Source organism: Tauraco erythrolophus, chromosome 27, assembly GCF_009769465.1.
Source record: "Tauraco erythrolophus isolate bTauEry1 chromosome 27, bTauEry1.pri, whole genome shotgun sequence".
Classification (NCBI taxonomy): domain Eukaryota; kingdom Metazoa; phylum Chordata; class Aves; order Musophagiformes; family Musophagidae; genus Tauraco; species Tauraco erythrolophus.
In genome coordinates this window covers 4335027-4452446 of record NC_141491.1, presented here as the reverse complement: position 1 = coordinate 4452446, position 117420 = coordinate 4335027, and the positions used below count along the sequence as shown (strand labels likewise).

The 117420-nt window shown below is 51.0% G+C and overlaps 5 protein-coding genes across 13 annotated transcripts; 2 read left to right on the top strand and 3 right to left on the bottom strand.

The window, feature by feature from the left end:
* Positions 1-1730: 1730 nt before the first annotated feature.
* BLTP3A (bridge-like lipid transfer protein family member 3A) lies at positions 1731-32823 on the bottom strand. 4 transcript variants are annotated; one of them, XM_086627449.1, is made up of 21 exons: positions 32764-32823; positions 19462-19624; positions 17843-17881; positions 17284-17375; positions 16884-17073; positions 16309-16449; positions 15551-15721; positions 14178-14355; positions 13039-13125; positions 12275-12439; positions 11625-11767; positions 10714-10855; positions 9994-10187; positions 7722-9265; positions 7289-7485; positions 6604-6755; positions 6352-6499; positions 5042-5313; positions 4100-4208; positions 3403-3518; positions 1731-2024 (listed from the first exon to the last, which is right to left on the bottom strand). In XM_086627449.1, exons 1-21 carry the CDS (start codon positions 32805-32807, stop codon positions 1899-1901), a joined length of 4413 nt encoding a protein of 1470 aa, XP_086483575.1. In that variant the 5' UTR covers positions 32808-32823; the 3' UTR covers positions 1731-1898. The 4 variants fall into 4 exon arrangements, with proteins under 4 accessions (XP_086483575.1, XP_086483576.1, XP_086483577.1 ...); XM_086627450.1 differs by lacking the exon at positions 32764-32823 and adding an exon at positions 20642-21101; XM_086627451.1 differs by lacking the exons at positions 19462-19624; positions 32764-32823 and adding an exon at positions 19188-19454.
* Positions 32824-35585: 2762 nt separating this feature from the next.
* SNRPC (small nuclear ribonucleoprotein polypeptide C) lies at positions 35586-40841 on the bottom strand. 3 transcript variants are annotated; one of them, XM_086627212.1, is made up of 6 exons: positions 40796-40841; positions 40465-40507; positions 39411-39519; positions 37965-38057; positions 37231-37335; positions 35586-35992 (listed from the first exon to the last, which is right to left on the bottom strand). In XM_086627212.1, the coding sequence occupies exons 1-6, from the start codon at positions 40801-40803 to the stop codon at positions 35868-35870; spliced, it is 483 nt and encodes a 160-aa protein (XP_086483338.1). In that variant the 5' UTR covers positions 40804-40841; the 3' UTR covers positions 35586-35867. The 3 variants fall into 3 exon arrangements, with proteins under 3 accessions (XP_086483338.1, XP_086483339.1, XP_086483340.1); XM_086627213.1 differs by having other exon boundaries at positions 37965-38054; XM_086627214.1 differs by lacking the exon at positions 37965-38057.
* A 1065-nt stretch (positions 40842-41906) lies between these two features.
* Positions 41907-73406, top strand: ILRUN (inflammation and lipid regulator with UBA-like and NBR1-like domains). Of its 4 annotated transcripts, XR_015222895.1 has the most exons (6): positions 41907-42076; positions 56324-56478; positions 60116-60313; positions 62681-63009; positions 72263-72500; positions 72980-73406. XR_015222895.1 is itself a non-coding variant. In XM_086627462.1 (5 exons), the coding sequence occupies exons 1-5, from the start codon at positions 41919-41921 to the stop codon at positions 72296-72298; spliced, it is 876 nt and encodes a 291-aa protein (XP_086483588.1). In that variant the 5' UTR covers positions 41907-41918; the 3' UTR covers positions 72299-73406. The 4 variants fall into 4 exon arrangements, 3 of the variants coding, with proteins under 3 accessions (XP_086483588.1, XP_086483590.1, XP_086483589.1); XM_086627462.1 differs by having other exon boundaries at positions 72263-73406; XM_086627463.1 differs by lacking the exon at positions 41907-42076 and adding an exon at positions 53153-54691 and having other exon boundaries at positions 72263-73406.
* Positions 73407-90938: 17532 nt separating this feature from the next.
* Positions 90939-99001, top strand: SPDEF (SAM pointed domain containing ETS transcription factor). Its single transcript, XM_086627395.1, has 6 exons — positions 90939-90990; positions 96329-96808; positions 97832-98029; positions 98122-98169; positions 98585-98725; positions 98823-99001. The coding sequence occupies exons 2-6, from the start codon at positions 96355-96357 to the stop codon at positions 98999-99001; spliced, it is 1020 nt and encodes a 339-aa protein (XP_086483521.1). The 5' UTR covers positions 90939-90990; positions 96329-96354.
* Positions 99002-103367: 4366 nt separating this feature from the next.
* Positions 103368-106750, bottom strand: PACSIN1 (protein kinase C and casein kinase substrate in neurons 1). The gene is made up of 9 exons (XM_086627200.1): positions 106688-106750; positions 106163-106319; positions 105792-106027; positions 105484-105639; positions 104958-105133; positions 104515-104635; positions 104307-104431; positions 103809-104002; positions 103368-103477 (listed from the first exon to the last, which is right to left on the bottom strand). Exons 1-9 carry the CDS (start codon positions 106748-106750, stop codon positions 103368-103370), a joined length of 1338 nt encoding a protein of 445 aa, XP_086483326.1.
* Positions 106751-117420: the final 10670 nt, after the last annotated feature.

The following is a 117420-nucleotide window of genomic DNA, read 5'->3' as shown; positions in this document are numbered from 1 at the left end:
CATAGGAAAAAATAGAAAAATCCATTAGCTTAACGTTTTGGGGAGTGTATTCAACTAAAAAACACAGCAAGGGTTACCCAACCGTTACAGACAAGTGAAGTTTTCCTCCAATTGCTAAAGGAGAGTCACGTTTCATATGTCACTGTCCCTAGCACTGAGCACGTGGCAATCTGGTTTAGGTGCACTAACAGGCCTGTGCATCAGAAACGGTACATACACCCAAGCACAAAACACATCTGGAAAAATCCAAATCCAAGCTGGAAATAAGATAAAAATCCAACAAACTGCACGCAGTAAAGATGCTGTGTGTAACGGGAGGGAACGGGCGCTCACCGGAACACCGAGGCGGCTGAAAGTCGCACCCTGCTGTATTAGGACAGAGAAATTCTCCTCTGGAACAGCTTCTCCCTTCACTGCCACTCACGGCTGCTGCCTTCTGCAGCACGTCCTCCATGCATGGCCTGAACTACTGCAGCAAACACACCACGTACCAGTTGGCCTTCAGCAGTGAATTTGATTCTTGCAGCTCATAAATGACATTTTTAATTTTTAAAATTAGTGTTTACTTCATATTTTACTCAGGTTTGCTTTCCCCCCCCCCTCCTCACTCGTAGAGGCTATTTCTCTCTAAATTGAGTCAGTCACTGACCACAGAAACCTCTTCCTCTTCAGGGAAGTAGCTCCAGAAAAGGGGAGAACACAAACCATCCTCGACCCAGCAGCTACTGTTTCATCTCCACCCCACAGTGAACAGTTAACAGTGTCAGTCTTCACCCAAGGGGGCACCTTCTCCTGACCCACATACCAAAATCCCTGTTAAAAGACATTTCAGACCAGGCAAGAGCTCAGTGCTAACAAAAATACACAACCATGTAGGAACGCAGACAGCCCTTTCCCTGCGTGGCCAGTACTGCTCTCCCTCCCTCTGGGTGAAACTGGTACACAGTGTGCATCCCAAAGCAAATGCATAGGTCATCTCATTCCATGACTTAATCACCTTCCTCCACCTCTATTCTTTGACAGTAAAATTAAAGTTTAAACAGTGCTTTGCAGCCAAATAAATTAATTTCTTTTGTTTCTGCATCAATAAAACCGAACGTTGGAGGATTACGTGAGAAGGAACTAGACTGAGTCTAACAAACCACCAATTCTGTCTTGACACAACAAGTCAGTGGTGGAGAAAAGTGTGAAGGAGTTTCTTTACTATCCTGAGCCTGTTCTTGAGGGAATAATGATCCGCAGCCCCCTTCCTCCACAGGGAAATCCCTTCTGCATCTCCCACACCCATCGACCCCCTGTGTTCCTGCTTTTCACGCGACAGTATGCACGCTTTCACATCAGAGCTCTGAGCAATGCCTTCTGCCATACCTGTTCTCTGCCTCTCCTCCACGTGGTGAAGTAACCGCACTCCTCTCGCTGTGTTCTTTGGCACAATCTTGCACGATTGGGCAAGAACACAATGAGGAAGGCCAAAAGAAGCAGAAACCCCCAAATGGACCATCTCTAGCTATTACCATGAAAGGTGAGGGCTGAAAGCACACTGTCACCACCACCCATGGATGGAGAGACATGGGGGGTGTGTCCCCAACTTCTGACCTTTTGTTTGCAGGCTGACCACTGCCCTGGTTCAGTGACAGAGGCAGCACCATACTGTCCAGACAGAGGAAAGTGGCTGCAGACAGGTAACTCCTCCTTGTTCCTTCCCTGTTGTTCAGCCAGGCCTGCCTTCCTTTCTCCCTCTTCCAAGTTCATTTTGCAATCACAGTTGGTTTCCATTCTTTGAGGCGATCAGTCTCCAGGAGGTTGACCCATTTAGCAGCAATATAATCAAACTAGCCGCCTTAGTGCTGGTGGTGGTCTCCACTCCTCCTGAGCAGCTGCAGCCTGTGCCTTCACTGTCAAAGCTGGAAGAGGGGATTGTATTTCCTAATTTCCTGCAGAAGGCGAGCCTTGTCCATGTTGGCTTCTGCAAGGGCTATTTTCATGGTCTGAAGCTCCCTTTGCAACTCTGGCACTTCTTTTAACTACAGGAGACAAACAGAGAGAAAACAAACCAGGAGTTTCCGAAGGCAAGCAGCAGGGCGGATCTGCTACACTGATCTGCTCAAAGAAGAGCACCAAAGCAGGAGCTTTTGAGATGAATTACACAAGGTGACACAACCACACAAAGCTCACTGACAACGTGACCCAGTTTGAGCTGCAGGAGTACGTACTCGTCAACTGGTGCCTGCTGACTCCCATACCTGTCATTACAGTCAGCTCGGGCTGCCTAACAACTGTTTTCTCCCAAGACTTCCCATTTCTAGGCATAGGAACGAGACCTGCAGTGGGGCAGGGTTTTTTCCTGCAAAGCAGCTAGCTGATTCTGCCTGAAGATAACTATACAAAAAGAGCAGGAAAACAAAAACTGGGCTCTGATCTGCATTCTTCTTTTATAAGGGGCTCTGATACGCCTCTAAAGATTTGTTAAAATGAAGATAGCTGGAGCAAGCAGAAGCCTGGCATTCTTATTTGTTGTCTCTATAAACAAAGTTAATTCTGTCCTCAAGTATTGCCAGTGAGATCCCATTACAGTTTCATGGCACAGGACAGTTTTTTTCCTTGGGCTTTCCTCAAGAATTTAGCCTTTGTATTTGTTCCTATTAAGTTCAATAACATCAGATAATCAACCGAAGCTAAGCTACTATGATGCTTCTGTGCTCCAGTTGTGGTCAGGGCCCTGTTTCACAAAACACTATGAACGGGAAAAGAGAAAGTCTCTGCACTAAATGGAAAAGGGAAAAATGAGAAATGAAGTGATGCGTCCCAAATAATGACCAGAATCCAAAGCCCCAGTCCGTTTCTAGTCAGCCACATTGCTCCCTTAATATGTATTTTTCCATAGCGAGTGATCAATTTACCAAGTAGACCTGGCATCAAACAGTAAATATAATTAGAGAACACTACATATTTAAAAATAAACCAGTCATCTGAATTTCAGATACATGGATCAAAATGGAAAGAAGGATCAAACTGAATAGCAGAAACTAAGCAACCTGAAACTCCCTGGCTGCGAGACTTACTCTACTCTGACAAAACATCTTTTTCTTTTTGGGAACCTCCCGATTCCTGTTTATCTAACAAGGAACTGGACACAGTGGGAAGATGGAGCTGATCAGGAAAAAAAAAAAACAAAACACAACAAGACTTCTGAAAGTAAACAAGAGAATTCATGCTGGGCAAGGTATCCTTACGTCTCAGAATGCCTGTAAAAGGAGGTACAGGCTGCTTTTGTGTGCACTTCCTATCTGCAACACACCACACCTACCAGTAACTGCAAACACATGAAGAAAAGAGACTTAATTTTCCAGCCTACTGCCAGCTATCCAGTTGTCCAGACAGCAACAGGCAGCAGTGACTCACCTGCAGTCCACGTGCTCCTGCTGCTGGGGCTGCCAAGACACACTCCGCTGGGGCCTCCTGTTCCTGAAGAACTGACACAGGTTTTTCCTGTTTCAGTGAGCCCTCCCCTTGCGGAGCTGGAAAGAAGCACAGAAAACATTCAGGTGTGGACATTTACACAACAGGCTTCTCCAGACAAAAACAGTAACTTTTTTTCTTCTTCTTCTCTTTTTAAACAGGGCAGGGAAAAATATCTCATATTCCCCTTTTAAAACAGAGTAACTAAAGCAAGGAAAGGAACAGTAATCTGCCCTGAGCTCAAGGAAACATCAGGCATGAATTCAGGCTGCCAGTTCACTGTTTTAGCTTTTAACCTGTTCTGCCTGAGGTACTGAATTTGCTGTCCGAATAAAACAGCAGAAGCAGAAAGAACTAGAGAGAGGCAGGAATGAATGTATCCAGAGATTAACACGGCAGAGCAGCCAAAGGACCTGGGTGCTTGCACTGAAGACAGGAGATTATGTGCCCATTCTTGTAGAAGCGACTGCAGAGAACAGCAGCAGGGACTGCTCACACACCAGAGCCCATCCTTCCCAGCAGCAACCATCACATTTCAGTTCCAGTCTCCTCCAGCCTCAGGCACAGCAGAGCACTCTACCTCCAGCACAGCCTGAGGGGTGGCAGGGGAGAATAAAAGAAGTTTCCTGATGTTGCTGACCTGTTAGATAGAACACCCCATCGTCTTTGCGCTTCACAATGACATGATCTACTGCCAAGGTGATAGGGACAGGGCCAGGGGAGGTAGGGTATACCCGGGGGCTGTCATCCTGGAAAAAAAAAAAAAAACCAGAAACAGAGAAGAGATTAACTGCTGTGACAGCTCTGGCAACTCTGCAAAGGATTCCCCTTGCCCCCAGCCTTCACAGGAGTTGCGTTACCGACTGGCAGCACTGCCAGAGCTCTCCCAGGTCACTCACCACATGCAAAAGCCTGGCCTTAAACACAAGGCTGCATGCGAGTCTTAATCCGTGTAGAAAGCACTCCCACAGACCAGAACCAGAGTTCTGTCATATCCATAGCAAAGGCTGAGGAGAGGCCTGTGATCATCACCCTGAAAGCTGCTCTTACCGTTGTCATCCTACAAATTCCGATTCAAACCCCTAGCCAATATTCCTTAGCCAAAAGAAGCCAATATCCCTTAGTCTGGAGATTTTCGTGTTGCTTTGCAGCAGCCCTGGTTCCTGCTTGTCAGTGCCTCTCTCCTAAATATCAGCCATCTTTTACGTAATGTTTTTCATCTGCACTTCTCTAAATGTCTACAGAAAAGGACAAATATTTCCCATTTTACACAAGCACTTGGAGAAAGGGGTATTTAATTCTATGCCTTGAGTCTGCAAAACATGTCATCAACAAAGCTGAGGAGAGTATCTGAATGTCAGGCTCCCACTTCTCCACAATCTGATCACTCAACAACTCCATTGTGTTACTTGTTCATCCCTCACGGCAGTTTTCAGAAGCAAAACAAAACAGTACCAGGAAAAAAGGACCTCTACAGAGGCCCACAGCAATCCCACAGCATCCTTTCCCCAAGCAGAATCCTGCAAGCGAGCTCTGCCCAGGCTACCATCCTGGGAGAATCTCTGGTTCCCCACACACTCACCTTCAACGTGATTTTGGCATCCACAACTTCTATCTCCATGGGGATCACCTCTGGAATTATTTCATCCTCAAGAAAGGGGCCCAGGTTGGTAAGGAAGGACATGAATAGCTCTGCTGTGTAACTGTGGACCAGCATATGAAGGAAGCCGTTCTGAACAGCGAGTGGGGAACGCACGGCAGCGTTAGGTCCTACTTCCAGACGTAAGCACACTTCTGGCTGGGTCTTACTAGCTTCAGGGACCGAAAGCTTCTCTATCCCTGGATCTCCTAGAGCTGTGGCAGAAAGATCTCACTGCAGAAGATGGCATCAAATAACACAAACTCACAACAGGTATCTTGAAAAGCCCTTTACTGTCTAGATGCAGAATGGAGTCAAGTTCACAACGACAGCAGCCTGAAGTCATCCTTTGCATGAAATGAACCCAAATTTCAGATGACTATGAGTCCACATCACAGGAGTTAACACCAGAACTGAGCCCTTTAAGCCCCCAGACGCATCCTCCTCTCTCAGCACACTTTAAAACTGGCCTTCGTTTTGCAGACACACGAGTTGACCAAACTCACTAACTCCTCCGGCGCTGCAGAGCTGTCAGCCTTTCCCGTCCTCAACATTCCCTAATTTGTATCCCACTTTGCCCTCTCGTGGCCATGGGCAGTACTGTTAAGGGAAGGATCAACAGTCCAGGCACTGCTCACGCTTTTGCTTGAAGTTTCAGGTTGTAGTTCACAGAATCAGAGAATGGTTTGAGTTGGAAGGGACCTTAAAGACCATCTATTTTATTTTTTTTTTGAGTCGTGTTGTATGTTTGTTTTTTTTGTTGGTTGGGTTTTTTTTGTTTGTGGTGTTTTTTTTTGTTGTTTGGAGGTTTTTGTATTTTTTGTTTTGTTAGGGTTTTTTTTGTGGGAGTTAGTTTGTTTGTTTTTTAATTTGAATTTAGCCCTGAGGAAGTACCCTAGGCCAGAAGCATTATTCTCAGGGCAGAAATAACTTCAGGGTTTCCTTAGATAGCTTTATTCAATCTTTTAATTAATTTCATGCATCCTAGCAGCAATTAAAAAAATCCCAGTCAATGATTACTAGGCACCATAGAGCTTGACTATGTAGGCACTTTGGAAACATCTTTCAAATACCAGATTTGAACCACTAACAGAAAGATTCTTGGTGTTCACATTCCCTCACACACGTCATATTCAATCCTAAATACAGGAGACATTAACACTGAAGTTAAAATGGACTATTCCCTGAGGGCAGCAGGTACAAAAGCCAGTTATAAAAAAGTGAAGCTGTAACTCCAAGAGCCAGTGTCTTACCCAGATAGCCACGCAGATACTGCCACATTCCAACGTTGCTCAGTTGCTCTGGAACCACCTTCGTTACTTGTAAAGCAACAGACAAATCATCACCTTGTGCCTCTATTCCACAGTTCACCTCGTTCATCTTCAACACGAGGACAGACACCTGAAACAGCGACAAGCTCGCTTACTAAAACAACTACCAGCGCACAGTTTGCTTCCAGATTCACTCAGAGACAAGGTTACAGCGAAAAGGAACAGAACTCTGACCAGCTGAAGGCTGGGGTCTTCACTCTGTGAAGTCGAGCTGTTTATTTCAGGAGACACTCCACCCTCGTCCTCTGCCATCAGGCTTGTTCTACTGCCTGTGTCATTGTGGACCTGAGGAAGATGCCCTGAGGGAAGAGGGTCCAGGCTGGGTTCTGAAATGGAAGTAACAACAACTCGATTCTGTTTTTTTTTTCTGGTTTTAAAAAGTCCTGATCTCAGTATCTGCCTGAACCTCATCGCCTCTCAGCCTATACCATCCTCTAGTGAATGCTCTCCAGCTCCTCAGATGAATTTAAGCAATACAGAGCTGAAGTGAAAGACACCCACTGAAATGCTCAGTCCACCTTATTTCCAACCAGCCCTTACTAAACCCTGCCTGAATGCTCCGTGCCATCCCCTCACCTGCCCACATGCACAGCCCTTGCTCTACTACGGCCAAACGCCTTAGAATATCGTTGTTACGTGCAGGAGTCACCCTCCCCACTCATTGACACTCCTCATCTCGAAGAAAAGGCATCTATAAAAGCAGAAAGAGCCACTGTGGGTGAACTATTCGTGACCTTCAAAAAGGAGTGACAGAAATGAATTCCACACGAACACGGCACGACTCAGTTGCCCGCAGCAGAAAGCTGTTCACCCATGTGAAAGAAGAGTGGGGGAGAGGATAAAGCCAAGCGCCTGTTACCCGAGTCTGTGAGCATCACAAAGCCGTCGCTGCCATCGCTGTCCACGGACAGCCCATCCTCAGGGCCGCTCCCATCCACGGATGTGGTGTCAAAGGAATGCTGGGATGCTGTCCTCTTCATCGAGAAGAAACGCATTCGGCTGCTGCCACCCCCACCTGGAGTCACTGCTCCCTCTTCTGCCTTGGGCACAGAATCCCTACCAAAAAAAAAAGTGATAAAGACAAACAGCTTAGCCTCCAGGTCGTACAGATACTGGGCTGGACTCTGAACAGCAAGTCTGACTGTCGGGTACCTAAACCAACGCCAAGAGGTGAAGATCTAATCTATCCCTAATCCAAATGATACGGAAAGAAAGGGAGCGGTCAGCCTGCATTTCCCCCTGTCCCTACAGCCTTGCAGCTCTTGTGAAGCACAGGAGGATGGCCCACTCACTTGGCTGGGGGGAGAGAGAGCATTTTCTGCACAGTGGAGGTCATCTTCTCCCGGCTCAGGCTCAGAGCATCTTTTGTTATAGACATGGCTTCTTTGGTGAGGTCCATAGTCACATGCAGGGCTTCCTTCGTGGCATCCTTTGTGATGTGCAGTGCACTAGACAGCTCCACCTCTATGTTCTTCAAAGGGATGACTTCTGCCTGGCCATTGAGAGCGATGTTTCCTCTCCCCAAGGGCTGCGTGTCTGAGGCTGGGCTAGAGGGGAGAGCAAGGGGGCTCTGAGGGTGGCTGCTGGTCTCTGCTGGTCTCTCTGCAACCAGGGCTTCCACAGCTTCATGGGCTTCCTCTATCAAACCTTTCTCCTCTATGCTCTTACTATGTGGAGCTGTACTCAGAGCTCCATCACTTGCGGATCTTGGGAGTTTCTCCAGCGGCATACTGGTTACACTGGTATTTTCAATCCCACTGTCCTCTAGGACCACTGAGGTACTGCATACTCCCTTCTCTGAACTGGTCTCTGATTTCAGCTCCTTCTCTTCAGGCACCAGCCCCTCCTTGCTGTCTGAAGGCGAGAGCTCAGACTCGATCAGGCTTGTTGTGTCCGAGTCAAGGGATCTGGGTTCCAAGACAGAGCCTGGTGCAGGGTTCATGAGCAGGGCCACTTCGGCACTATGGAACATAACTCCTACACAAGCAGACATGGGATCTAAAGGAGACCCAGTCACTTCCTGGGTATCTCGGGCCAACTGCTCCTGTAGTGTTTGCAGAACTTCTTTCATCCTGAGCAGCACCAAGTATTGGTAGTGGTTGAGCCGCACTTTGACGTGAACAGATGAGGACACAAGCACATGGATATCAGCAGAGGTTTCCAGCTCTTTATTATCTACTCCATCATCAACTTCGCAGTCAGATTCTCCCAAGACATCCATTGTCTCTGGGACCTTGTAGATGTTCTTCAGATCCTGGTCAGTCTTTGATCTTTGACAAACCCCATGTTCTCCAGAAAGATTCTCATTTTTGGAGTGATTGCTAAAGCTGGCAGAAGGCTTGATTTTCAACCCAGAGGCCACCAATTCCTGTCGTTTAGATATCTGAGCTTGTCCCCATCTCTTGGGAAGGCAGGCCCAAATGGAAAGGGGAAATGGGTCAATGAAGCTAAGGGCTCTGCCCTTTGAGCTTTCAGCCCCCTCAAAGTCCAGGGAAAGCTCAGTGAAATTCATAGACCACAGATCTTCAGAGGCAGAGGTTTTGTGTAGTAGCTGGGGAAAGCCTGGATGCTTCCGTGGCCTATCATCCACCTCATAGGCATGGCGCAAGAAAAGGGTGTGGAGGAGGCTGAAATTGTCCCTAGACCTTGGAAACTTCGTGTAGCTAGAGTGGAAGAATTCTGAACTGGCAAATCTACGGAAAAGGTTCTGGAGGTCCTGACAGCTGCAGAAGGGAGCGTGGCGGGTGTTGGTGGCAGTCACCTCCGACGTGCAAATGCAGAGTGCCTGTGGACGATCCTGATGGTCAGCAACTTTCTTCTCCACAGGGATGTTAAGCTACATGGAGGAGAAAGACATTACAAGTAAAGTGGTGAGAAGGGAAATTAACAGAGGCTTATCCTGGCCATTTACACAGAAGGTCAGCTGTGGAACATATAAATAACTGAGAAGTCTTGGGCTCTACTAAAATCTCAAGAGCTGGACTAGACTCTCAGTTTATCCCTACGTGAAAAATTAAATAAAATTTACAAATCAGGGAAGAGGAATCAGACACAAGGGAATTTAAACTGAGTTTTATTTTAGGTTCTTTTTACCATCCCTGACTTATGCAGCAGCTCAACTTACAACATTCACTTTGATCTTTCTCTGCAAGGACTTATTGTGCTTTCAGGCCCTTAAGCCTCCTCACAAAACTGCTAACAAGGGCAGTCAATGACAAACACCACAGGACACCAGTGCAGCAGATGTAAGCCCGTTGGGAACGGTATGAGAGTCAAAGTGCTTTCCAAGGGCCAGAAAAGAACTTTCAAGTACTTGAACCACCGATTTCTCCTTGACACTGTTCTCATAGATACTGACTTGCCTGCCTACTCCGGACTAGAACCCAAGCACCTCTTTTACTGACCATAGATCAAAACAGAACTAACACAAACAGTAGACTGTTAGAGAGACAGAGGGGTTTCTTTTCTTGTTCTGGGCTCCAGGTATGTCCTAGTCTCATGTTCCTTCCGCAGTAGGGAGAGAGAGAACACTGAAGACTGGGAAAGCAAGGAAATGAATGGTACCTTCAGTCGGAAGCCATCCAGTCGAACATCAACATGCTCATCATGCTTGCCGGAGTCCTCCAGCTTGTAGATAGCTTTGAACTGCTCCAAGCTGCGATAAAGATCCAGACAGAAGAGGTTTATCCAGAGCACGCTTGCTGTATCCAAGGTAAGCATCAGGCCATTCAGTTGTACATACAGGTTTGGGCACGGAACTAGAACCAAACAGAATGGAGACAGGTTAAGCAGAGCAGAAAGGCACTGCAGCTGGTCTGCAGGCTCAGTGTATAACCTGCACTGACAATGCCAACGCAGAGGGCTTCAACACCCACTGGAAGACAGATCTCTTGATGAAAGGGAGAAGCCATGGTGCACCAGAGAAACAAGGTGTTCCAGGTCTCGCATCAAGTCATCTGCAGAGCACCCAAAGCACCCTACAGTCCTACTCCGGTGCTATCAATAAGGCAGAACACCAAGAGTCAGGCAGACACCAGCTCCTTCAATACGTTCCTGGATAAGTTATCTTGCAAGCACAACTTTGTCTCCATGTTCTGCACCAGGCAAACTCTACCCCATTTTCCCACAGGCAAAAAAAAAAAATATTAGAAAAGCAAACATCAGAAAACTAAACAAAAATGGACACTCAGAGGATATCTAACAGGGTTGACACATCTAAAGAATTAAGAGTTGACTGATTCTCTAAGAAACTTATGAAAGAAGTTGCTAACCTTGGTGTATTACCTGGAAAGTCCTGATTGTCTGGGAAGTAATACTCTGTGAATTCAATATGGATTGCAGAGACCTGATCAGGAAGTTTGAAGAATTTTCTACTACATGAAAGCAAGGTGGAGGGTTTCTTACTTTGTTGACCAGCTGTAGAAACCTGAAAACACAATGGTATGCAGTTGTGCAGAATTCAGATTTGGCAAAACAAAGCATCCCAGTAACCCTGCAGTCTCCCATATTCAATCCATCTCATTTACACATCAAACATACTCTGCTTTCCAGTAAAAATAAAACTTTTTTCTAACTGCTAATATTGCCAACTTCTTTCCTTTGAGAGAATTTAGTTCTTTATGTCTCCTATCACTGCTAGTAAGAGCCACGACAATCAGAATTAGGTGATGTGAATAAACAGAACTGAAATCTGTTATCGCTTTCTTCAAGATTAACAGCATGTTGGTAAATCCATTATGGTATCTGGTACCAATTATGCTCTTGCAGTGGTTACAGGGTATACGGATGTAGGGCCTGATCCAGTCTAGTGATGCTTTCTGTCCTGGGTCAGAAAGCATGAGGTAAGACTTATTCCTCCTGTGTCAAAAATCCATATCCTCACTAACTTCTCAGGTGCATGAAATCTTCTACCCTGGACCTGCCTAATGCTTGAAGCAAGTTTAGATGCGAACAGACAGAGAGCGAAGAAACTCTCTGATTATGTATGCAATTTCCTCTGAACAAGAAAATTATCAGCAGTTCATACTTGGTTTAAGAGTTTTATATTCACCAGAGTAACGGCATTTAGGTTCTCTGGGCAGAGCTTTGATTGTCTTGGATGACATAGAATTTGCATGATTTATTTGAATTGTATCAGATTAAATTTCTTTTTTAAAACTGACATGAACATCTCCAGACACTGCTCAAATCCCTACCTGGTGAACATCCAAGTCATCCACTCGAACTACCACACAGCTGGATCGAAGCCGGTTCCAGGGAGGGTGCCGGAGTCGTGGCAAGCTTGTGGGAGGTACACGGCCTTTCTCTAAGGAACTTTTCTGAGGACTCAACGAGGTATCTGTGGGGATGGAAAAGCAGAACCAGCAGAATTTTACTCATCTCCTTTGCAGTGCTATCAATGCCAACACGTATGTGCTTACAGAGCAGAATTTAAAGCCTCAACATTAGAAACAGCTGGGCACAGTTAGGCAGGAAAAAAAAACAACCCAACTTAGGACTTCTGAAGGAAGAACACTGTGAAAGATGAGTCTACTCTGTAGCAAGAGACGCATTCTTCAGCCAGGTTTTAAGTATTTAATTTACTCCTTGTATGCTCAGTCATGGAGAAACTCAATAAATAAGCCAGGAAAGCGACTACTGCAGCCTGTCCATTCTTGCTGCAGTGTTATTCCAGTATGATAGCGACTTTCCTTTGTCATTATATTTATAATTTTTAGTGTGCTATGGATTTCAGCACCAACAAATCAGCCTGCTAAATTGGGGAGAGGTAACCAGAGATATTACTGAATGGAGCAAAATGGTTACCATCTCTTGTTTTACTAGGAGTTTTATCAAATACCATTACCTGGTTTGCTTTTGAAGGGGGAAAGTGGAGTCCTGGCAAATGCAGGGTCCATTTCTTCATAAAGCTTCTCAATCTTGCTTTGAAATTCACTGACCAACTTCTTCGCCCACTGTCCCCGCGTTTCCATTGCTTCACTGTACCTCACCCAATGCTTGCAGGCGTCTCCTGCACGAAAGCAAACATCCTGGCTTTAAAAATGAGATTCCTGGATACACACGACCCTCCCGTGCCTCTCAAATGTACGCAAATCTGTACAGCATTCCTTCTCTTTGATATCAGATCTGAAATACACAATATGCAGCATACTAAGTCCTTGTTTTCACACAACAGAGCTGGTCCTACCAGCAAGCGTTCCAAATTTGAGTATTGGAAAGAATGCCAAGGTCACTTTTCCTTGATTCTTCAGTTAGCCACAAACAGATTTTCTCCTGGGATACATCCTATCCCATCCTAACCCTTGCAAATTGATTAGGCACATCTAAGAACCAGATCCAGAGCTTAAGCAACTAAAAAAGAACCCAAAGTTTCAATTCCATGTCTTCACAACAGACAGCAACTTATTCCTCTCTTTGTACTCTGCTTTGCCACCAACTTGTCAGTCACCCACTGACAGATAAATCAGATTAACCCTGCCCATGAGAATTTACATCCCAAGTCCTTTGTGCAGCCTTTCTTCCAGTCCTGCCTGAAGCTGTATAGCATCACTGCTCTTCAAATTCTTTTTTTATCCCCCTCTTCAAGTTGGGAGGCACACACTCCCCTACCTGCCCTGTGGAAAGGATAATAGTCAAAAGCCATCCTCCTGAAGGTCAGCTGCATGGCACCTCCCAGCATTCCATGCTTGAAAGCACCTGTGGAAAACAGAACAAAGAAAGCCATGATCAGCTCTGCAATCCCAGTCCTGATCCAGGAGAATTCAGAACAACACTGCTTTGATTGACACCACTGATTGATTGTCACCATGGCCAACATTAGGGTAACACCTTTTAGAAAGCTGTATCAAAATCCTGTCCTAGACATGGAAAAGGATAACAGAATGTAACAGGCTCACAGTTTACATCATAAGAACCAGACCTAGAATCTCAAATCCCAAAAGGCAAGATCCCATTGCTTCTCAGGGCCCTATCAATTACATTTCCCACTACAACAACCAGCACTTGTTTTTCCAATGCTTGCTGGTAGGGCCAGTGAAATAAAGGCAACAAAACTGAGCTAAGATGTTGTAACAGCAGCTTAGGAGACAGTGATACACAGAGCAATGAAAAAATGTCTGGGAATAGTGATGGACATGGGTAGGAGAATAATTTTTTTCCTTTTTTAAAGGGAAGATGTGTGAAAACAAACAGGACAGCTTGGATCAGAAACAGCTGTGCAGGGTGGGGAGTACATTTGCCTCAAAAGAAAAAAAAGTGTTTAGAAGTATATCTCAGTAGAGAGGAGCTAGGAGTAAAACAGACACTAGCAAGCAAAGCCTTGCTTGAAAAGAACATGGTAGGCAGGGGAATGGTCTGTCAAAGGTGGCGAAGAATCCTTGTAGCTATGCTACCGTGAACATCCTGAACACTGTCAAAACAAATGTTTTCTCACCAAGTGGAACGATGATGCTTTATTCCCATCGCTTAACACCAGATTGTTCCTAGACCTTATCCTCTATCACTTCAACTGTGTCACTGGCAACCACATCCACTGATCACTTCCCCACGTTTGTTCCATGGAGCCAAGAAAGATTTTCCAGTATCTAGTTCAGAACTGATCTCCCCATCAGTCTGGACAACTAACTGCCTATTGCCTCACTGGGAAACAGGAACTTGAAAGATGTTTGTTTTCAAGACGAAAATGCTCCTTTAAGACAGAAAACTGATGACTGGACTAACGTTTTCCTTCTGATGCTCCTCTCAGTTACCTGACTCTCGAGTGTGGCTGTCGTCACAGATATGCAGATCCAAGCGTGAGATGAGGAGGTGGTACGATGACTCTTTCATGTCATGCTTATCAAAGTATTGACCAATGCTACTTGCATTCGGGTTGACTACAAATGGCTGAGACCAGGACTGCTGGGTACTTGGAGCAGGTGGTGTGATCTATTAGAGAGAGACAAGTTTGGTAAGAATTAATAGAAAGCGGGGCAGGGGGGAGGAAGGAAAAAAGAGAAAGGTTCTAATACAATTAAAAACAACTCATGCAATCTTCCAGACTGCAAGGCATCAATTTCTAGAAACTGAATTGGGAGTCCAGAAATCTGGATTATTTCCTGTGTTCTCATGACCAAAAAACTCTTTGTCTGTGGTTCTGTCTCCCTCTACATCGAGCTACCATTCGCTTATCTTAAAACATACTTTAAGATTCCTGGACGGAAAGGGCTAAGTATTCCTGATCCCCCCTTCTATGTAATCTCACTGCACCATGTGCATAGCCCTCCTTCTTGGCAGCTTCACCATCAGCTGTGATATTCCTCTTCACTCATCTTTGTCTCTGAAAACACCTTTTGTCCTCTGCCCTACGTGTTTATTCTGTGACATTCATTAAACAATTACTCACACAGCATTCTGAAAACAAAGCAAGCAGTAAGCAAAGTTCAAGGTTCCTGGCAGAAGCAGCTGTTCTAAGGTTCTCATACACTGCTGAGCTATTTGTGAACCAAACAATCACAAAAATCAAGAGCTCTCTCCAGAGTATTAGGAAAGAAAAAAGAAACTCAAACAACAACAGTGAAATTGGATGCCAGTGTTCTCCCTTGAGCATCACAGCTCACTACGGTTTGATGTCACAATTTATTACACCAGTCTGTTCCCTCAAGTCTACGCAGATTGTCATTCAGAGGCAGAAAAGATTATTTCTAGAACATATTTATTCCTTATTACCAAATCAAATCCTCGTGGGACCCTCTGCAACTTTCCATGTGCCAGCCAAATCCAGAAAGCCAAGCAACTTCCTACCACTTTTTCCCTGCCATCAGACAGAACCTGGCCTGTGACTACATACGAACGTTCTCTAACGACTTACTGGCAATAAGTCAAACTCATTTGGTCACTTCATTACCCTACAGTAGCCCAACATCCATGATGCTGACCTGACACCAGGTAAGCTTACCAGTTCCTGCTGGGGAGATGCTCTGTGAGCAAGGATAAGATGCCTCACAAACAGAAACCTTACCAGTTCCTGCTGGGGAGATGCTCTGTGAGCAAGGATAAGATGCCTCACAAACAGAAACCATCTCTTTCACCTTGTCTTTTCCTTTTTCTGGACAGATCAACATCCAAATCATGGCCCACTCACCTGTACAGACTCTGCTGCCAAGCTTTTCCTCTGCTGGGCAGACTTCTCCATGGCTTCACTCAGAGACTCTGCATATTTCATCATTGCTTTCAACTGAGAGTCTGTCAGCACCCAGAGCAGGTCATCAAGGAGAAACATCAGCTTAGATGCCATCACATTGCAATCTTTGGTCTGAAACAGCAAGGAGGAGTCAGAAATGTAAAGAATTGCAACCATATATATACATTCTTCAAAATACACAGAAGCTGTAGCAGAAACAAGAGATGCTACTCTGAAACTCATCTGAGAAAGAAGTTAACTCATGTGGTGGATGCCCACAGTACCTCCTCTGAGAAGGAAAGTAGTCAAAGTGACCTCCTCTACAGGGGCCAAATTGCTCATTGGTTTAAAAAAAAAAAAAAAAGTTGTTTAATTATTTATTTATTTTTAAATCTACTCTTCATCACATTTCCGTTGACAGCTAAAAATAAGACTACCAGGCTTTAGTCTGCCAGTAAAGAGATGACAGCTCTCCTTGCGATTGTTCAAACAGATTTAAAAGCATGCTCCATACGCGTTATCCTCCCCTGGGAAATAAAACTGCTTTGACATTTGGTAAGAACACAGCTGTCTCCAACAGAAAACACCGAGTGATACAGTGGCTTGGGCTCCACACTCGTGAAGGAAAACAACAGTTGCTGAGGAACACGAGGAAACATGCGCCATGACTGCATCAGGCAGTGAGACTGTGTTCTGCAAAGAACGGAGGAAACTCTCACCCTTCTCTTGAGAGAGATCTGGATCCTCCCCTGGTTGGTAATGAGTCTCAGAGGAGTAGTAACAGGATCCTGATCGCCGTTGTCAGTGGCATCTGCTTCTATCCGAAGTGTCTGCCAGGTGAGCTCTTTGAATGTCAAAACCTACTCAGAAGGAGAAAAACAGGAAAATGCTAAGATTTTCAGCAACTTCCAGGATTAAAATAAACACTCAGAAGATGTGAAACGAAACAAGGCCACCAAAAAAAAAAAAAATCATTCAATGTACTTTTCTTCTGCGATCCCAGTACAAACCAAAATCACGTCCCAGGTAACATCCAGTCCCCTCTCACACCGAGTTTAAAACCAGACAAACCAAAAGGGCATTCAGAGCTTCTCCAGTTTCATTCTCTCAGATTAGAGGAGCACAGAGAAAGCTCTGAACACAAGTCAGGTCTCAGCCGCCCTGCTCCAGCAAACAGTAGCAAGCTCAAAGCTCCCTACGGTCACCGTATGAGAATTCAGACAACAGCCTGATCACCCCAGAGGACTGGGGTGGCATGAGTGCCACTCTTTGTGCCCGTTACGATGACTCTTACCTCTCCTCTCTGCGGATCAGTAATGCGAGTGAGGCGCAAGTCACTCTGTTGCCAGTTTGGGTTGACGCTGTAGCCTTGGAGCTGCCATAGCTCAAAAGAAGCATGAAAGGCCTTGGAGTGAATCTTGATGGTGATGGAATTGACAACGATAAACATCCCCTCCACGACCTTTTCAGCAAAGCCATATTCACTGCAAAGAGAGGATCCCTCAAAGTCATCATCAGTTACAACAAAAGTCCCAGCAGAGGTAAGGCTACACACAGTGAGACTACAAGGTCTACAAGCAATATTAGAACCACTTTGACCTGAGAGCAGAGACATCAAGGGTTAACCATCAAAACAACGGCCACCCATACCCCAGTGGCATGCCAGAAAGAAACCACAGGGCTCAGGGTCTGACCTTTGGCCTGCAGCAAGAGCAATGGGCGACTGTCCGTTGGGTGGCCGAGGCTCTTCGCATGTTCGCATCTCCACCTCCACTTTATCCAGGTACTGTAAAGACAGAACAGGGGAGCAGTAAACACGAGACCAAGACTCAAGCTCAGCCTGAGGTCTGGGACCCTAGGGCAGGGATAAACAAGCTCCAGAGTCTCACACCTATCCAAGGGTCTCGTGTTAAAGCTCGCAACATCAGTGCCAAGACTGTTGGCTAATCCAAATCCCCAGAAGTGAAGGCAAAAACAAACAACAAAACCAGGCACAAGGTTGCCCTGGACTTCACTGAGAGTTCAGCCCAGCTCCATCCTGCAGCGAAATGCAGATCTCATGGGAGGTCACTCATTACCAAACAGGACTATTCTCAGAACTCCCCTTTCCCTATGTGCTAAGGGCCTAGAGGATTTAGGTCAAATGAGAATTCGAGTATACAGTTCACAGTTTCCCTTTGCACAACTTTTCTCAAGTAGGAGAGATTAGAAAGAGTGAGGAAGAAAAGGAATGAATAAAAGAGGAAACGTTACCAGGCAGATTGGGTGTGTTTTCAGTTTTGTCCACTGGATCTGAAACAATAAAGCTGAGGTTACAAGAGTTACCTTCACATTGGAAGGTTTGACAAATGGCAGGAAACCATTTAGTCTCAAGTTCTTCTCTGAGAAATGACCACAGTGACAATCCATCATGTCTCACCGTATTCAGGCTAAACAAGCTGACACAGACAAGTGAAAAGACATTCCAGCCACCAGACTTATAAATCCAGCTTAGCTTTTGGATCTCACATATCACAAGTAATAGATATTCTGCAGGTCAAATTCTCATTTCTCATATTCCTTTATGGAGAACGTTCTTGTCCTTAAGGAGTTTGCAATTAATTGCTGCAGTTACTGGAAGTCAGGTAGCTCTTTTGAAGACTGCACACAAATCAAAGATCCATTTTATTTTCTTACAGCAACACTCATTCTGCAGTTCTCGTAGGAGGAAGAACAAATGTTTGTTACTAAATTAAGCAGATCTGACTCTAAAAACAGAGCGGATCAGATGAGTAAGGCTCATTTTTATTGTCACTTGGCAGAGCAGAACCATATTTCTTTTATAGCAAGTCTCTTCGATATAACTAAAAACTTTCGCATTCATGTAATGCAACTATAGTTAGCATCAACTGAGATTAAACAATCCGGCATTTTATATCATCTGAAAAAAATAATCAATTTTTTTGCTCTAAAAAGCACGAGGAGGAAGAATTTGTAAGAGTTCAGTGTGCAGAAGTGCAAGTGCATGCACAGCTTCAGCGATTATGCACGTAAACTGTGGGTATAAAGGCTGCCTACGTGCAGGGTGCAGCTTTTCACATGCACTATTCAGGCATTTCTTAAATTGTTGCATTTTCAACAATCAGGACTTAAGTTCTATTTATTTTTAACAATACTTCACAGCATAATTAGGCTCTCAGAGAACTGCACTCCTTTTCTCTCTGCTTCCTATTGCTGTTGGAGGTCTGTGTTACTTCTTTAGCATTAAAGAAAAAAAAAAAACAGAGGGGATGGGGGAAGACAAAGAAAACTCCTCTGCTATCAAAATAGCAGGGAAATGGGAGGGAATGACCGGAGAGGTCTGTAAAATCCTGACATGGAGGTGATGAACAGGGAATGATTGCTCACTATTTCTTCCAATAACAGTACCAGGAGGCTATCAACTGAAACCATGCAGGCTTCGTACAGGCGAAAGCAGACGTAGTTAAGCTGTGAAATTCTTTGCCATGGCACACTCTGGATGTTAAACAAGAGGCTCCAGGAAACGTCTGGGCAAATTCCTGGAAATTCATGAGTGGCTATTAAATACAAAGACCACACTGCTGGCTTAACAAGTCACCTGAAGGTGAGGAAGGACCACAGCCACTTTCTTGTGCTTCTCTCGGCATCCTCTCCATCTGCTGCCGGCCACCATCAGAGGCACCCTTTGGTGAAACCTGCTGTGCCCAGCTCACAGCATCCGACCAACAAATCTCACACCCAAAGCACAGGGTTTGAGATGTGTGGATCAAACCACGTGATCCTTCCTCAGAAATTCCCAAGTGACAAACGGAAGCTGCCAACGGAAGGCCTCATCTGCACGCGGGGACGCGAGCGCAGCCTCCTCCGCTCACCCTGATAGATGCCTTGTTACAGTAGACCCGAGTGATGGCCAGCCAGGTGGGCAGCTCCAGCACATTCTGCAGCACCTCTTCATCCAGCTCCAGGTTGGTCAGCTGCCCTTGCCCTTTCAGCGTGCTCAGGTTGATTTTGTCTGGAGAGAGGTTCTTGGTAAAGCTACGAGAGAAGAAAGAGAAGACTCTAAAATTAACCCACAGCAAAGCTGCTGAGACCAGAGGAGACTCCGAGAGAGCTGTTTGAAGTACAGCAATCTGCTTGCTGTTTTGTAAAGCCTTTCTGACATTTTTAAACCCAGCAAGTTGGTTGCTCGAGGAAAAAAAAAGTCTCTTTACACTTTGACATTTGAGGGGCTTTTTTTGTTTGGTTGTGGGTTTTTTTGCGTGTGTGTGTTTTTTTTAATTTTAAATCAAATTCATGTTTGAGAAACTGAAAATTCCTTCTAAAGCACTGGGAACCTGGAGACCAGCAAAATTGCCCTAGGACAAACCCAAAGGAAACCAAAGCCAAACTGCAATAGGTCAACAATTTTACTCCCCCTAGAAGTGCCATATCAGTAGTGGAAAGCTTAATTATACAGATTTATTTTTTTAAAAGTTTTTGGTATAGAAAAGAAAAAGATCATTAATACATCACTTTTATGGCTGTCTCTTTAAACACCAGTCTCACAATCCAGTCTGCTCTTTGGTCAGCAGGTCTGAGCACGCAACCTAACTCCCCTCTCGTGACCAGCCCACGCTGCCATCCTCCTCCTTTTGGCAACCAGCAGCTGCTGCTCTCTCTGGCTGCAATTCCTCCTCCCAAGGGCTTCTGTTGTTTCACCTCCCTTGTACGCAGCCTAGTATCTTCAGATCCTCCTGTGCCCTGAGATTTAAATGCAATGGATGAAACAATTTCAGCAGGACTGCTCAAGAGCAGTGTATTCTGGGGCAAATCTGAAAACCCCTGACTTCATTAAAACCACCACAGCCCCTATGGAACCAGAAAAGCCAGTTTAGAGGGCACTAGACCACAGAGGCCGTACACGTGTCAGCAATATCTCACCAGGACAGCTGTCTCCAGCGAACAACCTTTCTGTGCAGAAGGGGCCACCACCAAGGGAGTGATGCTGCTCGCACCAGGACACCCTGAAGTCACAGGATTCAACAGTTGAAGACTTCCTGCCACACAACTTACCCACTGCTGACGCCAGGGCTTATTCCACACATTCCTCCACGCTAATTCTAATTCTGTACAGCCGTCCAGAAAGCGGAAGAGAAAGAAAGACCCTATTGTCAGCGTAAGCAGGATTAGTCTCAGTTAGTCACACGCTGCCATTCTCTCTCCTTTCTCTGCACCAGCAGTGTGGGCTACTTCTCGGTGAAAGGCACGAAGGGCATCTTGAACCAAGTCATGGCTAAAAGAGGAGATGGGAAGAGGAACCAGAGCAACACTGCCAGGATGGTAGCTGATGTGGCTGCTGTAGGAGCACGAGGTGTAGCACAGAACTGGCTGAGACATCAGAGGAGCTGCTGGTCAGTCCAGCCAGGGCTTCCTGAAGGAAAAATACCTTTCCAAAGAGAATGTTTTGTTAGGAGAAAGCCTGATGGATGGTGAAGGGCCACAGATGTCAGCCATACATTACTGACACAGCAACTCCTGGAAGAGAATGGTGGCACGAACAGCTGTGAGTTTGCCTACGACTGCTTTTACCTTGATCCCTGCCACCGCAGAGCCTTCTGCTGCCACAGAAGCTCGAGTCAGACATTTACTGTGTCATGCTGTGACCTCCCTCCCTGAGTCGAAGGTACACCCTGACAGCTGAGTAAAGACTGAATTTATAACACACCTGCCAGCATCTCAGGCTGACACATTGCCTTTAAGCTCGTTACTCTCTTTATCTGGAGGCCCTCTTGTTTAAACACACTCAGGAAGGCAGCCAAGTTCAACAATGCTTCTCAGCATCCGTACAAAGAAACAACATATTCCAGAGCGTGCTACAGCAGCTGCTGGAGGGGAGACGCAGGGATAGGCTGAATGTTTGCAAGGTTTGTGCTTGGAGTCCCATCGTGAGCACCCACAGTCTCAGACGCTGCTGAAGATGAGACCAAATACCTCCCAAGGCAACATGTGAGCGTCCGTGTCGTGCGTTAGTGAATCAGCTCTGTTGAAAGCTGTTGTAGTCACGTCCACTGGGACTGGACACTAAGAATAAAACAAATACAACCTGAACAGGTAGGTAACAAAAAGCACTTGGCACTGTTAAGCTCCCAGGCTGCTGTGGGCAGTGATCAGCTTACAGGTGGGGAGAGGCTGAGGCACAGAGCAGCTTTCTCACGCCTGTAAAGCATGGATTAAACCGCAGGTGTCTCAAATCCTCATCCTGGGCTAAGCATGCTTAGATGGGGAGCTCCTTTCAGCTGGTAATGCAGAAGCAAAACACAAAGACATGTCTAAAGCAGGGCATCACTTTTATTTAGTGTGCTTGCATAGAAAAAAAACAGTAACACAGTGAAAGGATGCTGAAGCTGTGAAACAGGACACTGGTGGAGAGAGTGGTATGAAACATGATCTAGCTGAAAACAAATAACTGTTTGTAATTATCTGCAGGGAAAGGCTGCAGAAATCCTCCTGAACAGGTAAGGGAACCATCATGAGTACTACCAGACTCTACAGAAGAATCCTTTTCACGAGGTGTTCTAGGTGCACCAAAGTGTGCCGTTCCAGCCCCGAAGGAGAGGTTACAGACCCCACTGATGATGGGACAACAGAAGCTGCAAGTTTTGTAATCAAAAATTTAGAACTGAAACAAATTCTCTCTTTTAAATGACATAGTCAACATTCCTGAAGGTATGCCTATTACCAAGTCCTCCACTCTCAGTTTGTCCCCCTGTAAAGGAATCAGAGATCTTTAAATGGAATAATCTTCCAATGTAAGACATCTTGATACGCGTTAGGCGAGGCTTACAAAAGGAAAAAAGAAAATTAAGTGTGCCTGTGAACTCAGGAGTTCATAGATGACAAATCTTCATTACTTCTTGAACAGAACTGCTTGGGTCACTGTCAGGGGAAGGAAAAAGCAGTGAGAGCAGACAATTTTAGATGTTTGTTGGCAGACTTGCTCCATTCATACTCATCAACAGTAACATTTTTGGCAGCATGGACTGCTGGCTTCGAGAAAAGTGAATGAAAATGGGAGCTATTAGGAAAACTGACAGTGTGGGATATTGGCGCTTTTTTTTTTTTTGCAACTCTAACAGAAGTCACATAGCACTAAGCCAGTAAACTCAAAGGACAGCACTCCTTTTGAGCTTGCCAGGATTACCATAACAAAAGTCAAACCAGAAAACCTTTTTCTGTCTTCTATGGAATTGTCACTGCAGAGCCACAAGGGCATTTTGCATCTGTGTACATTTACGGAGCACGTGTGCATCCACACTAACGATACTGTGGGCAACATCTCACCTCTGAAAGTGCTTGCCAGTCAGAAGCCACCTGCTGTACCATAGCCCAACGGACCACCACAGCCACTGGCATCCCCAGAAAGCCTTTGAATGAATGAAAAGGTCTTGCTGCCTTCACAATCAAGGCCATGGGAAATACAAGCTAGAAGCTCATAACAGCTATAGCTAAGGAAGTCCTGCTAGGTCAAGCCTCTTAGCCCATGGGTTTGTGGAGAAGAGTTTTCCCTACAGTCTGTTTCCCATTGTTTTTTTCCATTTCAGATGACGTGAGGGTCAGGGTTCTCAATCAATGCTCATAAGAAGCGGACAGACGCAGTCGCTAAGCGTGCTATCCTAACTTCATGGCAGACGGAAGTCTCATCCTAAGATGTTAAAAGCACCCAGATGATTTAAACCTCAACGCCTTCCCGAGATTTGGCCTAAATGAACAATGATCTTCACAGAAACCCTCAGCCTTCTTGGGCAGTTTCTGAGATCATGACTTCGTTTACCCTGAAACCTCATTTCATGTTCTAGATGGGGAAGGCACAGGAGTGTCAGTCTATCTGCTCAATCATCAGCTTGAATATACATCAAAAAATGATGTCACTACTAAAAGAACTGCCTGATTCATCAGCTTGCATATCCAGAGGCCACAAACTCACTGATTGCAAGAGGGAGTTTGGCCAAATCTGATTGCTGGCCCAAAACCAGGCTATAATCATAAATAATAAATTTATGTTCGCATTTGTAGCTGTCTGGCCACACTGTCTCCAACTGAGCAAGTACACAGACAGATAATGTCAGGAGAAGACATCTGAAATCATAAAACTTCTTTTTTTTCAGATCCATCTCTCTCATTGCCTTGCTGCCATGTGGTACGGGAACCCTCTCATCAATAGCTTCAAACTAGACTTTCTGCCTCAGCTTCTTCTGCAGTTATTCAGTAATCATTGCCTATTGTATGTTATCACTACCAACAGCTAACCACATTTATTTCTATTAATATCCTTGTTACTATGGTTATTCTATGTGAGAACTAATTAGCGGTACACCAGTGACCTTGATTTTATTTAATGACAAGCATCATCTATTGGCAGAAGCAAGCGAGTGTACGGCTGGCAAAAGGAGCCACAGTTGCAGACAGCAGATGGAAAAATACTTAAAACACAAGTAAGGCAGGAAGGGGGTAACCTGTCAGCTGCAACCTGAAAACAGACAAGCAATATCAACGGCCCCAGGGAAACGGCTGCAGACAAGGTTCTTGCCTTCATGCAGGTAACAGCAAGGGAAGAGATGAAGATTTTTCTGCTTTAATTTGGAACACAAATACATAATCTAAGCAACTATGGCAGAAGGACAGAAATTAGGCATGGGGAAAACCATTCTGATCAATGCTCCTTACCCAAAATCTTTCCCAGAGCCTTGTCTGGTTAGATTTTGGACAGGCCATTTCATGGCATTTCCATCGTTTCCCTTGGGAAGGCCTCCTACAATCCAAAAAATCTCAGTGATAGGGCGTTTCTCCTCACATAAACCTTATTATCTCAGAAGCCAAAGAGCCTGTTTACTTGGAAAGAAGTTCACGACTGGTAAAGTACAAGGTCAGTGACTTCCAAATACAGGAAAACTTTCAAGGAAGACAGCAGCAGCAGCTTTAACTGCAAAACACTCCTCAGAGTGACCTGCAAAATAATTTTGGAGGAAATAAAACTGGGCAAGTGATCAAAACTTCTGTAAAAATGGAAAAAATTAGCTGCCATAAGGACACATAGGAAGAAGAAGTAAAAGCCCTTTCAGGAAGAAAAGTCATGTTACTCACTCAAGCTTTTGGTGTAACTATGGAGCAATCTGTCAGGTGAGCAGGCACTAGTCAAGATTGAGAGATTCAAAGTTGCAGACAAGGAAGAGAAACACGCTGAATTAGCAGAAGACGAGACTCATTTATGCACAGTATTGGATGGAATCTAGTACTAATCTAGTTGGTGTCACACCAACTCAGTGTAAAGCCATTCGGAGTTTAAAGGAACCCAATATCAAACTAATTGTTTTTTTTTTCCCAGGCTTCAACTTCACTGAATCAAAGGCTGGACCACCCAAAGCCAAACGCAGTTTCACACGCGCCACAAAACATCTTCAGGCCCAAAACAAACAAACGAGTTATCAATTTTCTCAGCTCCAAGTTAACTGTTGCAATACAACATGGCAAAGGTAAAAAGAAGTTCCATTCAAGGTTAAACTGGCAGAGGAAAATCAATATTTCCAAACAGATCAGGAATGAGACTAAGCTATTACACGAAGCACAAGTGTCATGTCAATCCTCCCCAAGTCTGCATCCTCACTCACTTAGACCTCTGAGGACGCTTTTTTGTCCCAAACAGAAATGACTCCTAAGCACCTGAATACTGGAGAACAGCAAAAGCTCCAGACTAGGTGTGCTTCTTGCACCACATCCACTGCCAACTAATCTGGTACTAGGAGACCTGCGAAGCAAACCATAAATTAATCCGAAAGGAAAAGAGGCTGGGTTTTTAGCAGGGGTTGAACTTCTCCTCGCTGAGGAACTGTTTTACTATTTCTAGCTCATCGTCTGGAAGCTCAGCAAAGTTTAAATGCCAGCTGCCCCACGCTCTGAAATCTGGAATGCAAACCCCCGGCAGCTGCCAGGGAATTTTCCAAGACTAAACCTCAAGCAAATAAAAGATGAAAGAAAACTAGGAAGAAACATGTAAATAAATGCACCGCTCAGGAGCTCCACTTCTCAGATTTTAAGAAATTATTCACTCTGCAACGCAATCTGCATTTTTGTTTCCAACTCACAGAAAATAATGTGTTATTACATAATTCAGACTCGACTGAGCAGCTGCAGAGGAGGCAAGAGCTCAAGGAGCCCAGGAGAAATGAGACAAGGGGAGAAGAGTCATATTTAACAGCCTCTTTCCTGACCCATCACTTAGTCTGAAGAGCAGCAGCAGCATGGAGAGGTTCCACGCGGCCAGCACAAGGCTCTGCAGAACCCCGGAGCTGACGTGAGGACATATCCAGCCACACTTTCCTCCGGAGCTGCTGAAGTGCAATTCATTTTTGCTGCAACAAGAGTCTATTTAGCATTCCAGAAGCGGCACACACTTCTCTGTGCCGAGTGGAAGTGGCTGGAAACACCTTGTATCCAGCAGCTGACACACGCTCCGTAAAACTGCCAATTTGGTGAACTGCAGCATAGCAACCCTGATTTTAGAGATTAGTCTCTGCAAAAGGAAATGCCACGTCCTGTTATGTGCACACCCTCTTTTCCCACCCCTGTCTTGAACAAAGTGGTAGCTGTTTATTGCCTTACTCCAGAATAGCCTGGGTTCCGTCTTCCCATCAAGAATTCCTCAAAATTTTTTTTTTGTAGCCTCAGAGTTTCGTGTTACAAACTGTTTCCACCCCATTCCCCAAACTGCTTCTCTTTGCCAGTGTTCCCAGGGCTACTTTCAGAGCATCGTACAAACAGGCTCGTTAGTATTATCTCTACTTAACCGCTGGGGAAACTACGACGCCAGACGATGAAGAGACTTCCTCGAAGCACCACGCTGCCAACCGCCCTCGAGACCCAACCGCATGCCCTACCCAACACAGCCCTGTGGTGGGTGAGCTGTGGGCATCTCCCACCTGTCCCCAAACCCTCTCACCTTTTGAGACGTGTGTTCTGTTGCTCTCAGACACATGAAGATGTAGAACTTAAAAATTCAGGGAGGTTATCCACACCCAAGTTACCAACTGGTGTTGCTCGAGTCCTCTTCAGCCATGCCAAAATGCGTGCAAGCTCCTTGCAGGCATGAGAACACAACCACATCCCTCCTCTGCTATTCCCTACCATTGCTGGTCCCAGTGCTGGCTGCAGGAGGGGGTTATTCTGGGCTTTAGCTACCACAGTTGTTTTTCAAGCCTTCATGCTCTGGATTCCAACTTTGTGTGCTTTGTGGCACTTGGGCACCACAGAAACTATTACCTGGCTGAACAGAACGTGCTGAAAAGCGGGAACAGAACATTTTGCAGATGGAAAAGTAATGACTTTTCTATCATCAATTTTTAACTGCTAGCAGCTTTGTGGTTTCATGTATTTCCCATAGCTGCAACAGCTATTTTAGGCAAATGATCGCCTTCAGCGGTAGAAGTTTCCCTGATCACTGGAAGAGGATATTAAAGCAGCTAAAGCCAAAATTGCAATGTTGGTCTCAATTCTAGCAAAGAGACTCTGTCCCAGGCAAAGGTTCTCCAAAGGTCCCTCCTGCCTGAATCACCCCGTGATTCTGTAACATCATCAGGCTATTCCCAGACAGGCTTTCCCTCCTTTCCTCTCTACTCACCATGGTCTTTAAATTTCTTCCAGTTAATTTATAATCAAGGTCAGGAAACTGGGAGAAACCTGAAGGGTTAGGTGGCAAGCACACATCGTACACTGATGGTAGATCTTCCTAAATCAGAGGGTTTCCAATACATTTTGCTAACAGTATGTGCCATCGTTTTGACTGTCACCACAAGGGCACAGCTGCATGAGCATGCAGCAATGCTGCAAAACACTTCAGGACGAGCGAGAAGTAAACAGACCAGAGAATTCAGACTGTATATTCTTATAGGCATTTCCAGATTGCAGCATTCAGCCAAGAAATCTAAGCACTGAGGGGTAAAAAAAAGTGCTTTTCAGACTCAAGGAATTCCCACCCCTCCGTGTTGGGCAACTGATGCAGCTCTGATAACACGATCTGACCTTCTGCCCAGTGCAAGCCACAGAGCCCATCCCAACGATTCCCGAACGGCAGGGACTGCATCCCATTTTCTTGGTTGAAGAACCACTGCTCTCATCTCAACTCCATCTTTTCTGAGGCACAGGATGAGTCCCCTCGGCATAACACATTTCACCTCTGCCTTCCTGACCTCAGAGAGCCCAGTACCACCAAACAGCAGGATGACCATCAGCTACAATGACCCTTCTTTGTCCCATCTTAGTCTGAGAGCACGTCTTTGATGGTGGGGGTGAGTAGAGGGCAGGCAAGGAGCTCACATACTTTTGAGCATGGAAGCACAAACAGCTCTGAGACTAACTGAAGAGTTAATGCAGTAAAGCATCAGAACAGGCAGGGCTCACATGGCAGAGAGCTGTTCCGGGTCTTGGAACCAGCTCGGAATTCTTTGCATGTGACATGGAACTAGCACAACTGCCTGGAAGGGGTAATACCACCTGCATTTTTAGGGCCAGAAAGATTCTGGGATTCTTTCATCCAAGTTATGAAATAGCAGCCCACAGAAGCCTACACGTTCCTGGCTCGGCGCACTCTGCAACACCCACGTGTCCCTAACTACTGAATTGATCCAGAAGAAACTCAAGATGCACTATAGGCTTTCCTGCTATTTTCACTTATCTACTAGCGGTGGTTTTATCTGTTGCAAGGACTAGATGCAACTGCAAATGAAAGAAGGGAGAAGTCAAGGCAATCTCATCTGGAAAAAGGGATATATGGCCTAAACCACTGAGAAGAAAGACTCTACTAAGGTGCAGCACAATTTATAAGGAGATACACGATGCTGTTTCTTCTGGCTGTGTACTTGACCTAAACTTACAAGCATCCTGCACATGCTACCTAATTGGTTTGTTTCCAGGATTTTTTAAAATACTGTTTCTAAAGCCCGTCTTATTTGTCAAAAAAGGAGGCTCCAATACTATCCTGTGAAAAACAGTTCTGCCAACTTCTGCCATGCCTCATCTTCCTCTGTGTGACACCAGGATGGAGAAGAAGTGACAATCGACAGCACGATCGACAAACCTGGCTGAGCAGCCTTGTGCCTGCCAAAGATAATTTGGCTTCAGCCTTCATTGGAAAGGTTGTACTGTCCAAAACATTATCTGTCATTCAGCAACCTCCAACAGCCAGGAAAGGAGGAAACAAACCAACCAAGAGAAGCAAAGTATAAGACAACACAGAAAACCTTGCTACAAACACTGTCCTAATCCCTTCCACAGTTCCCAGTCTTGCTCCACAGCAACACAGTACCTTGCAGATACTGTTCCAATCAACACATGAAACAGCAGCTGAGATCCAGTAATCCAGTGTAACAGACTGGGAATAAAACAGAGCAAAAATCCCACTGGTACTCAAGTGCTTCATAAACTCAGGAAAGGGCATCTGTGAGCTTTGGTCCCTGTTTATGAGCACGGCTCTAGCAAAGACAAAGCCACCAGCCCTGTATCCCCCATATTTTTGTTGCAGGCATCTGTTATCAACCAGGCCAGCTGCCCAGACTGGCGGCTCAAGCACCACACTCTTCCCTCTGCAAACAGGTCTCATTTAGCCTTCTGGTTTTCCTTTGTATTTCCTTAGTGATGGTGCTGGTGTTACCTCGGCCAGCTTTTCTCTCTCTCCTCCTCACCCTACTTTCAGAGGTTCTTGGAAGTTCCTCCTGAGCTGCAGTTCTCCAAGGCTGTGGAGAGACACTGTGGTCTCCTTCCCCTGCATTCAAACCTGCTCCCAAACCCCACCCCAGCTCCTCTGCTGACACCAGCTTTTCTGTCTTTCAGAGACTTCTGACTCAGTGCTCTTTCACATCGGCCCTTTGAAACCAGAGCAAACAAAGCTACTATCTAATTATTTTCTCCACCTAACTTTTATTCTTTGATCAGGATTACATGTTGCGTTTCCTCTGGAAACCACGCAACGTGCACAATTAGATGGCCTATTAGGGTCTATTACACCACAAGCTCACGTGTTGTAACACGTGTAATGGAAGAGAATGTCACAAAGCAGTTGCCAGATGCAGCAGTGGATAAAAGCTTCCTAATGAAATCAAATAAAAATAATTTTTATAAAGATTTCCACTGCATGCTGAGAACTCAAAACCTGATGTGTGATATTAAGTAAGTTTGGGCAGTTTGGCTTGCCTCAGTTTCCCTGTTTACCACATGGGGATAAATACCACCTTTATAATACTTGGAGACCAAGTAACTACTACAGCTGCACTGAGCACTGTGTTAAAAAAAAAAAAAAAGGCTACTTTCAAACAAAACCAGGAAGAGGCAAAGACAAATCACTGTTTTTATTTTAAAGCAACAGATGTACTTCCATGAATAACTACAGACTGGTAAACACAACACACAACCCAAGTCCTGCTCTTGCTGTACAGCCTCGGAGGAGCACAAACCAGATTCAAGTTCAAACACATACCCAGCAGCTGACGCTTCCGACAGCTCGTGGGGAGAACCCTTTGTCCCAGCTGTACCAGTCTGATGTTTGGTTATAAACATTCTCCTGCAGAATGTGCCACGCCAAGACAGCAGCCGTGCGCCAGCGCAGAAGCAGCAAAAAGTGAAACCACCTAACCTGTTTTCTTTTCCAAGCTAAATATAGGACAAAAGAGTGAAAAGCACAGATGGTGAAAGCACGGCAAGTTTTTAGGCTCTTCTGCTCTAGGAATTTCAGCTGCTAAAGCCCAACACAGGCTAAGCCTTCTAAAATACATCCGTAACTCAGCTCTCACCGATGGCAAAGCCCAGCGTTACGGATCACCGCCAGTGACCGCTGTCATCCTGTTAGACATGTGATTCACTTGATCTGAAGAGCTGGTGTGAAATAACTCTTTCATACTTCCCTCATCTCGCTGTCTCTCGTGACCGTTCCTTGCAAATTTCCTCATAGAAAAGGAACAAAACCACGCCGCACGCAGAAATTACTTCATTTGAAGACATAACAAGAGGAGCAAGGAATTGTTTCAAATGCAAATTGAACGCAGGAAATAAAGGCAGATTAATGATTCAGTAGCAAAAATCTTCTAGGCAAATGAGCACAGCTGAAAGACAGACCCAAAGGGAGCGTGAGGCTGAGGTATTTAGAGGAAACAAAACCAGAACGGAAAAACATCATCTTTTTTTATACAACTGTGTTCAAAATGCATTTCTGAAAAACATCCACAATACTTATGTAAAAGAGGGACAGAATCAGACCAACCACCCCAAAATGACCAAGTGCGGCAAGTAGGAAAACGAGGTAAAGCTCCAGAGTTTTTCCTGACTCCTCATTCTCCCTGGAACTTCACAAAGGAGACACAGGTGAACACTAACAACCCGATCAGAGGGAAAAAAGGGGGCACTCTGAGCAGGAATGTATTGAAACAGTGCAAGGTAAGGGGGACCGAAAAGCAAAATTAAGTAAAAGCACCAGCAAGAAAAGCGCATTTATCCAAAGAAAGAGAATTATCCATAAGAATAACACATGCACCCTTTCATGCCAGGAGGAGCAGTCCGTAGGAATAAAGCCCAGCTCTATTTCAGCCTCTGTTAATAACTGCTCTCATCCACCCCTCCTCGTTACAAACACTCCAGTGCCTCCCAACGAGAAGGCTGAATCCATAACGAGCATGACACACCGATCTGAGGTGGAACGAGACCGAAAGCTCAGGGATCTGTGATGCCAGGTCTAGCACAAATTCGTTTAAATTAGTGTTCTGAACAGACCAAGCAGCAGGCTCTACTGCTTTTTTCAGTCTTTTTCGGTCCAGCACCTGGAAAGCTGGAGTACTGAGCAACTGGTGACTCAGAACTGCCGCAGAGAGACACTTTATCGAGGAGACTGCTCACTTAAAGTTTGCGGGGATTCTTCTGAGATTCCAGAAACTCTCAGGATTTACTACCAGCTTCAGACAGCCAGGATTCACAGGTCTTAACTCCTTCCTCCGGCACTGACACCGTGTAACCCCACACAAGTCACTTCAAGCCCCTCGCTTTGTATCTGAGCTTCTCCACCAGTAAAAATGGAAAGGGCTTGATCGTCTGCAGCTCATAAAGCACAAAGAAGAAAAACACTGTGCAAGGCTGTGGCTTCACCAGTACCCTCCGAGTACGCCACCTTTTTATTTCATCATGTTATTCTGATCTTTCAGCAGCGCAGAGGGAGGATGTGCCTGCAGCCACGAGATAAACACAAGAACCACCAGCTCTCATGCAGCGCTCTTCTTTCAAAAGAGGGAAACTGAGGCACCACGACTCGCCCAAGGTCAATCCCCCAGTCAGTGGCAGAGCCACAGCTGAAGCCATATTTACTGACTCGCAGTCTAACACGGCAAACACCAGACCATGGTCTTCCTCAACCCACCTTTTAGTGCCTTTCCACGAGCTTCACTGAAAATGACAAAACACCAACAAAAACGACAACCGAGTGCCTGAGCGTGTGCTACGTGCCCCAGGTACCACAGCGTTCCTTCCCGGTACCTTTCGCTGTTTATGTTCTCACCTCTTGAGCTTTTATCCCCCTTTTCCCACCCCCAGCCAAGCAGGAGCTGCTGCTGGAAGCAGCCCAGGCGCACGGCTATCCCGAGGGGTCAGCAAACCCCCCAGGAACACACACCCGGCCGCTTCCCTGCGCCGTCGGTGCCAAGGAGCCGGGCCGGGCTGGAAACCGCCACCTCGGCTCCCGCACACCGAGGGCACCGACCCGGGGGTCTGAGGGGCCGGACCTCGGCAGGACGCGGCCCGGAGGGGAGGGCGGCGGGGCCCGCTCACGGCGAGCCGGGCTCGCTCCTCCTGGGCCCTCGCTTCCCCGGTCCGCAGACCCTCCCCGGGCCCCGCAGAGACCGCCCACCCCCCCGGGCCCAGCGGCTCCACAGCCCCCGGCCTTCAGAGCCAGCGGTCCCCAGGCCCTGCCCGGGCCCGGCAGCTCCGCGGTGCGGCTGCCGGCCGAGCCCCGCACGCCCCCCGGCCCCCAAACCCCTCAGCAGCCCCTCAGGCCCGGCGCCCTCACCCACCGCGCCGCCTCAGGCCCTCCCTCCCCCTCCCCGCAGCCCCCCGGGGAGGAGGAGGAGGAGGAGGAGGAGATGAAGGACCCGGACCGGGCGCGGGCGCCTCACCGGGAGAGGTGCTTCAGGATCTGCTTCTTGATGATGCCGGCCATGCCGCGGGGCGGCGGCGCTCACCGCCGCGGGCGGCGGGACCCCACCGCGCCGCCGCCGCCGCCGCCTCCCGCCCCGCCCCGCCGCCCCGGCGCGCCCCCCGGCGGCCCCCGGGACCGCCGCAGCCTCCCCCCGCCCCCCCGCCACCGGCGGGGCTGAGCCCGGCTCGTCCCTCCCCCGCGGGGCGCGCCGAACGAAAAGCAGCGCCGGGGGAAGCCTGGAAGGGAGGGGGGGCAGCGATTTTCGGCAGCTTTAATTCCGTTGATTAGTTCCCAACTCCCGGAGCCGCGGGCGAACATCCACAGGGGACAAAGCAGCCGAGTTTCACACCTCCTCCTTGTGCAGCTCCCTCCCAGGTCAGCCAACAAGAAGTTTTTTTTTAGAGGTGCTCACACTACAAAAATAAAAGGTTAAATATAAAAAGACGTAACGAATGAGGCTGCTTGAATGAAAAAAAAACAATCTTCATCCCAAGCAGCTTCTGTGCTCCCTTGTTTATGCCCGCACTGTAACCCTTTGATGGATGAGGGTTGGATGAGGCTTTGGGCAACCTGGTGTAGTGGAGGGTGTCCCTGCCCATGGCAGGGGGGTTGGAACTAGATGATCTTTGAGGTCCCTTCCAACCCAAACCGTTCCGTGATTCTATGGATGAAAATTAGTTAGACCGTTTCATACAGTGACACATTTCAGCGTGGTTTTCCAAGGAGCATTTTCCTTTCCAGGCTGTGCCCACCCAGGGAAGCCTGGCATAAATGGTTAGGTGGTTCTGCAAGAATGGCACACCCGCTGGGGCCTTTGCTGATCAGTCACACCTTTAGCAGCTCCACGACAAGAAAACCACGTGCTTTTTACTGAGTACGTTCTGTTTTCATCTGACAGTAGGTGGGGAACTCAAATGGCACACAAGCCTTGAACTTTTGTCAAAGCCCAGTGCTGATCACTAATTCCTGCCTCTTGTTTTCCCCAGGAGGAAGTCATTAATACGCATTGATGATGGTGAGCATTGGATGTTTGATGTAAAAGCAACCCAGCTTCAATGTAAAGCTGAAAAACACTTTGAGTATTGATCAGGGAGACACGTCCCCGGTCAGCACATTCACCTTCCAAGATACACACTGGTACAATCATTTCAGCTCCTTGCAAACTGCTCTGGTCTCTGACACTTGCAGAACCTGCCGTGGTATACAGAGCTGCACTACAATCCCTCTGCTGCCGGACACTGGAAGCTCCAGAGCCGCAGGATGCCCCATACTGGTGCTGCAGCACCTCAGTGCTGGTCCAGCCCCTCAGTTCAAAGACAAGGAACTGCTTGCAAGAGTCCAGCGCAGGGCCACAAAGATGATGAAGGGAGTGGAGCATCTCCCTTCTGAGGAAAGGCTGAGGGAGCTGGGTCTCTTTAGCTTGGAGAAGAGGAGACTGAGGGGGGACCTCATTAATGTTTATAAATATGGAAAGGGTGACTGCCATGAGGATGGAGCCAGGCTCTTCTCAGCGGCATCCAATGATAGGACAAGGGGGAAATGGATTTAAGCTGGAACATAGGAGGTCCCACTTAAATATGAGGAAGAACTTCTTCCCAGTAAGGGTAACAGAACGCTGGAACAGGCTGCCCAGAGAGGTTGTGGAGTCTCCTTCTCTGGAGATGTTCAAAACCCGCCTGGACGCATCCTGGTGCGATCTGATCTAGGTGGTCCTGCTCCGGCAGGGGGATTGAACTAGATGATCCTTTGAGGTCCCTTTCAATCCCTGACATTCTGGGATTCTGTGCTGTGTGCTGCAGACGTCTACCCCAGTATGGTTTATTGTAGAAACATCCTCGTAGCTCTTGCTTTGTCTCAATGTTTGTTGAACATCACTATTAATTACTGAGCTATTAAATACTTGATGTCCCGACTACACCACATTCTTCACAGGAGACTGCTGAAGGTACACAAGCTCCTAAAAATATAATCTCCTCTAAATGATTGACCTGTCCTGTCCCATAGCAGAGAGCAAGTGGGAAAAGGAGCCCTCACAGTTCCACTAACGAAACACCTTCTGGTAAGATGCAAATCGCTCCCACGCTTTCATATTAGATGCAAATCAATCAAGAATGCGTTGGACAGTTCTGGAGACTGAAACAGACGACAACCGACACGCGCAGAGCCGCCGGTTATGCAAACAGAATGAATTCTTTTAATTCAGTTGGAACGTGCTCCTGTGTTACATACAGCTCATCAAAAGCAAAATCCCTTTAATAAGCTGAAGGGCCTGGGACAGGTCTGCAACAACACATCCCTTTATGCTAAGAAGAGAACTAATAACTACTGACTCAACAACTCCAACAACATCATGAAATGTGTCCACACGAACACCCCAGTAGCAATAGAAAAGCAGAAATATGTTTGACCGCATTAAAACAATTACTATCAGAAGTAGCCTTTTAACAGTATCTCTTTGCTGCCCTCAGTAGAGAACCAACATTTTATTAAATTAATCCTATTTTGTGCTACTGAAGTCACTTAATGCTGCAGTCTCCTCAGTTAACGGTATCACCGCAGTCTTTTCTGATGTCACCTGTTTTGGTTTTAATTAAAACCACACATGCTTGTTTTGAAACAAGAATTCAAAATGCAGAGAGTAATACATCTCTTGGTTGTTAAGACATGAAAAAGAGATTACCTAAGGACTGAAGAGAAAAAAACCTGAAAAATTCTGTGCAAGACAGGTAGAGAGGGAACAAAGAAAACTGACATCTCTTTCTGCCAGGCAGAAAAACCACACACGGAGCAAGGCTCGGATTCTCCGTACGTAAACCAGAATCAGTGTTTTATTGTTGTGTTTTACGATTCAATGGGGGGGGGAAAAAACAACCAAACAAAAAAACCCACAAAAACCAGCCCAGATCAGGTACAAAAGCATCAGTCCAGTGTGCATGTAGATCAAACCATCTGCAACTCGAAGCAACAGCAGATTTGCTCTGCACACTGTTTTAATACAAAATCCTAGGGATACAGGTCTATGGCATTTTGTCATATGGAAGATCGTAACATGGAAAAGAAAAGGCAGCTCTGTTTCCACCTTTATCTGTCTGGACGGGTCATTCCTGGCCTGGTTGGCACCATCATGGGTCTGGAGGGTGGTCTCATCATTGGGGGCCCTGGCATCATCGGCATGTGTCCTCCCATTGGTGGCCTCATCCCTGGAGCTACAAGGGGAAAGAGAGGAGGTTAGAGAAGAGCTCTGGGAGGTCACAACTGCAGAGTCACATCAATAGAGTGCGGGTTCTCTTCCCCACCCCTCCCCGGAACTTTAATTCTCCAAGTGCAGAAGTGTTGATCGGGAAGCTGGCTGAGAGGGATTAACGTTTCCCTGAAGGATATTGGCAATTAGTAGAGGAAGAACCAAGTTCCCAGGTCATAAATCCACTTTTGACAATTTTCACTGATAAAATTATTTCGAACCACTCAAAAGAGACACTAGCTTAATTACAGAATTGGAAAGTTCATTTGGAAAAAAGCATGAAACCCTCCAGTTAAGTGTGTTTGAAAAAAGGCTGCTGTACTTCTCACTGCTGAGTAACAGCATTACCAAAGAAAAGCAGGTGCTCTACTAAAAAGCATTGAAATTATGGTTTCCATCCAGCTTTTCCATTTATTTTCAGGCAGCCACTACGCTGCCTCCCATCACAGATTATGCACTTATTTTGTACCTTTAAAAAAAACACTTAAAGGCCAGTTTCTACCACCCAGACAATAATTGCAAAGACACTTCACTACTTTTAGCGTGCATGTGTGTATTCCTTTAGATTTGTTCCAGTAACTGCTTCAGTAAGATGCCCTCTGAGAATCCTTCAAATGCCAGTAAGCTCGAAAGCAGAATGGATAAAAGACATTTTAGTTTGCCTTTACAGTTTGGAAAAACAACTTTTAAAGGCACATCGTTTGCCCGAAGCGCATTATCTTAAGACGTTTTACATAATAAAATTCATTTATTGCAGAAATGTACCCCTCGTGCAAAAATGTAAGCACTACAAACACAGACCTCACCACTAAGACTAGAGGTAGGAAAGCTGTCATTTACCAGAGCGATCATTTCAGATGGACAGAGGGACTAGTAACTCTCAACAAGTAGTAAAGAAACTTTAGTCAGCAGGTGTAAGACCATTCTACGTCTCACCACGCAGAGGACACTGAATCAGCAAAACTGAAATACTCCCACAGCTTGGCACCAGGGGCTGCCCATCGATCTGGTTCGATGTCTGAAGTGATGGAAGCTACAAACCAGAGTACATCACTACAGCAGGCACCCACGTCGTGCCACTGCTTCGTGTTTCCTGCCGAGCTCCTGTCACAACTCTGCATTGCCCAGTAAGGCAGAAAACACAACTGCAAACCAGACCACGCAGCATCGGAGTTACGGAGATTTACCTGTTCCCAGACTTACCGGGTCCAACCGGCATCATTCCTGGTGGGGGTGGGCCCATCATTGGCATCATTGGCGGTCCACCCATGTGAGGGGCTGGCATCATGCCAGGCCGCGGGGGGCCAGCTGAGCAGACAAACAAACCGGTTAGGCATCTGGCTGCTTTCACATCCATCAAAAACACGCAACGCAAAGCAGTCCTAAACTTCACAGGACGTTTTGGTGATTAAGGTGTCTTAAACTGTTCTGCAACTGCCTGCCTTCACTTTCCGTTTCAACTCTGACTTCAGGTGCCAAAAAGCGAGCCAGAGGAAGAACACACTAGCTCTTATTTCCACCTTTGCATACCTGAAGCAGACAGCTACCACTTCGAAGAGCAGGACTCGAAGCAGAAAGGCATCTCAGCCGTTTGCAAGCTGAGGTGCAAAGGAAGGTTCTCAATCCTACGCTATCAAAACAAAACAAAACTCCGTGCTGGAAGCTCTAATGAAGCTAGTTACACGCCAGCTACCAAGCAATGAAGAGGCAGACGTGTCTATTAACATACTCAACATTACTAAAACAAGACAAATTAAAGATGAAGATGGTTGCTGAAACACTTTTACAAAGCACACTCTTACATTTTGGCATTCACAAGCTCAAAATGTCTTAGCTCCATATCAAGCTAAAAGGACTTTTCTTTACAAGTCCAGGGAAACATGCAACACAGCTAGAGGGCTGCCATCCCAGTCAAAAACTGTCCCGTTCAGACTTACGGATGCTGGGAGGAGGTGGTATCATGGCTCCAGCGGGAGGCGGTGCCGAGAACGGTGTAGGTGGAATTTTCCCTTGCTGAAATGCAGCCGCTACATTGGGGGGGAAAAGAAAAAAAAACAAAAGGAAAGAAAGAATCCCAGGAGAGAAACCAGTTACTAGGCTGAGGAAGCTCCTGCAGACATCTTCCGTCTCATGCCACGCGGTCAGAGCACACTCCACGTCATGCTGCGTGCTTGGTTGTTCTAACTCTGGAACAAATCCCTGGTTTATGCTGCTGGTCATGGTGGAAGCACCTGATATTCTTGAAGACAATTATTACATTAATTACTCCAGCTGAGACTAGAGAGCTCCTTGATGAATTTCACACACCTAACAGGAAGGTGGATGGTAGAGAAAATGCATCACATGATTCGCAGCGGCAGCTTCCACCTGGGATCACTGGGTAAAGACATGCTGTGTTGAGAATGGAAATAAGGTAATGATTTAGGCAGGTGACAAAAAATGAAAAACATCTCGTGGAAGGGAAGAAAAGAAATTCAAAAGACTGGAATGGACTGGCAGGAAGGCAAAAGAAAGTTGGAAGCATCTCAAGGAAAAGGGACGTGAGGAAATGGAGGGGAGCTGTGTCAGGGGAAGTTCAGACTGAGCATCAGGAAAAGGCTCTTCACTGAGAGGCTGGTCGGTCACTGGAACAGGCTCCCCAGGGAAGCGGTCGCAGAACCAAACCTCTCAAAGTTCAAGGAGCATCTGGACGATGCTCCTAGTCATATGGTTGAGTTTTAGCTACTCCTGCAAGGAGCAGGGAGTTGGACTCTGATTTTTATGGGCCCCTTTCAACTTGAGATATTCTACGATCTAAAGAAAGTTGCCACAGTGTTAATCTGGCATTTGTATTTCTTTTGACCGAGAAAAGAACCCTTATTCAGAGGACAAGTGAGAGGAAAAGAACCCTATAAACTGACAGTGGAAACACTTTATTCAAGCCTTTAATAGCAAGAGACAAAAAAAAAAAATCAGTATCCTTAGAGAACTAGGGGCAAGCAAGTACAGCATTTTTTTTTAAATGGAAAAATACATACATTTTAATGTCCATTACCTATCTTTTGGATTTCTTATTCATGCTCTTCACAATAAACGTGCTACTACCAAAAACCAAAGATGTTATGCGACCTTGTACAACGTTACTAGCAGGTGGTTGTACCTACAACCCTCTCAACCACAGTCTCCTCGCAACGATCCCTCAGGCAGAGCCCTCGGTCTCTTACGTGGAAGCCCACACTGACAAGTCCAAGATTCAGATTCTAAGTGAAGTTTTTGCTCCTGATTCGCAGAGCAAAGACTCACCAGGGAAACGAGGAAGAACTAACATGGAAGAAAAGCAGCAAGAGGAAAGACAGGGGAAGTAACAGGAAAGCAATCCAGGGTCACAGAAGGATTAGCCTTACTTGTTTTGTCAATCAGGCTCTGAGCTTGTTCCTCCATCCATTTTTGATAGTAGTCTTTCACATTCTCCTTGTGTTTTCGGCCACTGCAGTGGGTTTTTCTCACAGAGGGCTGAGAAAGAGCAAGTAAACCCAAAACTTATATAACATCACATTCACATAAAACCAAAGCTTGCTGGGAACTGTTGTATAATTTTAAACACACGCAATTTAGCAGTATAAACCAGGCTGGTTTCTGCACCCAGTCAGAGGGCAGGTAACGTGCCAAACCTTTACATACAAACTGGAAGTGCTGAGACTTGGTTTTAAGTAGGAGAGACTGCCCTGACACCCAACAGCTGCCACCTACTAACTCCCCACAACACCCACAGCCAGCTGTGCACGCTGGTTGCTGAACACTCCAATTCCTCCTGTTCTCATTCTTTTTTTTGCAAAGAAGTAGGACAAGAAAGAAGTAAAAAATAATATTTCAAGTAAGTAAGTATTTCCCCAACACAAGAAGGACATGGAGCTGCTGGAGCGGGTCCAGAGGAGGCCACAAAGACGGTCTGAGGGCTGGAACACCTCTGTATGGAGACAGGCTGAGAGAGTTGGGGCTGTTCAGCCTGGAGAAGAGAAAGCTCCGGGGAGACCTTCCAGCAGCTTTCCAGTACTTAAAGGGGCTACAAGAAAGCTGGAGAGGGGCTTTGGACAAGGGTGTGTAGTGACAGGACACGGGGCAATGGCTTTAAACTGCAAAAGGGGAGATTTAGATTGGATCTAAGGAAGAAATTCTTCCCTCTGAGGGTGGTGAGGCACTGGCACAGGTTGCCCAGAGAAGCTGTGGATGCCCCATCCCTGGCAGTGTTCAAGGCCAGGTTGGATGAGGCTTTGGGCAACCTGGTGTAGTGGAGGGTGTCCCTGCCCGTGGCAGGGGGGTTGGAACTGGATGGTCTGTGAGGTCCCTTCCGACCCAAACCATTCCATAATTCTAAGTAACCCAGCTTCAGCCTATACAGGCTTTATTTTAACGTGCTTGCTACAGACGAGGAATCGAGGCAGAAGATTCAGTACTCACCGAGTCGTGGGTGAGGTACGTGTCGCAGTAATCGCAATAAAACCTGAACAGGGAAAACTCGCGTTATGAAGACATCCCTTCGCACTGGAAGCGTTAAAACTCGCCCCCTCGCAGCGGCTCCGCGGGGGCGGCCGGGGGAAGGGGGCTGCCGCCGCTCCAGCCCCCCCAGACACCCCGCACCCTTCTGCACCGCAAACGGCCCGCCGGGGTCACCGAACCCGCCCGGGGGCGAACGGGCCCGCTCCCCGGCGGGCCCCAGCCCCCCGCTCAGCCCCAGGCCGTAACCCCCGGCCCCGCCCGCCGCCCCGGGACCCGCCGCAGCCGCGCTCACTTGGGCATGGTGCTCCCCGCGCCCCGCCACCGGCGCCGCCAGGAAGTGACGCACTCACGCAGCGACACCTTCGGCCCCTCGACTTCCGGCGGCTCCTGTTGAACGGCGGCGCAGGGCGGGCTGTACGGCGGCCGGTGAGGGTCGGAAGAGGCGGAGGGTCGGGCTTCGCTTTTCCCGCCTCCCAGGGGAAAAGTCCGCCGCTCGCCTCAGTCCGTTCTCCGGTCACGCCACAGTCGTTCCCCCTGCACGCCTCCCTCGCGGCCGGGTACCGCGATGCCCGCCCCCCGGCGCAGCCCGTTCTGGTCGCTGCTCCGCGTAGAGCGGGGCCCGCCGCCGCCGCAGCCCCGTGGCTGTTCGCTGGGCGCCCGCCGCGGCGGGAGGCGGCCGCCCGGCCCGGGGCCGTGCTTCAGAGGGAAAAACCTTCCCGTAGCGCAGGTTTGCGTTAAACACCAGTTTATTGACGTCAGGAGCGATAACGTACAGCGGGCGGCAGCCCGCGTCCCGCCCGCCGCTGGAACCGGGACGTTTTGTTGTCTTCGCGGGAAACGATCCGTGCTACCGGCCGCGGCGCCGCCGGGCCTCGCGGGGCTGGAAATTCCGGGGAAAAGCGTCATTTTGCGGGGAAAAAGCCCAAACCGGCGAAGCGCCCCCCACCCCCGCCGCCTCGTTTGCCTCGCGCCGCGTGACGTCACAGCGCCCGCTGATTTGCATACGCAAACGCGCGCGCGCGCCGCCTCCATCTATGGAAGCGCGCGGCGGGGCGGGGCGCAAATCCGCCCCCCGCCCTCCCCCGTGACGTAACACGCGCGTCCTCCCCGTTAGCGCGCGCGCGCGGAGCTCCGCCCCTCCCCTCCCTCCTCCCACGCCGCGCGCGGGGTGACGCCACGGCGCTGGCGCCAGGCGCGGCGGCGTCATAGGGCGCGCGCGCGTCACGCGAGGCGGAGCGGCGCTTGCGCAGCGCCGGGCAGCGGTTGGCGTCGCCCGCGACCCCCCCTCCCGTCCCCCCTCCCTCGCCCGCCCCCCCCCGCCCGCCCCCCGCCGTGCCCGCGCTCCCCCCTCGCCCCCATGCGGCGCTGAGGCGGCGGCGGCGGCGGCCCCGGGGCGGCGGGCACCGCGAGCGGCCATGGAGGGCATGGACGTGGACCTGGACGCGGAGCTGATGCAGAAGTTCAGCTGCCTGGGCACCACCGACAAGGACGTGCTGATCGGCGAGTTCCAGCGGCTCCTCGGCTTCCAGCTCAGCCCCGCCGGCTGCGCCTTCTTCCTCGACATGACCAACTGGTGCGGGGGGCCGCGGCGGGGGGAGCTGGGCGGGCGGCCCTGTGGGGTCGCGGGGCCTCGGTGGGGGGTGAAGCGGCGGAGGGGAGCGGCGGGAGGCCGCTGGCCCTGAGGCGGCGGAGGGGAAGGGCGGGAGGCCGCCCGCCCCGCGGAGGCTGAGGGCAGCCTCGGGAGGCCGCACGCCCAGCCGGGCCCGCCGCCTTCCCCCGCGCTCTGAGCCGCCTCAGGGGGCGGCGGGCCCGTCCCGCCACCCGCGGGGCCCCGCCGGGAGCGGGGAGGGAGGGAGGGAGGGGAGCTGCCGGGGGGGGCGAGGCGATGTTTGCTGCGGGCCCCCCCTTTCCCCTCCCCGCGGTCGGTGGCGGCGGGGCGGACTGACGGTTGGCCGCCGGCGCGGCGGGCAGGGAGCGGTGATGGCAGCGCGGGGGAGGAGAGGAGCGGGACGGGGCCGAGGAGGCGCCGGGGTTCGTCCCCAGCTCGGGGTGGTGGTTTTCGGCGGTCAAAGGGCTGCGAAGCCGTTAACGAGTGACTAATTGGTGGGGAGGGGAGCATGTGATCCGGCGGAACGGCGGGATGAGCTGAGCTCGGGGCTGGGTTCTGGTGCCCTGGACCCTACAGCGGGCTTCGGAAGGAGGGAAAACCGGGGCAGAAGGGCTGTAGGGAAGTCTTAAAGCTGCCACGGTGTCCGTGTGAAAGTTACCTAGGTGTTTGGTGAAAACTTAGCGTCTGCTTGCAGGCTCGGGGTCTCTCTCTAAATGCTCTGGCTTTCGGTGTGTGTTTTGACTCCATAAAGGCTCTCTGTGACTGCCCTAGGGAAAAAAAGAAAAAAAAAAAAAAAAGCAGGTACAAGTTACTAGAGAAGCTGCAGTTCGAGAAAAGCGTGGGAAATATGCACTAGAATGGTGAAAACCAGAAACCAGTAGTGTTAGTGGTGCAGTAAGGCCAGTGACTGTGGAAGAACGTTGTGAAATTGTTGCTGTCCGAATTGTGGGGTTTGACTCGCTGTTGCACTCGCGTCTTTTAAACCATCCCCAACAGCTCTGCTGTTGTGGGGCGCTCGCCAAAGCGTGACCCTCTTGTTAGGTTTGCTGTCTTCGCTGTGATGGATGCAAAGCGTTTTCTGCTTCAAAGGTTACGTAGCTAAGTTGTAGTCGCTGTTTTTTCTTAGTGGTGTAACATCAAATCCAGAAATCTCTGGTTTAAAACTCGAAATCCAAGATAAAGTCTTGGTATCAACAGTTGGGGAAAAACTTGCGTGGAACTGTTGAATGAATAAACAGTAATAAGGCGACTTTGTCACCTGTTTGCTTTCCTCTCTCCCTCCTTCTACAGCTCGATATCGAATTTTATTGGCAAATCTGCATCTGCAGAGGGAGTAAGGGAATAGCAAATAATACCATGTGTTTTGTAAGCTGATACAATGTAAAAGGAAGTCTCTCTCAAGGAGTTCAGGAGTTTGCTTTGGGCGAAGCGGTTCGGAGCAGAAGATGCTTTTGCATTTTATTTGTGTGTTAAGGATATGAATAAAACTACTGGCACTGCTGCATAATGCTGATGGGTTTTTTTCTGTGATGTTCCTTGGGAGAGCAGAAAGCAGAGCTGACCCTGAAAGTTACTCGTGAAGATACTATGTAAAACATAGTAAATACATAGTATTTCTGGTGTGTGTTGAAAAAGCTCTTTCAGGAGTATTTACTTTCTTTTTTGAAGTAACAGTATCTCAAGTAAAATCTCACAACGATAGCTTTTTTTTAAAAAAAAAAACACTTCAATTACAGTTGAAGAAAAACTGAACTTCACAAAATCAGTGGCTAGTTTGGTTCTGAAAACACAAGTTTCCGAATTTTTTTTTGAGTATTAGTTGATCAGCCTTGTAGATGGATGGGGGCGTGTAAAAAGGAAATCTGTTAAGTTGGTGTTATGTATACAAGAGTGAATGAAAATGAGCACAGGCTGTAGTGTAATTACTCTGAGAGTGGGCTTAAAGCCTGTGAGAGTTGATTCTTTCAACAGCACGGGGCTGAGTTAGGTGTGCTGGCAGGTGCCGCTCGTTCTTCTCGTGTGTTCTTGCCAGGGCGCTGCTTTCCTGACCTGTGGCATCATTCGTTGTGCCTGGTTTTGTACAGTTTGCAGTTCTGCCGCTGGGTTTCTGCCCCGTTCTCCACCTCCCACCTCTTCCCAGTTCGACCTTTGGGCTAGCAGCCCAAATACCCTGACCTTGCTCTCAGTCGTTACAAAAAGCTGTCATCAGGCACGTTTCCCTTTCCTGGAAACACCTTGCTATTGTTGTCTCGAGGGGCCCTGTGTAACCCACGCTGCCTCAGGTGATGTTAGGCAGTGGCCTACTAGGTTTGGGTTTTGTGGCCTAGAATTAGGGTCAGAATCTTCAATCGCGAGTTTATCTGCAAATAATTTGTCTCGGCGAGACCGTCAGGTCACAGATGTGGCACTTTTCTGCAGTGTCCATCCCTTCGGTCTGTTTCTGCATCAGGATTAATGTCCAGCTTTGGGAAATGGTGAGGGAGCTCACAGCAGGAGTGGGAGAAGTGCACTTCTTCTCTGGGTTCTTTTTAGCGACGTTCATGTAGGGGTTAATAAAGACGTAAATAATTTTCAGTAGAACTCTTTCTGGAGTGTGGCAAGCTGCTCTTTGGCGATAATTATGTAGTCTCCAGACCTGAAGTTGCTTCCCTGTTGCATGCCGTTCACGTGTTGTGTAATGAATAATCTGAGCTGTCATGTGTTTTGAAATAATATTTCCAATAGTATCTTTAGTAATTGTATTTAACATAAAGTGAATTTGCAGTTCTACTGGGATAGAGGAATTATTTTTAAATAGCTTGTTCAGCCAATTTGGGGAAAAAAAAAAAAGAGTGGTTAATTGTGGAACAATATAGGTACTTGTAAGTAGCCTTGAAAATTCTGTTCAGTTCTCCAGTTTACCTGGAATTGCCCAATGCACTTTAGAAGTTCCGGCAGACTTGGCAGAGTACTAAGAAACTGCCAGCTGGTTTTATTAACAATGGTGAAAAAAAAAAATGCTTCAGGTGGAACATATGCATCCCAAGTTTCTGAGACTGTTCCTTGATCTTCAAGAAAGACAGGTTAAACACTTTGAGTTGTCTTTTTCCCTGTTATTTATTAAACACTTTCCTAGAGTTCTGCCTCTTGTTAATTATGCACTGAGTTCTGTTTGTGGACATTCTAACTTCTTTCTGCTACATAAATCCAGCTTTGCCCTTTCTGAGCGTCCCGGCTGTATGTTCTTTAATGGCAGCACGTATTGTCCCGTTTTACTCTTTATTTCTTTATTTATTTTTCAATAGAAGTTATCAGGCTTCACGGAGAGGTTCAGCTTTTGCTTTTGGCCTCAAACCAAAAGCAAGCTTCTCCAAAAGCTGTTTTGGCACTGAAGGGTTTCTTCCTCGGGAGGAAAACCCAGGCAGCGTTGTTGGGAGGGCATTTTGCTGCCATTGCATCTAGGATCAAAATCCACCCTCCATTAAATGGCATGCTTAACTCTCGCTGCTCCCTCCCCCTCCAGATGTTATGCAATGCAGGAGCCTGGCTGCCTGCACACTGAAGCACGGCCAGCACTGCAGGTTCGAGGGAAGGGGCTCGGTGGGATGCTAGTGATTTTTATTATTTTTTTGTGGTAAAGTTAAGTTCCAGGTGTCTACAGCTCTTCAGGGCTATGCGACAGTATGGCCAGGAGCGTGTCTGAACTTGTCTAGACTCAGGATGTCTACATCTACCTGCATAAGGAACTCCTGAAACCCCTGTGTGTTAATGCTGTAAAAACAGGGATTGTTCCGGTCAGACAGTTGATGCTGGGTGATTCTGTGCCGAAATAACCTACTCACAGGCTTCCTAACACGAGAAGAAGGGTTGTAGGTCTCTGGATAGATGGTACCAGGGCAGACTGGACTTTACAAAAACACTTGCAAAACCAAAGTTCTTCAGTATCAGCGTAGCCTTGACTGGTTTGCAGCAACATGGCTTGGTGTAAATGTAAGAGCAGAGGAAACTTTGCATTTTATTTTTTTTGTGGACACTCAGTTAAGGCCTGATTCATAAAAGTCATTAGATTCCTCTAAAGTTGGTATGGAAATTGTACTGTGACCAGGAAATGGAATTAATTTTTTTTAATTGGCGAGTATACCAAATTTGAGGATGAGAGGCTGCAGCGTAAGGCTTGGAGCTTCTTTAATTCTATGAGAAAGTGAATTAATTTGATTTCAGGTAACTGTTGGTGCTGGGTTTAAAATCCATATTTCAACAGTTGGCTGTGACAGGATTCCTAAACTGGAAGACTTAATTTAATGTATGTATATTTCAATAATTCACATGTAATATTTCTTTACATTTTCTTTTTATCTTTTGTTTAGAGAGCTGAATTTTTATTAGTCTAGTAGGTGTGATATTTAATTGAAATGTGTCAGATAATGATGGTTTCTGTTGTGTGTGTGTGAGGAAAAGTTTTATTGTTGCAAACCTTAGACTTTTTTGATCTAGCTTTCTGGTGAAAAAGGTGGTTTTAAGGTCATTTTTTGTAAGATAGTCAAATCTATTCTGGAGGCTCTTGATTTTTTTCATGTACTTAGCAGCACTTGTAGCTATATCAAGGTTTAATACTTTAAAGATGAGGTTTCGCAAGAAAATATTTGTAAGTTTACCTCTGAAAATACTACAGGAATTGGCTGTAAAACCTCCTTCTATATTGTGTAAGATGTAGGGCATTTCTGTATGTATGAGTGAGGGGAGCCAGGTGAGGTAGGAATTAGCTAGTGGTGGTAACGACTTTTACACCAGAGATCTGAAATTTTTGAGCATAGCAAGGATAATGTATCTAACATTTCTGTGCCAGTGTTTTATTGGTCTTGGAGAACAGACACAATATTGGCTTTCAACAAAATTAAAATTGCCTTATAAATGCATGTTTTTATCCCTGTGGGTGGGCTGTTTAAATTCTTTCTATCAAATGAACCACCTGTATTGCCCAGAAGTGGATGTACTTGATTGGGAGTCTAAAGACATACTTTAGCTAATAGGGGTTTTTGTTGCTTTTACTCTGACTTTGTGTAAGTGTTTAATGCTTGCTTTCTAGCAAAACCGATGGGATGCTACTTCAAGTAAAACTCGGATCTGTGGATTAAAGCATATCTATTTACACTTGGTGTTAGTGCTGGAGTGTAGGTACTGTTCAGAGAAATACTTGAAGTGTATTTAGTAAGACATCAGGACATACAGAATTTAACATAAGTCTCAAATCAGCAGGATTCACTCACACATGATGCATTTCTCACAACGGGGAACACTCCTGGTCTTGATTTTTAACCTTGCAGGTGTTTGCAGAACTGCAATTAAAAAAAAAAAAGCATGCAGATGTCTTTCATTAGCAGATTTTTGGACTGCTTTTCAAAAGAAGCTCTCTGCACATAGAAGGATGTGCAAAGTCAGGCTGTGCAGCTGTGAAGTTTTTAGGCATTACCTGTCAGGAATGCTGAGGTGGAACGTGGAGCCTTAGCTGCACCATGAGACCTTTGACTGTCTGGTTACATCAAAAGCCATTTTTATTGATTACAGCGTGACTCTGCGTAATCAGCCTGGTAGAGGGGTTCACTACAACAAACTGCTGCCATTAAAATACGTGTGTTTTTATTCCAGCCCTTACTTAAACACCAGCAACCCCTCGAGTGCCTAACTGATCTCTTAAATCAAAACACTGGTTATAGATCATCCTTTAGATGCAAATATGCATCTCTCCTTTTACTGACCAAGTAATTCTGATTATAGATCTAATATGGTGTTAGTTTTGTATTTGTTGTATGTCTGTTGTGGGAGAAAGGTCTACTCTTGTCTGGTCTTATATCAAGATTTCTTGTCTAGTTTTTATTTGGAAATCCTGACTGAAGCGTGAGCAAATTAATTTGGGTTCCTCACCTGTTTGAAGGCAATGTTTTTGTTGATGTCCAGTAAACTAATCAACTGCTATCTGAGAACTCCATCTGATTTTCAATAGCTGTTCTGTCTTGCTACATTTACTGAGTTTCCTCCTTTCTCCACGTGTGGTAAGTCAAAGGGAAGGCAGGATAAAACAAACAGTAGGATCTTCTCTTTGCCTGTGCTAACGAGTATAAACCCTTTTCGTGTTCATGTTGGCTTTGTTGAATTGTCACAGAGATGATTATGCCATGGTGAGGGGGGAGTTGTGGTGTGTGCTTTACCTTAGGAGAGCTCCAGGGTCCCTTGCTGTCCATGTTTTGTCTGCTCCTTGTCTTGGTCAGTGGAACTCCTGTGACTTCCCTTTTGCTAATCCACGTTCAGATAAATCGGAGGAAAACTTTCCCTCTGCTCTGTATAAACCTGAGGCTTAGTTTTGATCCTCCTTTCCTTTTGAGAGGGCAGTGGGGGGAACCCTCGTGTTGTGGAGAAGGCAGGAAACCTGAGACCTGATCTTTCAAGTCAACCCTCCCTCTTCTCTGCAGACTTCTTTGGGTGTGGATTAGTTCAGTGCTCATCCAGGCATCTGCTAGGGAAGTGATAGTGGCGGCTGAGAAGCCGTATTACTTTCCTTCTCTTCTTCCTAGGTTGGGCGATAAAACCAAAGCAGTCCTGTATTCTTACGTGTCTCAGTACGTAGGAGTTGTTTTAAGTGATATAGGTCTTAATGTGACTGTGGTGGTGGTGACCAGTTGAAGTGAATGTGGTGAGAAGGTTGAAGCACTTTGCTGAAAAGATCATTTGGGTTTGAATCAAGTTGAGTAGTAGGGAAGATGCGGATTTAAACTTGATGGCATTCTTACTCTAAAACATTTGAGGAACTGCTGTCCTGACAGGCAGAAAAGACACCACAGAAGCAGGTCTGGTAGTTCTTGATGTGCTGTCACCGAAATGTTGGAACAGACTGGCGATCTCTGAGCTGTGGCTGCTGCTAAGCAGTGTGTGCATAGTGTCGTTCATACCCTGTGGCTGGGAAGCAGAAAAGATTTTTTTAAACTGTTTCATCTGTTGTGGCTAACTTAAAGCATAATGGTGTCATCTTAGTACATGTGAACTGTTACAGACTATTGCATCGCTGGTGTCCACAACTGTCCCATGATGTTACTAAAAATAACAAAATTAAACAATTGAAAAATGTTTTCATGGACAGCTTTTATTTAGTGCGTTAAAAAAACACACACTGCTCCTCCAGAAAAACTCAAATATTTGACCTGTTTATTTTGAATGAAAGCTAGACTTTAAATATATTGTATTTTTAGCTATAGAATATACTGTAATTAAATCGTGCTATACTTCAGGTTACAAAAGATTTAAAAATTGGGTGCATGCGAAATGGAAATGTGAGCAGACAACTGTAGCAGAAGGGGTTGGGTACAATATCACTTTAGTCCCCCCGGACTGCCTTACATGCCTCAACTTGTTCTCAAACAGTTTCTGCAGCTTAATCCCCCTTTACTTTAATGCAGACAGTCATAGATTGGTGCCATAGTTTATCCTGAGGAATTAGCAGTTACAGAATCTTTGGTGTACTGACAGCTCTCGATGACTTTTCCACTGGGAAGAGCTGTTGCCTGTTTTCAATGGCAGCAAGTCGAGAGCAGCTCCTGCTGTGACATTCTCAAAATGTTTTACCCCACACTTAAAGCTCCTGACCACCTGCTTTGGGAGGGTTCAGCTGCTGGGGATGGCCACGTGGACGTGTGCTTGTAGCAGCACCGTGGTATTGATTCTGTCGTTGAGACAGCTCGCTGGTTTTTGGCAAGGTACAGCGCTCAGCCAAGCGCACGCGCCGCGATGACGGATGAACTGTGTGTGCACAGAAGCCTGCTAAAGGAAAATGATTTCCTTTGGTGGTTTGGGTGCACTGAAATGGTGTGCCTCTGCTGTGGCCTCCCGGTTTCTTTCCTTTTCTTTCTCTCCTGCAGAGAGCACAATATTGCTTCTAGTCACTGCAGGTTCCATCTTCTTCCCGGAACACCCCGCTTGTGTTTGGAACAGACCGTTTTCAGCTAAGACAATGAATTGTTTTTCTGTGGCTTCATGTGAGAAAATACATAAGCTTCAAACTAGCCAGCTCCTACTTTTTTCCCCCCCCCTTCAGCTGTGTAAGCTCAGCTTAAAGCTTTCAGCTTCCCTCAGTGGTCCTTTTGGGTCGTCTAACATCTTCTAAAGTAGTTTCCCAACGTCGTGGTGTGGTATAAGAAGGTCAAGAATAAAGATAACTGATACACAAATTTTACTTTCTGAAATTATGTCTATTGAAAGCTGTTCACTGATAAAAATTCTAGTCCTTCAAAACATCCTGAGACTTTCCACTTAATTGCCAGGTGTCATCTCTGTTGAAAATGTTTGAATTGAGAACTCCAGGTAGAAGTGCTTCCCTGTGGCGTAATGAGTACATCTCTTCCCCCACCCCTTTCAGCTTTCTCCAAGGCTTTGAACCAGGTGTCTCCTACTTGCAGAGCGATAGGGATAGCTGTTTGAGATGTCCTGGCCTGTAGCGTTATCAATCCAGTTCCCTCATAGCTGGGGCAAATAAAATCCAAAGAAGATACTAAAGACTAAGACAAAAAGAGTGGACTTAGGATTGCCTCCTTTGGATGTCCTCCACATACATTTTTAGTCTCTCCCACCTGTATCATGTAGAGATGTTCCATTATTTAGGAGTGAGAAATTATCCATCTGCTGCACTATTTTTCTTGCACATTTCTTTCTGTTTTTAACAATAGGCACCTTATGGGGTATTAAGGTGCCTGGTTACATACTGCATTTGGAAAACGAGAGAAAGGTCTGTAAAGGTTGAGAATTCAGTTACGGAAAGAGTACAAGATGTTCCATATAACATATTATGTTCTTGAGATTTTATTGTACTTTTATTTCACTGCTCAGTTTTTGCATTGCGTATTTCTAGGCGAGCAACACCTGAGTTGCTTTTCTCATGACAAAATGTTGCACATGTGAGCGGTGAGGACATACAATGCACATACATTACAGCTTGGACACTTGCCTGGCTTCTCCCTCCCTCCACAGAGGGAGAGAAATGTAACTTGGCGTTCGTTTTATTCCAGTTGCTCTGCACAACGAAGTGACCATTCGTCAAAGTGCTTTCTACTTGACTTAATAAACGTCCTCTACTTACGGTCTGTGTATGATCTCTGGGCTACATCCTGTGTGAAATTTGAAATCGAAGGCTAGCTCGGTATTGCCCTGAGAAGCCAAGCCTTCGCTTCTTCTGGCAGCTCAGGAGAGTCGGAGCACTGGAAACTTTCACCTGTTAGCTGGTGATGGATGGTGTGTGGCTGCAGGACTAGTAAGAGCAAAATTTACATGCTGGATTTTGAGCTTAAGCTTTGATTGAGTTTGGGTTTTTTTTAAAAAATAAATCTTTTAAAATCTTTTTCTTTGGATCTGTCATCAAAGAATTGAGAATAAATGAAAACTTAGATTCCTGTAACATTTATAGTTAGAATTTTAATTTTAAAGTGGTTACTTTCTACTGTAAATGCTATTTTGGAGTGGAATTCTTATGTGTCACCACATGCATTAGACAACCTGCACATCATAAGGGATTTTTTTCGAGTTCAGATCTTTAAGCTGCTGGATTGAAAGCAAAACCAGAATGAATACCATTCCTTGTGTCAGCCATGCACGATGGTTGGTGGGAGAGGTGTGTGGGAGGGTTGCAGCTGCTGGATGGTAGACGATTCCTCCAATTCACTTTCCCTCTCTCTTTCGGAGATATCTGTTTGCCAGGACTCTAGTGTCCCTTGTCTCGCATGGTAGGACGACCTGTTTATATTGCTTTCCTTCCAAGACGTTTAACTTCTCTATGTTGAAAGCATAATGTATTTTATTGGTAATATATTTTATAAATAATAATATATTTTATTAGGTATTGTGCATATTCCCTGCTTTGCATAAGGCCACAGTGAGTAAGCCTCGGTGCTTCGGTTTCTTCATTCTCCTAAAAAAAGAATCTGATTCAATTAATTAAAAAAAAATTCCAATTACCTGTATATTGCTTTTTGTTTGCACAACAGTTAGGTTGTATAAGGGGTTCTCTAGTTTGTCAATTGGTTTGGAAGAGTTTCTTTTATTTTTGAGTACTGCGTGGTGACCTAGTTAATTGGGAGTAATTACTGTCTGAATATATTGGTTTAACATAACAAAAGGCTGTCTGGGAAAAAAACGTGGAAGGGAAAGAAAGGCTCAAGATAAACCACCTCTTTGCAAACACTTAAGAGTTGTTAAGGGACATCTCCAGAGCTATTAGCAGAGAAGGTTTTAACTTCACTATTGTAATTTAGCTCCTGAGGCTTGAAACAAAGCAGCAGAGCAAAAGAATTGATCTGAGAAGGAACACTTTCTCTGGTTCTGCGGGCAGTATTTTGTTGGAAAAGCACTTGACACGTAAGAATCGAGAGATGCCCTTGGAGAGGAAGGAGTGGGATACCCATAGTTAGCATGGATTTGGTTGATAACATGGAGCTATAACCTTTATTTGCTGCCCTCTCCCCTCTCTCTTTCCAGAATCTTGCTCTTGGGACTAGAATTGAGCACTGTGGCGGTTTTAAATAGGCTGATGCAGGTTTTTTTAGGAGTTTGAGCCTAAATCCTGTCAGACCTGCTCTGTAAGTACGGCAGAGCTACAGGCAGAGTCCAGGACCGCTCTGAAAATGGAAAAATTGCTTAAGTTGGGAAAGGTAAGGAGGGCCTGACACCTGAAGGGCTATGTTAAGAAAGAGATGCATGGCCAGCCCTGTAATTAGGAGAGATCAGTCATGTAAATTACACTGGCTGGATTTGGCACGCTCATCTTCGTTTCAAAGTTGTTTGGTTTATAATAGTAATTTATCTCATATGGCAGAGAGCAAAGGGATAATGTGATGCAAGTCACACCTAGGAGGAGTAAAATAAAGCAGGCATGGAAGTGTAACCAGAAGCCTTTAGATTATAACCCCTTCCTCTTAGAGGTTTAACTCTTTGTTCTTGTCCCTGAAGTACCTGCAGTTGGTGCTATGCAATTACAGCTGGGGCACAAGGGTAAAGATCTAAAAAAAATATATATTTTTTTTAAAAAAGACAAATTTCAGGGCCTTGAGTGTGTTTGACCTTGAAGCCATCTCTCCCATTAATGCGTGAGTTTGCTTGTAAACTCCAGTAAGGTCGTGCCTAGAGCAGAGCGGCAGGGTGTACCACTTCATCTCAAGAACCTGCAAATAATCAGGCTGCAAATAGTTTGCCTGGGCAAATGGCACTCGTTTTCCCCAAGTCGGGTACCGCATTCAGACTGATACTTGGGATTTTTGGGGGTAGGGAAGGAGGGGGAGCACTGTCTCTTGGAAGGAGTGGAAACAAAGCCAGCAGTGAGTGGTTGCTGGCTTTGCTGGTTGTGTACAACACCGGCGCCGTGGGTGTCTCTTGCAGTGGAGCGGTGCCGTACGGCCTCTCGGTGGCTATCTCGTAGGGTTATCTGTGTCAAAGATCTTGAACTTCAGTCAGATTTGCTTTGTCATCCTGACTTTGGCTCTTGCCACTTTCAATTTCTGTTTAGTTTCTGGAAGTTTCTTTTTAATTCTTTGGTGGGAAGGCCGAGATGCATCCAAACATGCAAAAGGGCTCACCCCAAGCAAAACCTGCCACACATTGATCAAAACGGTGGGAGCAGGAAGGTGGGATTGCGAATATCTGACCGCAAAAGGGCAGCAAATCTGTTTTTCAGCACGTGTTCTTCTTTAGTTAGTTTTTAACTAAATGCTGCAGAGGACTGGAGTTGTTTCCCAATGGCAAAGCAAGCAATGAAATACGACACAGGGAGGGGAAGAGAGTTGGCAGAGAGCCTATGTGCACAAATAGCCCACTACCTTTTGAAGCGTATTTGCGGCCAAGCAAACAAAAACCAGTGCAGGCTGCCTTACAAAGAATTCCAGTAGAATTCATCCCCTTGGAACTTTTATTTGTTTCCTCTCAATGTCAATAAAACATCATTACTACTGATTCCAGAATGATTAACTCACAAGATGTTGTAATATGTCTGAAAATGTATTTATGTAGCAGCTGATTAGGAAGAGAAAGAGCTGTATTGCCATCTTTTGTAGCTCTTAGAATACCTTTTGCCTTGGATTGCTGTAATACAGGAAGAAATCCTAGTGAAAACGAAACTCCAGATCATGGTGTTAGCTGGTTGAGCGACCAGGAGAGTCTTGGCACAGCCCTGCCGTGAGTTATGTAAATCTTGTGCAGTGTATAAGCAACAGGCGGCTGGTGACGTAAAACTGAGCATTTGTCTCTATTTACTGGCTAATGTGACATGCACCCTTCCTGCAGCACTGGGCTGAGCTGACTCCATTAAATACAGCCCTGACACTCCTGAGGAGAAACGCCTCGAGCTGAATAATGGCTTCTGGCCTGAAATTCGTTGTTCTCAATGTGGCAGCCTTACCCGGTGGCTCTTTGTCTCCTCTCCGTGTCAAAGTCCGGTCCCTGTGGATGGCGAAAGGTCTCGCTGTAAGCCTCAGCTTGCCCGATGTGCCAATCAATCGCCGTGGCCATGTTGTGCAGGACATTCCTCCAGTGCCTCCGAACAGCCTGGCTGTGCTCTGGGAGACTTAGCAGGATGTCAGTAACTGCTGCAGTGATTATCTTCTGTCGTTGGTGATGGATTACCAAACTGATGCATCTGTTGTTTAGGTTCTCTCCCACTGGACCCCACTGTGAGTGGCTCACAGATCTGCCTAATGCTGCTGTTACCCCCTTTGACCCAAGCTGCAGTGCTATTAGCTACTACACTTTGGGTCTCCTATGTTTTCTGTGAGGAGAAAGCAGTGATACTTCTCCCGTGCAGTTCTGATTTTATCCAGAATGTCTGTTGTTTTTTTTTTTTTTCCCTTGAACACTGCAGGAATTGAACAGGAGGCAGTTTCTTTGCTCACTGTTTCGAGCCTCCTTCCAGCTGGCAGGCAGTCCAAAAAAGCCCTATGTTTACTCTTTCTCAGGGTCATACTGCAAATGTTTCTCTTGCTTTCACCTTGGCTTTCTGGCTTTGGTTTAGACACATGACACTCCACCACACAATACAAACCCTCAATATATCACTGCAGTCATATAGTGCAGCTTCTAACTAGCCTTCTGCACGGCTTTTAGGTGGTGGTTCTTCCCAGTTCTTGAAGGTTTTGAGAATTTTTTCTGTCCGTCTCAAAAAGGCAACACAGATTTTTGTCATGGTGAATAAAAAGTAGTTGTTACGCCCATTGCATTTGCTGAGCTTTTACTCATCTTTTACTCATCACAGTACCTACTCACAATGTGTAAATTAGGGCCGTAACCTCACAGACATGCGTAAACAAAGGAATTACATGACATGCCAAACACTTACATAATAACTTAATAGTATATCGTGGAATGGCAGCTAAGACTCATGAATCCTCTTCCTGTTTGACTGCTCCTTTTTTCAAATTAATTATCATACGAGTTTCAGCTACACCACAACTCAGGAATCAATAGCATTTGTGGCTTTCTGACTGTCCGTAATGTATCACAGACTTCCACTGTCATTTGTCTTAATTCAGTAAGAACTTTTGACTCAGATGGTTTATAAGTTCCTTTGAGCTGTGACTATCCAGAGCTGAGCAGGCACTTTAATGATTAATAAATAGCTGTAGAGTACTTGTGGCTCATACATGACCATATGTTTCAAAGGCAGCAGGGCTTGAGTTATTATCCCCTGATGCCCTTTTGCCCTGAGAGTTATCATAAGAGTGTTCTTTGTGATTTGTTCATCTAGTGCTCCTTTTGGACCTTTTGTGCCAAAATAAAACGGAGAGGTTCAGTCCTTTTGAAACTAGCTCAGGAACCAAGGCTGGTATAAAGAGACTGCCCTGTTGTTTACATGCTCCTGCATAGCACTTCCCTCAGTATCTCTTGAACTTTTTGGCAGACTTTATGAAGAGCTAATGGGGTAGAGGTCTCCAAGACTTGTGAGTTCCAAGATTTCTAGAGAAAATAAGCAGCAAAGTAGAAAAGTGAGATAAAATCATGTCCCTGGCAAGTAAAATGCTATATTTTGAGCTCTCTTATCTTGGAGAATCCATGTGTGATAGAGATAAAAGCTTTAAAAAAAACCATGAGCAGCAGAGGTAATATAGTCTGGATAATATTTTTGCTTAACTGTTTAGGATGACATATGTAAACCTGTGAAAAGGACCTGACCCACCTGTACTTCAGGTTGTAATCTGCTTTTTTGCTTTCTAGGAATCTACAAGCCGCCATTGGAGCCTACTATGATTTTGAGAGTCCAAATATCAACGTACCCTCCATGTCCTTTGTTGAAGATGTCACCATCGGTGAAGGAGAGTCCATCCCTCCTGATACCCAGTTTACAAAAACATGGAGGATACAAAACACAGGTAAGGCTTTCATAGCAAAACCCATGTAGTGTGTATTATGTGATGGGATGGCGGGTGTAATGGGAGAGAGGTTTGTGTGCACTTAACTAGGGACAGAGCCACCCTGTTACTGAAGGAGGGACCTGCCAACCTGTGCATGTTCCCCTTCTTACGTTGGCACAAACGTTTTATGGTGCAATGTGCAGCCCAGTCAGTTCACCAGTCTTGTTCCTTGTGCCACCACACAAACAAAAGCTCTAGCAATCTTCTGTAGGAAGAGGCAGGTGAAAGAAATTCAAGCACAAGGTTTTGGTAGTGTTTTTCTGTTTGTTTTTAATAGAAGTAGTTAGATCTGAAAATAGATTGAGAATCCTTAGCTAGTCATGTTTCTGATCAAACAAGTAGAATACATTTTTAAGTCAATGAAGAAATCTCTTTTAATCTCAAAGCCTTTAGCTCATGACCAGCTTGTGTATTACCACCACCCTTCATGATACTGGTCATTTGGGCTCTCTACAGAACTGTGTTCTGTGTGGAGGCAGTGATGAAATGATCAAACTTGAGAAGAGGTAGCTGTACAAGGGTAACGTGGCAGGTACCCCTTACTTTTTAATACGTGTTTGACAGAATTGCTTTTTCATGCTCTGAGAGGATGCAAGACTGGTGAGACCACATTCCAGTATGAAATAAGTCAAAACAGTAATTGGAATCCAGGAAGCGAGACTGGGCAAAATACATTCTCCATGCTTGATCTGTTGGGATGCAGTCAGAGAGAAAAAGGAGATCCATGGATGCAAGGCAGAAGACCTTGTCTTCAAGTGTTCTAATGACAGGATGTTGCACGGATGTTTAAGTTGTGTGTCTGAATTTAATTGACCTGCTTGCACTTTCGTGAAGAAGAATGATAGCACAACAAGGTATGATATCATGAATCACCATGAGTAAAGTTCAGCTGTGTTAGTATTTCTCCTTGTAAATAAATGCAGTACTCAAGTGCTGTACAGATTTGTGCTGAATATCAAAGTATAACAGAAACTAAAACCATACTAAAATCTAGTATTTCGTCAGGGCATGAGAGGTGAGCGGACAAGGTGGAGGGTGTTAAAGAACACTAATTTCTAAAGACTCTATTCTAGAGAAAGGGCTTAATTATTTCAGTTTACTTTTTCTGCCTCTATTTGTTTGACTTAGTACAACAGAAAGATGACGCGTGTAGTTTGCTTGAACGCCAGTAATGTGAAAAATTGACTGGCAATTTTTTTATAACTGTGTGTTAAATACAAGTCTTACAAATGTAGTAAGTTTGGCAGAGCTTGTTTCTCCGCTGTTAGTAACTCAATTTGTGCGTGTTCTGACTACACCCATATCTTGCACCTTTCAGACTCCTTTGTCTCTTCCTCTGATGTACTCTTTCCTTCATGCAAATTCAGCCTCAATTTAACATCCTAGCTCAAGCAATGCTGCTTTGTTCTTGGAGTGTTTGACCTTCTGAAATCCGTGCGTCTTCTAAAATGAGGAAAGGGAGTTACGAGTTCCTGGCAAAGCCAACGTTTGTTTTGGCTTCTGTGTGGGTTAAAGCTTGACTTCTTAAAAACTATATCTGTAGTCCAACAGTGGTGCTGGAGGCCAGATCTTGTTAAAACCACGCTGTTGAGGCATGTTTTAGTAAAATGCAACTTCACATACTGTGTTATGACTGTGCCGTTTCAGGAGGACCGTAGCATTTTAAAACCATTTTATGGTTTAATTAAGGTATAATATCAAAGGACTGCAGTGTTTCCAGATAATATCTTCTTGTTAGGCAGATAACTGAAGCAAAGCCAAGGTTTTTAACAGCTCTGCAGGAACCCTTGATTAAATGACTTCAGTTCTAGAACATGAAATACCTGAGGCATGTGTCACCGAAGCGTTTAGTGTCTTGATGAGTATGACAAGCAGAGCTCTGAGAGATTGTCAGTCTTAAGCAGGCAAGCAGTAAGCTAGGTTCAGTCAGGTTTTCATATGTGTTATCAAAAAGTAATACCCTGCTCCGATACCTTCCAGGATGGTGCTTGGCTTGTCTGCCAAAAGACCAGTTTGTATAGTAGAACAGTTGCTGAAAGAGCAGCAGGATTTAACAGACTTATTTCCTCTTCCCACTCTGTCCCCAGCTGCTGCTGGCTCTGCAGGACAGTTACTACAATTTATCATCTCCTGAGAGATGAGTGTACTGAAATAGAATGACATAATCATCATTTCATTTTATGGGGCTTATCAGTTGCAGCATTCTAGGCACCTTGCAAGCCTAAAGCCATTAAAACCGATAAAAATCACATAAATTATTTAAACTGCACCATGTTGCTGGGCTGCCAACCTCTTCAGATGAGACTCCACAGTCAACTCCCACACGCCATAGTCTGAGGTCAGCTCGTCACTCAGCTCCTCTTTCCAAGACCTCCCTATCTCAGCACTGTTTCCAACTGTAGTGATATATCCCCCGCTCCCAGTATTCCACATTACTTGTTCCCGTTGTGCTTTCCCTGCTAGATTGTGAATTCCACAAATAAGGACTTGACTAGAAAACTAGTCCCTACCATGTCTTCACTGGAGTATCCACAGGGATTAAATTAGCAGGCAAGCTGTTGCAAAGGATGCTCTTTGGGGTAACCTAAGGTCAGATCAGCATCCGCTGTTCTCCTCTCAGCCCAGGCATGCAGTAGTTCCAAGCTTCTTGGTGGTTCAGGCTTTCCTTAGCTGTTTCCATCGACCTTAACCAAGCTGGAGGTATTCTTTTAGTCATGTGACATTATTGGGGAAGAAGCAAAAGAAGATTCTGCTAAACTGATTTTTCACAAGTCTCAGAAGCGTTTTTTGTCAGTCCCAGTACTTGTTATCTTTGGCGGAGACGGCTGTGCTTGCTTGCAGTAACTGTTTTCTGTATCTCTACAGATTGCCAGGTCACGCTGTCAGTCCCAGTATCTGCAGTCTAAACACTGATCTCCACGAATAAATCATATGTTCACAATCCTTTCCACCTTTGCACAAGGCTGAGAGAATGGTTGGTGCAAGAAAGGAAATAAATCCATTTGGAAAATAGTACTAGCTCTTCAATTATAGCTCAAACTATGAGTTCCTCCTGAGACTGCTATAACAGGCTTAAAGAATGAATTCCTGAAAGAAAATGTTTCCAGCACTTTGTGTTATTAACATGTATTTTGATGTCACGAGGCTCAGGAGCTACGTGTAGGGAGGCAGAAAGAAATGAGAGGAAATGAGGAAAAACCAAAAAGCCATCTAGGTCTGATCTTATTTTTCTCTGCTATAGGTAAAACATGTGTGTGTCAGTTATGTTGATTTTTTTTTTTTTTTTTTTTTTGCAGCTCTTAAACTGTGACTTTGAGATTTTGTGTGTGTGTGTGTGTGTGGACAAGACCTAGAGATTATTCAAATAGAAATATAAATTGTCCTGTTGGTCTCTGAATGGACCAGTTAAGCCTTGTCTGAAAACTGTATTCTTCAGCATCCATTGCTGGCGGTGTTATGTGTATCTTGGTATTCCTTTGACTGTTCAACAATTGCACAACTGTTTTAATAAGCATGTTTCATCCAGCCTTACACAAACAGACACAAAGCTTTTCCTGGTGCGCTGTCAGTAATTCTTTCTTCTGTTTAATCCCAGGGACAGAGGCGTGGCCCCCAGGGGTTTGTCTGAAGTATGTCGGGGGAGACCAATTTGGCCACGTAAACATGGTGATGGTCAGGTCCCTGGAGCCCCAGGAGATTGCAGACGTCAGCGTGCAGATGTGCAGCCCCAGCACAGCAGGAATGTATCAGGGACAGTGGCGAATGTGCACTGCCACGGGACTCTATTACGGAGGTGAGTGATCCCTTTTCCAGCACTTCAGGCTCTTCTTTGTGATATTCCTGCCACAGACAAAATGGACGCTCCTGGCCCCTTGCAGACGCTTTGCTGATAACCAAATGGTGAAGGTAGAGATCTGCCAGCTCGGAGACTAAATATAGAAAATAGAACAGAGAAAACATCAAGTGAGCTGCTTTGTTGTCTTGGTCAGCACAGGACTGTTTTCTAAACACTGGAACAAATGGCAGATTACAGAAAGCTCTGAAAAACAAAGGGACTTGCACAGTTCTCCTGGACACTCTTTCCCAGTCGGTCCTTGTCAGGATTCTTTCTCAGTTTTCCAGCTCTGAACATCATGAACTATGGGCGTAAAATCTGTGTAAGTGGTGAAAACCTCATCTGTGAAGTTTCAGTTAAGGCCCAGGTTTTAATATTGAGACTTGATGTATCTACTGTGAGCCATTTTCCTGTGTTTAAAAAACACTTTTGGATGTTTTGCCTGGTGCCTCAGTCTCAGCCTCAGAACCACCAAACATCTTCATTCACTTGGAGTCTTTCAGTCGTTTTTAGCCAGCTTTAGTTTATACTGAGAACATCTTTGTGTCTGTTTTGGCAGTTGGGAGTATCCCGAGTGCAAGGGTTTGAGTGAGCGATGTTAGCACTTGCTGGGAGTCAAAAATAACTCGTTGCTCAGAAGTGCAGGGTTTTTGGCAGAATTGTCAGCAAACGTATGACTCTCCGTTGTCGAGAGTGGATGTAACTTGTCCCAGAAGAAAGGGCACGAATTCTTCCATGAAGCCGAGGTTTTCCCCAGCTGCTGACAAACAGTTTGGCATCTTTAGAACTTCCTGAAGTCGCACATTTTGAAAGAAAACGACCTACAAATGAAAATCCCTTTGGCTACCGAGCTTCGAGCCAAAGCTGCCCGGCCCCTGCGAGGCAATTCATGGCTTTGACGCCAGTTATCCCCCAGCGGTGAGCCCCGCCAGCTGTGCCAGCGCCTGGCGAGCGGCCGGAGCTGTCGCCCGGTGGTTTTTCCTCCTGCCACGGCTTTGGTAGCCCCGGGCGAGCGGCGGGGCCAGGCGGGCAGCAGGGGGCGCGGCGGGGCCGCTCCGGTCCGCTCCGCCGCGGGGGGGTCAGCGGGAACCGGGATAGGGGGAGCGGTGGCCTGGGCTGTTGTGGGTCCTCGCTGGTGTTTCTAAAGCAGTTACAGCCCTGGCAGGGTGCTGGGAGTCCTTGAGAAAGCTGTGTTTTTGTAAGGTAAAATCCCCCTGTCTTTAATTGGGTCAGGAAATGGAAGCTAATGAGCCCAGCCCTATTAAGCCTGAGGAGGGACTGGAAGGAGAGCTTCAGTGAATGAACGCTGCTTCAGAAGCCGTGGTGGTAAAACCCAGCAGCAGAAGGACCTGCTGTCTCCTCCCCCAGGCGAGCAGCGACAGCACGAAAGCCCCTTGCAGGTTCACGCTGGCTGCGGAAAACCTGGAAACAATTACGTGTGACATGAGGTGCTGTTATTAGATCTGCTGAGAGGAGATAAGGTATTGCTGCTCTTCTTTTTAGTTCTCCCTTGCCATGCAGCAAAACAAAACTGGAACGTATTTAATGGAGAGGTGAAAGTAAAAAAAAAAGGCAATAAAACTGAATTTGGATACATACCAAGAAATGTATTTGTGTAAATAGACCATAATGTTTGCGTGAAGTGTAAATGAAATGGTAAGTAGAATAACAATCTTATATGTACAAGAGACCGACACGCATTAGGTAAGAACTGTAAATAAGTTTCTTATTCTAACTAGTAGCTTGTGAATTTGCGTAATAGTCTACCAAGTATCTTATCTACCTACTGTGAGTGTTTTGGAACTGGAATGGAAGTGTTTTGACAGTGAATTGGCATAAACATAATTACCTTCTAAGTCATCCTTTTCTTGGTTTATTTCAATAGCCAAGCTTTTCAAAGCTAAACAAAAAACCTTGCTTTTTCTTTACCATCGGAGCAGAAAGATTGGCAGTGATATCTCCTGTCTCTCGTTTCAGTCTTGCTGTGTAGCCTTTGATAAAGTCACTAAAAGTTTTCTTTTTTAGTGTATCCTACTGATAATCTGAAGTACAGAGCTTCAAGTTGTCATGTCAGTTTGTTCTGTATATATTCTTAGCTGATTCATACAAGTTCAATTGGAGTAGAACTTGCCTGGTTTTCTTGGAGAAACGGAACACTTGATTCATGTTTAACCAGCACTTCTGATACTTTATAAAAATGTATTGTAAACAATCAGGTTTTTTCTCATGTTATTGTAAAGAGTGGAGTTTATGTTCTGTTTTTCTTCTTCCTCCTTTTCCTCAAACTCCCATCTAGTGACAACCTGAGTGTCTTTCTCTTTCCAGATGTCATCTGGGTGATCCTCAGCGTAGAAGTTGGAGGACTTCTAGGTGTAACACAGCAGCTGTCATCCTTTGAAACAGAGTTCAACACGCAACCGCATCGCAAGGTAGAAGGAAACTTTAACCCATTCGCCTCTCCACAGAAGAACAGGCAACCAGATGAAAACAACCTAAAAGACCCTGGGGGTTCTGAGCTAGGCACGATCAGCAAAAACACGTGGGGGCCTGCTCCTGACCAAATCGAACAAGATCAGAATGGACTGTCACAAAACTCTGTAAATCTCTCCCCCAGCAGTCACTCGAACAACTTGTCGGTAGTGACATACAGTAAGGTAGGTGCCCTGGGAGAACAGGAGAATGGGTAGGTGATGAGACTGTCATGTATCTAATAGTTCTTCGTTACAAACTGCAAAGCCCTTCCCTTCTGCTTCTGCCAGACCTGCTAAGGAAGGTTTCGAATTTGACTGTCTGACTCTGCCAACTCCTCATGTTATATTAATTTTTTTTTTTGCCTCTGATAGACTCTACCAGATCCACTTTTTTGTTTTTGCTTCAAGTCCTTCTTAAAATTTATATAATCTTATCTGGGTGCTGTAACTATTAGTGGCTGGAGCCTGCTCCAGTCGCGTGTGCAAATAAGTCAAAATATCTCTCTAGATGTGCTCTTGAGTTTTACATAATTTTGAAAAGAGAAAAAATAACCACACCCCCAAAACCTAAGATTAACCAGATAACTTCTTTTTAGCTGGTGTGGGGAGAGCTCAACATTTTGATCCCAGAAGCTACCTGTCAGGAACAGTCAATCAAAGGACCGTTCCTGTCTGTGTCCTTGTCTTGTTTATAATTGTAGGTGACTTTTAAATTATCTTTACTTTAAATCTCTCTCAAAAGCTTGCTTGGTGGATGCTATATGAGTCTGAGTGATATTTTGACTGTTTTTATTTGCTTGTGTGTGAAAAATGACTTGCAGGATTATTTACAATTCAGAATCCACCTGTTAATGCAGCCAGTATGTGTAGGTGTGTACTGTCGTATGTCAAACTAGTTGATTTTAAAATCATTTAAAAATGCTTTACTGTACTTTAAGCAGGCTGTGTAGGACAATAACACTTGGTTGCTGAATGACTTAATAAAGCCCTAATGTTAGTTCACCTACAGCACTTTAGTTCCTAACTGGATGAACTGCCTGTCCTCTACCAGTGGATCATATTTTAGTGACCTACTTTGCACCAGGGCTATGCATTTTTTTTTTAACTGATGGCATGCGCGGGATTAACTGTTCGACAGACTACCAGTCACCCTTTTCGTGTTTTGCACCCCAAACATAAATTGCTGTAAGCTGTATTGGCTCCTGCTTCAAGATTCTCACTCGCTAAAAGTGAAATGGGTGGCTTAGGAGATGATTAAAAAATAAAGCCTTTCACCTACCAGTTCAAATACAATCTGAATTAGCAGTGACTGAAAGTCACTGCCTTTTTAAGTAGTCACTGACTTTTTTTGGTTGCTTGGTGGATGGTGGTGTGCCCTGAAGAGACAGGCCGTTGTCTCTCTGCAGAGGTTGTCTATATACTGATGTAGCTTCTCTGCATAAACTCTATCTCAGGTGCTTCAGGTGGGGAGTGCTGTTCTGTGGCTGTCTGTTGGCCATAGCCCAGCAGATTGGCAACAGCCATGTGTATCAGTTGATGAACAATAAAAATCAGTTACCAAGTACAGTTTTGGTGAGATAGTGGGCTTACCTAAGCCTTTCATAGCTAAAGTGCTAGGTTTAATTTAGGTGGGGAAGTTCAGTTCCACTTTTGGTGGTCAGCTTTAGGCTGGAGCTGGCTTTTTTTTTTCCTTTGCCTGTTTTCCGAGTGCAGAGCTTGGCAATTACTTGGTAGTTGATTTGCACTTGCGGGTGGATAGATGTGGAACTGCTAATGTATGCACTTCTCAGAAAGTTCTGGTGTAGAAATTCTGGATGTGGGGTTTTGGCAGCAACGTGGCCTTGAGTTTTCACTCGGTCTCTCCCTGTGGTGTATATCCTTACCCTTCCTAGCAGGAGGAGAGTGGTGTGGGCACCAGGAGGTAAAGTGTACCAACAGGCTTTCTTGGCCGAGGAGTAGATACTTTGTCTTTTCTAAGGAAGAACATACGTGTAAGAAAACAATACCTGTTGGAGGTGCAGAGGACATAGCAAAGGTCAGCTGTACTGTGGAAAAGACAAGCCAAAAAGGAGAGTGAAGCACTAACAGAGACGATTTCACTAAATTTAAGTAAGCTGGTTTAGCTAGTAACCCAAAGTTCACAATTAGTACTCTTATTGAAGTGTGAGCCATTATAATCTAACCTCAGGTGTAGGGTAGATGGCCTTTCTCCCTTTTTTTTTTGGTGTTTTTGTATTGACAGAATATGCTTGGGTGAATTGGAGGTAGGTCTTATGAGATAAAAGCAGAAATTTTGTTTCTTGGTTGCTTCAGAAGGGATCACTTTATGGTCCTTTTTGGAGATGGAGCGGGGTATGTGGAAGTTCATTGATGGTTTGGTTTATTTGAGGGCTTTTGTCTCTACCACAGTGTTTCTATTTGGCATAATAAAACAAATTAGCTTTTCCTTTGGAGGCTGTTAAGGTAGGTCTGAAGATCAGAGTCCTGTTCTAATCTTGCCCTTCCAATCCAGGGCAGGAGGTATTCTGCCACAGACTTAATATTTGTATTGGTACAATACTGGTTTTGTAGTGAAGAAGTTTGAGGAGATTTTACACCCTACATTCTTGATCTTGTTTAAAATCACCAGCTGAACATGCTTACGTTCGCTGGTGTAAGTCTAGCAGTATCGCATGCCTTCTTCCTGCAGTCTGGAAAAGATGATTTTATTTATTTTCTAAAAAGGGGTAATGTGGAAGCGGTATCCTCAGCTGGGGATACTGCTTAAGTGGAAAAGGCTTATTGGAGGTGATGTCGGAAGTATTAAACCACCTGATCAGTGGATGGTGTTCCGGTACCCATTAGGAAAAGCCGTATCTGGCCCATTGTCCCCACTTCCCCGGGGGCTTGACCTGTGCTCTGCTGCTTGAGAAGGGGAAAGAAAACCACTACGTTTGGACCTGTTTTCTTGTGATTGAATATTGATGTGAAAGGCTTTATTTCAAGTTCTAGGAGCAGACAAAAGAGTACTCTGGGTTGCTTTCGTAGTTGCACGCTAAGATTCCTGAATTTTGTTTATCTTGGGTAGGACCTCTAATATTGTTGTCTGCTTTCATGTACCTGGAGAGTGGAGTGAATCCCAAGTCATGTTTGACACGCCATTTGGAGAGGCAGAGCAAAGGGGATGCGAAAGGTCCAGTTAAAGTGTTCAAAAGGACCTGTGTCCTGTGTTTAGAAGTAGTATAAGCCCTTAAATATTTCTCACATCACTGTGGAGGCTTCCTCTCTGCCAAGAGATCATGGAGAACCTCAGTCATGCAGTTGCATGAGACCATGAAATCTCTGAGATAAAACTAGCAGTTTCTGGCATCTGCAGCTGTAAAACATACTAGAAGTTGCCAGACCTCGTCTGTATTTGTTCTCCCTTTGGTGCAACTGAGCAGGTGTGACTTGTCCTCTAAAATTCCCCACTGGAGTCAGGATCTTAGTGACACTGATGTGCCATCTGCTGCCGGATTAGACAAGTAAATCAATGTTTCACGTGTGGAAACATTCAGAATGCTTTCGTACAGCAGCATAGAGTACATGGTTGCGATGCTCTGCTCAGTGAAGCAGACAAACTTTCCTAGGGAAAAAACCCAAGACGCCGAATCCCCTATAAGCAGATGAGATAAAAGCTGTGATATGATTGAAACAAACTGAGTGTGGTCTTTATTCCTGCTGGCAGTGTATGCCTTCCCTGGGTCCACCCTGCTCACCTTACCCAGTAAACTGCTGGAAGGTTGCAGACCAGGGTCTGTGTTCAGGGCACTGCTTTAAGCATGTTGTTGTTCTGTCTATTCCCAGTGGAGTTTTTGCATGTTCTTAGAATTAAAGATGTGCTTAATGCAGGATTGGATGCTTATCTCAAGATAGGGATGAGCTGTGTTAGAGTCCAGATATACCCATGCATGGGTATTTTCTTCTTCTCTTTGGCAATCACTTTCTCTCTGTATTCTCGAGAGAGAGGGCTAATATAGCTTCCTTCTATTTACTCGCTCCTGTCTCATGGCAACACCGTGGAGGTCACTGCTGCTCTCTTGTGACAGTCTTTTACATTAAAAGTGCAAGATGCAGCCTTACAGTGCCTGGGGAATCAGAGTTAAATTTCTTAACTAAGGAAAAAAATGTACGGGTTTAAACGTCTAAAAAGGTCCGAAGTGGATAGCCATATACTGACATTCAGATTGTACTTGCACCTATATATAGAGAAAATATATATCTAAATCTGTTGCCCATATGAATTGAGGAACTGCTGTTTTCTGTGTAATGCAGAAAACTGCATGTAGAAGTCCTTTTTCTGCAAAGATTTGCCCATACAGAACAATTTGCGTAGTCGCCGCCATAGCAAAGGGTGTTGTACAGCTCAGCTGGTATTGATCTGTTCTGTTTGTTACTCGTGCTGCTCTTAAGCCCAATGAAATATGAGCCTATTTGGAGTTCACAAAACTAGAATCTTAAAACCTTATTTCCTGCTGTATTTATGCTCCCCATCTTACTGCATTCTGTGTGGGGCTGAACTCTGATCCATGCTACTTGACAGCTTTCTATGTGTAAGGGGAAACCAAATCTCTCTCTATCCTTAGAGCCTTTAACTGGCTTCCCCTCTCCGAGTTTCAAAGTTGCTGCTGCTTCTAGATGTGTGCTTCTTCCAAACCAGAGCACTCCAATTTGCATGTTTTTGGAATGCATCTGTAACCATTAGACAGAAAATCTTTCCACTGGAAATTATTTGGGTACCAAACTATACTTGTGGGTAAAGGACATGCCCCAGAAATGTTTGCTTCCGTGTAGAAGAGAAACTCCCTTCATCCTGGTATCTGGGCTTCAAACTGGACTCGTTACCACATGGTTAAATTCATTTAGAACAAAGTGGGAGAACGTTGGACTCAAAACTACCATAGCTACTCTTTGACTGCCGCACCGCTGCATAGCATCTGCAGGCTAAACTGATGTTGCATGAGCTGGTTAGCTTATCTGGTGAAAGACTAACGTGTTTGGATGCTGCATGTTAGCTCATCCATGAACACCAACGCTCTGCCTGCTTTTGGACTGTGGGAAATGTGACATAATCTGATTTTTAGCTTAACTTTGCTCCATTGCAGGCCAGCAGGGTGTCCCTATTCTTTTACCTCTGCAGACTAAAAGCACGCCACTGATTAAGTTACAAGAGCTGAGTTGTTGCATGGTAACTTAATCACGTCCCTGTGCCCTCCATCAGCTGTGTGCATCTAAACCAGCCCTACAAGTGGCTGCCCTGGGAGAAGGCTCTTCACTTCCCGGTGGTCTCAGCTGCCACACCATGTTTGCACAGCATGCATGGAATAAAAAAGTGCTCAATACTTTGTTCTTCTGTTTGTGTTCAGTTTATGTAAGTTAGTCGAGAACTCTGCGTAGTTTGGAGAAGCACTGACTAGGAGCGGCCCAGGAGGTGACAAGGAAACGGGACTGGTGGTGTCTGGTGCTACTGTCAGTGTGCACTGGGAGACTCCTGTATTGCTTTGCAGCTGTGCATCAGAAACTCCTGTCTCTCTTGAAGTGTACCTTTTATTGATCTTGACTCCGTCACAAAGGTGAAATAAAGATAGCTATTTGAAAGCCTGTGTTGTGATGGTTTATGAAAGATTAACTTCATCTTCATTTTATTTCTAGCACAGGTGCCTTCATTTAAAGAGCCCAGTACTTACAAAGGCCTTTATCTTTCCAAAAGGTCTCCGTTCCCTTCTAAATACAGAAGTCAAATAATAATTGATACCAATAATTTTCATGTAGAGTCTTTTCTGGAAAAGACATGGTCCTGTGTTCTCACAGACTTATCTGTATGAATAGCCAGTGTGCTTTCACTAGCAAGTTAGCAATTACTTCCATGGAAGATATTGGAAGAACTGGAAGTAAATTTGCAAAGCTGCAGCTGAGCTTTTCATAAAGACAGTGATCTTGTTTTGAGAATAGAAGGGAACTCACCAAAAATAAGTGTGAATAATTCTTCGGCTGAAATAACTCAGAAAAAGTGCAATGGTATGCAGAATTATTTTTGCATGTCTATGATGTAAAATATTACACACAAGGGATAATTATTCTTGAAGACGTCATCTAATGGAGTTTGGTGTTTTCATTGCAGCAGTAACTGAAGTGTTCAGGTATCAAGACACTCTTACACTGTATATTGGATAAATGTAGTGAGAAACAATTGCTCTGTAGAGAGCTTCCATCTTACTGAGGAAGAAGGAAAGCATTCTCAGTTCACAAAGGGAAGAGAGTTTGTTGCTCGGGTCTGATGTTAAACCAAGTCTACACTTGATCTTGAAGAAAAGAAACAAAGTGTGTGTTCGTTTTGTAAGCTGTCATGTACATTGATAAATCTCACGGGTAAGTGAAATGCAGTGAAGAGTGAGTGGTAATCCCAAAGGCAAAAAGATTTGAGGCTTTTTCTTGGTGAAATCTTGGAGAAGCTAACCTTGGTCACGGATTCTGGGACCATTGGGATTGCTCGTGAGAGGAGCTCATCTAGGGATGTCAGCCTGTTGAGTACAGCCTAGCAAAGTGGTACAAAGCTGTATATACTTAGTAATCTGACACTCAAAGTGAACACAAGTCTAGTTTTAAGACAGGATTAGCATAATTGTGTGGCTTTACATTAGATGCTACAGAAAAAGGTACCTGAGGATCTAGAGGGTTTCCCTGAAAACAAAGTTTCAGAGCCTCTTCAGAGTCTTTCTGCGTACAAAAAGCCTAATGAACTGTTCTCGTGCCTGACTGAAGCTGAGGACTCTGGACTGTGTACTGATTAACTGTTCATTCTTTTATGTCATGGGGTGGTGCAGATGTCGTGGCTTATGGCGTGCACACATTAAATCAACAAGGTTTTGCCTGTGACACGAACTGCAGAGTACACAAATGGTACAACGCCGGCTCTGCGCCGCCGGAACCCCCAGCAGAGGGGGCAGGCAGCTGGGACCAGCTGATGCTTAAACCACTCTTCGTGAGGCTTGTAAGTGCTTGCCACTCGGTGTCTGCAAGCAAAGCCTGGTGGGCAGGACCTAAAAGATGGAGCAAATTTTGGCAAATGGGTCTGTACAGGTAATCAGCAACAAATAGTCGTGCTCTTCTGTAGAGCAATAGTAAGTGCAATGGCTTAACCCCTTGGAGGTGAGACTCCTTGGGATCTTGCTTAGAACATTGTTTTCCTTCTGTGTCCTTCAGAGGGTTTTTGTGCTTGTATTGACATTATTTTAATGTTTCTCTTCTGCTCTCCCCCTGTTTCAGTGACTGTATTTTTCAGAAATGTCGATTATCTCAGTCTCTCGATTTTTGGTGAGAGTTCGTCTTTCTGAGGTGAGCTGTTGTGCTGGAATCTGCTGGGTGTTATCTTTTGGAAAGCTTGCTTTACAGACAGGGAGTGAAGCATATTCCTGGGGCAGAAACGTGTTTGGTTTTCCATCACTTGCATGTATTTCTGTCTGCAAACAGCAATTTCCAAGTTTTCAGTCATCTTTTCCGTACTTCCCACGCAGCTCATGAGATGTCCTATTTAATTGTCTGCTAATCCTCCTCTCTTGGATGAATTTGGAGAGCTGCTGATAGATGCTTCATTTTACCGTTGTCTTGTATTTTCCCATCTGATATATCCTAAAGATTTAGCTTGTTCTCATCAGCTGTAGCAAGATTATGGGCTTCTTTTAGCACTTCCTTTACGACAGATTCACAACAGAGCTCTTGAACTTGGGTTTTTGCAACTGGACTTAAGCTAATGAAGTTGGTACTTTATTTGTATGAGTCGCGTTAAAGACTCATGGCTCCGTGGCTCGTACAGCGAGGTTGTTAGAGTTGTAGGAGAACGTGCAGGAAACAGTCTTTCCTTGGAGGTTTGCCCTATTAAAGGCAGAATGGTGAAAACTGAAGTCAGAACTTCGCTTAAAGACTGAGAATGGCTTTGTGTTGGTTGGGCTCTTGGCTGGCTTACTCATCAGTGTCCACTTTTGGGCCCCTCACTTCAAGAGGACGTTGAGGTGCTGGAGGGGGTTCAGAGAAGAGCAACAAAACTAGTGAAGGGTTTGGAGAACTTGTCCTATGAGGAGTGGCTGAGGGAGCTGGGACTGGTCAGTCTGGAGAAGAGGAGGCTCAGGGGGGACCTTCTCGCTCTCTACAATTACCTGAAAGGAAGTTGTAGGGAGATGGGGGTCGGTCTCTTCTTCCACATTATGAATGACAGGATGAGAGGGAATGGCCTCAAGTTACGCCAGGGGAAATTTAGGTTAGATATCAGGAAAAATTTCATTCCAGAGAGGGTTGTGAAGTATTGGAACAGGCTGCCCAGGGAGGTGGTAGAGTCCCCATCCCTGGAGGTGTTTAAAAACCGTGTGGATTTGGTGTTGAGCAACATGGTTTAGGGACCCTGACAGTGCAGGGTGGTGAATGGTTGGACTTGATGATCTTGAGGGTCTCTTCCAACCAGATGATTCTATGATGATTCTATGATCAGCATGCTAGAAGGAAGCTGGACTTCGTCTAAAAAGTCGTTTACGTAATGATCTTCCGACTTCGACAGTGAAGTATAATGAGCTTTTCTCCCTCATCTCACTTTGGACCTGAGTGTGTCTGGATCTTACAGCAGGATTTTGTGTGTGGTTTGTACCCTCATCATTATGACAGACTTTATATCTCTGTGACTTGAGAGATCTCTTGCCTGCCTTGGTCGCTTTCTGTTGCTTCCTCATGAAACCCTGGAGAGCTGATTTGAACAGTAGAAATTACAGAAGGGAGTTCCTGTTAATTTGAGACTCGTTACTGGATCTGTCATTTAGGCAACTCGCTTCAGGCTGTAAAGGAGGGAAGATGGATCCTGTAGTAAGCATTTTGATTTTTTTGTTAAATGTTGTGGTTGACTTTCACTTAAGGAAAACGTATGTTGTTATCTTGAGAGAGCAAAAGTGGCAGTTGTGGGAGCATGGATTTCCAAATCTTGATTTTTTTTTTTAAATTTTTTTTTTCTTAAATACTCTTCTACCAGTTACAGCCTCTCACTTAACTCTTTGCTGTAATCTTTAGAATAGACTTGTGAAATGCAGTTGCTTGGCCTCACAAGTGTTGTGGAATCTATAGGGGATTTTTGGTCTGGTGTAGAAAATAGCACAAGTTACTTTGCAGCCCAGTAACACCTGACTATTACCTGGCCTAAACAGCACCTGAAAAAGGTAAGTAGATAGCATTTGACATCTCTGGGGAAACTGGCTACGAACATAGAAACCTGTGTTTTAAGAATGTTTCATCAGGCTGGACAACAACGGTCACGTTGGTGGGTAAAGGGTTGCATTTGGTTTAGCAGTACTGGGATGGGATGGTCAGTATTTGTAGGCGTGCACTGATGGATTTTATTTCTTGCCTATTGAAATTGATTATGTCTCCAACTTTCTTTCAGGGTTTCCACGGTCCTTATCCCTTCGGACAGTCTTAAAACACAAACACACAAAACGGGTATCGACAAGAGGAGAATTTAACAAAGAACTGACTTTTGGGGGAAAGGGAGGGGGATTCATGTGGCAGACAGACACAACGTGGACCCCCTCTTCTCTGCCTCCGTGTTCTGGATAAAGAAGAATAAACAAAAGCCCAGTAACTTAAGACTAGCTGTTTCCAGAGGAAAATATGAAATCTAAGTATGCATGTGTGAATGCTGGATTTCAGGAGTGTTGTTTAATGCTATGAGAAAGAAAATATACCAATACCATGGGTTGTTTTTTTTTTTAGAAATCATTCTCACATAATTAGGTAGCTTAAAAAGAAGTTTAAAAAATGCAAATTAAAAAGCCATCTTTAAAAAAAAAGAAATATTTTGCCTACAGAGCGGTTGTAGTTTGAGCAAATGTTTAACTTCTGTTTGTTTCTTGTTCATATTTTTTTTAAATAAGGGACAGCGTGCATTTTTATGGAACTGTCATGTTTTGCTTGCTACCGAATGGGAATTTGCTTAGCATCTTCTGGGGTTTGTGCAGCGACTTCTTTTTGTCGAGCATTTTTTAATGACAGGTTGGGTCTGCACCCAGCTCTGCGTTTTTAATATCATCTGCTGATTTTAGCTACCAACTTTTTAATCATCTCTTGGTTTTTTTCCTTTTGGTGTGGGTGTTGCTGTTAGTTGTCCTGCGTGTCATTGGAAACCACGCTGAAGACCAGGTCTCAGTATCAAAGTTGGAGACGAGGACTCTGGGATTTCCAGGACAACATGGGGGGCTAGTTTCTCTTCCCCTTGTATGTGAAGTACACACAAATACACACACTTTAATAAGAAACAGATTTATTAAAGTTCCAGAGCTGTCCCACGTGGTTAGCATTTTAAAATACCTTTTTGTTAACCCTTGATGTACAGTAGCTGCGCCTACAGCAACCAAGCAAGTTGTATCAGTCTTGTGCCAAGAGGAAACTTTTTCTGTAGCTGTAATTCACTTGGTAGTAGTTGCAAAGCTTTACGAAAGTCATGTCCTTTTAATTTTGAATCTCCTATCTCTTTGTAGAGTCTAAGCTTTGAGTTAATTTCTCCTATGATGAGATATTAGCTTAGAGGCTAATTGCAGTTTTGAATGCAGAGCAAGGGTTAGCATCATCAGATGGATTCTGCTCTGTTGCCTTGTATTCATTTGCCTTTGTTGTCCTGGCTTGTGGCTTCGTTGGGGCTCTTACCTTCTAAATGGGCTCTCCAGGGCTTGGTATTAGAGGAGGAATCGCTTCCTCTAAGGATGCGGGTTGCTCCGCTGTTCCTCCAGTGTATTTTCTTCCAGTCATCGATTGGGAAGTCCAGTGTGAGGGGAGGGAGAACGGCCTCAAGTGCTGCGGTGGATTTCTAAAGTGCTGTGTCACCACAGACCCTGCTTGAAGGGGAACGAGGTGAGGGGGCACCATCTTACTCAGAAACATGAACAAGGCTGGAACAGCCATCTGCCAAAGATACAGTAGTATGCAAGGCTCCTGCCACCTTCTTTCACATCTTTCCAGTGAAGACTCTTGTTCTCCTTGTTGGAGCAGAGCACAGGCTTGCTGCATGGTGCATGACTTTATACCCATTTTTCTTGACTAGCTGTATTTTCTTGGTTGGTTTTGAATGAGAGATTCATTTTCATTGCAGCTACCAAGGAGTGTCTTATCTTAGTGCATACAGATGATCTTGTGGGAGTTCCTTGTATCCATCAGCTGAAGAATTGGCTAATAGATTTTTGTTTGTGTTTCAGAGGTTTAGTTGTTAAAGGTTGCTGTTATCTGAAGTCTCCTTTCAAAAATCTGTTTGCTGGGAGAAGCAAGTATAACGTGAGAAATTGTCTGTATCAGAGGTCCTGCAGGGTTTGGACTGCTAGCTGTTTGCTCTTGCAGTTTGGTGAGCACCAGGGTTGGTCTGGGCAGCTTGCTAGAGCTGGGTGAGTGCTGAGATCCGGAGTGATCCCATGGAAGGTGGTGCTGCACTCCTCAGTGCAGCTGCAGTGTTTGGGTCTGCTCCTGTAACATCGTTTTGCCTTGGATTAGCTGTCTTCTCTTAGCATTCAGTCTAGGGAACGGTTTGCATGACTGTGGTGTGGCATAGGCGAGTGGATTCTTTCCTTGATCCCTCACATCTGAGCAGGTGGCTTGTGCGACAAGCTCTGAAGGCAGAACACGTACCTGACCATCGCACCGCTTGCAATACTGCTGCTTCCCTCTGGAGGAGTCTAAAACACTGGAGACTGCTCTCTGTCCAAGTGACAAGGTGATTTCTAATCTTCATTAGTTCCTTTTATGAGCTGTGTAGTGGAAGGGGGAAGAAATTAAGATCCGAATCCATATGCTATAGCTGTCGATGCAACCTTTGTGTGTCAGCTGAGGCATCGGGGAGACCTTTGAACTCAGACACCCCCATGCTGGCTTTCTTCTGCTCCCAGCCACATGCTCCTCCTGTATATACTGGCTGCCACATTCGTGTTCCTGTGCTCCTCCTAAGACTGAATTTTTCCTTTTTATTGAAAAAAAAGAAAAAATCTTGCATGCACCCCAAGTAGTCATGTGCTTTCCCACTCAGAAGGCACACTTGCTCTGCACAGACTTGAATTGTCGCTCTTGAGTGTTTTCAGTCCGTGGTGTCCTTGTGACAATGGTCGCTGAGTCCAGGGTGTGAAGAAAGGCAGGGCCAGGTCCGAGTCGCTGCCGCAACCTGCAGCCTCTTGCTGCTCACGTCACCGCTCTTCCCCAGGCAGCTGAGTGCGAGCGCTGCCGTCTGCGGGAATGATCTCTGCAAACGATCATGCAGAGCTCTGGACGCTTTGAGGGTTGGGGTTGTATCCCTGGCTGTCACAGTGGAAAACGTTTAAATTAGTGGTTGCTCTATCTCTGTGTTTTTCATCGAGTAAAAACCGTTTTACTGAGGCCAGAGGTGGTTTTATCTCCTCTGGTTCCTTGGAGCTTGGTGGTGCAGCCAGCCCTCAAATTGCTTTTGCTGTTGGGTTTCCAGCGTTCAAATAGGGGGATTCGAGGTGTGTTCAGCAAAGCTCTTTCCAGGTGACCGCAGGGCACTGTGGCTGTGTTGGCTTCCGTAGGGCTGATGCATTCAAACTCGTGGAGTCTAAACATCAGGTACATGAAACAAGTGGCCTGATTTTTCAGAAGTGCTGCATGCCAAATATTTTGGTGAGCCTGAAGTGTGTGCAGTGGCTCGGATAGCCCGATCCAGGTGAGTTAGCATGCAGAACTCAGGCCCATTAGAGATGGGAGGAAATCATTACTGGGTTGAGACTGGTGAACCAGTAAAGAGGCTGTTACCCTGGTGGGGCTGGTGTTCCTTACTGGAGGAGGGATGGGGCTGGTACCCACTGGTATGGGAGGATGCAGTGACAGAGGCTGTGAGTGGCTCCAGTCTGATTAACACCCATCTGTCTTAAAGTCCCGAGGAGGAGGGAAGGAGAGATCTTCCTAACCCCCCCACCTCTCCAAAAGAAAAAAGATGGTGAGAATGTTTCTGATGGTCTCTCAAACACACATCAAGCGTGAGCTACTACCAGTGCTACTACCTTATCACTAATAGAAGCTGAGCAGTGGCAGCCCTGGCAAACTGGAGCACCGTGTCCCTGGGACTAGCCCAAAACTGGCAATGCCACATGAGGGCGTGGGGGGAGCTGGAATCTGCTGCCTGCATCTCAGGAGCGTTGGATTCAGACCCCTCCAAGGTTTGGAAGATGAGTCCCCCGCCGAGGGGCAAAGCCGTGTGGTCAGAGAGCACATGGGCACGAGAGCAGCTGGAGTCTGCAGGGTTAGGAAATGCACGCTGTCCCACGTCTGGTTTCTGTTGTGTGTTTAATTTCTGTGTGTGTGTGAGTGCGTGGGTGGTTCTGCAGCCTGTCTGTTGGCTCCGGGGGGAGTGCACGTGTAGAACAGGGTGGTGTGTTGCCTCATTGAGTCTGGGAGAAGTCCTATGATAGCACATCGGGGGTAAAAATAAAGGAAGCTTTTTCCTTAATGTATAAATGAATATTTGTATGATTAAATTAACACAGAAAAAAAAAAAGTTCTGTAGCTGTTGAGAGTTTTATTGAAGCTGAAAAAATTTCTGAATCTGTCATCTTGTAGTTAAGTGTATCTAGCTTGCTTCTATCTCCAGGGTGTTTCCAGGCACTAAGGCACAGTATCCTTAAACCCAGTTCCAGCCCTGTCTTTACCCCAAATCACTTGAAAAACAACACGAATTCAGTACGTGGTGAGTTACCAAACAAGCCATCCAGTCCAGGCAGATGCGTACAAGGATGGCTGAGAGTCCCATCTGGATTTTTTGTTTTGTGAAGGGTGGTGGGGGAGGAGAGCCTGTGGAGAAGGGAGGGGGCTCACCGCAGCATCCGTTTCTGGAGCAGGATTCCCACTGGGGCTGCACCGTCTGCTGGCGCAGACTGTTGCCGCATGCGGTTATACCTGTCCATGGATGTCCCTCGCTGTAAGGTCAGGTAACTTCTCCACACCAGCACTGTCTCTCCTGCCTTTACCAGTCCTCAGCCAGCCGTGTGAGGGGGTGGCTGGGGCTCGGCACCATGACTGTGTCCTGGCTGGAGGGAAACACCAACTCCACACCATGCTGCCGGCACCTTCCAGCTGCAATTTAAGCAGGAGGGAGGTGGCACTGAGATCTGGGTGTGGATGTGATCTTCATGTGGGGGTCACCAGCACAAAGGGATGCTGCAGCCGTGGCTGGGTCCTTCGGTGCTCCGTGTGGGGCTTGTTTGCATCCCAGCACTTTACCCGGAGCCTCGGCGCAGTGTGGGGTGATGCTTCAGGGTGCGTGCAGCGACGGATCAGATCTGATGCTTCACGAGCCTCTGGGTGAAGCAGGAGAGGAATTTTGAATGGAAGAATTCTGGTTTTTCTTTTTTCTTGCCACCACTGAGGCAGTATCTGGTGTTCCTGCGTATCAGATGGGGGCACATGAAGGTCTCTGCTTTGGTGGGCACTTGCATGGTCATCTCTGGCTGCCTATTTCCACTGCGGGCACCCAGCCTGAATGTTAATATTTGCCTATATAAACTATATTGTGGAGCAGCTTAGCTGAGGCTTAGTTCTTTTGCTTGCAGTGACTTTGTCAGTAATCCTCGCAAGGAGCCTCGATACGTGTGCGCTGGGTTTGCCTTTTAACATTTGAATAAATGCCTGGAGCTTTCATCTGCTGTTCAAGCTTGACTGAAAAACTTGCTGGGAACAGACATCCTGTGCCTGCGGGTATTTATTTTGTGCCTTGAAAAGAATGCACCCCTTGAGCCCTCGCTGCTTACGGGTGTCTTTAAGACCAACGTGTTCGGGTGGGTTGGGATCGCCTCCCCTTCTCCCTGCCCAACTTTTCATTTACTCGTTATTTGCTCGAAAGAATCTGTTTGTCTTTAGGGTTGCAACCTGTCGAAGTTCACCAGCGCAGGACAATACAATCACACCTTCTAATACTATCTCCTGAGCAGGCAAATAACCTGAGGGATTGCTCTAACGGAGGTCATCCCACCACCACCATCCGACGCGGAGCCTGGCTGCCAAGGCAGGAGGCCAAGTCGAACGGCTGCCGCAGTCGCCTGTGAACTACTTGGGTTTGCTTTTTCTGCTTATTTATTTTTTTTTAGGGCAACCAGATCATTGCCTATTAAAAGTTATAAAAATAATTCCGTTTTTAAGCAGCTTGTTTTGGTCCTTGAAGCGACGGCAGCGGTACTCAGGAGGACGCTCTGTGCCGTATGGGTTACGTGTGAGGAATTGCAGTGAGGAAGGTGTGCTCCGCGTGCTGGTAGTGCCCAGGACCGAATGGCACCGGCCCCCCGGGCCTGGCTGCGTGCCCGTGCTGCTCTTTGCTGGTGCCTCTGGCTGGAGGGTGCCCTGCTCACCCGCCTGTGTGCTCCATGCCAGCTGTGCCAAAACCACGGCATCACAGCGTGTCCCTGTGCCTGCAGGTGTGGGCTCAGGAGCTCCGGTGAGCACCCTGCCTGCCAGGAGCAGCAGCTGTAACTGCAGCGGAGAAAAGGGCAGGTTTTCTTGATTTTTTTTTTTTTTTGGTGGTTTTTTTTTTTTATTCTCTCCTATGTCCACCAAATCCCATGGCATGCAGCCTGCAGTGCAAGACGCTAAGGGAAGGGACTTGTGCTCGCTTCCCCTTTTCCTCCCTCGGCTCTTCCTTCTCTGCAAATCCTTTGGGGATGTGCAGTGAGATATTAGAGGCCGAGTGGGAAATCAGGCTGTGCTGGTGAGGGGGATGCTGTGGGGGAGTCCATGGGGAGGGAGTACAGCCTCTGTGAGTCTGGACACAGGGTCAGGAACAACTTCTCTGGAAGCTTCCCTACTACCTGTAATCTGGTGTCAGTGTGCTCTGCCTGTGTGTTAGTTGGAAAATACTCAGTTAAACAGAAATTATTTAAGGCAGTCTAATCTCAAACGTTTCCTACTCCATTCACGAGACAGCTGAGCAGTAGAAGCCCGCAGTGGAGGCCGGGCGAGGAAGCAGATGGCACACGCAGGCGTGGACCAGCCTTGTTTGCCCCGTGGAATGCGGTGGGCTCAGCTCTGCGGAGCGTGGAGCAGGGCTGGCTTTGAGACCTGTCTCACTTGTAACATTTCCTTATTTTGATTGTCTTCCCTGCAGAAGTGATACCCTCACAGTAACTTAAAGAGCTTAAGTGGGGGGAAAACCAGTACATTTTTCACCTATTTACAGGCGGAGTAGCAGGTGCAGCATCCTGCGAGGCAGCTGGGCTGTGCTGCGAGTCGGTGGCACTGTAGAAATCACGGCTCCATCTTCTGCTGTGGTGACGGTGTCGGGGAAGGGCGATGCTGGGACCTGGATGGAGGGGTTGACGTAGCCAGGGTATCCTCTGGACAGAGGAGAAGCTCTCAGCTTGGCTTTTGCACATCACAAGTTTCCCGGAGGCAGCAGCCCTGGCTTCTGGCAGTCAGGGCGGTGTGTTTGGACATCTCTTGCATAAAACCAGTTGTATAACCAACTTTCCAGAAGTTTCCATGGTCTGCTTGGGCTCTTCTCCCTGCACAGGTGTGTTACCATTCAAGCTGAGGGTGTTTGAACAGGCCTGAGGCTTGGAGATAGGATGTAATTATCCTCCTTCACCAAGTGCTGTGTTTTTTCCCGGCAGTCAAGTGCCAACTCCTCACCTCTGGGGCTGTGCTAGATCGGCTGTTCGTGGGAATTCATTAAGGATCTCTACAAACAAGGATAAAAACCTTCTCAAGAGCTTTCCCACTTGCTGGCAGGGCTCAGCCCTGTGCTGTCTTGCTTGGCTGACTCCAAGTGCTGGTTATGGTGTGTACACTGTCCTGGGAGAGCTGCGTGATGCCGATGCACCTCCGAAAGCACGGTCAAACTCCAGAGCCACCCCTCTCTTCCTGGCACCTGTTGAAAGCACTGTTAAAGTATCCATAAGCTCCAAGCAAACCCCGAATTCGGAGGGCTGAAGGAGAGCAGGTGCATGGGTGGGGAAGGCCATATAGGATGTCTTGCAGAGCCGCTCGCGCTGGCGGCTGCCGTGTCTCCATAGCGATCTCCCTTTATTGACTTAAAAACAAGGCTCCTGCTTCCCAGCTGCCGCTCTGGAGCGCAGCAGCCGTGGGTCGGGGCTGAGCATCGTGCCCGCACGCTGCCCCCTCTGCCCCACCAAGGCGCGGGCGATGACGTGGGCTGGGGACAGCTGGGGATGCTTTACCCTGCAGCCAGTGGAAGATGCCTGGCCAGGAGGTTGGGCTGCTCCATTCCTTGGTCTGTTCCCAGCTTTTATAGATGAGAGAAGCCGAGGCAGGAGGTCCTGAGTCCCCAGCCAGCTCTCCGGCTGTGGGACCATCCGCTGTTGCACAGGACACGTTTAATACCCGAAAAAGAGCTCATGGGTGTCCTGTCTTCGCTCCCCAGTTCTGCACAGGGCTGCAGCTCATCCCTGCTGTCCCCTCACCAAGCAATTTCCTCACCTGTAAGACAGAAATAAATACCCCGAGCAGGTTGGACAGATGGGTTGTGTGTCCTTCTACTTAACAGGCTGCTTGTGCTTGGTCACAGCGTACGGCAGGAGCTGGGGAGCATCTCCCCAGCTTTGGGCCAGGCGGGTGGCACCGTGTCCTGCGGGAAGGTGCTCGGAGATGTAATTTATAACCAGGGTTTGCTGGGGAAGGGCCTGGCCTGAAGCAGGTGCCAGCAGAGGGAGCTGAGGTTGTTCCTCACCTGCAAAACTTTCCACAGCTGCTGGACGTGGCTTTTCCAGGCTTTGGGACCTGCTGGTGACAGTGGCTGGCCAGGCATGAGCCGTGTCCCCACGCACCTCTGGAGCAGCTGCTGTCCGGCACCGATCGCGGTGCTGGGCTGGGGAGGGGCCTGCATGTTTCTGGGTGCCTGGTCTGCACTGGTCCCACTGGGCAGTGGGGTTGGCACAGTGTCACCTGGCTGGTCACCCCCACTGCAGGGTGGGGTGACACTGCCGAGCGGGACAGGAGCATGTGCTGGGCAGGGGCAGCGTGGGGCTGAGGTGCCCTAAAGGCAGAGATGTCCTGGCAGAGGGGGTGAGGGAGGTGTCTGAATGCCAGTGGATCCATGTTGTGTCCCGGTTTGGAGGGTGATGTGCTGCTGGGGAGCAAAGGGGGGGTCTGGGTAACACAACCTGGGACCAAATGTTGCTCTGATGAGGATGCTTGGATGTAGCTAGGTGGGAAGGGGTGAGAGTTTTCCCTTTGGGATGCTGTGTCTGTTACAGTGCAGTGGGGACAGTAACTGTGCTGGCCAGGACCCTGCCCTGCCGCGCTCTCTGCTGGGATGAAGCAGCAGGTCCTGTCCCCACCGTGCCCCCTCGCAGTGGTCGCTCCCACCTACCCCTGTGTCCCCTCTGGCAGCGATGGGGAGTGGGAAACTGTTCCTTAGGGCAGGGAGGAGAGACCCAAATCTCCAGTCTGGGATAAGCCAGACCCTTTTTTAGGAAAGCCATCCCGCAGAAGGGGGATTTCAGCCTCTCCTGGGGCCAAGGTGAGGAGCAGCCCAGCTCAGCAGGGTCTGTGCCCAAGGCTTGCCATGCCAGCGGGAAAAACTAGGGAGAACCTCACATTCCTCTTTATCTAATCTGCCCCGTTTTCCCTCCTCATTGTGTTTGCCATGGCTGGGTTTCCTCAATTAATTCTGACAGCTGCAGGCTGGGCTGTGACGTCAACCTGCGGTAGCGAAGCCCAAAACCCCGGGGTGGTGTCGGACAGGACCCCGGGAGGTGACCCTGGGGACGAGCCCAGTGGGATGTTGAACCTTTCTTGTAGGTGACGGCAAGAGATGCCCACGGACTGGCACTCCCAAGTTCGACAGCACAGAGGGTCTCTGTCCCCAGCGAGGCTGCAGGAATGTCCCCTGTCCATGCTTGTGGCACACTTGGACCTGTCCCACCTTCTCCCCAGTGTCTCTGGGTGCTGTTAATAGCCAAGAGCGGTGCTTGGTTGGACTTTGCACGAAGGAGTGTTGGGCAATCGTGGCCAGCTGCTGGGGCTGCCTTCCCAGCTAACTGGGCGATCCTTCCCACCCCCTCGCTGGCATCCCCCCACGACTCCCCTAAGTCCCCCTGAGCTTGGCAGGACTGAGCAGCAGCCCCAAAGCATCTGTGTCTGCTGCCGTGGTCCGTGGTGGGATGGGGAGAGGAGGACGAGATCCCCAAACCACACTTTCGGGGCATCCTGGTTTGTCCAGCTCAGAAAGGAGGGGGTAAGGGGGGACTCGATGCTCCGCACGTACCCCCTGAGCAGGGAACCCTCCTCCCGGGAGCAGCCGTGCTGTGGCCGTGCAGCCCGGCCGCTCTGCCTTGCCCGCGGGGAGCAGGGTGGGAGGAAGTGGGTGACGGTGCCTGAGAAGCAGGTTTGTCAGAATTTTAAAGGGATCTAAATAAATAGCGATAAGGAAACAATTATTTAAAGAGCAAACAAATGGAAACTGCTAAATGGACTTTTTTTTTTTTTTTTTTTGGTGGGTGAAGGGTGCAGGGCTGATGCTGTCAAGTGCTGGGAGTGGGTCCCTGCAGGGGCTGGAGCTGGTGGCCGGTGCTGGCCGGGATCAGTGGCCGGGCTGGGCTGGAGGAGCCCCCCTGGGGTGGGCAGCAAGGGGAAGCACTGCCTGCTCAGCCTGCAGCCCCAGCCAACCTGGAAACGAGCCTCACCACGACAAAGTTGTTTCATCCCACCAGGAAAAAGGTTTTATGGGTCATCTGGAAACGCCAGTCCCCAGGTGAGTCCGTTCGTGATAGGCTCACGGTGTCGCAGCCGAGTGCCGGGTCGGCGGGGCCATGGCACAGGGATGTGCCAGGCTGTGCAGAGGGGAGGTTTGCTGCATGGGTGCATGCAAACCCGCTGCCTTTGGGTTACTTAAAGGGAGAGAGAAGCCTCGACTTGCTTCTGACGCCAGGCCATCGCTTCTGAGCAAGGATGTGGTTCTTGCACCTCCTACGTGATGCTGGGGGTCCTGCTCAGGTTCAGAAAGTGCGTTGATTTGTGGCAGGGCCAGGCTGGAGCTGGAGAGCGGCTTCCACCTTCCCAGCCCTGTTGTGGGGTGCTGGGGCTGCAGGTGCCTGCAGAGACTGGGGTGCTGGTGGGGGGAACCCCTTCCTCAGCTGCACCAGCACCCAGCGCCTTGGAGATGGCATCCCCCACTCTGGGGCCGTGGCTGTCACCGCCACAACTTTGTTTCAAAGGGCAACTTATTCCCATCCTTCCCCCTCCATGGCTTCTTTTTCATCAGCTTTTGGTTTGGGGATTAGGCACGTGTTGACAGAACAAACATTTTGCTGCCCTCAAAATCCTCCACTGAGGAGAGACGCGACATCCTCGCTCTGCCGGTGCCCCGAGCCAGCACCGGGATGGGGACAGCCAGGATGGGGACAGCCAGGATGGAGACAGCCAGGCTTGGGGCTGGCACAGCCCTTCAAGGGGAGAGCAGAGCCGTTTTGGGTCACGTCCCACCCCGGGGCTGGAGCCTGGCTCCTGCTCTCTTGCAGATCGTTAATCGTTTTCTGCTTTAATGTCCTGTCCCGTGAAACCAGGGATGCCACCGAGGAATGCTGCCATCTCTGACAGAGCTTTGGCGTGTGCCGGTGGCCCAGGTCTGCTGAGAGCTCTGTGTCTTCCCTGCCCATCTCCCAGTATCGGCCATGGTTTAGTTCTCCCCTCTCTCTGGGAACTGGGGCTCCTTGCTGTGCTGGGGGGGCTGACGAGGCTGAGGATGCCCATGAAGTGCCCCAGGAGTGGGTGTTTGCTGGGGAAAAGCAAATTCCTCCAAGTTTCGAGGTCAGCCCAGCGCCTGGGGAGGAGGTGGAGGCACCTGCTGTGACTCCCTGTCCCCAAGCACGGGACCTTGTTTGGGTCCCTGCACCCCTTTTTGCCTGCCTGCACCCCCAGGTCTTGGCTCCTTGCTGAGTCCCCAGGATGAGGATGCCTGACCCGGGCGATGCTCACCGGGAGCAACACGTTGCCTTTGGAGCTGGGTGACTCACTGCTGAGTCACGGCTGCTCTGCAGCAGCTCTGCGCCATCTTCATCCCCAGCCTTCATCCAGCCCCACTGTTTTTTCCCCGTCCACACCGTGAGATGCCGGGGGACCACGAGCACAGTGCCTTCACCCCAGACCCACGGATCCGTGCGATGCTGCGGGACGTGGAGCAGCCTCATCCTCCATGGGGTCCCTTCCCTCTGTCCATGGGGGGCACGGAGGAGTCCTCCCCCCCCAACTTCTCTGGGAGCTACACACCTGGCTCAGCAGGGATGGGGCTTTCTGATCCCAAGAGCGACAGGAGGAGGTGGCTCTGGTGACCCCTGCCTTCCCCTCTCCATCCAGCCCCCCCAGCTCTTGGAGCTGAGACAGGCCTCAGTGTGGGTTTTAAGATTATTTTTAGGGATTTCCCTCTTGGGGAAAAAACCTTCTGCAGCCTCTCCTGGGATGGGGAGCACACAGGTCTGGAGGGGAAACTGCAGCCAAGAGCCTCTCGTGCTCTGCGGGGCGTTGCGTGTGCCCTGGTCCTCCTTGGCTCTGAGACTGTTGGAGCCGCTGGAGCAGCCTGCTCCCACCCGGGAGGGGTTTCCCTGCCCCAGCAGCTCCCACGCTCTCCGAGGTCGCTCCGTGGGGCCGTTATGCCCGAAGATCGTTTTGCATGTGGGGAAAGAAACAGCAGCAGGAGGAGAAGAATGAATTTGCATTTCTTAATGGCAACCAGTGTGGGAAACAAAGCCGCCGAGGGTTTCGCTGCCGCTCGGCCCCGCACCGCTGCTGTGTGAAAAGACAACATCCCGTCCGCTGGCACGGCGCCCTGCCCGTCTCACCTGGCTGCCTGTGTGTGCCTGGGAACCGCCAACCGGCCCCGAGCCCGTGGCACAGGGAGGGGGTGCCAGCCCCATCCTCTGGCTGTACCGATGGGACGAACGGGTGATGGTGAGGAAATGGGGGTACGGTGCTTACATGGGTTATTTTGGGGTTTTTCCTCCCATCCTGGCTGGGATTTGGGATTTGCATGCCAATGCAGCAGCTGGGCAGCGCTGCAGGGCTGGCACAGGGAGATCCGGGCCAGGAGCCATTCCTGCACAGGGGTATCCCCCTCTCCGCACCCCGAATCACCGGTAACAGTGCAGGGGATGCGCCATGACCTGTCCTCATCCTCATCCTCCCTCTGCCAGGGTTTCACCCTGCCACCACGCTGGGCACACCCACAGCGCCCTGAGCCCTCTCTTCCTGGCACCGCTGGGTGACCTGCAGCCGTTTCCAGGCTTTTAATCCCAAGAGACAAAAGCAGGAGTTTAAGGCGACCGGAGGAAGAAAAGAGCAGGGCTTTGAGCAGGGAACAGCAAACACGCCGGTGGATCCCGCTGCTCCCAGCCCGGCCAGGCGCTCTGCGACCTCCCTGCTGGTGTCACCCAGGGTTGGCACTGGCAGTGCTCAGCCCCGTGGGGTGCTCGGGGGCAGGGGGGAGCAGGAAAACGGTGCTGCAGGCAGGGGAGTATGTCTGGGTGGGGAGCTGGGGGTCGAGGGACTGGGAGAGCAGGGTTGTGCTGGCATCACCCTGGTGTCTTCATCCCCCACCGGCTTGTCCTTCCCCAGCCGCCCTCCCGGGAATGGCTGGACCGAAACAGTGGGGCTGTGGCACCCCAGAGTCAAACCTCGGTACCTCCTGCTGTCGTAGGGTGTGAAGGAGCCTTTGCACGGGGCTGGGTGAGCACCAGCACCTCCGTGCCCAGCCAAGGGATGGCTCCAGGACTTCTGGTGCCATCAGTGCAACGCAGACCCCCATCCCTGCACCCCTGGATGGAGCTCGGCTCTCCAGCACCCCCATTTTCACCCTCAAGGGCTGCCCTAAAACACGGGTGGCACCGTTTGGGTCATGGTGCCATTAACTCTCCTGCTGCTGCTTTTCTTTTCCACTCAGGTCTCACCACCACAGCACAGGGCTGCCGGGAGCCACCTCGTGCAGAAGGGATGGAGCACGGGGGCCGGGAGCCCCGGCTCTTTTATCAGGGTGGGCCCTGCAGGCGGGGGCCGTGGCAATAACCGCGGCTGTTTGCCTCGAGCATACACACATCTCCTGTAAACAGGATTTATGGCAGCATCTGGGAGATGGGGAGGCCTGGGGAAGGCGGCCCGGAGGGGGGTAATAAAGAGGAGCGGCCCTGCTCGGCCCCACAGTATGGGGCTGCCCAGGAAATGGGTGGATTTGGCTGGGGTGAGGTGGAATTTAAGGGGATTTGGTTGGTCTCTGCTCTGGAGCAGCCTTAGTGGTTTGAGAGCTCTGAAGATGCTCCCTGGTAGATCTGCGCAGGGTCATTGCACAGATAAAACGTGTGCCAGCTCCTCCGTGCTCGCCCCTGAGTTATTTCTCTTGCCTTCTCCGGTCCTTTGGTTAACTCTGGGGTTGCAGCTCTGCTGGAAAACCCTTTTCCCCTCCCAGTTCCCCTCCAAGGGCAGCAGAAACCTCAGCTGATCCCCAGCTCGGGAGGGTGCTCTCAGCCCCGCGTCGCAGCAGGGCACTGGGAACACCCCGTCCTGGAGGGTGCCCGAGCTGGCACCTGGCTCCCTTTCCTTGCGGTGGCAGCTGTTTGTACCCCTCTGCGGGGGGATTTGGGGGGATCTGAGGGGAGCACAAGCAGCAGCTCTTCTGGATGCCAACGTCATGCTTCCTGCTGTTTGTTCTGATTTGGTGGCACGGGGACGCTGTGCAGACACACTGGCTGCAGGAACTGTGACCACAGGACGCTGCTCTGCCCCGACACCTCTCACCAGAGCATCTCCAAAGCTTGTCTGCAAAAACCAGCCCGCCCAGAGCATCTCCCTGGAGAGCAGGACACGCACTTTGACCGGTGAGCGGTGCAGAAGCAGGGGGACCTGTGCCAGGGTGGGCGCTGAGTCGGGGCTGCAAAGCAGATGGGAGATGGGATGGAAAACGTCGCCGGTATTCCCACCTTCTGCCAAGCTTGCTGCCCTTTTTGGGAAAAGAGGAGCTGGCAGGCAGCGGGCGAGCCGTGTCTGAGACATGCTGGCTTCCCGGCCTCCAGCTCGCTCCTCCCTGCTCTGCTCCTGCCATCGAGACTCTTTCTAGGATCGCAGGGAGCACTCCAGGTTCTGACCTTCCACACGTGTTTTAGCTTGAAATAACGCACGAGTGAGGGTGATAAAGGCTCTCGGTGCAGGCCAGGAGGAAGCGAGTTGCCGTTAGCAAACAGCTGGTGAAGAGCAATTAAGATTATGGGTGGCAGGAGGGGAGTGAGCAGCCGCCGCTTCCCCCGGACCTTCCTCCTGCACCAGTGGCTTCAGCCCCAGGATCCCCAGGCTGTCCCTCGCCCTCAGCAAGGATTCCCTATGTCCTGGTGCTTTCCTGATGGTTCCTGGTTCATTTGAAGGCTGGTTTCTGCCTTGGGCTCAGCCCGGCATCGGGAGCATCCCCCTGCACCTGGAGCCCCTGCGGGTACCAAGGTGGGGGTGATGGTGCTGGGGGGGTGGAAGCCTAAAGGATGCTCGGTCTGGTGGCAGCCTGGGAGCGTCCGTCCTCGTCACACTGCTGGCCTGGAGCCGTGGTGTGTGTCTTGGGATAAAAATACCCGTGAGATCTGGGGCTGGCGTGGGCTGAGGTGCTGAGCGCTGCACACGCAGCTCCTGTGGGTTTGCACCTACGGAGCAGGACTGAGCTGAGGGCTGTGTTAAAAGAATTTCAACCGTTTCCAATCTCCTCGGGTTGTAGAAAAGCCTGAGAGAGCCCGTCCTGCAGTCTAGGAGTGGGAATTCATCAGCTCTTGGAGCATGGCCCAGCAGCACAGGCATGGGATGCAGGATGAGGCCTCTCGGAGGGACCCAGGCTGGTGGGTTTGCTTTGCCCGGGGACCACCGCTGACCCCGAACGCTGGGCAGGAGCTGAAGCGGAGGAAACCCCGCTGCTGCGGGGGACCAGGAAACACCGCTCAGCTCGGGAGCAAATCAGGCTCGGTGGCCTCTGTGGTTTCTGCAGTGACATCAAGTGCCTTCAATAGTTTTATTATATATTACATGGCTGCTTATCTATTATTCTTGTGATGGAGCCAGAGATTAGCTGCAGGCAGGTGGGCAGAGAGATTCTTCCAGGCTGATTCATGAGTCGTTTTTCCAGCCCTCCCCTCCGGCCGCGTTCCCAAGCATTGAAGTTTCAGCTTCCGTGGCAAAAGACACCGGAATCGGAGCCGATGGGTTGACGGGCAGGACAAGGAAAAAGCATTGAAAACCACGCACACGGGGCAGAAAAGCCAGACTTTATTTCCCCTCTTTTGTTGTTCCTCAGGTGTTGCAACCTCTTCTTTTCCTGGTTTGCATATGCAAGCGGAGCCGTGCGAACCCGAACCGCCGCGATTGCGAAAGGCGGCGGCGAGAGCGCGGCGTGGCCGGTGATGCCAAGCGGCTGCGGCCGCCGAACCGGCTCTGGGGAGCAAAGCAGAGATCCCACTTTCGGGCAGGCCTTTCGCCTGTTTTCGCAGCTGGCCAGCTCTCCCCGAGCACAGCAAAGCAAATGTTATTCCCTTTAATCTCTTTTTGCTTATCGAAATCTCGGGTGCTACCGATAAGAGGAGCAGGGAAAGCTTTTTCAGACCCAGATGTGAATCGGGCAATCCGGGATGCTCTGGAGCAGGGACCTGGCACTGGGCACTGCCAGGACATCCCCTCTGCCTGGTGACACCCTGCCCTCACCCGCTGTCACTGATCAAACTCTGCTTCACTTTGCTCCTGGCTCCTTTAGGTGCACTATTTTGATGTTTGCTCTGGTAAAGAGCAGTAATCAAATGAGGGAGACCTGCAGGTGCTGTCACAGTGAGGAGGTGCAAATCCAACTCGTACAACTTGTGCAAACCATAACTTGCTCAGCAAACCTTCCTCCGAGCCGGCTGCGGGGCAGCGGCATGGAGCTGCCGGGTGGCCACAGCGATGCCCAGCGTGGCTTGTGTCTCCTCAGAGTTTATGTGCAGCTTTACTCTGTATCTTAAGTTTCCACAGTTGAGATGCTGACATTTCCACGCTATGATAAAATATCCGTGCGTGGAGGGCTGCAGCCTCGGCTCTGGGGCTGTGCTGGGATGTTCCTGCCCCTGGTTCCCAGGTGGAGATGCTGGGGTGGGATATTGGAGCAGCTTTGAGCGCTGAGCACCAGTCCCTGAGCTGGGCAGAGCCATGGCACGGTGCCTGCTGCTCCTGGCTTCCTGCAGGAGCTCTGCCCAGGACCCGACATGGTGGGTCAAACACACGTGAGAGCGAGCGGGGGGAGCTGGACCCCGACAGCGCGACCTGCCGGAGCTTTGCAACGGGCTTTGAGGGACACGGGATCAGGCCTGCTGCCGCGGGGCAGCAGTGCCGGGTCGTGCACGCGGTGCCTTGCCCGAGCAGAGTGGAGATGCTCTGGGTGGTCCGAGGGGCTCTGCTGTGGCTGCCATGAGCCAGCAGCACTGGGGGGGCCCTGGGTGGCCAGACCCCACTCCCAGCTGTGCCACGTCTCCATCCTATGCACCTACCACATGGCAAAGACCATTTAGGGGCTGGTGGCTTCTCCACTGCAGCCATTCGCCTCCCGCATCCTCCCCAGCCCACATCTCCCCCCCGGCACCGCCACGTCTTACGGGCCCGGCTGTGTTTACCAAAACAGGGGAGAAAAGCTCCCCTCGGATGGCAGGAGCCTTAATCTGGGGGGAACATTTTCCCCACCGATAAGATAACATTGAGGCGTTTCGAAAGGGAGGCAGAAACTCCTGGCGCTGCCGATAGCGCGGCGAAGCCCTTTGCCAATGTGCCGGGCGGGCCGGGGAAGCCGTAACGCAGGGGTCGCCTTCCTACGGAGTTTTATTTTCCTCCTGGCAAACAGCTCCGATGGACGGCTTATCGGCTGTGCCGCGCCGCCGCCGCGCACCGGCCCCGGGGTCAGGGCAGCCGAGGGATGCCGGCTCCGCCGCGGCACTTTCCGTGGGCTGGAGATGCGAAGCCCAGGCGCGACGGCCACGCGATCGCCGGGACGTGATGACGTGGGTCCGACCTGGGCTGCACCGCAGGTGTTTGTGGCCGGGGTTTTGTCTGACGTGGGGTTTTAGGACACGGAGGAGTTTGGTTTCAGCAGCACTACGTGCGCGGGAGAACCGCCTGAACTGCCCTGTGTTCCTCAGCTGTTAAAAAAAGAGACAATAAATACCAACTTGGTGTCTGCCTCGGTCAAAACGGCTTTTTCCTGCTTACGCCGGTGAAGACAACCCAGTCCCAGAGTGCTGCACGTTCCTGCTGTGGCCCCGGGTGCCCCGTCCTGCCCACAGGCAGCAGCAGCGCAGACCCCCAGGGAGGAGCCGGTGCCGTATCCCCGGTGTGAGGGATGATGGTTCAGTGGGTGTGAGGGGCTCCTTTTGTCCCTGGCGGCTCTGAGCATCCTCACTTGCACCTTGTTGCCTCCATCGCGAGCTGCACTTGCATGAGTATCAGTTGGGGATGCTCCTGGCCCCAAAACAGCCTGACCTGTGCTGCAGGAGCGATGTCCTGCTGCAGGGTCCAGCCGGGGACTCCCATATATCCAACAGGTCTCTGCTGCGGAGGAGCCTTTGGTCTTGTCCCCTGCAGTGTCTCCATCTCTTGGGTAAGTGTCCCAGCTGAGGGTGGGAAGGGGTTAACAGTGCCCGGATTTGCCCTGCTCCCCTCCCAGGGCCTGTTTGGGTCTGAGCCTGGTGCCTAGACGAACCCCTCAAGGGTTAACCCCAGTTGGGGCTATTCAAACACCTCCAGCTGAGGTAAGCACCCAGCTTGTTTGTTCAGGTAAATAAGGAAGGAATTAGATATAATGGGCAAAGGAGGCGTTTGCTGAGCACCTCGCACTGGCCGGGCTGCGGCTTCCCCCTCGCACACCTTGGCACGGCCACCGGCTTCATCCCTCTGCCGCCCTCGGAGCCGCTCGAGGGGTCCCACCCTTGTCCCTGTCCCCATCCCGCTGGTGCCTGCCGAGAGCCCATGCGGCTCAGCCCGGCCACCCTGGCACCGCGGGGCCGGCGCTGAGCCGGGCAGGGTGCTGCTGGCTACCCTCCCGCTTCGGGCCATGCCTGCCCCGGCTGCTGTGCCAAGCGACGTGCCGACGGCTCTTCCCACCCTGCGCCAGGACCCATGCGGCTTCTGAGCCGCCCGCGCACCCTCGAGGTAAGCCCCACGCTGCTGCTGCGACCCTTCCTGGCTGCCTGATGCTCCAAAAGCACCCATCAGCACCCATCGTCCCTCCATCCCGGGGCTCCTACAGCTCTTTTGGCATCGATTTGGCAGAGATGGGGTCCCGTCCCCTGTGAGCATCCCGTCTCACGGCTCCTGGCACCTCCAGTAGCCATTAGGGCTAAATGGGGACAGGTTGGCCCCCGGCGTGAGGTTCCTGGCACTTTTTGGAATGGTGTCAACTGAAATAAGATGAGATTTGCCAACTTTGCGCCTTCGCAACCCCCTCCTGCACAGATGAGGAGGGTGGGATGGGAGCCCAGGATCCCAGGGCTAGCTCCTCCTGAGCCCACCCAGTACGGGCACTGGTACTGAGGGTCCCGCGAGCCCCTGTGCCTGGCAGGAGGCAGGGGACAGCGTGCTTTGGGGCACTCTGCGACCGATAAGCAACCGGGACCCTTTACAGAGCATCCCATCCCTCCCACCATCAAAGAGCTGCCGGCTCAGAGGTGTCTCTCCGAAGCGCTTTGACCTCCTTTCCCAGACCTGCACCATCCCAGTGCCGCTCTGCTTTTCTGCTGGATGGAGATTTTTTTTGCCAGTGCTAAAGGCACGTTGGCTCTAGGTTTGGTTTTTATGGTTCTGCTCGGTTAGTGAAACACAAACGCCGCTCGGCTGCCAAATGCCCCACAATATGGGCTTTCTCCTGGGCAGGGAGCTCACGGGGGAGGAAGGTGCTGCTATAAATAGGGGCTCCCTGGCCCTGCATGGGGAACACCAAGCTCTGCTGCTCACCTGGGGACACCGAGCACCAGGGCTTTGCTCAGGCCGCCGGCGCCTCATGCCCAATTCCCACCCCCTGCTGCCGTTTGCCTCCCTGAGCCGATGGAGAGGGCACCCTGACCCGGGGCATGGGGACCCATGGGGATGCCCTGTCCCCACGCCAGCACCCGTGCAGGTAACGGCAGGAGGAGCCAAGGTGGCCTTGGTGGTGATGGAGAAGGCTGGGGGTGAGCTGGGTGGCCCAGGGCTCCCGGGATGGGCTGCATCCCTTCTGGGCATACATCCAACGTGAGCCCTGGGCTTGCCCTGGCCCCAACCGCTGTCACCACGCAGGTACCGTAGTGAGACCCCAGGGCTGTCACATCGCCAGCCCCCTCCAGTGCCATCCCAAGCTCCTGCCCTGCTGCGGGGTGATTTTGGCCAATCCCTCCTCCCTCCACCCAGAGATAAAAGGCGTGCATGGCACAGGCGGGCAGGGTTTGGCAGCCGGCATGGTGAGGCTGGTGGGGTGGGTGGGACGCGCTGGCAGGACCCCAAATTATTGGCAGCCTCTGGGCACCTGGGTGTCCACTGCAGCCCCAACTGGTGTGGGGACCCTGAGTCCTTCACCTGTTTTATCTGAGCCCCACAAAGCAGAGCCAGCAGCCTCCATCGCCTCTCCGTGCCGCGGTGCGGTTGGCCTCGAGCATGCGCCGTGGCGCGGGCTGATCCCTCCTGGGGGGCTAAACCAGGGAGCTGAGCCTGGGAAGGTGGCTGGGACAAGAGGTGCCGAGTCAGACCAGAAAAGTGGGAGAAACCCCCCAAATTTCAGCCCCAGGCAGGCTTTTGGGCAGAGAGAGGATTGCTGGGTCTGTGGGGTCCCCATCCTCTCCCAGCCCCGGGGTCGCTGTGCTGAGGCACGTGGGGCAGGTGAGGTTTAAAGGACCGATTGGAGACAAATCCCACTGCCCGGGGGGCTGCTCCGAGCCGTCTGGGACAGCCCTGCATCCCGCACGTCTCCAGCTCCTCCCTGGGCAGCACAGCACGTCCTCGTCCCTGTCCCCATCCCCAGCCTGGGGGCTGGCAGTGACCCTGGAGCTCAACCCTCCACCCTGGCCACTCCTGAGCCCAGCTGCCTGGGAAGGGCCTTGGGGATTTGGGAGACATCCTGGGTGCCATGGGCAGCACCTCCTCCTGCAGCCGGCCAACCTCCGCCGGTCCCACGGAGCTTCCCAAGCCGCGCTCCAGCACAACCTGTTTAACGGCGGATTTAATTTTCATTAACAGACCCATTGTTTGAAGGTGGTGGCTGGGTGGATTTCTCATTTATTTATTTTTTCTTACTCCCAGGGACTGATCCCAGCTCTCCCCCGTCGCTGACGCTGGTGTTGCTCCCCTGAGCGATGGTGGGTTGCATTTGCCAGGAGAGCTCGGGGTGCTCCTTGTCCCCATCCTTGTCCCCCTGGGCCATGGCGCCCGCTGCTTCCCTGAGCTTTGGATGGGGCAGAGTCACTGCGACCCCGTGGCACTGAGCCGTCACCCAGCACCACCCAGAGCCCTGTGCTTGCTGTGGACCCCTCACCACGGGAGCCCTGTCTCAGCCCCGGGCTTTCTGCTTGAAGGGAACATCTGGGCTCGTTTTCTCAGCAGCGTTGGGGCCCCAGCTGTCGCGGTGCCCTTTGGCGCAGCCGCTGCCTCTTCCTCCTCGCCCTGCTCCACGCTGGCATGGGGAACGACCTCTCACGCTGGCAGCTCAGCCCTTTGCCACAGCATCCCCAGCAAGAGCAGGGGCGCCTTGCCCCATCCCAGCGGTCACGGTGTCCTCTCCGTGTCCCTGGGTTGTACTGGGGAGCGATGTAGCGTCGCTCGTCATTTTGGGGCTGGGGGATGACAGGTATGTCCCGGCTGTGCTGCGGTGGTGGAGCTTTGTGGGCATGGAGGAACACCCCGGAGGACTTGATGGGTCCATCCCAGTTTGGGATCTGCTTTGCTGCTGCTCTGCAGGCAGCACCGGTGCACGGGGGAGGGCTGGGTGAGAGTGCCAGGGCAGGGGTGGGTGTCACGCAGAACAGCCCCCCAGCATCACGTCTTGGTCCCTGTGCGCCCACGGAGGCAAAACCCCGGGGGCCCGAGGGGCTTTTAGATCTCAGTGGCTGCTGCTTAAAGTGCTGCAAGAGCTGATTCCCTGATTGCTTCCCCTCTTGCCCGGAGCGGTGGGATGAGCACGATGCCGCGTTGGTGTGGCTTTGCCGCAGGCGAGCTCCGGTGCAAAGCCCACGGGACTGGGCTGTGCTTGCCACCGGCAGCGTCCACGAGCCACGGAGCATTTGCCAGGGCTGATGCAATTACCAGGACAGCCTCGTTTAGCTCGGGTGGGGAATATGAAGGTTTTTGGGGTGCTGTGCGGGTCAGTGCTCCCCGTGAGCATCTCAGTGCGCCTGGGGCTGCCCCTCCAGCTCTCCTTTTCCAGGGAAAAGCAAAAAAGGCAGAGGAGAGGGAAAGAGCTGCCCAAAGCGGTTTCTTAGAGCAAACAGGTCCCCACCCAGCCCGGCCGCCTGCGTGCCAGAGCGGGAGAAAGTCAAACAAAGGCCCCCGCCCTGGGAGTACAGCACCAGCTGGAGGGTGATTGCTCGGGCTTTTGGGGACGCTTGCCCAAGGGATCAGGTCCTTCTAGTCCCAGCCAGGCAGAGGGGAATGGGGATGAAGATGATGATGAAGACACGGCCATCCATCCCACCGCGTGCCCAGGGATGGCTCCGCATCCCTGCTCCTCCCCGTGTCTGGCTGGCGGCTGCGGGAGCGATGTCTGGCGGAGGCAGGATGGGCAGAGGATGCTCCAGGACCCCAGAGCATCCCGAAGGCGTTGGGGATGAGACCCCCCATCCCCTCCCCAGAAAGCCCCCGCGGCCGGCGCCGTGCCGTGGGCTGGAGCCGCGCAAGCTGTTACCTTCCCTTTTGTGCCGGGAGCAGCGTGAGGCTGGATTTAGGGCTGATCTGCTAAAGCTCTTCTTTTAATCCAGAGCAAATCAAGGAGAGGTTTGGAAGCTGGTGCCATCTCTCAGGGAAACTGTTTGGGCGGTGGGGGCAGCTCGGTGGCACGGGCACCCCTTCTCCCTCCTCCTCATTCTCCTCCTCGCTGCAGTGCTACCAAAACCCCTCGAGGACACGGGTTCCAGCTCCCGAACCCGCACCCCGTCCCTGAATTCCCGTGGGGTCAGGCTGCTGTGGATGCACGTTGGGCGACCACGGTTCCTCCATGTGTTTTTCCAAGGTTTTTGGGCTTTGCCAAGGGTGAAACGATGGGCAGAGCTTCCTCGTGGTGCAGGTGATGTGGAGCCTTAAAAATGATACTTCTAGGGCATTAAAATCCCCACCGAGTGCCTTAAACTCATCCCATCAGTGCCACCACTCGGCTCCCCGCGCTTGAGGGACACGCTCTGGCCGGACAAACCTGATGATGTATTTTCTTTTTTAGTCTTTTAAGCCCCTTTTTCCCCCTTAGCTGGGATTTAGAGCAAACAGGGACCCCCTTTCCCTGTCCACTGTGTCCCACTCCCCTTTGGGGACTGCCTTGTTTCTTTTTTGGGGGGCTTTGGGATGGGTTCAGGCTTTTCACCTTCCTTTTTTATTGCAGGATCCGTTGCAAAAACTGCAACTTTTTCTGCTTTTAAATAACCAATTTGAGGCAGTTTGGGTGTTTTTCTTGTTGTAAAAAGCGATGTCAGAGGCAGGCCAGGAGCTCAGCAGTGCCCTGGCTGTGCCTGTCATCAGTCTCCAGCATCTCCCCTGGCAGGGGCTTTCTCATCCCAAAACCTCAGGATGGCTCTTGGGGAGTTTTCTCCGCTGATGGAGCCGTTCCCTGGTGTTGCCATGGAAATTCAGGAGGCTCATCCTCTTCTCCACAGCCTCCAGGACTCCCCATGTACCAGAGACAGATGGGGCCAGGCTGATTTTGGGTAGTTTTTCTTGCAAGAGAGTAAAAGGAAAGTTCTCGTCTGGGGGTGGGTGGCAGTGGCCAGCAGCTGAGCGCTGCAGTGCCAGGCTCCCTTCCCGGCCCTGGAGAGCCGGGTTTGGGTGCCACCGCTGCTGGGACATCCTCGGGAGAGAGCCGCAGGTGATGTTTTCCATGCCTGGGAAGGTGCCTGTGTGAGTCAGGCATCTCACAGCCCTCGATGCCCACAGGCTGCCCAGGGCAGGTGCCCTCTGGCATGTCCCGCTGCCTCCTGCAAGGTCCTTCAGCCCCAGCTGGGGCTGAACCGCTGCCAACCCCGCATGCAATTCTGGAGAAGACCCTAAAAGTCTGCAGTGATCACGACCCACTCGCTCCCTGGGTTCCTTTTCCTTGCTGGCTGCTGTGGCTGCTCCTCCCAAAATCAGGACAGCCCCCCATTCCCACGGCTGACCCTGAGCCCGCATTCATCCGGGGGCTCGCAGGGTGCCGTGGGTCTCTTTGGAGGTTTTTTTCCCCTCTAACAGGCTTAGTTCCTCCCTTTGTGCCTCACTGCTGGGCGGGAAGGCAGGAATCAGTGCTGGGATGAGCCTCTCCTCTCCTCTCCTCCTCTCCCAACAGGTTCGGAGCTGGCACTGAGCGGAGGGATGGGCAGTGCCAGCCCCGGGCTGACCGCTCTGCCCGCCAGCCACCTCTCCCGGCTGAACGCTGCCCTGCTACCCCCTCCACGGGATCCCACCACCAGGAGCTGGAGCTGCCCCGATAGCCCCAGCCCCCCTGCCACCCCCGAGCAGCCCCTGCCTGCGTTCTGCCTGCACTACTTCGACATGCTCTGCTCGGAGGACATCGCCTGGGCCGCCAAGGCTGTGGGGGAACCGTCCCAAAGCGGTGCCCAGGGGGGGCGAGGGGAGGTGCAGAAGGAGCCGGAGCAATGTCCCATCATCGATAGCCAGGGCTTGGGGCTGGGGGCCGAGGGGGACCTGCAGGCCAGCCTGCGCCTGGACGAGGTGCAGCACTCGCTGGAGCAGGTGCAGAGCATGGTGGTGGGAGAAGTGCTGAAGGACATCGAGACAGCCTGCAAGCTCCTCAACATCGCCGCAGGTGGGTGCCCCCATAGCCCTCCGTGGGGTGGGGGCTGTGGGCAGGGTTGGCCACGCCAGGGAGGGACGCGCCGGTGTGGGGACTAAAGCCGTGCTGCAGCTACGGGGATTTGCAACCTGGTGCTGGGGTTTGGGTGAGCGCTGCTGCTGCCTGGGGTCCCCCGGGCATCACTCCCGGGCAGGGCTGTTTGCTGATGCCCAGGGATGCCAGCAAAATGCCCTCACTGGCTTGGAGTTACGTTGAGGCAGGGGTTAGCAGAGCTCTCCGCGGAGCCCTGTGCTGGGTGTGGGGTGCCAGTGGGACACAGCCGGTGCTGCAGAGCCAGAGAGATGCAGGGACGTGGTGACCCCACGCTGAGCTCGTCCCCTTCCTGGGCTGGGGGTCCCTTCCCCTCCCAGGGTGTCGTTATGGAGGTGCCTTTCAGCCTCGCACACATCTTGGCAAGGGCGTGTGGCAGTGAGGAGCGAACAGAAGGACTTTTATTATCCTTTTCTCCATCCCATTTTCTCTGGGATGTTCAGAACGGGCAAATAAGCTTGTGGGGCTGGGAACAGCCTGGAGCCAGCTGGCATTACCCAAACCGGACATGGGGTTGGGTGTAAGGGGAGAAGGACAGCCCAGGAGCAAATCCCGTAGGGTATCACTGCCATGGGGCATCCCTGGGACATCTCCCTTGGGATACCACTGCCATGGCACATCGCTGCCGTGACACAAGCAGTCTCTGGATGTGCTTAGGCTTACGCAGGCTTTGCCACCCTTGAAGCATTTGGTGTCACCCGGGACAGTGCAGGGAGCAAACAGGGCTTGGAAAGGCTGGATGAGGCTTCCTGAAGTGAAGGAGGTGGGGAGGGAATGGTCCCATCGCTGCGGACTGGGGCAGGCTGAGAGCGGAGTGCTCCCACCCTGGTGGGCGACGCCACAACGGGGCTGGGGGAATGGTTTCCTGGGGCTGCTGTGAGGTGAGCTGAGTTTCCCCGGGCTTTGCACGGGCTGTCACGGGCCATGCTCACCCTCTGCCTCCAGACCCAGCGGACTGGAGCCCCGGCAACGTGCAGAAGTGGATCCTGTGGACGGAGCACCAGTACCGGCTGCCACAGATTGGGAAATCCTTCCAGGAACTGTCTGGAAAGGACCTGTGTGCCATGTCTGAGGAGCAGTTCTGCCAGCGCTCGCCTGCCTGTGGCGACGTCCTGCACGCCCACCTCGACATCTGGAAGTCTGGTAGGTGCCAGGGAGTGGGAGGGGGCTGGTGGGGGGTGAGTGATGCTATGCGAGGGGAGATGCCCCTCTGACTGCCCGCTCCTCCCTTCCAGCTGCTTGGATGAAGGAAAAAGCTGCCCCGGGAGATGTGAAATACTGCGGTGAGTTCTGCACGGGCTCGGTTCCACTGGCCTTGCTTCAGCCTCAGACTGGTCTGCGGTATCGGGGGGGTCACCTCCGCTTAATTGCAATTACCCGGCGTGTTGAAGCGGCTACTGCAGCCACCTCCACGTGGTCGCGCTCCCTTCGCCCTGTCTGCGAGGAGCAGCCGAGGGGAAACGGCCATGAGACCCTCACCGGCCCCATCCTGCACCCCGTGTGTCCCGGTGGGGCTGTGCCAGGGCAGCACCGAGCTGTTCTCCCTGCTCCGAGGTGCGGGCAAGAAGCAGTGCTTCCGACTTGAGACCCACGGGCATCGGGCCAGGGTTTCCCAGACGGGCACCCGTGCGGGGTGGTGCAGAGCAGCGAGGTCTCTCCCCCCACCCCCTCACCCTTCCCCATCCCTTCGCATGGCAGGAGGCGATGCCAGCTGGGCGGACAGCGAGGTGGACTCATCCTGTGCCGGCCAACCCATCCACCTCTGGCAGTTCCTCAAAGAGCTGCTGCTCAAACCCCACAACTACGGCCGCTTCATCCGCTGGCTCAACAAGGAGAAAGGTGGGTGGGTGCTCTGGCAGCCCCGGGGTGGGCGCTGGCGAGGCTGGGGGTGGGCAGACGCCGCTGTAACCCGCCCCGTGCCCCGCTGTCCTCCCAGGCATCTTCAAGATCGAGGACTCGGCGCAAGTGGCCCGTCTGTGGGGCATCCGGAAGAACCGCCCGGCCATGAACTACGACAAGCTGAGCCGCTCCATCCGGCAGTATTACAAGAAGGGCATCATCCGCAAACCCGACATCTCCCAGCGCCTCGTCTACCAGTTCGTCCACCCGGTGTGAGCAGCGGCGGTGGTGGGACAGGCTGAGCCCCGGGAGGGACAGGGGAACTTCACCACCTCCCTCTACCTCCCAGCCACATAAACCACCTTCCAGCGTCAAGGACCATGGCTGGAGTGTCCAGAGGCTCCCCCCTCCCAGGACAATTTGGCAACGGACTGTGGGACCCCCCTCACCCCAGCCCCGGAGGGGAGGGATGAGCCCCCAGCGAAGGGACCGCCACCACTGTGCCCTAGTGTGGGGCAAAGACTGTGCAGAGCCCTTCTCTCCCCCAGGTGCTCCCAGGAGATGGTGGGCACAGAATTTGGGGCTGGCAGAGGAGACGTGGGGTTGATCGGGTGAGATAAAGGCAGATGAACCTGTGTCTCCCCACAACCTTGGTGCCCTTTGGCAGGGACTGAAGGTGGGAGAGTTGCTGGGGTCACCCAGGGAGGAGCTGGGGGATGCAGGACTCCCCTCCCCAGGTCTCTTGCACCCCCAGCACGTTGTCCTCTCGCCCTGCAGCCCAGGGCATCATCAGGACACCAAGGTCAAGGGCATGTTCCAGAAGGAGACCTCAGTGGGATATCACACCCCAGGGCTGCTTTGAGGGGAACATGACATCATCGGGGCCACACTCCCCTCCAGCCACATCCTGTCCCTATGCCACCATCATGGGGCCCCGGGATGCCCTTGGTGGGACCATCAGAAGTGACCTCATGCCGTGCAGCATGGCTCCACTGGATTTACCCAAAAAAGCCCCCCCTGGCCCTCAGCCCTGTTCGGAGTGGGGAACAGCTGGGCACATCCCTCCCTTCTTCCCTCCCTCCTGGGTGCTGGGCACAGGTGGCTTCACTCCGGCCATTGTTCGGGGAGGACAAAGCCTGGGCACGAGCCTGGACAATGGCACCCGTGAGGACAAGGGCACCCGCAGTGACCCGACCCGCATGGGAGCAGCCTGGCACCGACAGCACCCAGGGGTGCTGCCTGCCATGGGAGTTGGGTGCGGGGTAACCACACATTCCCCCAGGATGGACACATCCCCCCTTTGCTTCCCACTGCGGGACACGCTCAGCTTCTCCTCTCTACAGGGATGCGGGGCTGAAAATGGGTATTTTGCAAAGGGAGCCGCTGTACCCCATCCTTGGGCATGGGGACACATGAAGCCCTCAGGTCCTTGGCCCTGGCACAGGGCTCTTCCCTTGATTTGGATTTTATTTGGACTGCCTGGGTTTGGGAAAAGGGAGGTGGCAGCTTTGCCATTTCCCTCTGGACCCTAAATCTGAAACGTAACCCGCCGAGCCCAAACTGGGTTGGAAAACTGGGGATTGCGTAAAGTGCACATTTCATGAGAGTCTAAGTCACCTGGTGACGTCGATCTTTTATATTAGAGTTTTTTTTTATTTGTTTATTTGCTTTTTGGTTTTGGCTGGCGGCAGGTTGTGGTTTGGGTTCAAATGACGAGGGTAGATGGGCAGCCCAGGTACCCACGAGATGCTTTGTGGGAGGAAAAAACCCACCTGGTTGTTGGCTTTTTGTTTTTAACTTAAAACAGCTGCCTGGGCCGGCTCCTGCCTTTTGCTTTTTGTTCTGCCTCTTTCGTACCGTCCACACGGCAGAGGAGCGGGCGCGTTTCGGGCGGCCTTGCAAGCATCCCGGCTGGAGGGATGGAGGGCAGGCGGAGGGAGGAGGAGGAGGAGGAGGAGGAGAAAAAGTGCCTTGGCTTCTGGAAAAGGGGGAGAAAAAAAAAAAAGGGGCGGGGGGGGGAAGGCAAAATGTGTCTTGTGATTTTCTGTGTGACTGATGCTCTGGCAGCCAGCGCAGGCAGTGCCAGGAGGACGGGCTGGGGGTGCTGGTGCCCCAAATCCCGTGTCCCTCTTGCGGGTCCTTTGCTGGGGGGGGGGTGGAGGTGTTGTGGGGGGGTTTCCACATCCCTGCAGGGAAGGTGGGCAGGAAGGGGGTTAAATGGCCAGGAAAGCTGCTGCCAGGTGGGGAGGGTGCGCCCGAGGACACGGTGTCCCCAGGGACGTGGGGACCTGACCCAGCAGGTGCCCACCGCAGTGAGATGGGCAGCCAGCGCCGTGGGGCTCACGGCTGGGGTTTCCCCCAAACCCCTTGTAGCTCCAGCCCTTAAAAAGGGAAAATAAATCCCTTTTCTCTGCCCCCTCCCCATGGGGAGGCCAGGGAGGTCCCACTCCCTTCACCCCGTCCCCCTTGGTCACTGCCCGGTGCTGGGGAGGGCAGTGGGGTGAGTGACCTGTGGATCAGTGTTCCCCAGGTTTCCAGGCTCGTGGGCAGCCCCGGAGGCTCTGGCTCCACGGCCAGCATCCGTGCTCCACGCCGGGGCTTTCCCATCTCCCCCTGCCCGGGGTACTGGGGAGCGCTGGGGCGGGGGCCGCTGCTTTTGCTGGTGATGAGAATGGCCCCAAAACTGCTTTATTATGAATCCCCCCGTGGGCTCCACAAGGCTTTGCCTGGCACGTTGGCATGGGGGTCCCCAAAGCCAGTGGCTGCTCCCCACCAACCCCAAAGCCCCTTGGTCCCCCAGGACCCCAGCAATGCATCCAAGCCCCCCACCCTGCCACAACCCAAAACCAGGGTGGGGGTGTCCCTGCCTGGGGTTGCTGAGACTGTGGCTCCCCGGGGCGCGGGGGGCTCGAGCGCTCACCCCGGGTGGGGGGTCTGTAACCCCAACAGCCGCCTCCACGGGGGGCGAGACCGACACACGGAGGCAAACGAGGACCCAGACCCGGACAGCGCTTACAGAGCTCAGTTATTTTCGCTTGCTGCTTTTTGTTGTCGTATCCACGGTAATACAATCACAATATATATATATATTATATATATACTTCTTAAATTACACAATCAATGTACAAAAAACCGGGGTGCATTGCTGAGACAGGTGGTTGGTTGGGTTTTTTCTGACTTTTTTTTGTGTTTGTTTGTTTGTTTTTTTTTTTCCCGTTTGCATATCTGGCAGGGGATGCGGGGCCAGGTGGCTCTCGCCCACCGTGCCCAGCACATGGTGCATCTCCCGCCTCTGCGAGAACACTTGATCCCTGGGGCCAAAAAATTCATGAAGCCAAGGAGCGGGCAGGAGAGGAGAGGGAGGAGCGTGCGGGAAGGTGACGGCATCGATGGCGCAAAGGGTGGTGGTATGGAAAAAGATGAGATGATCTATAGGGAAGAGCTTGGGGTGCCCAGGTGCACCCGTGGTTGCTGAGGGGCTTCCATCCATGCTGTGGCTGGTCGCAGAGCCCAAACACAGGAGGGGTGGAGCCCCTTGGGGAAAAGCAAAGCAGCCGTTCCCCTGCTTTGGTGCGTCTTGTTCTTGGTTGTCTTCTCCAGGGAGCTGCTTTGCTGCCCAGGCTGGGCTCTGCTGCCCGTGCCGAGCCCTCCTCGTCCTCCAGCCAGCACCGTGCAAGGCTGGACGTTGCTTATCCCCCATCCTTGCTCTGCTCTTGCCTTTCTTCAGGAAGGGAGTTGGATGGAGACCATCCCCAGAAGCATCCAAGCTGGTCCCTGCCATCCCACGCTGGGTGTGAAGGTGCTTCCAGCAGCATCGGGTTGTGATGGGTCTTTCTCCAAACAGCGTTTTAGGGCCATCTCACCCTGGATCTGATGAACACCAGATAACTGCCCTCACAAAGGGCGATGCTGCTCCCTGCAGCACACGCTGGGCATCAGCTCAGGAGCCTCCACCTCCTCCCGACACATTGGCAGCCCGGCTGTCAGGAGGAGGAGGAGGATGAAGCTGAGGAGATGCCACCAAGGTCCATGGCAGGGCTGGTCCCACCTCACCTGGGCATCAATCTGCCACCATTCCTGTGATGGGGCCAGATGGCTGCGGGGCAGGAGGGGACGTTCGTCCCCTTCCTTCAGGGAGGGAGGATGAACCAGGGAGAAGAACATGAAAACACCAAAAAATGGAGTCAGACTCCAATCCCTCTTGGGTGTTTGGGGTGAATTTGACTGGTCCCAGGAGCTACAGCGCCATGCATTTCGGAACAGTTCCAGCCAATCAGAAGGTGGCTCATGATTTCAGTATCTTTAAAAACCAACCAATCAGGAGCTCTCACTGGTTGGGCTTTAAGATCTTGAGGTATCGGTATCGGCTTCTCGCTTGGAAAAAAATCAACTAACGTAGACGAACGGACAACGTCATCTTTCGCTTCACGTTATCTTAGAAGAAGAAGAAGAAAGCGACTATGCAAAATACTCTTCGGAGACAACTCTTAAAAAATAAAAGCTTGGTCGGAAAATATGTCTGAATCTCTAACTGTGAGGAGTGAAGGACCAGACGGCAAAATGGCTGGTTGGCTGGTGGAGAGATGGAGACAACGGAGGGTGGATTTATCTGCTGACGGCGACGAGGAGCACATCACAAGACTTAGATTGCCTCCACGTAGTTGGCTGGGTAGAGACCTAGCTGCCCGTTGTCCAAGCGCCCTTTGCACCATCCTTGCTCGTCTTCTTCACCGAGTTTGGTTAGTTCATCACCTGGAGAGGAAGGTGGAAAGGGGAGAGCTCAATGCAGGTGTTGGAGCTTCTTCTACCCTCCTGTTTCTCTCCTGGATGGAGCTGCTGGGGCGTTCTAGGACTGATCCTCAGCATGAAGGTTTGTAAGGTAGAAAGGCAAGGGGTGACCCATAAGATCTCATGGGCCCACCCTGGCTTGGGCTTAGCATGTGCCTTCCCCTTTCTGCCAGTTAAACTTTTTGAAGGGCTGGGATAACTCAGAAATTATTTAAAGGATTTCACATCACAACGTGGGGACCCGCAGCTCCAGCAAACAAGCCCTGGCTGACCCGGCACCAGTGATGGACTGTACCTGCTTTGAAGCTGAGCTCATCCTGCTCCTGCCCGTCGTAGTCGTACAGAGCCCGCACCCGCACCCCCTTCCCAGCCGACTCCTCGTCGAAGGGGTTGGTGCCACCGTTGGCCTCGCTGGTGTTGAAGGAGTTGCTGCCTTCGTCGTCGGACCACTCGGCGCTGTAGGTCTGCCCGCGGTCATGGCTGCTCACACTGGAAGGAGGGAGAGGGGCCATCAGAGCAGGCAGGGAGGTGGTGGGGTGGGCAGGCACTGTGTGCCACCAACATCTGGGAGGATGCTGTGGCTTGTCCAAGGTTACAGGGGAGTGGTGGCTGCAGTGAGCAGGACCCCCAGCTAACGACGGGCCAGCAAGGCATGGAGGGAGGACAGAGAAGAGTGGTGGCTGTCACCGAGGTCATCCCATGTCCCGTTGCCTGTCCCCACAGCACTGGCAATGTTTGCACAGGCAAACATCATGCCTTTCCTGTGGCATCTCCCCTGCCCGCTGGCCCTCACCTCCCACGCTCGCTCGCTGGCGCCCCCGTCTCGCCCATGCTGCTGGCATTGGTCAGGGTCACCCCCTCGCCCTTCTTCTGCTTCTCCTTCCGTGTTATCGTGTGCGTCAGGTCCGGGTTCCACTCCTGCAAGCACAGAGCAACTGGCCCCTGAGTGCCCAGCCGCGCCGTGGGGTTGCTGGTGCCCCAACCAAGGTGCCCAGCCTCACCTCGAACTGGGGCCAGTTCATGGGCATCCCGGGGCCACTGGTGCTGCGGAACCACCGGAGATCCTCCTGTGCATCCGAGAGGCGGATGGTCTGCTCCAGCTCCCGGTAGACGTTGGCGTAGCTGCGAGGAGAGATGTGGGTCAGGGTGCTGCAGGTGGGGGTGGACCCCGGCTGGGTGCCCCGGGATGGGTGGGATGGGGACGTGCCCAGGTCGTGTCACCTCCTACGAGGCACTAGGGGGCGCCAGGCTCCCGCACAGCCCTCCTGCCACTCTGGTATGTCTTAGCGACCATCGTGTTGGCCAAAACACCCCTCTCCCTCGTATTGCAGGGATGGGTTGGCCTGGAAGCACTTGGTCCCTCCAGAGCTTGGTTTACTTTCCAGGCAGGACAAAGAGACTTTGTGTGGGCACTTTCTGCCCAGCCAGCCCAGGAGGCACCTACCTGCTGCTCTCGGCCAGGTTCAGGTGCCTCTTGATATCCAGGAGCACTTCCTTGAGGAAGTTGAGCCTCTTCTCCTCAAACTGCTGGCACTGCTCAAAGACCTGCTCCATGCTCTCCATGTACTGCGGGGTGCACTTGTTCAGCTCGTCCAGCACCTTCTCGTACTTCTCCTGAGTCTGCAAAGGTGCAGGAGGGTACCTCGGTTATACCTCGAGCGCCTCAGAAGCCCTTTCTGGGTGCTGAGAGGGTCTGGTTTGTGTACTACCATGCTGGGGAGCCCAGATCAGCCAAGAACCTCTGTGGGGTGAAATCAGTCTGGTTGCTGCAGAGATTTTGCCCCAGTAAGAGGGGTAAATCTCTGCCCTGGCCATGCTCCCCTGAGCACTGCCTGCAAGTCCTCGCCCTTCTACAGGAGCGCAGGGATGGGAAAAATGGAATGAATGGGGGAAAAAGGGGCCTAGTGGCCATTTCCACTGTTTTTCCTGCCCAACGCCTCGTGAGTCCGGAGCAGGACAGCAACTCGCACCTTTTGCACATCTTGCTTGCACTTTTCCACTTTGTCCTGGAGCTTCTTCTGCTGCTCGGGGGTGTTGGACTGGTCCGCCTTGCTGTTGGCTTCCCGGGTCATCGCCAGCTTCTCCTCCTTGCAGGCCAGGTGGTAGGCTTTCTTGGCTGTCTCCAGCTGTGGAGAGGAGAGAGAAGGGACATCAGAGCAGCAGCCACAGCCCCCTGCCCATCCCTCTGTCTGCAGGGAGGTGCCAGCTGGCTCTCCCAGCTCCCGGGAGCTGAGAGATGACATGGGTGCCCCAGGACACGCTGCGCTTCTCCTCTCACCTCCTTGAGCTTCTTGGCCCAGGGCTTCTGGGCTTTCCGGAAGCCGTCCTCAGCCTCCTTGGCCTCCTTGAAGCCTCCCATGATCTGCTTGTGGTAGGCGTCCTTCTGCCAGTTCTTGACCTTCTCAAAGTCATCATTCAGCAGGCTGTTCTTCACATCCTGGTGCAGCTCGCTCACCTTGTCCGCCTCCGTCATGATGGCACCCCATGCCTTCTCCAGGCTGCCATACTGGGGACCTGGGGGGCAGAGGGGACAGCTGAGTGTCACTCCACAGCCCTTACCCCCCTCCACCTCTGCAGGCAAAGTTGTTGATGGTGCACAGGGACCCGTGGGATCCTGGGAGAAGCCTCACCCTGGGGAAGCCATGGTACCTTTCTCAATGAGCTGCCTCCACCGCTTGGACCAGTCCGTGAGCTGCTGGGCGTAAGACTTCTCGATCTTGGCCCGCTCGTGCACGCAGTTCATCAGGTCATTGCAGAGCCGGTGCCCATCATCGATCCGCTTCACCGTCCGCTTGTAGTTCCCCACCTGGGAGGGGGACAAAGATGGGGATGGGGACAACAGGCAGACATGGCTCAGTCCCAGCTGGCCCAGGGTGGGGACAGGGGGAGCACTGGGCACTTTGGGGGTGCAGGGATGGAGCTTCTGCTTTGGGGCCGCTCAAACCCAACTCCTTTTGGTCCCCTCCATCGCTCTGTGCTCCTTGGGGACAGCTGAGGTTGAGACCTCCAGCAGAGCCTGCTTGGACACCCAAGCCACCGCGGCAGGGATGCCCGCAGGCAGGGCTTGCTGTGGGAGGAGAGGGCAGCGCTGTGCTCCCCAGCCCAGGGAACACCCTGGGACCCAGTGAAGGTGGTGGGGGGTCGCACGGGAGGAGAGGGGTGTCTGGGACTCACCTCCCAGAAGCTGTCGGTTGTTTCCTCTGCGGCCGCTGCTGACTCGTCGTAGGAACCCGACATGGCTCCCGGCGCTGCCTCGGGTGTCAGTGCGGGCGCTGGGTGGCTCTGGGGCAAACACCAGCCTCATGCACTGAGGGGAGAAGAGGAGGGTGTCATGGGGGGGTGGGGAGGTGTGGACCCCCATCCCTTCTGCCCACAGCACCGCAGGACAAGTATCCAGCTGCAGGGATGGGGAAAAGGATGGGAACGGTGCCTGTTTCAGCTCCGGACCCACAGACCCCTCCAGTGTCCCCCATATGCCACCCCAAGGTGCCATCCAAACCCCCCCGAAGCCAGCTGAGCTGGGAGGGGTAGTCATGGGGAGCAGCACGGTCGGGAGCTCACCAGCCGGGGCCCGGCTCAGCACCACGCGTCCCCGGGGTGCTGCCGTGGGGGCGAGAGGCCGTGGCAGGGCTGGGGGGATGCACAGCCCAAAGAAATTCTCGTCCTGATATTCCGCCCTAATCTGTCCTGATCTTCAGAAAAACGGTATCCCCGGAGCGTCACGTGGCCCCGCTGCACGGCTTAACCCTTTGCCGCTCCGCCGAGAGCCACGGCAGGGGATGGGGCTGGGGGCTGGTGGGTGGCATCGCGTGGGGACGGAGAGGGGACCGTGGTGGCCGTGAGCATCCTCATCATCCCCATCCTGCCCCAGGTCCAGACGGGGCTCCTGTGGGGAAGCGCTGGGCCTGTCCCACACGGCTTCTGCCGCTGGGATGGGGACAAAGTGGCCGTGAGCTGCCCCAGTTTCATCCTACCTCGTCCCCAAAAGAGCTGTGGGAGCGGGATGTGGCCGTGATCCCCATCACACCATCACTTCACCCAGAGAGATGGAGGAAGTAGCAGGAGATCTGGCTGCCTGCATCCCTGGGAGAGGATGATGGGGCGGGAGGGCAGGGCTGGGGGTGCAAGGTCCTGGTATCCGGATGCCCACCCATGGGGAACAGTTGGTGGGTGCCTGTGCGCTCCAGCTGTGTGCACAGCTGGCCCCGAGGAGCCTGTGAGCCGGGGCAGGGCGGCAGCAGGGCACAGCCCCGGGAGGATGGGGGGCCGAAACGGTTACTGGAGCGTGGCGCAGGGCTCGCTGTGCTGGAACTAACAGGGCCTGGCAGGGATTTAGTGATATAACCAGGGAGGCACCAATCCCCGCCGCCCTCCTCAGCCAGTTAAAAATAAACGCATGACTGTCCCTCGCTCAGCCGCCGAGACGCAGATGGATGGGGGACCGCGGCGGTGCGCAGCGCAGCCAGCGCCATCCCCCCCGCAGCCGGCAGCACCCAGTGCCCACACCTGCCTGGCACCCATGGCACAGCCACCGCCCTCCCCACCGGGGAAAGCACCTGACCCAAACACCCATGGGCTGCCCTGGTGCACCTGCAGCGGTGACAGAGCACCTGGTGGCACAGCCCCCCAGGGACCCTGCAGGGTGGCACGCGTGGCTGGCCCCTGTAAGCCATGGGCTTGGCACAGTGCCAGTGCCGGGGTCTTCGCTTGTGTCTCTGGGCTTCGTTTTGTTGCAGAGGACTAGGGCAGCCTTGGGGTGACAGCCCCAGCCGTGCCCGAGGCCGGGGCAGGGACCCCAGGGAGGGAGCACACCCACAACTGGGGCTACCCTGGCACCCATGGGCACGTGAGCTGGCTCCAGTTGCTCCCACCAAGCCACCAGTAGCCAAAATCGTGGGGCACTGCGAGATATGGCTGCCAGCAGCTCCCGCTCCTCACCGTTACCCCGTCTGAGCCGCAGCCCGGGGGTTATTTTTGGCTCTGCATCACTTCCCAGCTAAGGCTGCTGCCTTCTTGCCCGCTCTCCTGCCACACACGCCCACCCTCGCACACCCACCACGCCTGTGCCCCCCGCCACGCTGGGCTGCCCTGGCCCCGCCAGTGCAGCCCATCGCTTCGCATCAAGGCGGCTGGTGGTGATGCCTGGCACCCGCAGCGCCGGCGGCTGAGCCGCGGCGTGGCGACATGCAGCCTCAGCCACGCGCTGCCACTCGGGCGCCCTCAGTGGAGGGGGTTCCGCTTCGCCACCCCCAGCCCCATGTTTCCACGAGAAAAGAGAGAAGCCGGAGAGTGTTTGGCATCGAGTGATGGTGAAGTCTGTTCCAGCTCCTGCCCCCGCATGCCCTTGGGTTGCTCCCCCTGCATCTCTCTCCCCATGAGCCCGCTCAGTGCTGAGCACTGCCACAGCTCGTCTCACCCGCCGGGCACCTCCTGCCACCGCCAGCGTTGCAGGGGGGGGTCTCTGCCCTCCGCGGGGCCGGGGATGCGGCCGCCGACCCTGCGCAGGCAGGAGGCTGCTGCAATGCAGAGGACTGGCACTGCCGACACTGCGGGCATGGGCAGCTGCCTGTACACCCACAGCCGGCCGCCCTCGCTGATGGTGCCCAGTCCCCAGCACAGGCAGAGACGATCAGCTTTGCTGTCCCCTGCCTCTGGCACAGGGGCTGCAAAGGTTTTTCCGTGCTGGCTGCCTGCCTCCATCCCACGGCTCCCCAGGGCCCGGGAAGGGCAAGAGGGACAAGCCGGATGCCCCGGGGGGGCAGCCAGACCCCTGACTCCCCCCACTCTCTTCCCCTTCACTGTAACACTGCCATTAAATGTGTGGCCCCCAGTGCAGCGGGCTTGGGGTGCACTGTCGGATGGGGGTGCCCCATCCTGGGCTCTGGGGTCCCCAGTGAGGTGCCAGGTGCCAGCCCCAGACCCAGGGAGAGGCTGCATGTGGGCACAGGGGACTCTGCCTCCAGGATTTTTGGCTGCCCTGGCCCCAGCGCCTCCAGTGCAGCCGAAAAGCAGATGATGAAGATGTGACACAGGGAGCAGGCAGCTGCCTGCATGTGCTTCCATCCTGCCCGCCTGCACATTGGCTGAGCCCAGTGGGGACCGGGGGTCAGGAGGGGCTGCAGAGCCCCCGGGTGTGGGTTCTCCTGCTGCACAGCACCCTTCGCCAAGGCAGGATGGTGGTGGATGCACTGTGAGGAGGGGAGCGGAGCACAGAGAGAGCCTGTGTCCCCATCCCTGTCCCTCTCCCTGTCCCTGTCCTCATCCTGTCCTGGGGCAGGAGGTTCGGAGAGGGCCGAGTGTGAGCCCTGCTGCGGGAGCGGGAGCTCTAACTGGGCCGGGAGGGGAGCTGGCGACTAAATACTGGTGAAAGCATCCAGGGAAGGGGGAAGCCATGCTGGCAGCTGCGCTCAAACTGCAGGAATCAGAGCAAGCGGGGAGCTCCCCAACACCAACCCTGAGCACAAACCGATGCAACACACGACGTTTCCCTGGTGCAAACCCCTTCAGCAGCTGCAGCATCCCGACACAGCGCCACAGCCCAGCCTGGCCGGTGCCACCCGCGCCCATGGCACCGAGCTCCTTGTTTGCTGGAGCACATGAGCTGGGGACGGGATGATAATTTGCTGCACGATGTTGCCTTGTAGTTACCTCGGGCGCTGCCGGCAGTAAAGCCGAACTCAGCAGTTGGAAAGGACCCAGTGATCCGAGCCAGTTTTATGGCAATTAAATGCCAACACCGACCTGGCTTGTCAAATCAAACCATCCACGGGGCTGCAATGTGAAATAGCTGCTATGTTTTTGCACCTTTTGTAAGCACATGGGGCTGAGGATGAGTGCAGGGGTTCAGGGGGAGGGAGGAAGGCTGGGGTTTGGGTTTTTGGCCATGGGGAAGGTCATTTGCTCTCCCTTATCGCGGCACGGAGCTGGTCGTGGTTCTGTCGGGGGCTGCAGCATCAAATGCCACCGCGACGCATCACTGCTATTGCCACATGAAAACCACTCGCGGCAAAGACAAATGGACTAGAAATGGCTGAGGAAGCCCAGGGCAGTGCCAAGGGCAGAGCCCAACTGCCTGCAAACCCTCCAAGGAGTCCAGCAGCAGCGTCTCCTGCTGCACCACGGCAGCTCCAGGGCTGCCATGCTGCTGCATTGGCCACCGCTGGTGCCCGACCTCAGCGCCGCATCCAGCGCGGGCACCAATGCCCATGTGCTGCTTCTGCCATGGCAAAGTATGGGAGGGTGAGATGCCCCCAGCACAATGGCAGGTCCTCGGGCAAAGCCGGTGACAATGATGTGCTTTGCAAGAGGCTTTGCAGCTGGAGGAGCTGCCGTCTGGTTCGATGCTCAGCTTTGACCCAGCCGGGTGGCTGCGGGTTTCCCACTGGCACAGTTGGTCCTGTGGGGCTGGGACATAGAAATGCACCCACGGGGCTGGCGAGAGTCATGGCCGGGGTGTAAGAGGGGTGCAGAGGGGTTTGGCTGAGGCATGGCTGAACTGTTCCCCCCTCTCCAGAGCCAACGTGGACCATGCAAGGAAACGGTTAAGCGGGTGCTGCTGATTCACGCTGGCACAAGGCTCTGCACCAGGCAAGGAGGCAGGAGCAGAGCCTGAACATGCGTCCTCCCCCCTGTTATCAAACCCAGCCCAAGGCCAGGCAGGAGGTGAGCCTGGGCCCTTCCCAAGCCGCCGGCTCCATGCCAGCGGGCTGCATCCAGCTCCTTGCAGGGCCCCATCCTGCATCCCCTGGCAAATCCCCTCCGGCTGCAAAGCGAGTGGGGTTGGAGCCCCGGGGCGAACAGCTGGACCGTGGCCAGACGGGAGGGGACGGGTGTTCCCTGTACGGTGGGTGCTTCTCCGTGGGATTCGGGCCAGGGCAGCGCCGTGGGGCTGGCAGGGACCTGGTGCACGCGGCTGCTCGAGCAGCGCACGAGGTGGCTGCGAGGGCAGCATGTCCCCGGAGGTGGCATGTAGGTAATGATGGGAAACTTCTTCTGAGAGCCACTTTTCCAAAGAATCCTGAGCAGCGTGTGCCTGCCACAGCGCCCTGCTTCAATTAAAGTCGTCTGCATGGGCCCGTGGGGAGGTCTGAGGACTGGGGGGGTCCGGCTGGGTCAGGGCTTGGAGCAACCCAAAACCTGAGCATTTGCAAAGGAGATTCAGTGACCCAGGAATGTTACTGGGAGCCACATGTCCTACGTGCAGGTGGGAGGATGCCCACCTTGCTGGCCAGGGTGGGGGCCACGCGCCAAAGGTACTGCCAGGTTGCAGTAGCCGGCGGGCGGTGGGGGGAGACGCTTTTCCCCCAAGCCCTGGCAGCAAACGGCTTTGCATTTCGTGTGTGCTCTGCAGAAACCTTCACCTTCCTCCTGTGCTCCCCAAAGTTACCCTGCTCAGAGTGCAGGAGACCCATCAAAGTCTTCCAGGGATTTTACCAGCCTGGATTTACACACGGCATTGGCAGGTAACGCAAGCGTTTCTCTCCAGGGGAGCTTGCGGCCGGGCTTGGGTACCACGGATGTGCCAGGAATGTGGACAGACACCACCTCGGGGTGCAGAAGCAGGACTGCCAGCCCCACGCATGTGCTCAGGCCTGGGGAAAGGAGACGGGGCTGAGCCTCAGCTTGTGGGTTTTTGATTTGCCTTCCGGCTCTGCAGCTTTCCTCAGCCTGCCACTGTAAACAAGGATGCTCGGGCTCTCGAGCAGGGATTTTCATGGTCCCAGGAGCGAGGTTTAGGCAGAAATCCAAATATGAGGTTTGCAATTAAAGCGAGAAGTAGCAAACGATGGCGGTGGAGGATACCGTGGTGTCATCCCCTCGCTTCCGCATCGGGGAGAGGGGAAACCAGAGCGTCACGCGCTGGCACCGGGGGGTCCCGTCCCTGCACCTCAGCAGGACGGACCCGAGGCTGAGGGTGACAGGAGGCGAATGGGGCTGCTGGGAGCGGGGCGATGTGGAGGGACAGCGGGATTTTAGCTGTCTTGAGAGGGGGGAAGAAGACTTGGAGATGGAGGGGGCTCAGAGAGGGGGTAGGAAAGCAGAGGGATAGCAGAGGAACCGGGGCAGAAGCTGGGGTGACAACAGCAAAAGGAGAGGCTCTAGCAGTGAGGTGAGATGCAGAGTGGGCAGGGGGGCAGCGACGACATGGACAGCACAAGTCCCTCCCCCACCATTTGCAGCTGGGGAAACTGAGGCACAACTGCCGGTGCACAGCAGCACGGCAGAGGAGGTGTTCCCTGCCCCAGCACCCCGCAGATGCACTGGAGGGGTGAAGGTCATGCCCCCCCAGCCTCCCTGACTTGCAGAAGGGATCAGGGGACACCATGTCCTGCTGAGAAGGTGCAAACCCACACTGTCCTGCCTGGTCCTCGCAGAGCATCCCTACCCGCCCTCCCCTCATCCTCGCAAAGGACCCAGGGACCCCCATCCCCACCCGCACCCCCATCCCCACAGGCGACCCGGAGCATCGGCCACCCCATCCCAGGCTGCGCCCCCCCAGGCAAAGCCCCGCAGGGGCCGGCGCTTACCTGGGCCGGGCGGCGGGGGCGGCGGGGACCCGGGGGCTCCGCCGGGCACGGCGGGACGGGCGCGCTGCGCTGCGCTGGGCTCCGCACCAGCCGTGCAGCAGCGGCGGCGCGCACGGCCGCGGGCGCGCGCCCTGCCTGCAGCCGCCCGTTGCCACGGCAACCGGGGGATGGAGCCGCTGCCTGTTAAGGTTGCAAAAATCATCGGGGGGGGGTAGAGGGTAGGGGGGGAAGGACACCCCCTCCCCAACATCCCTCGGTCTGCTGCCCCCGGGTCTGCACCCACCCCGGGGTGCTACGTCGCTGCCAGCCCCCCGCTGCCATCCCCACCAGGGCTGTGACGAGACCCTTGCCCAGGGCACAGTCCCCAGGCAACTGCCCCTGGTGCCAGGCGGGTGCTCAGCACCCACAGGACAAGGCTATCCCTCGGCATGGGGTGCTGCGGCCCAGGGCCCGGGAATGGGGGAGGCGGTGGGGTGCCAGGAGGCTGTGGCTGGGCGCAGTGGGGGGTGTCCAGCCCCAGCAGCGCTGTGGGGCTCCGTTAGTGCCACAAACGGGCTCCTTCCCCCTTAGGCTGCACTGCTGGGGCGCTCTTTGGGGAGCTGAGGGAGGATACCCCTGGGGTCCTCATCCTGCTGCGCTGTGGGTCCTCGTCCCTCCTGCACAGGACGGGACAGAGCAACTCACTCCCTCCTTTCCTCTCCTGGGTTCTCTGCCACCTCCATGGCCCTGGGAAGGGGCTGCAGGGGGTGGGTTTGGGACTGAGCCACAGCTTTTGCAGAAACAAACACCCTAAAATGCCGTCAGAGAGGCAGCCGGTGCCGCCTCCTTGCCAAATGTGCCAGCTGGGAACAGGCTGGAGGGAGAAGCAGAAACAGTCCTTCCTACCCAGCCGGGCTGAGCTGGGGAAAGTGGGGCTGGGGAAGGGGGGTGACAGGGGCTGCACCCCACTGAGGCTTCTTCGAGGCCAGGGAGCCGGGCAGCTCCCTCCCTGCCGCCACCTGCCTCCTCTTGAGCCCCAGGGCTCGTGCCCGGGGTCACCAGGGCTTATGGCAGGATGCGGGTCCCCGAGGGGTGCAGGAGGCCGGAGTCCTCCCACCCCACGGCTGGGCCTGCTGGGGAGCCGGGAGGATGCGGGTGGGGGTGGTGACAGGCTCCCCCCATCTCAACTGCCCCAACGCACCGCGTCTGCCTTTCCCCCCGCTCGCAGGTGATGCCAGGGAAATTAAAAGCCAGCAGGAGACGAGGCTTCCAGCCGGGTAACCGAAGCCGCCCGCAGAAGCTGCAGTAATGAGGCTGCCGGGCTGCTGCTGCCGGGATCGGGTTGCCCGGAGAATGCGACCCGGTCCCGGGAGGCTCTGCCGGCCTCCGACGCCGGCTCAGCTTTCCCGTAACGAGCGCCTTGGACTGCTTAATGAAGCTCGGTGGGGCTCTCCATCCTGCCCGCCTTCCGGCTCCTTCCAGCTCCGTGCCATCCGAGCGTGTCTTCCCACCTCACGGCTGGGCAGAAAGGCCTCTGAAATATTTCATGCCCGGCTGCAGCTGGCAGCGGTGTGAGACCCGAGTGATCTAATGCTCCCTGATCCCGACACAGGAGTGGGACGGACTACGGTTCTTGTAAGCGTTGGGGGATCTTTGCCCCTTGGCATTTCAGGGCAAGGAGCTGGAGGGTACCGATTAACTGGGCATCATCCTTGCGTGCAATGAGTTGGCAGTTCTCAGCGTAGGGTCGCTGCGGGCGCCACCAGGCTGGCCCAGCTGCCTCTGTCCTGACAGCACCCATGCTGCCGGGGAGCAAATATTCTTGGCACTAAGCACTGAGTGACAAAAGGTCACCAGGAGGTGATGGAGGGGGACCTCAGTGACCTGGGGGGGGATCCCAGTGCTAACAGCCCATCAGCTTTGTGGCACATGTGGTCCTGGTAGCAGGTAGAGGCTCCCGCAACGAGTGTCAGCCAGTTCCTTCACCAAAAACTCAGCCACGACAAACTTCTCCCTGGCTCTCACCATCCCACCGCTTACTATTTCCCGCGGTAAGTCATTTCCCCTCCTGTAAAATGAGTTTCCTTGCGGGAAGCGGCGGCCAGTATTGGCAGGAAATAAGCCGTGATTTATCGGGCCACTTGCCGCTCTGAAATTACGGCTCTCCGAGCGCCACAGCAAACTGAGAAGCAGAGAAAATGAAGCCACAGCAGCCCGCCTGCGCAGCCAGCCGGTGCGGGCAGGAGAGAAATGCCACCAGCTATCAGCCACTCTGCCCATCACCCGGCCGCGAGTGCCAGCCTTTGCACGAATAAGGGGGGGATTTTCAAGCTCAGCTCGCTCCCGTCTGCCTCCCTAGCAAGGAAAAGAAAATACATTTCCTAAATCATGGCGGAGCCTCCAGTTATGGTGCTCTCGGCAGAGCCAGCTGGCGCTGGGAGCAGTGGGTGAGCCCCTGGCCCATGGGTGCTCCAGGGAAGGCTGCCTGCGGACGGGGGCAGAGATGGGTCCCGGCATCCTGCTCATCCCAAGCACATTCCTGGCCTCCCACTGCCCCTTCCCACTTGATGCCAGGGGCAGAGGGGAGGATGAGCCTGAGCTCGCAGGGCCCTGCAGCAGCTGTGCTGCCCATCCCTCTCAGGCTTGCTGGGAGAACGCAAGCACGGGGCTATTTTGCATCTCTAATTAGCAGGGGAGGATAATTGGCCTCTCTGCAGCAATTACGCAGAAAGGCAGCCATTGTGGAGGGCCCCAGCGTGGAGCAGGTGCTGCCAGAAACCCAGCTCCCACCGAAACAATCCCCTTCTTGTCTGCTCACAGCCGGCCCCGGGGCCATCCTCCGAGCCCTTCCGGGGAAGGGGCCGGGGCTGGGACATAAAGGCTCCATTTTCCTGGGGAAGTCACGGAGCTCGGTGCAGGCAGCTGCTGGAGAAGAGCCTGTACATGTTACCCACAGCAATGGCTGTGCCGGAGCCCTGCTGCCTCCTTCCCCCCATGCCGCGCCAAGCCAGCTGGATGCCAGTTCAGCCCCGCCAGGAAACTGCCAGCTGGATGTGGCCTCTCCTTCTCCAAGGTTCATCTGCGGGAGCGTGGCAGGGTCCTGTGTTTGGCTTTGGGGTGTTGCACAAGCACCAGGCAGGCTGGCCAACCTGCCGGGACAAAGTCTATCCCTGGGCAGAGCTGCGCACCGAGATCTCCTTCTCCTGCCAAGCTGTGCCAGAGGAGCCCAGCTCCATCCTGGCCCTGGCAGCATCGCCTCCCAGCACGGCCAGAAGGACCAGAAGGGCTGGGGACAGGATTTCCAGCAAGGGGGATCCCACACGGAGCCAAACCCAGGCTTTGGCTCACTGCAGGATATGGCCCTGGTGCGGGCGCACTTTGCTGGCACCAATTTTCCCTTCCCTTTCTCACCCTGCCCCTGTGCACGTCACTAATCGTTGCCCGCCTGAGACTGCCTTTCTCAATCCTTTTACAGTTAAATCCAGCTCCCATCCTGCTGCAGCCCTTTCGGCAGCCACACGCCCTACGGCAGAGCCGCGGGAGAGGATAGAGCCTGTGCCAGCTGGGGGGGGGTCACAGATCGGTGCAGACCCCAGCGTGGCGTCAGCACCGTCAGCAGCAGCCGAGCCGGTGGCTGATTGATAAATTCCCCAGTTTTCTCTGGGCTTCTGTGAAGGGAACACAAAATCCCAGGATGTGGGGCTTCAGTTGGGATTTCAGGATCAGGCATGATGGCAGCCGCAGCGTGGCACTGAGCCCTCACTCGAGGCCAGCGGTGCAGTCCCCTGGGCCAGCTGTGCTGCGGCGGGGGCCTCGCACTGGATATTTGGCTTAAGGACGGGGTTTGCCCGGGGAAGGTGGCATGGGGGCTCAGGGAAGCAGGAGCAGCCCAAGAGGCTGCCGGGGAAGCTCTAATCCGTTTAGCAAAGCGCTTGCTTCGCTGTTTCCAAGGAAGACGCAAGAGCAGCAAAGAGGAGACGCTGGCAGCGGCGGGCAGCGCGGCGGGACAAGGTGGGCAAGGACAACTGGCCTGTGCCCTGGGACCAGCTGGGAGATGCATTTTTCTCTGGAGTTAATGCAATTGTCGCAGCATCCCAGGGGTTGCCCTATGGGGGGGGTTGTGTGTGTGTTCCTCCCCCCAGCTCCATCCCTGCTCCCCCCGAGAGGAAGAAATGAGGGGATAAAAATGGTAGCAAAGCTTCAGGATGGCACCAGGCAGCTCTAGGCGCCTCCAGACGTGCCGCATCCCTCAACCCCTCCTGCCCCTGGGCTGCACCAGCCTCTGGCTCTGCCCGAGCAGCCCGGAATGTGTGGGCACAACCCCTGGGGGGAGGTACGAGCCTCCCCCAGCCCCGCACAACCTGCAGGGACCCCGCTGCTCCCTGCAGCTTCCCGGGGCAG

Coding starts and splice junctions, on each gene's coding strand:
- BLTP3A (XM_086627449.1), bottom strand. CDS start 32,807: ATGGCCGGCATCATCAAGAAGCAGATCCTGAAGCACCTCTCCCG. Junction 17,074..17,283: donor GCTCTTGCTGCAGGCCAAAG/GTCAGACCCTGA, acceptor CTCTCTTTGCAG/TGAATATGGCTTTGCTGAAA. Junction 10,856..11,624: donor ATGACTTGGATGTTCACCAG/GTAGGGATTTGA, acceptor TTGTGTTTTCAG/GTTTCTACAGCTGGTCAACA.
- SNRPC (XM_086627212.1), bottom strand. Junction 39,520..40,464: donor CGTACCTCACCCACGACTCG/GTGAGTACTGAA, acceptor GCTCTTTCTCAG/CCCTCTGTGAGAAAAACCCA. Junction 35,993..37,230: donor AATGATGCCGGTTGGACCCG/GTAAGTCTGGGA, acceptor TTCCCCTTGTAG/CTCCAGGGATGAGGCCACCA.
- ILRUN (XM_086627462.1), top strand. CDS start 41,919: ATGGAGGGCATGGACGTGGACCTGGACGCGGAGCTGATGCAGAAGTTC. Junction 56,479..60,115: donor ATGGAGGATACAAAACACAG/GTAAGGCTTTCA, acceptor GTTTAATCCCAG/GGACAGAGGCGTGGCCCCCA. Junction 63,010..72,262: donor CGGTAGTGACATACAGTAAG/GTAGGTGCCCTG, acceptor ACTTTCTTTCAG/GGTTTCCACGGTCCTTATCC.
- SPDEF (XM_086627395.1), top strand. CDS start 96,355: ATGGGCAGTGCCAGCCCCGGGCTGACCGCTCTGCCCGCCAGCCACCTC. Junction 98,030..98,121: donor CCTCGACATCTGGAAGTCTG/GTAGGTGCCAGG, acceptor CCTCCCTTCCAG/CTGCTTGGATGAAGGAAAAA. Junction 98,170..98,584: donor GGGAGATGTGAAATACTGCG/GTGAGTTCTGCA, acceptor TTCGCATGGCAG/GAGGCGATGCCAGCTGGGCG.
- PACSIN1 (XM_086627200.1), bottom strand. CDS start 106,750: ATGTCGGGTTCCTACGACGAGTCAGCAGCGGCCGCAGAGGAAACAACC. Junction 106,028..106,162: donor GAGGCAGCTCATTGAGAAAG/GTACCATGGCTT, acceptor TCTGCCCCCCAG/GTCCCCAGTATGGCAGCCTG. Junction 105,134..105,483: donor GCAAGCAAGATGTGCAAAAG/GTGCGAGTTGCT, acceptor GCACCTTTGCAG/ACTCAGGAGAAGTACGAGAA.